Source organism: Oryza brachyantha, chromosome 3, assembly GCF_000231095.2.
Source record: "Oryza brachyantha chromosome 3, ObraRS2, whole genome shotgun sequence".
Taxonomy (NCBI): domain Eukaryota; kingdom Viridiplantae; phylum Streptophyta; class Magnoliopsida; order Poales; family Poaceae; genus Oryza; species Oryza brachyantha.
The window spans coordinates 4,979,341-5,113,256 of record NC_023165.2 but is presented as its reverse complement, the minus strand read 5'-3'; the positions used below and the strand labels follow the sequence as shown (position 1 = coordinate 5,113,256).

Here is a 133,916-nt window from a genome sequence, read left to right as displayed (position 1 = left end):
CATCAACGGGGGGCGTGGTGTCCCCTGTGCGCTCCCACTTCCCGGTTCTAGCGGTGGGCCCCACGCATCGCGTCGAGGACTGGCCGGTCCATTTTGGTTTTTTGGAGGGGTGAGGGGGCGCATCGGGCCGTACGTGAACGATCCGACGGCTGGAGATCACTGTGCTTGCTTGCTTGTCGCTTCTGCTGCTGCGCGTAGAACTAACGCCGTTAGAGCACTGTTACAGTGGCAGCGACGTGCTTATCCCGGATTCACTGTGCGTGTGGGGCCGGGCGGAGGTGGGGCCGTGGTGTCATAGGAGCTGGGTGTAGCACTTGCAATGCACCGGAACATTTGACCGCTGTTGGTGCACTTTTTATTGGTCGCACGGTGAGGATTCTGGTGGGCCGAGATCTGGCCTATTCATGTTTATGGGCCGAGATTGTCCAAAATAATCAGGCCGCGTTCGGCTGATAGGTAACTTATACAAATTGTCTCATTTTTCACGCACATGTTTTGCAAACTGCTAAACAATATATTTTTTACAAAATTTTTTTATAGAAAAATTGTTTTAAAAAATCATATTAATCTATTTTATTTTTTATAATTAATAATTAATTAATTATGTACTAATATAACTGACCCTCTTCCAAACTCCTCCCGAACGCAGCCTCGGTCATATATGATGTTTCAGCATGTCATCGGCCAGACCGGTTAGGCTAAAAAGATAAAAAGCATCTAATCACCCAGAATAATGGCATCTCATTATGTACACTGGTTCTATGATGATATATCAAATTCAACCATAACATATTAACATAGCTTGAACACAGCACATCACGATGGAAGAGTATACAGTGATCACAAAAACAAGCAGAAGAAATACACAATGAAAATGTGGTAAATACATGTACAGTACAAGGGTGCAAGGTTCCCTATTTTGTCAAATTCTCTATTGTCCTGGCGTCAATCCTTCTTAGTTCTTAGCCCGAATGAGAATGTCGATCCTTCTTGACCTGAAAGGATTTGTTGACCAACTCGAGAAAAAACAGAGCAAATAAATACAAAATGCAGCCGCCAGGAATGCATTAACTTGCGTACAAACAAAAAACAGAAACAATAATGCTCTGGACCATGTATTTGCTATTTTGCTCTGTCATAGCTGTTCTCAGTTTCTTATGCACTAACAAAGTCTGAAACAAGCTCATGTCTAGGTGCACAAGACAACAGAAACACTACCAAGCTGCACGAGTACTGTGATAGTGAAAATGTGAAATGGTAAGTGCAGCGCAAGGAAGCACAAGAAGTCTCCAAGACTCCAACGCATTGGATAATGTATCACCATTCACCAATGATATTTGTGGGCATTGGGCAAGTTCGTATGATTCATGACTGAATGACCAAAGCAAATCTGAATCATCTGATTGTCCATGTAACTACACTACTGAACAGCCAAAGCGGTGAAATTCAGAAATCCTGACAGCCTCGTTACATTTAGACCAACTCAGTGCCTTTGGTATAATTTGACAAGTAAAGAAAGTTGAGCCCTCAAAGGCAAAGATAAACTGGGGAAGGAGATAGTGTGACCTGACCCCAGAATTCAGTAGTCGAATGGCTGGCAAATGGCATAGCACGGTCCATCAGCAGCGTCGTCACTCGTCAGGCTAGAAGAGGCCTCGCTGGCGAGCAAGGGCGAGCAGGTCGACAGGAATGATGCCAGGAGTGCAATCCCTCGTGGGAATCATGAGAACCGCCTTGTGTAGAGGATCATCGTTCCTGTGCTCCTCCACTTCAGCGGCGGCGCGATTAGGGCTTGGCGTTGGGGTCCTGATCCGGGCACCCCTCACCTTTCTCTTGCAAACCCCGAGCCTGCGCCGCTGCTTGACGGCGTCGCCCATCTCATCGTCTTGGCCGCCATCCTCCGAGGAACTGCTGCACACAGGGATGGTGCGAGGAGTGGCTGCAGGTTCAGGTTCAGGAGCTGGAGCTGGTGATGGTGATGGTGCTGGGGACTGGGTGAAGGGGAGGGTGCACATGGTGATGGCGTCCTCTTGAGTTGTGGGAGGCGTGCTGAAGACCTCATCATCGTCACCGCCATTGAGGAAGGAGGAGCGGGCGAGGAGTTCTTCCTGGGAAGCAGAGATGTCGCCGCACTCTAGCTCCACTGACTCCATAGTAGACTAGTTGAGTTGGCCGGCCCCCCTTATGCTCAGAAATCACTCGAGTCCAGAAGAAGGAAAAACTCGTCGCCTCGTCGTCGGAAGGAAGGGTGTGGGAGAGGAAAGGAAACAACGAGGTATACCGATTCGATCCGGGCCAAGGATGGAGGCAGGTGGGGCGGAGTTCGGCGCGCGGCCCTGGCTCCAAAACCCTCCTCGCCGCCCGGGCAATACTGCACAGCGAGATGGAGGCTCGGGCAGAGTCGGGAAGGAGAGGAGAGCTGGAGAGGAGAGGATGGCGTCAGCACCGTGGCCACCTGACCGACGCACGCGTGCGTTGCGTTCTCGCTGGCGGCAGCGCGCGCGAGGAGCTCCGGCTGGTGGCGGCGCAGATCGGAGGAAGGGGAGACCACGAGACGGAGAGGATTGAGGGAGGAGGGGGATTTTGGTCATACGCCATTTTTGCGCCTTCCATCTACTTTTGTATTATGGACATTTTCGATCCCTACGTTGATCGACATATATACTTTTGTATTAATTTTATGGCTTAATTAAGTAATACAAATGTGTTATCATAAACTATTTTAAAAGCAATTGTATAAATCAAGCTTATCTAACAAGCGTTTGTTAATAGGATTATCTAAATAATAAAATAGCAGTGAATTCCCCGTTAGTAATGTGTGTTGTAATTTTACATAGTTAATTATAGCTTGACATACATTATAATTGTAAGGTTTTAAGTTTGTAAAGTAATTTTAGAAAAATTGCACGGCAAATTGATACACTTGTTTCAGAATCATTACACGATCAAATTTAAACATTGAAAGGAGAAATTTAATTAAAGAAGTTATTTAAATAATCTAATATTAGCACAAAATTTAAAGTTTGTAAAGTTAAGTTTAATGAAAGTTATCTTATAGGGTCATAACCCATACAGTTTTTTTGTCTCCTTATAATAAAAAAAATATTGACATTTGTATATATCAAACGAGCAAAACAATTGTGCAACTCTAAAACGATACATAATTTGAAGTATATATTTTTATGAGTTTAAAAATAAATTTTATTGTCTCTCCTTGTGTTACATAAAAAATATTTAAATTAAATATTAATTGATTGTACAATACATAGCAAATATTGATAACATTAGTTCTTTTCGGTTAAAAATATATATCATGTAGCTTTTAACAAAATGAAATTATTAGTGATGTTTCACTGGTTGTTTCTCATTTGTTATTATCAGGAGGTGCACATGTCCTTCAGTGATTAAAAAATATTTTATAATAATATATTATTTGACAAATCAAGGAAATTATTTAATTCATATAAAATGATGATGTCAACCCAATGTTTATAGAACCCCAAATATTTATTCCTATTTATTACATGTTTATCTTTGATGTTATTGTTAGTAATTTGGTTGTTTAGGTGTCTGATAATAGTGGTGCAGAGTCTTTATCGATTTGACGATGAGTGCGGTTGCGACGTGATGATGAACGCAAAATCCATTGTATTGGCGCCGTTGTTGATGTTCTAACAGTGTTTCGTAGCATTTTATACTGCTGCACTAGCCACACTGGTGGTATGAATAGACTGTGATTCAAAAGGTATGTAGTGCATATTTATAGAAAGTTTGTAATCGATAAATTTATATATTTGTCTTTTTATATAAAGTCTATAATATATAGAAAGTTTTTGTCTTGTTTCTAATTGAAAGTGCAATTTCTAACATATAAAAATTCTATAATTAGTAAGATGATTTTTAATTTAGAGAAACTCTAATATATGAAAGTTTATGTAAGGAGGGGTGAAGTCCATCCTAACCGTTCTATCTTTGGTGCCAGGGAACCGATGCTGGGGCTTTAGACTTTTTTGCGACGATGGAGTGGAATCATCTAACAGCACATGAAGATGTGCATATCACCTCAATGGCGGCGCACCATGATGACAAATGTTTGTGGTGTTGATTATGTATATATTCACACACATAGACAATTTTCTTAGACAATATGAACATTGACCGAAAGTCCTTAAGTTAACATAACCTGAGAGCAATTCTTATGCAAGACACTTGTTATGTTTCTATGCGCTCTGTGTCATAAAGAAACTAGTACCAAACATCACTCTTACCATTCAAATACTACTAATTTATATATAAATTTAATGTTACCCATCTCTCATAATGTCTGGAATGTTATGTAGAGACCATGTCTCATGTAAGACATGATTTCTTAAGACATGATTTCTTTCTCGATCTTTATTAACTCACTTGTCACATCATCCTTTATCCTATGTGACAATTCATTTGATTCTATAAAAACCATCATAGTCATTGTATTGTAAATGCTCTGACAGAGAAGCCATTATAAACTCAGGCGACATGTTAACATTAAATTTCCTATTTTAGCACTAAACAAAGAAGCTTTGGAGTTGGCTATCACTGGGAAGTATATCTCAACCAAGAACAAAACAATCACATTTCTCTGGGCATGAGCTAACACATATGGCAACCGACAATAAAGCTGGTGACATATGGACATAGGGAGCGCAACATGAACCCATTATTATTTATCAGTTTTTGCACGTACGTTTTTTTAACTCCTACTTACAAAAAGTCTATATAAATTCATCATATTGCATTTCTAAAATAGACTTCACTTCTATAGTAGTGAATTTCATCATTTGTACCATTAAATAGCTATAAAAACTTAGATAATCTTTTATCTAGAAAAACACAATCCAAATACCATGCATACCATACATATGTTACTCCCTAAAACTGTATATTGGGTCTATCAAAAAAAATATTCGGCATAAAATTTACACCCTCCTCCATAGCACAAAACTAAATAAATAACTTGTATTGGGAGCACATATTTCTACCCAAATTTCACGATGCGTGATAGCTGATTTTAGGCCCGCGTAAATATTAGGAGTATACTTAGGAACATGTTGGAACTATGTTTTTAGTCCAATTTTCAAAATTTAAAATTTAAGGATCAATTTTAGACATCTATTGCAGATGCTCTAACAACAAGAGAAATATGGCTCAATGAAAAATAACTACAGTATCCACGAAACACCGGTAAAAGCATTCCCAACTCATATTCTATTATGAAAATATTGTCCGTGGGAGAAAATGTTACTCTAGAAATCACTTTATTCCATCTTAACCAATAGAGTGAGAAGTGAGAAACTCTAAATACCATATCTCACCTTTTAATCTCGAGAGGAAAGAACATAATAAAATATAAAAAGTTAGCTATAAAATATTAATAGAATATACGTAAATAATTACAATCATCCTATGTAATATGCACGATCACTAAACTTTGAGAAGCTGCTGAGAGCCTGTGAAAATGCTCAGTCGGAGACTCCGGCCCACCACCAGCCCGCCGCCGCGACGCCTCCGGCGCTTTCGTAGCCGGCAAGCTTAGCGCGGCAAGGAAAGGAGTGCCTTGGCGGCGGCCAGGCCATCCAAACCGCCACCATCCCCAACCGAACCGCGCCGAGAGAATCCGATCGCCGCTCCTCCTCCAAGACCCTCGCGCTGCCGGCACGCCGACATGCTCGCGCCGCTCCCGCGCCTGACGAGCGCGCTCCGCGGCCACTACGACGCCGACCAGGCCTACCTCCTCCGCAAGTCCGCGCTCCAATCCCTCGCGCTCCCGAGGTTTATCTCTCTCTCTCTCTCTCTCTCTCCACATTCGCCGTCCCCAAATTCCGATCGCTGCGGGGGACAAAACCTAACGATTTCGCGTCGCCTCTTGTCCCCGCAGGCCGCGCGATGAGTGGGAGCTCGCACGGAAGATCGTGCCCGACTGGGACGATGGTAAACGCCTCCAGGAAACCCCCCTAGCTGTTGTGTTCGTTTTTTTTTGTTGCTTTGCTTTGCGCAGCGCACGGGCGCTTCTGATTCTGGTATGGTAATAACCGGTTGCGGTTGCTGCCTCCTCGTTCTGCAGCTCCCAGTGATGTGCGCCAGGCGTACAAGCAATTCCTCGGCGCCGTGGTGGAGTTGTTGAATGGGGAGGTCGTGTCTGAAGAGCTTCAGCAAGTTGCCCCAGCTGCGTATGCCTTGTTTGCTGGCGATGATACAGAGTCTAGCGAGGATGTCCTTCGCAAAAGGTAGCAGAGCACATGTCATGATTCAATCTTCTCTGTCCAATTGATGATTTCATGTAAATGGTTTAGCTTTTTTTTTTTTTTGGATATCCAATACTTAAGATGTGCTTGTCTCCTCAGGAATGAATTGGAGAACCTTGTGGGTTACAGTGTGCAAGACTCTCTTCTAAAGAAGCTAGCTCAGTTAGCCCAGATGCTCCGTTCCCTTCAACGGGCAAGAGGCCAAGAGCTTGTTCAGAGAAATGCAGATGAAAATGTTACGAGTGAATTTGGTGCAAGCTTTGATTTCAAGCCACCCTCTCGTTTCGTTGTTGACGTTTCCCTTGATGATGTCCTACCCTTAGGAAGTGATGGATTGAGCTCCAAACCATCTGCACATGATCAATATGATGTCGGCAGCACATCCACAAGTTTTAATTCAATGTCTCCTGGGGTTTATGTGAATTTGAGGTGGCTAAAGGATCAGTGCGATCTGATAACTAGAAGTGGTGGCTCAGTCCTCTCAGGAGATGAACTCGCAAAGGCTTTGTGCAGAGTGCTCATATCTAATAAAGCTGGTGATGAGGTTTGTAATGTCCTGGAGTAAACTGCTTTTATTTTTTTACTTTTGTTGCCATAATGATATAATTATCTAATAGCACCATTTTGCAGATAGCTGGTGAACTGTTGGACCTTGTTGGTGATGCTTCATTTGAAACCGTTCAAGATCTCCTTTCGGTAAGAGTGGAAGACCATTTTACTTTCCACATACAGTTTATTTTTCATGTTCTTCATACATGATAAAGGGATAAAATAGCAAAAAAAAAAAGGTTTCTGAGATAACCTTCAATTGTTGTAATTGTAGTGTCATTCAGCTAGATGTTACTAGTAATTGTCACTTAGTCCAGTATTCTGCAATGTTGTGGACTCAATTGTTGGTAGAACATTTCAGCGCCAGAGGAAGTCCACGACGGCTACAAGTGGTCGAGTCGAGTTGTTTTTGGTTTCAGGTTTGTTGGTTCAGATAATTTAGATATGTGTTAGAGATAAGCTAGAGTTTGTATGAGATAAGTTAGGAGGTTGTTAACTGTCACACTTATAAAAGGAGATTGGTTGAGTCAATTTAGTCAGCAGAAGTTTAATTTAAATAAATAAAGGTTAGGTTGTAGCCTCAATTAAGAGGGCTAGCCTCAATTAAGAGGGCGAGCATGCCATTGCATCCTCTCCCTCACCCTAATTCCCTAGCCATCTTATGCAACCTATCTAGGAAGTAAGGCATATAAACAGACTAATTCCAGAACTCATTTTACTGGTGCAAATCATGTGATAGCATCACTAAAACCTACTAATTGGCCATATGTTCAAATGCTATGGTGTGGTCAACATTCAGAACTGTTTAGGGGTTGCAATTAGAAATATAGTAAACACAAAGTTAATGCAACAAGAAAACTATCCATTTCCCAAACATAAAGTTGAGTGCTAGAGGGCTACCTTAAGCCTTATTGATGCTGTGAATTTTGGACTCTTGGACATCACAAATGTAATGCTTACTTGTCTAGTTGTCTAAAAATTGTGGGTGTCTAATACTATATGTGTGTGTCAAAAAAAAAAAACTTTACCAGCATCTGATGGTTTAATGATCATTAGGAAATGTAATAGTGTTTAGTGAATGGTCACGATGCAATCATTTCCTGTGGGCTCTTCCTGATTGATTAGCACATTTTCCATTTTTGGAGTTAAAGATCTCCTTTCAAGATTGCAAATATGTATATAGTTCAGCTCATTAATACATAGTGGATTTCATTCGTGTATCATGATAATAATCTTTTCATGTCATCATGTCATGCTCTGCAGCATAGGAAAGAGTTAGTGGATGCAATTCAGCATGGATTGATGATATTAAAATCAGAAAGAACGTCTTCAAGTAATCAACCAAAGATGCCAACATATGGCACACAAGTATGCCAATCTATTATTATGATTGCTTGCCATCTTCAGATGCTGTAGATATCCAAAAGTTAATGCCCTTTCTCATATTGTGCCTCCAGGTAACAGTACAAACAGAATATGAACGCCAGCTTGATAAGATTAGGAGGAAAGAGGAAAAACGTGGCAAGCGTGGTGCAGAAACTGGAATGAATGATATTTTTTCTGATGATTTCTCATCCCTTCTCCTGGCGAGTGAAAGAAAGCAGCCATTTGATGATGTGATTGGGACTGGAGAAGGGGCAAACAGTTTTACAATAACTTCTCTTCCTCAAGGGACCACAAGGAAACATATGAAGGGGTATGAAGAAGTGAAAATTCCACCAACCCCAACGGCACCATTGAAACCCAATGAGAAGCTGGTACATCTGTGGTCTTATCCTCCGTTTGCCTATGCACATGTTTTTTTAATTGATCTGAAGAAGCTGCAGCTCCGTATTACATTAAAAGGATCCACTGAAGCAGGACTACTCTGCATTATAATTAGTAGCAACATGGCCATGTGTGGTGCTGGATGCCCAAAAATATGCTGTAATTTCTAGAGTTAAAAATGCAAAAAGAAGTTCTCAACTCTAATATTATACACATGACCATATGAGATCAACCAAATATCTAAATACACCCATATGCAAGGAATTCATTTTAATGCATAAGGTATCACAAATAACTCACACATGCCCTCATATATCTAACCACAAAAGATCTTGAGGGTAGGATGGGTGTAGAACATACCCTCACCCCCAACTCCTCTAAGGATTAGACATTTTAAGACGATTGCCCATAGGCATAATTGATCTTTTCTTTACTTATATCAATCTTCTACTCTTTGACCCAGACCGAGTGTTTAGAATGTGGATAATGAATACTCCTTCCATCCCAAAATAAGTTTCATCTTTCTAGTTCAAAATTGAACTAGAAAAACTTATTTTGGAACGGAGTAAGCACCAAGTAATAAGATTATATATACATCATAGCCTGAATGGGTTGGCCACCACACATGCAGTTTTGCTCTAGGGTAACTACTCTCAGATGCAAGCTACTTCAGGTCAGGGTTCATGGGTCAGCCAGCCACATGAAACTGGTTTGAAGTTTGAGCACACCCTATCTGCTGGTGAAGGACTGAAGGGATCGAGTTGCTTCACAGTTTTCTTTTTCTAACCTGCTGCTATAATCTGTCGACGAAAATCCACATTTTGCATGCGTGCAATAGTACAGTCTTTCTCTTTCCTTTTTAATTTGCTAGGCAAAATGGTTTCACTTGCACCAATCTAATAAACTAATTAGAATAAGCATATCTTAATAGCTGATTGCACGCCAATAGTGGTGTCTTTTTGTTGATAACTATGGAATTCTTTTGTCTTTGCCAGATTGAAATAGGAGAGCTGGATGAACTCGCCCAAGCTGCTTTCCAGGGATACAAGTCACTCAACCGTGTTCAGAGTCGCATTTTTCAAGCTACATACTACACCAATGAGAACATTCTAGTGCGTAACAAGTCCGCTAACCATGCAATTGGACCTTTTTCTAAATACTAGATTTGTGCCACTACATGTAATTTTGTTATCATAGCTAACTTGCATCAATTTCCAGGTTTGTGCTCCAACAGGTGCTGGCAAAACAAATATTGCAATGATTGCAGTTCTTCATGAGGTATACATTGCCACATTGGCAGAACCTGGAAAAGCTGAACCAAATTCTACAAGCTGCTAATTCTACCTCCCCCCTCCGCCCTGACTTTCATCTGCTTGTTAATAATCATATAATTGAGAAAATATTGGGTTGGACACTTCTTTTACAGGTCAAACAACACTTTAGAGATGGTGTTTTGCATAAAAACGAGTTCAAAATAGTCTATGTTGCCCCTATGAAGGTATTCTTCTCCCTGTTCTCTGTTATTGTTGAATGTTCTGATTGTTGTTTCACTTTTTGCAAATTGTGTTATCTAGGCTTTGGCTGCGGAGGTAACATCCACATTCAGTCGCCGATTATCTCCGTTGAACTTGGTTGTTAGAGAACTTACAGGAGACATGCAATTGACCAAAAATGAGATCGAAGAAACACAGGTATGTTCTTACTTGCTTTCATTCTTCTCGGTTGCAGGTCTGAGCTGTATATTTGGTGCTTTCCATAGATGATAGTGACTACTCCTGAGAAGTGGGATGTCATTACACGGAAAAGCAGTGACATGTCACTGTCAATGTTGGTGAAGCTTATAATCATTGATGAGGTGCACTTGCTAAATGATGATAGAGGTTCAGTCATTGAGGCACTAGTTGCCCGGACCCTTCGGCAGGTCAGTTTTTTACCTTTTTTTAAGGAGCCATTTCTCCTTTTCCTTTTGATATGGAAAGGGTACTTATGCTTAAACTTGAATGATTTGTAAAAGAACTTGAGGCTGTTAAGATGGATATGCTGAAATTTGTTACACATCCATATGATTTTTAAGTCTTTAAGATCATGTATGCTCTTGTTTAAATCTTGTCTTTTACCCTTGATTCATAATCATGAATATTCTGAATCTTACAGGTTGAGTCTATGCAATCAATGATTCGCATTGTTGGCCTATCAGCTACCCTGCCCACTTACTTGGAGGTCTGTTATCTTAAATTCCTTGTATGATGATACCTGAATTGCAAATTACTGATGCCATGAAATTTGCATTTCAGGTTGCACAATTTTTGCGGGTTAATCCAGATACTGGTCTTTTCTTTTTTGATTCGAGTTACCGTCCAGTTCCTCTTGCTCAACAGTATATTGGAATCAGTGAACGGGATTACGTCAAGAAAACCGAACTATTCAATACGTTGTGCTATGAGAAGGTCTCCTTTTTTATGTCATGGTCCCCCTATGGATTTCTGCATCATACCTTTCTTTATTTTTCTGTGTTATATTTAATAGGTTGTGGAGTCCATTAAGCAAGGTCACCAAGCATTGGTTTTTGTTCATACTCGTAAGGATACAGGGAAAACTGCTAGAACATTGGTAAGCTACATACTACTCTTTAGTGAGACATTGTCTATTGCTCTAAAGAACTACTATAATGATGTTTTCCTTTTTTCATTTTCTTTCTATGTGCCGGATATTACTGTTTATCAAGTAATTCCATTATCTAAAAGAGTGACTGTTTGTCAAGTGGATATTACTATTTATCAAGTGTTAGGATACCATATTTCTATATTGTTAGAGAACAGTTGGCAGGCCTTAAGTTTCCTTGTTGAAGATTGTATGCAGCAAATGGTTCTGGACTCACGTTTTGAAGTTTCAAATGTGCTGTGTTTATATGTTTATTCATTGGACTATTCTGGTTTCTAATTCTGTTTGCATGCTATGCAGATCGACCTAGCTGCAAATGCAGGGGAATTGGAGTTATTTTCATGTGCAGAGCATCCCCAATATGCATTAATCAAGGTATGATCTTACCTTTATTTTTAGTGTTAACTTGAATCTATTAGTCTTTATTCAATTAGTCTTTTGGTTGCAGAAAGATGTTAGTAAAGCCAAAAGTCGTGAAGTTGCAGAATTTTTTGAATCTGGTTTTGGTATCCATAATGCTGGAATGATTCGATCTGATAGAAGTTTGATGGAGCGCTTGTTTGCAGATGGGCTCCTGAAAGTAAGCTTACTATTGTTTTTTGGCAACCAACAGTTTTGACAAGGGTTGTAACATATTTCTGTTTTAGGTCCTTGTTTGTACCGCAACATTGGCTTGGGGAGTGAACTTACCAGCTCATACAGTTGTTATAAAGGTCAGTATCTGCCTTTTGATTTCAAAAAAAGACGTGCAACAAAAATATCCAATCTATTATGATTACTTTTGTGACTGAATATTGGTAAACTGTAATATACTGTTAATCCATATATCAGTATTAGAATTCGTTTCAGTTGAGTATAAATGAAACACTAAATATAGCATACCCCACAAACAGGGAACACAACTATATGATCCTAAAGCTGGTGGATGGCGAGATTTGGGGATGCTCGATGTGATGCAGGTACCTCTTTGAACTTACATTGTTCTGGTATGATATATTCATTTCTAGCTATCTAACAGTCTATGTCTCTAATGTTAATTTTATTTCTTATTAGATCTTTGGGCGTGCTGGACGACCACAGTTTGACAAAAGCGGTGAAGGAATTATTATCACAACACATGACAAATTGGCTTACTACTTACGGTTATTAACAAGTCAGCTTCCAATAGAAAGCCAGGTTAGCAAATGACTTTTTGATACTGAGAGCATTGAAATAAGGATGTGGAAAACATCAGTCAAACTTTATATCAGTTCAGCTATTGGGTAAATAATAGATTCAAGAGGATTGCCCAATAGGTTCTGGACTAGTCCCATTTTTGTTTATCATGGCAGTTTCTTCTTAAGATTGTTTGTGAAGCCTTGAAAAAGTTGCAGTTTTGTGGATCCACATGTACATGTGGGTAAATGCACTACCCTCACTGACAAATGGGCTTTAAGATTACTGTGAACTTTTAATATCCAAATTAATCAGATTCATTGTAATGTCTTTGGCACAAATACATAAGCACTTCAGATGGGTAGGATATGCATGTACTCATAAGGCCTGTGTATACATTTGGAGATGCATCTTGTAGTTCTCTTTCCTTCCTTTGCTTCTTAGTCTTGGCTGGTGGTCAGTTGGTTGATGTTGTATGTTCTTTCAATTTGGTTTGAATTTGATTATTTGTGGCCATGTTCATCCTGCAGTTCCTTGGATCTTTGAAAGATAATTTGAATGCTGAGGTTGCCTTGGGCACTGTAACAAATGTCAGGGAGGCATGTGCCTGGCTTGGCTATACATACTTATTTATAAGGATGAAGACTAATCCTCTGGTGTATGGGATAGCTTGGGAAGAGGTATCCTTTTCTTCCCTTCACATCTTCGATGCAAATGATGTTGCACTTATTCTGGAAAGTATGTATTTTGTAGTGCGAGTTGAATGCAGTGTTGTATAGTACTACCTCCGTTTCATATTGTAAGACTTTCTAGTTTTGTCTAGATTCATTAGCATCTATATGAATCTAGGTAAGACTAGAAAGTCTTACATTGTGAAACGGAGGAAGTAGCTTTTATTGTGCATTAGCACCTGCACTTTTGAAAGTATGGCATATTCTCTGTATTTTACTAATGATCATTTCTATCATGTGCAAGCAAGATTACTGTCTTTTTTATGGTGCTTCATTGCACAAGTGATACTCATGTTCTGGTTTCAAATCTAACTCTAACCTTTATCAACTCCACTCTCATATATGTCAAGGTTATTGGAGATCCTTCCTTGGGTGCCAAGCAAAGAGCGTTTATTATTGATGCTGCACGTGCACTAGACAAGGCCAAGATGATGCGGTATGATGAAAAGAGTGGCAACTTTTACTGCACAGAACTTGGTCGAATTGCAAGCCACTTTTACCTTCAGTACTCCAGTGTTGAGACTTACAATGAGATGCTTCGGCGCCACATGAACGAGAGTGAGGTAATAATGGTTGTCTTTTTTTGTGTGCGCGCGCGCGCGTGTGTGAGGGGGGTGATGCTGGTGAGGTTGCACTAACATTTCTGGATACTCCCTCAGGTGATTAATATGGTGGCCCATTCCTCTGAATTTGAAAATATTGTAGTAAGAGAAGAAGAACAAGATGAACTAGAATCCCTTTTTAGGAATGCATGCCCACATGATATTAAGGGAGGACCAACTGACAAACATGGGAAAATTTCAATTCTCATACAGGTATCTATCGTGGAACTGTTGTTTTTGCAATAAGTCTTGAGTCTAACAATTTCCTTTAACTGGGCACTTGTATCAATTTTGCAGGTTTACATATCACGTGCACTAATTGATAGCTCCTCTTTGCACTCTGATGCTCAATACATTAGTCAAAGCTTGGCTCGCATTATGAGGGCATTATTTGAAATTTGTCTGCGCCGAGGGTGGTCTGAAATGACATCCTTGTTATTAGAGTACTGCAAGGGTGTTGACCGCAAAGTATGGCCCCATCAACATCCGCTTCGGCAGTTTGATAGGGACCTTTCCAATGAGGTTTGCTATGTGTTACTGCTGCTGACCACTAATTTGCATTTTTATTTGTTTGCTAATATTCTTTTTATTTTCTCTGAATTAGATATGCAAAAGACTCGAGGAAAAAAATGTTGATCTGGATCGTCTTTATGAGATGGAAGAAAATGATATCGGAGCTCTGATCCGTTTCTCTCATCTAGGAAAGGTGTGCCTTGTCTTAACAAATGATACCTGTAACTTGTAAGGTTAATTTGAATACTGTAATTACTGAAATGTACTGACTAGTGAAATTTACCTTCTTTTGCTGAAGGTGGTTAAACAATATGTTGGATACTTTCCATATGTCAACTTATCTGCTTCTGTGAGCCCAATCACCAGGACTGTTCTTAAAGTAAGAGCTAGAGCTAATTAGTTACTCTGAAAGAAATACCAAATTACTTAAGTTATTTATGCCTGCTGTAACTCTTGCTTTGTAGGTGGACCTTCTTATAACTCCTGAATTTGTGTGGAGAGATCGTCACCATGGCATGTCACTGCGATGGTTGATTATTGTTGAGGTGTGTTACTTTACATATAATAATGTTAATGTACCTGCCACTCCATTTTAGAGATGTAGCACCATGTATCTTCCACCATTTTGATTGCCTTATTGTTTCAATGTAATATTCTTTTGCAGTCTTGTTAGAGATCACTTTTGTGTTGCCTCTGTTCAGTATTGTTAGAGATCATTGTTTGGTATGAATGTTTTGAGGATTCCGACTATATCTGACAGTGATATTGATTCACTGAGTAAATTAGTAACTCCAGAGACAGTTATAAATCTCACCATCTTTCTCTGAATTCAGAAACCTTGTACATTAACTGTATCACTCATGCGGCTATACTAAAAGCTAACACAATGTTGTGGGTCACAATAAATATCAATAAATCATAAATGTATCACAGATTCTGAGTGCAGAAAAGGCAAAACTATTATTTTGAAACTAAAAACTATATAGATGGAGTCACTTAGGATCGATAGATAATATGATCCAACCCCCCCCCCCCCCCCAAAAAAAAAAAATCTGCCAATAATCCACGGTAGGTAGTTACATCCAGAATGGTGATGGTATAGAGGGCTAGAAGTATCATAACCACCAACTTTTGTTCTTAAGTAGTGGAGAATATACGAAGCATATATATAGTGTATTTGCAACCATGCATTACTCCTTAATGCATTTACCACCAAGTGATCTAGGAAAGTGCGTGGGTTATAACATTCAGCTTTGATTTTCCAGGATTCTGAAAATGATACTATTTATCATTCCGAGTTGTTCACGCTAACGAAGAAGATGATACTATTCATTCCGAGTTGTTCACGCTAACGAAGAAGATGGCAAGAGGAACACCTACAAAGATATCTTTCAATGTACCGATCTTTGAACCTCATCCACCACAGTACTACATAAGGGCCATATCAGATTCCTGGTTACATGCAGAGTCACTCTTTACTGTTTCTTTTCATAATCTTACCTTACCACAGGTGAACATCATCTTACTGTAGTTCTATAATGTTTTCTTTGGACTTATCATATACTGAGGTCTGCATGTGTTCTTTACAGACACAAATAACTCATACTGAACTTTTGGACCTGAAGCCTCTTCCATTGAGCGCTCTTGGCAACAAGACATATCAAGATCTATATAGATTTTCCCATTTCAATCCGATACAGACACAGGTTCATTTGGAAATCAAATTGTCTTTCACTTTAGTTGTCCATATTATGTTCTGCATGCTAAAGATGATTGTAATTACACTGCGTAATCTTTCTAGTTAAATGCTTTTGATAATGCAATTTTGTCCTGGGAATTACCAGCCTGCTTATATTGACTGTAGTGGAATCCTTTATTCTGAAAGGCTATAAAATCTAGAATCAAGCAAAAATTACCAAAGCTCATACTTTGCATTTTTTTCACTATATAATGGCCAAGCATATGTATTTTAATTTATGCAGACTCCACTTGAATTTTCTTTTTATACGTTAACTTGCTGCCATGTTGTCTTCTTTTTCCAGGCTTTCCACGTCCTCTATCACACCGACAATAATGTACTTTTGGGAGCTCCAACTGGCAGTGGCAAGACAATTTCTGCAGAACTAGCAATGCTTCATCTTTTCAACACACAACCGGACATGAAGGCTAGTTTATTCAATTCTTACAGTAAGCTAAGATTATTTATGGAATTGATTTTGTACATTCTTTCAGGTAGTTTACATCGCTCCATTAAAGGCTATAGTACGAGAAAGAATGAATGATTGGAGACAACGTCTTGTAACTCAGCTTGGGAAGAAGATGGTAAAGGGCAATCTGTTCTTTTAATTCTCTAATACACCAATATGTATAACTTATTTCAAGTAAATGTGCTTTGGCAGGTTGAGATGACTGGTGACTTCACTCCAGATATGATGGCTCTATTATCAGCTGACATCATAATTTCTACCCCTGAAAAGTGGGATGGGATTAGTCGTAGTTGGCATAGTAGAAGTTATGTTATGAAGGTCTGAGTTTGTCACTTTCTACGTTAGCTATTTACCGAGTTGTTATTTTACTGTATTTTATGATTATACATAACAGTTTTAGTTAGTATAACTTGTTAAGCCTGTTGATAGGTTGGGCTTATGATATTGGATGAGATACACCTTCTTGGAGCTGACCGTGGCCCTATTCTCGAGGTATCATTTCTAGAAGTTAAGATTTCATATATGCTTGTACCGAAGTTATAATGTATGCTGCATTAATAATGTTAATTTGACTCCTTTTGGCTTGCAACATGTGTTATGGTCCATAATTAACTTCATTTACTTAAACTTTATCTCATGGTAACGTAATTTATCATCTTTTGCATTGATCTCAATTACTGAATTACATGCATCCATGTTGTGCTTATTTTTTATAGTTATTTTTTTGCCAATTGTTTACCATGGTGAAACCTTTTATTTCAGGTCATTGTATCAAGAATGCGATACATATCATCACAAACAGAACGTTCAATTCGGTTTGTTGGTTTATCAACAGCATTAGCCAATGCTCGGTATGTTACGAAGGAAAACTTTGGCATGCAATCCTCTATCCCCTATCACATAAGAATTCCTTCTACACAAATAGTTTTGTAGATCTGTATGCTGTCCACAATCTTCCGTACAAGTATTTTTGCTCCATGGACTGCATTACTTGTGGTTACACAATTAGTTCCATAGATATGTATGATGTCCACAATCTTCCAGACAAGTACTTTTGCTCCATGGACTGCCTTGTGATTAATGGTATCCAGCCCCCTGGTTACTGCCTTACTTGTGGTTATTGGTATCCAGCTAGTTAATCTTGGTTGTTGTAATCCTGATCAAGACCAAAGTATATTGATGTAGATCTTGATTTCTGTGTTGGATTGGTGTGAATTTCAAGCTCTTGAAAATTTATTATGATATGAGTTCTAGGAGAGTCCCACACATTTTTTGAGAATATAAAAATGTGACCTAAGAACCTTATTTTATCAATACTGGTTGTATTGACTGTGCACTTTTTTCCTTTCGCTGACCTCTTTCCATTTGTCACGATACTTCAGCGATTTAGCTGATTGGTTAGGCGTGGGAGAGGATGGTCTGTTCAATTTCAAGCCCAGCGTGAGGCCTGTACCTCTTGAAGTGCATATCCAGGTAAGTAGGATTTCACTTGTTAACTGAAGCTTCTATTCAGGCTCAAAAAACTGCTAACATAGACATTTCTTTAGCAGAGCCATTTGCCCCATGCTATAGCTAACTTTATGTGGAAAATGCATCAAACTGTTGTTTTTACACATATATCATACAACAGATTTTTTATTTGTTTCAATATATTCTTGAATGGTTCTTTTTAAGAAAAGAGAAAAGACTAGAAGGTGGGTACAAGTAGGTCCATGCTGCATTTTGCTCAAACAGGTCACTATATTTGATTTTTAGGAGCAAAGCCAGTCACTAACCATGACACTTAGGCTAACCTAGTGAGTCCACTTCACATGGATGAGGGTGGGGTGAAATGCTTGTAAGCTGCAAGTAATGCTATGCATTACTTGTGGTTGCTTCGCGGACATGAGATAAACATGTACATGAACCAACATCCTTTCGCTGCAGGAAAGTAGAATGCAGAATGCATGTTATTAACTCATGGATGTGTACAGTATTGGGTGTGCATAAGTTAGCTATATTAGCCCACCTTGCATGATCAGTGACTAACTTTGCATCAACAAATCAAATCTTAGTGACTAGTTTGAGAAAATGCAAGATGTGTGACTTAGTTGCATCCACCTTGTAAGTTTTGTGCTTTCATCACTTTATTCTTTAAGATTAACAAACGCGCTAGCAAGCATTTGAGAAATGTATTTTTCAGAGTATTTGCTTGACCGACACTTTCAGTTACTTGCAGAAAGTATAGCTACATTTCAGTTTTCCTATCCTGGGGAAAGACCTGTATCATTGATTCATATTGCCTTTGTTTTATACCAACAGGGATATCCTGGGAAGTTCTACTGCCCAAGAATGAATAGCATGAATAAACCAGCTTATGCAGCAATATGTACTCATTCACCGGACAAACCAGTTCTGATTTTTGTATCATCTCGTCGGCAAACTAGACTTACGGCTCTTGATCTCATCCAGGTGGATGCTGTTTTGGATTCTTTTACTAAATAGATTTATGGATAACAGCTATCTTATAAGTTTACTGTACTCTATATTGCAGCTTGCTGCATCAGATGAAAAACCAAGGCAATTCCTAAGCATGGCAGATAACTCTCTCGACATGATTCTTTCACAAGTCTCTGACAGCAATTTGAGGCATACTCTGCAATTTGGAATAGGTCTACATCATGCAGGTCTCAATGATAGAGATAGATCCTTGGTTGAGGAGCTCTTTTCAAACAACAAGATTCAGGTTTGCTTTGCGTCAAGCAGTTCTTTTTTTGTAAACATGCTATTCTTTACATTTAAGATAATTGCAATTTCTCTTGCAACCCGAGATAACAACATGCTTGCGATAATTTAAATATCATTTCTTGTTGCTTGATGTTTTTTTTCCAGGTACTGGTATGTACTAGCACACTGGCTTGGGGTGTTAATCTTCCAGCTCACCTGGTCATAATTAAGGTGACACAATGCTATATATTTTGTTTTGTCTTCAATTCTGATTTACTTAGGAACTTATTTAATAGTTCTTTTGTAGGGGACCGAATACTATGATGGCAAAACAAAAAGATACATTGATTATGATATCACAGATATTCTGCAAATGATGGGTCGGGCAGGTCGACCACAATATGACCAACATGGAAAAGCTGTTATTCTTGTTCATGAACCAAAAAAGAGCTTCTATAAGAAGGTTTTGTATTAGTTTGTCTGCCTAAGGAAGATTCTAATGCATAATTATCTGAACTTTAACAATGAATATTGTAAATTTCAGTTCCTGTATGAACCATTCCCCGTCGAAAGTAATCTAAGGGAGCACTTGCATGATCACATAAATGCAGAGATTGTTTCTGGCACTATCAGTAATAAAGAGGAGGCAATTATTTATCTTACTTGGACTTACCTATACCGCAGACTGGTATTTATTCCATTCAATCTGTTTCTTTATTCTTTATGTCCTTACAACTTACATTGAGCAAACAAAAGTTTTGGATGGATCATCTTGGGCATGCTCTGTGTTCTTTTTTTCACTCGACTATTTGCATGGAAACCCTTGCTGATCATGTAAGGTTGAAACTAGAACCACTGCTATAAAGCATATGGCTAAGGGCTGACAATGGATATAATGAACTGCCTTATCACACTAATTAAAGTCTGGCTAAGTTTTCAGCTAAAAATGACTAAGGACTTTTATTCAATATTTCATTCTCATAGTTATATGTTCATATGAATCTATTACATTTTCTGTTTGGTTCCTCACTAACATTTGATTTCTATGTGGCAGGTTGTTAACCCGGCTTACTATGGACTGGAAGATACTGAAACGTATATCTTGAATTCCTACCTCTCAAGGTTAGAATGATGGCTTCTTTTGTCTTAGATCTCACCTGCCGCTAGTTTATTATCACATGCAAACAACCCTTTCTCATATTTTCTAAATAGACTAGTGGAAACAACATTTGAAGATCTTGAGGACAGTGGGTGCATAAAAGTGGATGATCACTCTGTGAAGTATTTGATTTTGGGGAAGATAGCGTCACAGTATTACCTTAGTTACCTTACAGTCTCAATGTTTGGGACAAATATAGGCCCCAACACATCATTAGAGGTAAGTAAAAGTGCTGTCCAATTTGTTTGCAACTTTATCAGTTTAACCTGCTTGTAGTGCTAGTTTATTTGTAATGTGCATTTAACTAATTGCCCAAATTGCTCTCTAGGCATTTGTGCACATACTGTCAGCTGCTGCAGAATTTGACGAGCTTCCTGTACGCCACAACGAGGTGATTTTTCCTATTACTTTTCTTTTCCCATAGTGTGATTGAACACTCGCTCCAGTAAAAATATAGCTTTTACACACTTCGAGGTGTGACCCTGACCATGATTTTATTAGGATAAAGTTATGATATCATGAAAATACTCCTTGAGAAATCTACACATTCCATTTTTATGTTTTCAAACTAAGTATTTTAAAATTACATTTATATTCAGTTTCTGAAGTTTAACCGGATCTTGTCCAAAATGACATTGGATATAATCGGAGAGATCTGTTCATTTTCAAACTGATTGTAGTTACTTTCACAAACACTATCATCCATTGGATAAACAAGATATAAGAAAATTTATTATCTTTGTTGGTTCAGGATAATTTGAACCGGGCCCTCTGTGGAAAAGTCCCATACTCAGTTGACCAGCAACACCTTGATGACCCACATGTTAAAGCAAATTTGCTTTTTCAGGTAAGTAGAATTGAGCTCATGATCTTATTTGTGCACTAATGCACAGTGAATGATTATTAATTTTTTTAATTTCTATTTCTTGTTTTCAGGCACACTTCTCCAGAGCAGAATTGCCAATTAGTGACTATATCACTGATTTGAAATCAGTTCTTGATCAGAGCATACGTATCATACAGGCTATGATTGACATATGTGCCAATAGTGGATGGCTTTCAAGTGCATTGACTTGTATGCATCTCCTACAAATGATCATACAGGTCAATTTCGTTGTCTCAAATTTTGTTTCTTTCCCGCCTCAATTTGTTGTTAGTCCTGTATCAGAGTCCCAAATAGATATATTGTTCTGAACTAGACTTCATTAACTATGTCAGGGTCTCTGGTTTGAGAGAGATTCATCACTCTGGATGTTACCATCCATGAATGATAATCTTCTCGATCATCTTAAGGGCAGAGGAATTTCAACAATGCCAGCCTTACTAGGTGTCTCTCGTGATGAATTACATAGGTTGCTTCAACCATTTGCTGCTTCTGAGTTATACCAGGTACTATGGAGTTTGGACACACCTTATTTGGAACGATTTTATTTTCCTACTAGCATTTTACAGTGGTAACTGAAAACAGATGATTTGCAATTACATCGCTGTAATTTCATTCTTTGCTGAGCCTCCTTTTCTGCAGCCAAGGGGAAATGCAAGCAGAGCAGATTCTTTTTCTCTTACCAGAATGTGGTGACCTGTGAAATCACCACTACGCTAAATCTGTAGTGCTGTTATTGTTTCCTATATTCTAAAAATGAAAAAGAATGCTACCAAATCTGTTATTCAAATCCTGTTCAAGATATCATGTGTTAGGTTCACCTACCTATGCTTTGCACCAGGGTTAAAATCTTCTTGTTGGACGTTTTTCCAACTTTACTGGACCAAGGCCTTGAGCTGGTAACCAGCTTTTCCCAGCCACTGGACAGTAACTAGTTAAATCCTGAACTGTACCCATATATTTTCTCAATTTCCTTTAGAAGTTTGTAGAATTATCATCTTCAAAAACATATAAATTTGGATGTATCCTATTGTTCCAATGAACACTACATAGCAGTATGTCACATACTCTTATAGGAGCAATGTAAATTCTGGAAGTCAGTATAATTCTGTTTCTGCTGATAACCATCAGGATTTGAACCGTACTTTGCAAAACTTGAGATTTTCTAGGTTTACAGTATTTACTATTGTAGTTACTGCATATTTTGTACAATATAACAAAAATGTCTCAGGATCGTAAGTTTTTTCATATCATGTAGCAAGTCAACACCCTGTGTCACTCCTTCCTTTACATTTTGTATTTTCTCGTGCAGTTATTTCCCTCAAACAAAGTTTTCGTACAATAGTATCATTGGTTTTAATCCACATAATTGTAGATGGATATGTTATCACTTATCATATCATTAACTCATGAATGACGGATTTTGCGTTATGCAGGATCTGCAACATTTCCCTTGCGTCGATGTAAAACTTAAGCTTCAGAATGATAGGGAACGGTCTAGGCCTCCAATTTTAAATGTTAGATTGCAAATGAAAAATGCACGCCGTTCAATATCAAGAGCATTTTCCCCTAGATTCCCCAAGGTAAGTAACTATGCTGATTACATGAAATGCACAGAGTTCACTAATCACAGTGAAGCACCAGACTTACTCCCTCCTTTCTTTCTGTTTGTCATTTTGGACATTGATGACCTCTTCGATGTACATGCTTGATCGTTTCCGATTCTAATTATATGCTGGTTTTTATAGGAATTGGTAGTTATAGTGAAGAGTGTATCATAATTTTAGTCTGACCTAAATACTTTTGTGTATATGATTTTTAACTGCACACATTTTAGGACAACAGTTAAACATGGTCACTATTTTGAAAATCTATGCAAGAGTTGACCTAGCAAGTGCAGTGAGCTGATATGCCTGAAAGAATAACTAGTTTTGATAACTGTAAATTAATACTGACTCAGCACAACAGTTCTAAAGAAACAAAACTGCATCTTATACCCTGCAAAATTGATATATGTTACGGAAATCTAAGTAAATGATTCCATATGAAACTTTTTGCATATATGTAGTTTGTTATCTTGCTTCTGACTGTTTCTCATTTATGGGTATTGACTAATTCCTTGATCAAACTTCACTATCCTGTTGGGAAACCAAAATATGTTATGATGATCAGAAAGTATCTCACATATCTTGCTGCCGACTAGTGTGCCAAACTTGCCATGTTGTTACCTTAAGTTTTGATGACAAGTGCTACAGGAGTTGTTCCAATTAACTGTAGTACAAAAATAATTCAGGTGTACTTTTGCTCGTAGCCTTGCACCAAACCTACAAGCTGTCTAATAAGTTGTTTTGCATATGTTTGTTCTGAACCTTCATGCTCCTAAATGATGTACTTCCTCTCTCAAAATATAAGGGATTCTGGCTATGCATTTGTATTTTCCTCTGATATGGAAACCCCTATTACTATCCATCTCGTTGAATGTGGCAAATTTTTCTATTTAATTTTACGCTTAGTTCCTCTAGTATGGAAACCCCTGCAGATCATGTGCAGCTGCGCAAAAATGTGACAATCTGTACATTGTACAAAGAAAGTAAAAGAAACGGATTTAAATTGAAAAGAGAAGTACAAACTTGTTTTAAAATGTCTCAGTTGTGCAGTGGATATTTGATTGTAGAATTTCAAAAAAAATATTTTCTGCAAAATTTCTAACATGCCTGACATCTATAGAATCTTTTGGAATGCACTGGTAAACTAACATGTGCTGTCCTCACTCACTGTAATTCCTCCTGGGAGAATTTTTTTTTTTGTCAGTTGGCCTGTTCTAAAATTTGTCGCATCTGTTGTTGATGTTTAATGGCTGCTGATTTGCACTCAGCATTTTGATACTGTATTCTGTAGGCAAAACAAGAAGCTTGGTGGCTGGTCCTTGGGAACGTTAAAAGTTCAGAGCTCTATGGTCTGAAAAGAATTAATTTTATGGATCGTGTGGTTAACACTCGCATGAAATTGCCAGAGATGTTTGATATCCAGGTATTAATAACACTACATAATGTGCAGTTTTTTCTAGGCTAAGCTAAGCTTAAGGTAAAGATTTTTATTATTGTTTGACTTGATGTCTATGCCTGTACATATATTCCAAATTTTGGCTTTTTTGGTCTATTTTTAGTTCTAGGTAATAGCAATATCAAACTGATTAGCAACTTAGTATAACGAACCTTCAGCATCACAAAACCGACACTAAATCATTAATAGACTGCCTTTTTTGGCTTGCCATTCGTCATCTTTCATTGTATATGAGCTAAGAAAGTGTGGACTGTGGAGTCTAGCAGTACTTCAGGTCGATTTATACTGTTCAACCTGAGGAATAGACTGATTCCTAAATATATCTAAAACTCAAGTGGACTCTGTCCGATTGCTGTGTGAACCTTGAGCTTATAGACAGATCTGAGAGTAGGTTGAATTTTGCCCCGTCAGTTACAGGTTGAAACTATTTTCATCATCAATTCAACCTATCATGTCAATTTGCTGAGGCTTCTTGAATTTTAACTGCAAGAAACATATATGAATGTGTACAAGCTAAAGCCATAAAATGACTGTAAACAATGATGAAAATGACTGTACAACTGTACTAGGAGCTTCAGTGCCACTGTTCTCTTTCAAAATGACCGGGAGAGTTACGTACAATGTTGGAGGTTTAGCTCAAATTATGTGCTTGGATGGTTCACTGGTCCTTTTTAATCTTTAAGTCACTTGTTCTTTTTTCAGGAGACGAAGCTGATTTTGGTGTCGGATTCCTACCTTGGGTTTGATCAGGAATACTCACTTGGGCATCTTGCAAATGGTGTCTGATGCTCTTGTTGACTACCAATGCGCCTCTACTGTAGCGCCAAACACCCAGCAATGCAGATGCTCACCTGTAATATTTGGTCGATCAGAAGTGCAAGAGCCCTAGGGAACTACAGACATGTAACGAGCGGGGAATTTTGTGAACGGTGGGGGCAGCCCTTTCTTTCCTTTCTCTTTTAGGGCCTCGTTCTCATTTTTGATACTATGTGTTATCACCTCCGTCTTTTGCTTTGTGTTATGCTTATAACCCAAAATTTAAATTTTCAACCTTAAATTTAGAAATGATTTTGAGGATTTTTTTCATCGAACTTTATTTTATAGCTTTGACTTCCGTGAACATATGTATAAAAGTTTTATTCGTAAATTATTTTTCGTTTGCAAAGTTATATCAGCCTGTTACCTTTGGGTCTAAAAACTCATGAATATTTGCTCTGAATCCAAAATTTTACGAATATTAACCTCAGACCTAAAATTTCTTAAATAAAATACATGAATATTATGACTCGGCACAGAAACACTGGAGTCAAACGTTTCATGAGTTGGGTTGAAAAACGAATTTCTCGGGTCTGCTAAACATAAGTATTAAACTCTGTTTATCATAATCTAACTATTTTAAAATATTAGCCGACATAAAATGTCATGATTATTAACCTTACGGTGCGAAAATCCATGAATGTTAGTTTTTGCTTAATTTTTTCATCATTATTGACCTTGTGCCTAGTACACAAATGTCATCCTTCTGTCCAAAATTGCATGATTATTTTATCTTGGGAATAGCGGGGACACATGATTATCAACCTTCACCTAAAATTCCGTGAGTCCATCGTTTTGCTTTTTAGAGGAATAAGCTTTTTAGAGGAATAAGCGAAAATATGTTTTTTAAATGAAAAATAATTTACCGGTAAAACTTTTATATACGTGTCTATAGTGACTCAAAAGCGAAATGTGTAAAACAAATCATAATAAAAAAAACCATAAAATCAAGTCTAAAATTAAGTTCTAAAATTTAAATTTTGGCTTATAAGCAGTTGCATCTGCGAAACGATAGAGCCCAAAATGTATGAACATGCATTCGCCATAAAATTTCACGAGTATTTGACAAAAAAAAGTCTTGAGTACTTAACCTTGGGCCCAAAAGAGTGAATATTGCCTTCTACTCGAAATTCGTGATCACTAACGATGGGTCCAAATTTCATGAATATTAGACCTTGGCTCAAAAGCACATAGTTATAGCCTTAATGTCATGAGCACATGAGTCCAAATTGTTGCAATGGCATTCACCCGGTCCAATATATATATATATATATATATATATATATATATATAAAATTAAGGTAGTACAAAAGTGAAACTTAGAGAATAAAAGAGGATTTAAACAATTTATTTTAATTATTATGGCCAAAAATAATCATAAATACTCACTCTGTGTGTGTTTAGATGACATGGTTGATTTTGTGGCACACGTTTGACTATTCATCTTATTTAAAAATTATATATAATTATTATTTATTTTGTTGTGATTGATTTGACTTGATTGTTTATATATTTGCACAAAACTTTTAAATATGACAAATGGTCAAACACGTGCTAAAAGGTTAATGGTATCATCTATTAAAATACGTTGAGAGTAATAATCTTGCCCGAAAATACATGAGTATTTGCCTTTGGCCCATAATTTCATAAGTATCAACTTTGGCTACAAAATGCACAAATATTATCTCTCTCGCAAAATTTCACGATAGTTAACTTTGAGCTTTTATCCTTTGGTTTAGAACCATATTTGCTATTTTCCCTTTGGTCCAAAGTTTCATGGGAACGTTAGGCATAAAAGAACATTAACCTTCGGCCCAATCACACACGAGTATTAGTCTTTAGCCAAAAAAAACTAAGTGAATATTATTTTGGAACCAAAATTTCATAATTACTAACTTTGGCCCTAGAAGCCCATGAATGACCCTTCCATGCAAAATTTCCGCCAAAATTTCCATAATATCCCTTGGGCCAATAAACAACTGAATGTTAATCTCGTGTCTAAAATTTTATGGTTAGTAATCTTAGGCCCAAAAATGTATTAATTTTAGAATTCATCCAAAAGCACATATGCATTAGTCATTGGACTAAAATCTCATGAGTGTTAACCTTGGGCACAAAAACAATCGAGTAGCTTTTGGTCCAAAATTCATGACGCCAAGTTACTCGAGTATTGTTCAACTGAAAAACACATGACTATGCCTATAATTTCAATGTTATTAACCCTTGCTGAAAATGCAGGGGGTTTTGGAATGAAGGAGTTTTGAGGGTAAGTAAGAACCCTTTAGAAAAAAAAATTACATACTCCTTTTGAACAAAGGAATGAGCCCTTCGTAACTCCGGAATAACCAAATAGATAGAAGTTTTAAGGAATTCTACCGTATGGTCAAACCTCTTGGCGTGTTACTCTCCAAATTGATTGAGCAGTTCCTGTGTTTTGACATTCATTGGGATCAACTTAGTGCACTACCTAATTCCCGTGTTTTTCTTGTTATGCCATTAGCCTTCTAATAATTATTAGCGTTGGGCACAAAATGTTGCATTTTAGACTTTAGCCCAAAACTCATTAATATTAACCTTCATCCAAAATTTCGTGAGTAATAACCTTGAAGAAAGAAAATGCATGAATATGTCATTTGGCCCAAAATTTCATTTGTTCTAACCATGCGTCCAAAAAATATATGATATTGTCCTTCTGCCCAAAAATTCATAATTATTAATCTTGCACCAAAAATGCATTAATATTAGCATGACACCTAAAATTTCATGATTATTAACATTGGAAAAAATATTTGTGAATTTTAGCATTCAACCAAAGAACACGTCACAATTAGCTTTTTTGGCCCAAAAATTTGCTACTCCCTTCGGTTCTATAATTCTTATCGTTTTGTATAAATGTATGATCAAACTTTGACTACTAATGATTTTTAAAATATTTAGTTTAAAAACAATAGATCAAGAAGTATAGATAAGTCATAAGAAGTACTTTAATAGAAGTAAAACATTTATTTGTGCTTTATATATTAATAGAAAATCGCAATCAAAGATAAATTTAGAAGACTATATAGTTGTCCAAAACAATAGGAATATTAAAGAGGGAGTGGTACTATTTTGGGCCCAAAATATAGCCATCACCTAAAATTTCAAGAGTATTAACATTGGGACTATAAATAAATAAAAAGTGTTTGTACTTTTTTGCCCCAAATTCCATGATTATTTACCTTGGGAACAAAATGTATGGATTTATTGAGCCCAAAACATTTGTGTACTACCCTTTGGTCCAAAAACATTATGAGTTTTCTTTTGGACCCAAAAACTTGTGATTATTAGGCTTCGCGCCAAAATTTCTTGAGTTAACCTTTAACTCATAAATGCAAGACTGACAAAAAGATCACGAGTTTTAGTCTCGTTTGGTAGGGATCTGGATTGACCATCGAGTGAAGTTGAGGAGTGAGGTTAATGTTGCTCCATCTTTGCAGTGTATTTTTTTAGAGTGATCCGGCAGCTCTGCCCCAATTATTCAGGATCTGAAAGTTGTTTGGATCTCACACTGGAGCTATGTCAACCGTCAAACGCGCACTTACTCTTTTACTCAAAACCACACGAGTCTGGTAGATATGTGGTTGAATCAAAGCATGCAAATCATCGAGACCTCTAGCCTACGGGATATGAACCCATTTTCTGTCCTTGCACTTAGATATAGTCGAACGTTGGGTGAGGACGTACGCACGCCAAATCATCATTATTAGTAGCATCTTCACAGATTCAAACTTATCTTTTTAAGCCGATTATAACTTTTAACTGTAATTAGCAGAATTTTGATTTTGATTTTTTTTCTTAACACATTTGCTAACCTAATACTTTTCTCATTTTTGTTACTCTTTACAAGTATGGACCCGACTCGAAGTATCCTACAGAAGAGCCGACTCAGGCAGGAGGCAACAAAAACAGAGATTGTCGAAAGTAGAAAGCACATAAAGATGACAACTTGAGCATCCGCTTAAGAATACAAGTAAAAATAAAATAAATTGAGCAGTTGGTCCAATCAAAGGTGACATGAAGCACGAGTGCAATCTTACCTCAAGTTATATTTGCATTTTAAATTTACAAGAACCCATTGGAATTTGGACATTACGGGGATTGAAATTACAAGAGTTTCCAAGCTCCCTTACACGCCACTTGTTCCAAGAATGCTTTCGGAACTACTACATAACACTAGTAATTAACTGCTGACTAACACTGGTCAGTTAGACTGGACACACTAGCCAATTTGCATCCCATCCTAAACGAACAAAAGAACCCAGAGGAAGGTTCCCATTATTATTCCCCCCTCTAACCTGCCAACACTTCATCATCATGGATAAAAAGATGACAAATAGCTACATAGTTCGCCAGATGTACTAAGCTAGCAAGCACTGAGCTCTCTAACAAAGTATGAAGCTAATACTCTTCCTTCATCAGAAAAATGATGCGAGATCCGTAGTTTCAACTTGCTTTCCACAATATACAGGACCTATACTTGATACAAGGGAGAAACAACGGCAGCCAGCACTGGGTTGATCGGCTGGACGCATCCCTTGGCATCTCCATCACCTGTGGTGTGTGATGGTTTCGATTTTTATCGACTACCCCTGGATTTGGCTGCTCTATATGAAAGGGGCTTTGCATGATAACAAGGAGCACTAGGAATCACAGGGTGAGTAGTTTGTAAAAAGATGGGAGGAATCAATGCACTTGACTAGAGTGACAAACAGTACACCCCTTCAGGAAGATTTCCAGGCACTGCAAAAGGCATGACATGTCTTTCGGGGAAAATTCTGCGAGGAGTCATTTCTGAAGCCGATGAGGCCTCAACTCCCGCTGCATGATTCCGGCCATGGAATCTTCCTAAACGATTTACAATGGAAATTCTTTCCAAATCTTGGCACTCAAGTTGCACGTCCAGCATAGAAGCTCTCTTGTTCAAGCTGCAACAATGAAAAACGGAGCTAATAAGAATTTAACACCAATCTAAGCTTAGGCATCATCCCGGGGTTTTTAAGAAGTACAATACAAATAACATCTTGTTGCGCAGTGAATTGATGGAAATTAAATAATTGTGCTAGACATCGTTTTGAACAAGCCATATTAAGGTGACAACAAAGCACCAAGCTGACATGAAACTCATCATCAGTGTTTTACGTGATTGGTGCATCCAGCCCATTCAAAAGATTTGCACGATGAATTTCTTAGAAGTAGATATTACATAATGAAAACTTTTAAGCATAAATAAAGGAATAGAACTAGTGTTTGCATGTGCCAGGTAGGGGTCAAACGTGTGCATACCTCACAAAGTCATTTTCTATCTTCTTGATTCTTCCAGCAAAAACTTCCACAACCTTTGACAATTTGTCTTCCATTTTCTTAGTGTTTGTTTGTTCAGGTGAGCTGTCCAATAATAGTGCCAAGGTCAGAACAAGAATTTAAGCAACAAAGTTATTCAAATAAATCACTCTATCATGCTCATAAGAGAATAGGCGAAAAAAAAGGCACAACAAAAGTTATTCAATTTACAGAAACTTACGTATTTTCATGATCTGCAAGGGTGTGAGAGTTATATGATGCCATGTTGCATGCATCTCCTAGTGTCAACATAGCGATGTTGTAGGTTACGCTTTCATAACCTGATGCAGCTTTTGCTCTGAGGACCGCTCCTGGTATAGCAGGAAGAATCTGCTGAATCAATCTTGTTGTCAATCTTAACCTTTTGCGCCATATATAATTTATAGGGACATCTTCTAGACTTTCTGCATCATCCTCTGCCTGTTTCGAAACTTTGTTCAGTACCAAATAAAGCTTGTCCTCAAGACCAAAAAAGACCTAAACAGTAAACTCCTACTAACCTTCTCCATTAATCTATTAGCTGCCCAAGCCCAGTCCATCTCAGTTGTGCTGTCAAGCAATTGAAGATTGTCAGAACAGATAGCAATATCAAGAACACAGAATTAAAACAATTCAGCAAAGAAATACAATTGTCACAGAAACTACTGCCTTCCCAAAATATAACTTCTGGGGTTGGACACAGGTATTAGGGTAGTAGGTGGTGTTAAACGGGGAAAGGTTGTGATTGGTTGAGAAGTAGGTGGAGAAATTAAATGGAGGAAAGTTGTGATTGGCTGAGAAGAGAATGTAGGACAAGTTATATTTTGGAACAAATATTGAATGCTAGAAGTTGCTGTATTTGGGATGGAGGTAAGTAAGTAGTAACAACTAAACACAGATCAAACAAAGCAACATTACTTGGAACTGTTGCGCTGTAAAGGGTGAGGAATTACCTTATGTTTTTCAAAGTTTGGGGGTGCTCAATGATTTTATGCCAAGAAACAAGATCAGATTCTGTAGACTTGCGCTTCTTTGGCCTCCTTTGCATTATACTGGAAGGAGCTGAAACTTCCATCTTTTTTGATGAGATGTAATTTCCTGGCCTAACAGTTTGGCCAGAGTCGATTCTTTGCTCAGCAGAATTATTGTCCATGCTCCAAGAAGCTTTTGGAACATTATATGGTGGAACATGTGCCTTCTGCAAATTGAACATGGAAAGATTCTGACCATTTCTGTGATTTCCATAACGCTCAAACCAAGAAGGTGCCATTTGAGGGTTTATCCTGGGTCTCTCGCTTCTTTCCATTAAATCTGATGATGGATTTGCAGGCTGAACTTGAGTTTGCTGCTCAGTTTGTGCTGTGACTACCATACCCTGAGAGGGTGGTTCTCTTGAAGGGAATTGCGAAGGGATGCTTGGACTTCTATCATCATTGTTCCTTGGAGTAAAGCTTAGCATTTTCATGTCAGAAGGGAATGGCCCTGCGGCATTTGCATTCCCAGTGTTGTCAACAGACGATCTGACTGAGTTATTGGCTCCATGTGCAAATCTCTGACCAGATTTCCAGTCAACTTGTGAAGCATCAGAACCTGTTTCAGGTGATTTAAGCATCTTTCCAGCTAAATTAGCTGGATCTACATCTGCATGTCTCATGGCTTTCATTTGATGGAGTAGAGAGTAATTCTGCTGCTGAATGTTTGACGGTGCTGGGCTTCCATTTAACCCAATACCAGTGTTCTGAGAAGCCTTCATAGCCTGAAAGTTTGCTACAGGGCTCTCCCCTTGTTTAGGGTTCATGATACCTTGTTGGTGCAACCGTGCCAAGGATGAAACGGGAATGGTAAAATTCCCATCTGACGAATTCTTCTGCAAGGATTCATTCCCTCTTGATACAGTAGCACCTGTCGAATCAAAATTTGCCATCTCAGAAGAGGCTAACCCTGCATCACTGTCCCCACCTTGTTTTGTTTCTTGATTTTGTGAATTGGCTGAGCTTGTCGCAACATCAGATGGAGTTGATGCCCTCTGTCCTTGATCGTCTGCCTTTTGAGAGCCCCATAAGTTGGACTCTGCAGTGCTATTTGGAAACATCATGGATTGGAGAATATTGGGTGTAATCTTATTAGATTGCATACCAGCTAGACGCTGCTGTGCTGATATTTGTGTCCATACATTCTTGAACACTGTTGCAGAGCTGCCTTGCTGAGGCATGGCTACAGAACCAGATCTTGCATCAGAGACAGGGTACTGTTGGACTGAACCAAACTGGGGAAATTGCCCAGTTTGCTGTCCAGTACCATCTATTTCTGAAGAATTAAATGGTGTTGGTTGTGAAGATGGATGCCCAGCAGCCAAAGACTGGCTAGCAGCGGAAGGCTGTGTGTGGTCTTCTCCCTTTGTTGAGTGTTCAGGTTGCTTGCCATCAACATCAGTGCGAGTAGACCACACATGGCCTGGAGTCAACTGTCGTTGTGATGGTGGAGCAAGTCTTAATCCAAAATTTTGCAAAGAAGATTGATTAAGCTGCTGCTGAACATTAGCAATATTATCAGGTGAACTGGTTGGTAAATCAGCAGCTGTGTTGCTGTCTGTTGAGTTGTCCACCTTATGCAGAAGTTGAAGCATATGTTGACTACAGAAAGAACAAATTTGTCAGTGCCTTCTGAAGAATTCAAGCATAAAGCGGCTACAGGAAAGAGATGTTCAAAGAATTATGCATGGCAAAAATACACTGGTGCAAAAGAGTTTATCGGTCCTGCAATAAATCCATGTAGAGCATAAATTAAATGAATATTTCAGTACTTCCTACAGCAGAAGGATCATTGATGATTTGATGTGTTTGTTACCTTATGCTAAATGCCTACAGAGCTCCACAAATTTGAGTTCCCTTCATTAATACTAGACAGCACCAAAGCTAACCAGTTACAATACTAATTTTTCAAAAAATACCAACCAATACCCATGTGTTGCAATGGTTTTGCAGCGTACAGTACTCCACATAGTTGAGTTTGTTTCGTTAGGTAATAAAAGGTACCAAAGCTAACCGGTTAAAATAGTTTAGTCCATTTAAAGAACTAATTAGATAGAGAGAGAGAGGGAGAGAGAGAGAGAATTGAAATAGGCAAATAATTATATTACACACCATGTGTTCAAAATGGTATAGTTATCAAGATTTCAGATAAAATTTTACATGTATACATGTTACAGAAAATCCCATGGTCGTGGTGATGGGATGGCAAAGTCACCACCACTACTAATATATACCTAAACTCTTGCGACTGTAAGATTTAGAATTCGCCAAGCAATACACGGTTTGAGATATGAAATACCTGTTTTGAATTGCTCGATTTTGAGGCAGGCCAGCATCAGATCCTCCAAAGTGTGGTGCACTGGAGCTGTTTGGTACGTATCGAGATTTAAATTGCTCCTCTCTCATCAGCATTTTCTAAGAAGGAAATTACTTGAAAAATAAGAGGAATAGACAGACTAAAAGCACATTGATAAAATGAATTCAAACAAAAATACCAATTTTTTCATTATGTACATGAAGTTGACAGGCATACCTCATTTACTGGAGACACATTACTCGAAGCCTGGGAGTTAGTAATGAATCGAGGCTTCAGGTTATTATGTGTCTGATGTGACTGCGGTGGAAACTGATTAGACACTGAATTGCCTGGAGAATGCCTAATGTTCATTCCTGAGTTGTCCATAGCATGATTCTGCAACATGTATGATCCCATTGCTTGCTGACCAGATGATTGACCCAAATTTTGGGATTCTTTTCCAGAAAAGAAAGGATGCCTCCTGGCAGCAAGATCACTGCTCACATGCTGTCCATGGTTTGAACTATGTCCTTGCCTTTCAGTAGGAAGAACATTTAGGTAATCCTGGTTGTGGTCATTCGACTTTTGCTCTGCACTTCTTCCTAATGATCCTGTGATCTCTGGACCTTTACGTCCAATATTATTGTTTAGTCCAACATGTTCACCAGTTCGACCAATAATCGCTTGATACTGTTCTTGATTTAACGTCGACATGTTTGAGCCCATCATGCTAGTGCTTTTACCATCAGATCTGTCATTTGGCATTTGCAAGGTGCTTATATCAGGCTTCATCTGCTGAGGCCTATGGACTGAATTTGTATTGCCTCCACTTGACTTCCAAAAGTTCCCGTCATTATTAAAGACATTTGGGGTACTGTTGATGTCCTGTGCAAGGGGGGTCTTGCTTTTCCAGTCATTTTGGCTGCTACCAGACTCTCTGCTGATATTATGATCAATATTATTTTGCTGTGACATCCAAAATCCATGTGCACTTGGTGGTGTAGCATGTCCACCAGTTGAGTGTGAATTACTTCTTGGCGTTTCAGGTTTCTGGTGTGTCCAAAGGCCATTTGATGTGTTCATTTGTTCCTGTCTCCCATAATCATCGGATTGCTTTTGTTTCATGCTCTGATGAAAATATCCACTGTTGACTTCTGCGGTTGATTGATGATTAGAACCAGTAGCATTAGAAGAATCATGCTGCATTCTGTCTCTTTGCTCATAAGGAGTTCTTGCAGCATGCTGAAAACCAGTAAAATTTGGATTATGCATTGTTCCATCACCGTAGCTAGAAGCTGATGAAGGTCGTTGATTTTCTAGATTGGCGCCACTTAATGCTGTAAATTTATTGTGGTCATGACCTTGCAAGTTTGAATTATTGGCTATAATTTGTTCTTGTTTCTGGAAGCTCAAGCCGCTCCATTCTTCCTTGGGACTGTTGTCACTGGTTGTAGACTGTAGTGCTTCCTGCATAAGCGCACTCCAGCTCCCACTCTGCAGAGATGGCAGAGCTCCACCAAAGTTGTCATTATCCATAGAGCTGCTGCCATGATCATTGCCACCCCTCAAAAGAGCTCCCCAGTTGCTATCCTCGTCATTGCCAAATAGGAACTTCTCCTCGGTAGGGTCAAGGCTAGCACCACCATTTCCTGACTCTACCTGCATTGTTGATTTCTCATGCAGGCCTACTTGAAAATCAACTTGGGTTGGCCTACCACGAAAATCTTGGAGTTGAACACCATGTTGTAGATGATTTACTGGAACAGGGGTACCCACCTTGATATTATCACCTACCTTTCCAAGGAAATTTTGCATAGAGTTGGATGAACCTTGCTCACTCATTAAAGAGCTAAATTGCATTGATGCCTTTTCAGACTGATGTGCTGTTGCCCTTGTCATTGCACTCCGTGGATCAGTTGGGAACCCCAAGAACTGAGAGTGCTGATTTCCAGATCCATCTCTGCTGGTAGTATTTATTTGATATAAAGATGGGTTCATTTGGTGTGCAGCTAATCCCATCGGTCTCATGGACTGAATCTGAGTATTTGAAAACATTGAACCATTTACAAAATTGCCTACACCAGGAGCACCACCATATTGCTCCCAATTTGTGTTACTGCTAGGATTCAACATTTGGGAATTGTTTGTCAACCCAGGGTCACTACTAGCATGTAATTGATGTGACCATGCATAAGCTGTAGATTCATTGTTTGGCATTTCATTTGACATTGCTGGTAGTTGATCAGTAGGAACTGGTTTCGCAGGAGCTTGAAACTGTCCAAAGGAGGGTTGCAATCTGGCTCCATGATCAAGCTGTTGTACCTGCTGCTGTCTCTGAAACTCCTGTAATTGCTTGTACATCATTTGTTGTTGCCACATCTGATAATCATTATCACCTCCATGCTGAGTAGGGTGAAACTGTGACATTCCCAACGTGTTACTATGGATCTAATGCACGTGAAAACGTCAGGTGTCTGCAATATGCAAACCCCCAAAGTTTCGTATCAAATGACACTACATGCAGCTCTTTAATCTGTCAGGTTCGGGATGATGAGGATGATTCCACTGAGATTACAATTGACACAGAAGGGTAACCCTCAGCCAACAAAACTAAATTCAAGCAGAAAGCAACCTGGAACCTGCCTCTTATTTTTCCATAGCCTGAAAATGTCAAAAATGTTCACATTAGACCACTGTTGAGAATTATCACTACTACTTAAAAAGTGCAGTCGTACATCCTCCCTCTTCCCTCACGCGCTCCCACACTGAGAAATCCAGGAAAATAAACTGCTCCCCCACCTTGAGAAAACCCAAAAAAAAAAACGCTTACCCCATGCGCAGTGGATCACATTCACGAGAGAAACAGAACAAATAAACAACTTTTGTTTTCAACTCAGTCTATCTATTGCCCCATACCGGATAGGCCTGTAAAATAATCAATAATGATTATAGCTCAATGTCCCGAAGTACAGTTCATTGCATTCAAGGACATTCAAGCAGAAGGGATAAAGAAAGTATAGAGCCTATTCCAGTAAATCCCTCAGCACCAAATTTATGGAAAGTAATAATGGATCCACCACATCTATTAAGCAGGTAATCATCCCCTACTTAAAACAAGGAGTTGGTGGTTGTGATCATGCAATCCACCCCCCTACCCTTCACATCACTCAGCAACCCCTCCCCCCCCCCCCTCACCCACCCCCCAACACACACACTCTTTTCATCAAAATATATTTTCCCAATGGATCTGCAGAGACTGGTTGATCTAGCTTGAACTGTGATTGCATTATTTTAGACTGCAGGATTATGTTCTTAGCATTTATTGAATTTTAGAACCTTAAGAAATCATCACAATGCAGAGGCCGATAGAGAATAAGCTACTTGAATTAAAATCCAGAAGCATGTTTGAATGGTGATGAGACAGTCAATCAAGGTTGGCATTTTAAGTTCTCAGATAAGCAGTCAACAGAAAAAGTGGATCTACATCTGTATTATAATTCAGAACCATGGTTGATAAACATAACAGGAAAGGATACAGTATGTGTAAAAGAAGGCATTGTTGTGTTTCCAGATGAATTATGTAAATAGATTTAGAAGTTCGTTGGTGACAAGTGAATACAGCAAGCAAAGTCTGTAGATCAATACACAAGAGATACAAACAGCTCATGAAACAGCACACTACTTAAGCTCACTAGCTAGACTGTCATACTTTGAGCGAAACTGGCATGTAGACAGAGAACGAAAAATAAAAGCTGAGCTAAATTAAGAGTATCTCCTAGGAAACACTGTTAGTTAGAATAACCAAATTGGCATCTCTAACCTCATGCAGTATTCGGAAGCTATGAGAAGGGAAAAGTAAACTAAAGTAGGCCCAAGAATTCAAAACAAATAAAATTGATATTAGACGGAAAATACTATCAGAAAAACAACATCATATCTCTATAATCAGGTCGCCAGCTTGAGATCACAAGGCAAACCGCACCCCCCCCCCCCTTAAGCAGGTACCAAAATCAAGCATATATGCAAGAGAAAATCAAGCCTGGAAATGTCAATACCAGCATAGACACCACACGATCTACACGATCTATTTGCTAAGCTCAAAGATGCCGTTTAACCCACTTTTATACCATTAGACAAGGGATGCAGCTTCTAAATCTCCAAAAGATGCAGAAGAGACAGCAGGGAATTAGCTCGAACTCTGCATCGTCCACTCAGACTTCGACGCTCAAAGCAACCATGAAAAAGTAGACACACGAAATAAAGAGAAAGCACGCAACTGCAGAAACCAGGAGTGCTGCATCTACTGGAGCAGCCCCAAAATTCCCCACGTTTCTCCGCCGCCAGTAGACGCCCGAATCCCGGAGCGTGCAGCTAAGCGCAGCTCGAGCTAAGCACGAGACAGTTTAAGTGAGTACAGGAGCTCAGCCGAAGTGAGCTGAAGCTTGAATCCAACCAAACCCCCGACCATCCCACACAAATTACTCCTCGGAAACCTAAAATTTAGCACCAAATCAAGCAAACGCGGGCACGCAAACACAGGATCGAGCGCCACAGAGCTCCCAATTTCGCCACTCACACAGATCCCCCCCTGAGAAACACGCCCAAACCTTTACCCCCCAAAAAAATCCCCAACCCCGATCACGCCACGACCCCCGGACCCAACCCCGAGCCCACCCGATTCACGCCCCCCACCACAGCAGCGCCCGCGCCGGGCAACCCCCGAACCATCCCCCGCGAATTCCGGGGCAGCTCGATTCAGACCACCCCCCCACCCCACCCTCCGAGACCCCTACCTCGATCGGCCCGGCGCTCGGGCGCGGCGGATCAGATCGGCGGCGCCCTCCCCGGGCCGGGACGCCCGCGGCCCCCCCGCGGCGGGAGGCGGAGGGCCGGCGAGCTAGCTAGGGTTAGGGTTCCTCCCCGCGCGCCGAAATGGCGAGGGTTTCGAGCTCCAGCAGCAAGCGAGAGCGAGGGATGGAGAGAGAGAGAGAAGGGATAGCAGCGCAAGCGAGAGGCGAGGAGAGAGAAAGCTCGACTCGCGAGGGGGGAGGGTGCAAGATAAAGCGTGGTGTTTACTACTGGCCTCCGCGAAGTTTTCAACGAAGCCGCCCCACCCCACCCCACCCCAAACCCGGCCCGACCCGGTTCGGCGCGGCGCGGGGACCGAACCGGACCGGGGGGTTTTCCATCTGGGCCGTCGGGTTGCGGTCGGCGTGGGGTCTGCGCCGTCGGATGGGGGGGAAACGGCGGGGGAGATGACGGCGTTAGTTAGGGGAGGGAAAGGGACGTGGTGGCCGCGTGGGTAGGAAAGCGGGGGGTATGGGGATGCGAGCCGCGACGCAGGGAAAGTGGCGAGTAAATGCGCTCTGGTCCTGGTTGGTTTTACTTTTGACGAGAGAGGGGTTTGCTGGTGAGTTAGTATATGGCTTTTTCATCTATTTCGAATTAGATAAAATTATTTTACTCTATCAAACTAATGGATTAGACCACTTAACTCTTTTATTTTTTGGGCTCGTTTTATTATCTAAACTATTAAAAGTAGTTTAATTTATTGCTCCGTAACATTTCTCTTTGTTGTTAATGTTAACGTAAGTTTATTTTGATCTAGATTTTTTTGAGCCATAGATGATATCATTATCAAAGTTTTTAAAAAAATCAACTTTTTTGACAATTTGCTTAAACTTTAAAATACTAATGTTTATATTAATCTTGGGTGCTTCCAACCTATGGAGTATGTAAATGGCTTGAAAAATTCAAAAAGATTAGTGACATGTAAAGTGTAATGCATTTATTATTCTAACAAAATTACAGTGTAAACTATAGCTAATATAGATAAATAAAAATACAGGTGGCATTATAGATTAAAGTGAACTGTTGTTGTAAATAGTTCTGAGTGTAAAATGAGCCAAAATAGTTTAAGGAACTAAATACTCCAATAAAATAGTTTGGGGGAATAAAATGAACTTTTTTGCTTTCAAATTTCTAGGACTATATTTTTGTGAGATTTTTTTGTTTTGGCTATTTGAAGCAGACGTTTTGGATGTATTGATCTTGTGGTTTGTTAAGAGTGTGAACTTCTGAAGTATGCAATGGAATTAAATAGAACTGGAACGCTAGTAATTTTTGAACTATGATCTTTTGTGTTGGATGCATATATTGGGCACATTCACAGACGACGGTAGTAGGTTGGCTAATTAGTGCACGCAAAACAAGAAAAATCATTAGCTTATAATTAATTAAGTATTAGCTATGACAACTTAAAATGAGTTAATATGATTATATATATAGTATATATATATATAGTGTATATATATATATATACCAAAACACACCTAGGCCAGGTTCGGCACACCGGCTTAGTTAACTAAGCTACCCTTGTTTTCCACACGCACAAATGGTATATTTTTTGCAAAAAAAATCTATAAAAAAGTTGTTTTAAATGGAAAAATAGAAAAAATAATCCTCATTGGCATTTGCGAATGCGCCCATTGTTAGAGCAAGTTTAATACTAGAGTCAACTACTAGCTATATGCATATGCCATATCATCTAAGGCTAATCATATAGGTATCTCATATAAATGTTGGCTATTGACACAATAAGCATTAGACTATTAGTAATACATTTACAACCATACCCTCATATTTACACATATTGACCTATCACATGCATTAGTGATGAGCCTTATTTTTTGTGTGTGACCCCACTCAATCTCTCTCTCTCTTTGATTCTCTCTTTCACCTAAACATCCAATTCTAGGTGGTATGCTTATAACTAGCAAAATTACTCATTATATTTGTTCTTAGCTCGATAAAGTTGGAAGCTAAGGCTATTAGTGGATGAAGTTGTCACTTAAATCCTATCATGATTATATTCCAATATATCACATTTTTACCAACATGTCGTTGTTGTATTTTTTTATTAAATTAATTAGGAGATACGCAGCGGCGGCAAGTAGCACCTCTTGGCATGTCGATAGGAAGTATTCTAGTATGATTCTCTAATGGACATGGTATTAGTATTATAGAAGTGATACCCAAAGCTAGACAGATGGATTCATTCGTATGCACTATACTATTTGCTGTATGTTCATAATTGCGCATTAACATACCAATTACCTGAATTACCTATCCTACTGATGTACCCCCCCCCCCCCCACCCCACCCCTCAAGTTGATATTTATATGGCAAATGAATGATGCTTGTTTAAACTATAAATTATGCCCACGATCAAATCCAACGTGCACGTTGGTGTCGTGATGTACAAATGTGCAGTGTCGAACTACTTGTTTGCCAAAATAAAACAAATCTGAATCTCAAAATGCACAATATTGCACTATAAAATTCTTATATATAGTGTGAATAATATACAAACTTGAACTACTATATATACCATTGTCGCTCTTTAAAACCGATCTAGTGGTATCACTCGCACAACAATACATCGTACTGAGAATTTGTCAAACCACAAAAATAGTTTGCGAGAGATATTGATGAGTTATTTTAAAAAAATAAAACATTTTTCTAGCTCCATAGCAGGGAGTGTAGAAGCTCTAGGGCATCCTCTCCCCTTCCATGATGCATGGACAGCAACAAAGCCTGGTAGATTTTGTTCATAAAACAAGTACCAAGATTACTCTATACTATGGCCTCGTTCGAAACCGACCACCCAGCGACACTTTTTCCTCTTTTTCCACATGGACGTTTCCCAAGCGGTTAAACGGTGTATTATTTGGAAAAAAGTTTTATATGAAAGTTGTTTAAAAAAATCATATTAATCCATTTTTCAAGTTTACAAAAGCTAATACTCAATTAATCATGTGTTAATGGCTTTCTTCGTTTTATGTGCGCTGATTAGCCATGCTGACATAGTCAACTTCGAACGCTGCCTATGACTTATGAGTAGTAGTACCGAAGTCAGTACTGGACCATATATAGTGGCATAGTCCCCACGTTGACGGCCGGCCTGCATCTGTTATCTAAAGCAAACAGTACTCTCCTAAAAGAAAACCAAAGGGAGAGACAGCAGCAGCAGCAATAATCAGCATGAGGAGCCAAGCCAATGTACCCTATCTGTCAAAGAAGCTGCCAATGGGGGAGTTATTATCACCATCATACTACACTCACTCACTCCAGCTGCTCCATCTCTGTGCACTGCATACCTGCATCTGCATGCATTGTTGCAGCCTGTACTTCTCCTACAAAAGTACAACGCTTTCCATCTCGTCATCAAATCCTCTCTCACTCACTCACACGCACGCATAGCTTTGGTACTTGGGACACATCACTGCATGCATACCTGCATCAGCATCAGGCAGCAGCAGATTGGGGGCGCATTTGGAACATTCTCTGCAGTGAAAGCAGCCCATGCCAAAGCAGCAGCAGCAGCAGCATCTGCCAGCTACCAACAGTTTTGCTGGTACTGTCACTGCTGCTGCTACTACAAGACACTGTCATGCATATGCAGGCAGGATATGGCAGGCTCTGTTGCCTCAGCATGCTGCTCGGTTAATTGCAAATATTCAGAGAACACAGCACGAGACAGACAAGCAACCGTGCGTGCTGACTGACTGACTGACTGACGCCACCACACATGTAGACATATTACTCCAGCTACACAACGCCAACGCATGCTATATCCATTGTAGTATATATATCCATTATCCACTGATGAGTACTCACTCACTCACTGGGTAGCTGTTGCTCCGACATGTGTGCACTTGCTCCAAGATTCTTGGGCAAATTAAAGCGACCCCATCCAATAGTTATTTTTCTTTCTTCCTTTCTTTCTTTCCTTGAAAAAAAAGGAAACAAAGATCCATGCAATATATGATTATGTACAAGGAGAATATAGCACTAGTACTACTAGGAGTATTAGTAGTGCTCATGGCTCATTAGCAAAGTGGATGTGATGGGCGTCAGTGAGCGCGTGTGTGATCAGTGACAGGATCAGATTACACTCCACCTGCGTCCCTCCTTTTTCTGCCTTTCCTATCCGAGAATTAAACGGAGGTTGACTGACTCAAGGTAGCCTTTTTTTTTTCCAGAAAGCCCTGGCGATTTGGACGCACACACTTGCTACCGGGAGCAGTGACCGGAGTGTACAAGTAAGCAAACGAAAAAGAACATTTTTAAGTGCCATCTCTATCTCTCTCACAGAGAGAGAGAGAGAGAGAGAGAGAGCGCCATAAACAAAAGTAACAAACGGATTCTCAATCGCATCAGCAGCCGGCTACTTGTCGCACGAGGCTGACTGCACTTTTTGAGAGGGATTTGACAGGGACAACCGGGTGGTGGCAGCAGAAGCTGCAAGCTGCTGCTGCTGGTGCTGGTGCTGTCGTGTACGTGCAAGTACTTTGGTTGGGCAAAATCGGTCGAAAAGAACATTGAAAAGGGGGGGCCAAGTGGACGGGAACATCCTGTACTACTCTATTGATTAGTGCGATGACGACGTGGTGATTGGCTCGTGATCTCTCTCGCTCGGCTACGGGCGCCGCGGCCGGCCGCATCATTCCCCTCCCTGTGGCCTCGTCACGGGGAATGTCTCTCGCGTGCTGCTGGTTGGATGGTCATGTGACCGTGAGGCGGCCCAGGAAAAACTATGGCTTGTTTGTGACAGAAATCGGCTAGTTTAATGAGAAGAGAGCAAGAGGGCTTCTTGCCCCAGGGAGGGAGGCACGTGTGTTGAGCTTGCTTTGACTCGTGTGTCGGAATCATGGGAAGGATTTGCATAAGAGTGAGCGTTTCTTTGTTGGGTTTTGTTGTTGTTGTTGTTGTTTCTTGAAAGAGAAGAGAGAAGGGGCTGACAAGTATCAGCTGGTCTTCCATAACATGGAGCATTTTTAAAGGTGACTATGGGTGTGATTTATGTGAACGTCCAAGACATCAACTTGAGCTCGAGCAGACCTGTTGCAGGAACATGTTAGAAGAGAATTCTATGTCAAATGAAAAAAAAAGTTTTAATCGGTGGGGTTGATCACAGGCTGCTTTTGATTCCTTGAGATATCTCAAGCCGATTGTGTTTTTTTGTGGTGCAAGTATTGCTTCTGAAGTTCACCAGAGTTCCATTTCTTTCAAGGACGCGAAACATTAAAAAAAAGAGAGAGAGAAAAGGCAAAAGTGTTTTGATTTGGAGACGACGATGGGCCATCAGGCGCAGCTTGGTTGTATGACTTAATGGGCCTAACGCTGTTAGTTTATAGCCCAGCAACCAGTCGCCACTCGCCAGTGTATCTTTTTGTCTTTTGTAATAAACACATACCAGCCAATCCTTCAACTACCAACAAAAGTCAAAACGTTAAACATATTCAAAACACCCAATTTAAAAGGAGTAACACACGTTTTGCATGAACAGATGTTACCTAGATCAATGATGATCCATAAGAAATTGATTATGTACATATATAATAATCCAGTACAGACTTGAAGCTAGGCTAATATACTTCAAAACTTCAAAACCTGGTTTAATTTGATAGCGGATGATGGCTTAAGACTTTTTCATAATGATGATTCCATAGTGATCCTTTGGGTAGATAAGTGATTCTGGTATAGTATTAAACTTCCTGCTTGTAAAATCTAAATTATCAGAAAAAGGATTTCTCCCTTGGGTTTCGAGCAGATTACATAAGGTTTTAGCTTTTAGGACTACTACTAAGGAAAAGAAGCCAGAAACAGGAAGGCAGATCACTTGGTCTTACTTTAATCATATTCATCAGAATCCTCAAGTTAATTTTATCTGCATTTCCTCCCCAACGAGCTCAAATATCTCATCAATTCTGAAATAGTGCAAAGTCATTGGTTACTATAGCTCAAGTTATGACATCAAGCCAGAAGTAAAAACTTCATAATAACACAATGTTTAGAAGAAATTTAAGATAGGTTCCTATTTTCATGATTCAATTACCACTATTCTTAGCTTATAAAATCCATAACCTAAAATATACTATAACATAATTACCTGCTTGTCTTGATGTTCACATTAGCAAGCCAACATGTCAAATAAACCTGCAAAAGAACTCTGAAGCAGTTAAAAGATATAAACCCCAGTATGCTAACTTTCGCGAAAAATAATTTATCTAATCAAAACATGGCCCATTAATTATTTATGAGTAAAGTGCACCAGCGGTCCCTAAACTTGTGTGCATGTGTCATCTAGGTCCCCGAACTCCTAAAATGCATTTTTGGGTTCCCGAACTTATCTGGTGTGTCATATAAGTCCAAACGGGCTCCGACCCGCTCCATCCGCTGACGTGGCATGCCATGGTGGCGTCTACGTGTTGGTGGGGCCACATAGGTCCCACATGTCAATATCTCCAGCGACAATGTCACTGTGTGAGACCCACATGGCCCCACCAACACATAGGCGCCACCGTGGTATGCCACGTCAGCGGATGGAGCGGGTCAAAGCCCGTTTGGACCTATATGACACACCAGACAAGTTCGGGGACCCAAAAATGTATTTTGAGAGTTCAGGGACCTATATGATACATGCAAACAAGTTTAGGGACCACTGGTGTACTTCACTTATTATTTATCTACATGAGATAACTTTGTATTATTATAGAAGATAAACAAACATGTAAGATATACAGCTATCAAGAGAGGATCAATTGAGCTTCCCATTATCTTAAATGCAAAAATTCTCAAAACATTGACATGTACCTGTAACACCTCATGGGATCGGGTTTGGCCAGGTTGCCATGCCTGTGAGACATCAGCACTCCAACTTTTGGGCAGTGGATAGCTGTCGCCTGACAGAAGGCCAATACTCTGAAACTCATTGAATTCCCCATCAAATAGCTCGTCTGACCATTCTAATGATGCATCATGTTGTACACCTTCCTTGAGGGTTAATGAGAGGAGTTCCAAGGCAAGCAATCTCTGTGATGGAAGCGATTACCATTTTCAGGAAGGTCCGCAAAAGTAACAAGGAAGCAGAGAAGTAATATACCTGATAGTTGTAGTGGCTAAAAAAGAGCTAAAGTAAATGCATGGGCAGTTTCTGAAATAAACAAGCATCATCATAGAATAGGAAAGAATTGCTGATATACCTTCAATTGTAGTTCTGAAATGAACATCTCGACTAGCTCATGCGCAAGATTCTCTGTGATAACCCACAAAAATAAAGGAGTTCAAATTCAGAAGTTTATCTTGTTTGATAAAAAAAACAATACATGTTAACTGGGAGGATCTGAATGAGGAGTGTTCAATAAAGAAAACCAGGATCAAGCATAAGAAACTAGATACTGATTCAATGGGTACGATTAAACTGAATACTATATGCAACCTAAGATTCAGTTTAGTAATTACCTAGTAAAACTCTTTTACTGAACTTTTAAAATGACAAGGACAGCCATGTCCAACAGAGAGTAAAGAAGGGTAATGTTAGTTTAATCCAGTTTCGCATGACACAAAATGAACAACCCACCGAATTCTAGCATGGAGAACCATTTGAAAACTGGGGCTCCTCCACCATCCCCTGAATCATTCATATCATCTTGGCGCTCAGTAAACTTGATTAACGGACTATTCACGGCTACTTTGGAAAAACAGCGCATAGAGTGAGAAGTTTTCACCAAGTCGGCCGTTGCAAGGACCTGTTAACAGGTAGTACATGTGAAACAAGAAGAATTATCACATGAACCCGCCATGCTTTATGGAATCCATTATGGATTGGATAGAAAAAGAGAGCTTCGACCAAACGTAGCCTACCATCTCCTTGTAGGCTGAGACAAGCATGTTCTGGTATTGCTCCTGACCAATGCAAAATCAGCAGAACAGATCAGGAACCGAACAGTTTCATAGCTAAAATCACTGAATTGATGGAAATTAGTACCTCCCTGTGCGCAAGCTTACCACTCGCCTTCTCGCGGATCCCTGGCATGTCCTTGAGCGCCCCCAAATCCATGCCGGGCATGTACCTGGCAAGCCCACGCCGTCGTCAGATGCTAAAACCGCGCAGAACACAAGGCGCCTGGGCACGGAGGCGGAGGGAGGGGGGGAGGGAGGGGCTTGCCTGCGGGAGAGGTGGGCGTTGACGATCGCGGAGGCGTGGGAGCGGCCGTCGGCGGCGGCGGACAGCCACCGGGCCTTGGCGGCGAGCAGGCGCGACCACTGGTTCCGTAGGTTCCGCTGCGCCGCCGGCCGCCACTGGCGCAGCGACGCCGGCGACGGGGACGGGGAGGTAGGGGCGGCGTGGGAAGGGCGAGTCGGGGTGGACGCGGCGGCCGCCTCCATCTGCCTCGCCTGAGAAACAGAAGGCGCTTGCTACTCTATCGCATTTAACTTTTTACGCCTCTTATAATTATTTATAACAGATTTCTAACAAATATTAATAACAGATTTATCATTGGACCCACGTGTCATAGACTCAGAAAAACTCATGTGTCATAGACAGCGAGTGAAAAATCTATTTTGAATACTCGTAAGAGTGGCGAGAAGTTAAATTTCTCGCGTCCGGCCCGCCGCCGTAACTAGGGCTGTCAGCGAGCCGAGCATGATGAGCCGGGCTCGGTTCGTCTCGGCTCGAGCTCAGCACAAACTCGAGGCGAGCTAAACTTGGCCTTCGAGCTTGACTCGTTAGCAAATAGGCATTGTAGTCAGTAAGTAGTACCGTAGAACAAATTCATCTGGACTTTTAGAGTATTAATTATCTGACATACTTATTTCTTTCATTCGGTAGTAACGTAGTATGGACTTGTAAGTTGTATCTAGAGTATTTAGCCTTGGAATTGTAAGTTGTATTTAGAGTATTTAGCCTTGGAATTGTAAGTTGTATCTAGAGTATTCAGCCCTAGAATCTAACGATAGCGTAAGGCCAGGGTACCAGAGGATAGCCTTTTAGGATATAGGAGATAACAAGTCAATCAACGTTTAGTTGAGAGAGTACATATCTCCGTGATCCCTTCCATAGCCGTCGAAAGATGTCAAATAATATCCGACGAAATTTAAGTCTTGACTTTAACATGTGTGTTTGCACTTACAATTTTTTATTTGTTTGGTGTTAGGTAGAGTCACGTGTATACAAATTTTATTTATAAATTATTTTTTGTTTATAAATATATCATTTGATATTTTCTATATAAAAAACCAATCAATCACCCTCGGTGACGGAAGCACTTCATATAAAGGATTGTTTTATACTATGGCCGTGTTCGTTGGTGCGTGGGTAAGTTAATTTATCCCGGCACGGAAAACATAGTAATAGATTAGTACATGATTAATTAATTATTAATTATTAAAAAAATATAAAATATATTAATATGATTTTTAAAACAACTTTCCTATAAAAATTTTTGCAAAAAATATACCGTTTAGCAGTTTGAAAAGCGTGCGCGTGAAAAACGAGGGTATAAGTTAACTAAGGGAGAGGGACGAACGCGGCCTATGTATGTTTGTTGTTCTGGAATATAAGGGCATGCTCTGTGTTATAATGTGTCCAAGGAAAGATGAGGCATTAGGTTAGATCCCACACAATTGAAAAAAAAAGACAATAATGAAGAGAAACAAAAGAGAATAGAGATGATAAATATTTTTTTTATCTATTATAGTTATGGCCTCCAATATGGATCTATCACAATGGTAGGCATGTCATATAGAGCTAGAATGGCTTTCAAAGAAAAGAGCTAGAATGATTTTTTTTTCATATATTGTGGATGCCCTATAAACCTTTTTGTTAAGGGGCAAACATGTGTACTAACAAAGCAGATGGAATTAAATAGGAAAATGTTGATTTAGAAGAGAAGGTATGTGAAGAAATTAAATGGGGAAAATTGTGATTTATTGATAAGAGAATGCATATGAAAAATCATCAATATGTTTTGAGATAAAATTTGAACATTAGAAGTTTGCTATATATTGGGATGAATGGAGCACAATTTACAACCAGGATTTTAAGGCTTGTTCCATTTGTAGTAATTTGACGTGAATTTCAAAGGAATTACACTGTTCCAAGTGAAAATCCCTAAAATTCCAGCTTTCGAAAGAGCTCTTAAAGTAATTGGCCACGCCAACCACTTGCAACAATATGAACCGTTGCAACTCATAAGAGAAGAAGCAGGCTGACACAACAACAGTTTAGTTTCCAGTGATCAGACGATTAGTCAGAAAGGTTGCGTCAAAAAAGAAATTGAGTAACAAAAATATACTATCCAGTTTAAAATAAACTAAAATTTGATCGCAATACATCCAGTTACTAGATGGACGATGGCCATTGCTGTATTTGGGGGCAGGGCATGACTCCATATACTGGCATGAACAAAACGCTGGCTCTGCTACAAGATTCTCATTGTAAGTAAGTCGGCAACCTAAACTGACTCCAAGTCTCCAGTTACATGACAACCGGCCAAGCAGCACTGTGACTTGCAAGAAGTCCCAGCGGAGTTCTGCAGCCAAGGTGATCAAAATCCGAAGAACCCCAGCTCGGTAGCCCTTTCTTTCTCAAATGTCTCAAAATACTGGTAGATGATGGTAACGGCAAGCAGTATCCCAGTTCCTGAACCAATTGCACCCATGAAATCGGCTAGGACAGTCAATGCACCAATGCAGACTCCACCAAATGCAGCAGCAGTAGGGATGTATCTGTTTAGTTCTTTCTGTAAATTTGACTCACGGTGGCCTGGCATCACCATTTGTTGTTCCTGTTAAATTAAAAAAGTTGATGGTCTAAAGGTAGTTTTGCATCATAATTACATTCCAAACCAGATGTAGACAATAGATAGATTGTTTTCACCTTGAGCTGTTTAGCAACATCCTTTGCTGATGAACCAGATACTTCGATCCATGTCTTTGAGAAGAGAGCACAAGCTGACAGCATGAAGATCACATAGAACAGCGCATGGAATGGATTTGCGAGGACATCAGCTAAACTGCAGATTTCCAAGCATGAAAAGGTAAGTACAATTAGAAGTATACTTGTCGAGCAGTAATCGAAACTAAAATAGCAAGCAAAAGAAGGCCTCATCAATGAAATTCATGATTCACCTTGATGGGGCAGTTACATAGTAAGCAAGACCACCAACAGGAACAGAATGGCCAGAGTACTCAGATTCCTTCCATTTCCCAAGAAGGTTCACCAGGAAATTTCCACTGTACCTCCTGTAGAGAAGCTGCCAAAGCAATACAAACATGTTAACACTACACACAAACATGAAAAGATTTATTTTGCTAAAGCACTGGAATTAAAGTCCAGACCTGGGATATGAAATAGAGGTTGGTAATCAGTGCAGAATGCAGAATGATGGGCATGTTTGAAGTGTAGAACAGCTTAATTGGGTATGAACCTTGTTGACCACGGGCATTCTTGGATCTCACTGGCAGCACAACACGGAATCCTTGGAAGTAGATAACTATGAGGAAGACTAAAACAGTAGCAAGCAAGTTGGTCACGTTTGGAAGATTCTGGCGGTAAAAAGCCTCGCGTAGGGCCCGGACTTTGTCAGTTCTAGTAATCAACAGATGGAACAATGCAATGACAGCACCCTCAAACTCAGCACCACGTCCACTGTTGATAGTTGTGGGGCTAAACGCCTTCCAGATGATATTCTCACTATACAGAGAGTTTTCCATAAGTCAAGTTGAACAGACGACGTCAACAACAAAGGTTAGCAAAATTCAATGTGCTTACCAGATATTGGTAGCAATAAAGAGAGAAATGCCAGAACCCAAACCATAACCTTTCTGGAGAAGTTCATCCAGACAGATGACAATGATGCCAGCAAAGAAAAGCTGAAGTATTATGAGGATGGCATTTCCAGTTCCAAGCTGGCTAACACTGCCATACATTCCAGACAAGACATATGCCACAGCTTCCCCAATAGCAATCAGGATACCAAGCAATTTTTGTGCGCCATTCCTGGGTAAAAAAATACATTACAATCACAAGGATAATCACAAGACATGCTAAACATAAATCAGATAGCATTTAAACAATAGCCATTCACTGAAAGATGGTAACTACAAACAGCAGACCATAGTAAATAAGACACACTAACTCTTAAGGTTCAGGCAATAGTAATAACATAGTGTTAATTCCTTCATACTTACAGCAGAGCACGATCCTCTCTCACACTGTTGTCAACTTCAATGATCTTTGATCCCACTAGAAGTTGCATTACCATCCCAGATGTCACAATTGGAGTGATACCCAGCTCCATAACAGTACCACGGTTTGATGCAAGGATAACACGCATCCAGTAGAAAGGATCTGCTCCAGTAGTTGAATGAATGCCATAGAGTGGGAGCTGGCTGCACACCAGGAAAATGAAGAGGGAAATAACAGTGTAGATGACTTTTTCTCTAAATGGTATTTTCCTATCAGCACTCTGTACTTCAGGCAGGAAAGCCAGAAAAGGCCTGACAAGATGCAATACCCTAAAGCCACCAGCCATCTTTTCCTGTGATTAAGGAGAAACGGATAAAGATTTTGTATGGTGCACATAAAATTATTAAAAAAATATATATCTTATAATATTCTCAAATATGGTACAATAAGGCAGCTTAGACTTTAGGCAGGCCACGATCGGCTCATCCTTTCCTTACCCCAATTCCCTCGTTTCTCGTGTGCACGCTTCCCGAACTACTAAACGGTGTACTTATACAAAAAAAAATCATGGGAAAAGTATTTTTAAAAATCATACTAATGTATTATACATTTTTTTATAATTAATTAATCATGTACTATACTAATCTATTACTACGTTTTTCACGCCAGATAACTAACCCTCCTTCCCCTCCTGCCGAACGTGGCCACAGTCAATCGTGCACCATTTAACAAAATGAGCAGTGAAGCATACTAGTACCTACCAAAACAGAGAAGTTATTTTGCATCCATAAACAGGAGGCAGAGAATTTAGAACAGAAATGGAAACCCAAAGTAACATGAAGCATAATAGGCATCATTCCTAAATAACGTGCAGACAAAAATGTTGTTCAGCTGCATGAAGTTGAAATCTAATAAGATTACATCATAGTGGAAGGGAAAACACAAAATTCCAGTTTCCTCATTCAGAATTGATTGAAATAAATCACTGAGAAAATGGTATCTGGATAGCCGCGAGGTACGCGAAAGGGGCACAGTGATCTGCATCCAGCAAATGAATCACGTACCCAATACATAAAATGTTTTCCATGTCAATCTGACAACATGCATCCCGCCGAAAACTGGCCAAGTAATGCTCATATGACAAATATGAAAGGCCTCGCAAACCATAACATCCGTACAATTAGTTTAGCCGGCAATCCCCACGAATCAACCAGCTTAGATCTAGAACAAACTTGGCCAGCACCGGGACTACATCACGACCAACCCGCGCTTCCATCGCTTGGACGCGTAACACCCAGATCAGCTCCCTCCCCCCCAAAAAAACTCCCCGCATCCACAAAACGAGCACAAATCCACCACCAGACCGCCGCTCCAGCGATCAAAGAAACGGCCGCGGGCAAAACGTAATTCCGACGAGTAATAAGCCACTGAATCTGAAAACGCATCGCCTGAGCCTGCTCGAGATCCAGCCACCAGGCAGGGACGAGGTCACGAGGAGCACGCGGCTTTGTTTACCTTGGTAGGCGAAGCCGACGACGACGACGACCCGACGCCGAGGAGCACGCCGCCGCACCGCAGCCGGTGGATCCAACGCGAAGAGAGAGAGAGAGAGGGTCAGAGAGAGCGAGCGAGAGCGAGAGAAACAGGACGCGCACGGCGAGGGAAGGGGGGGTTTAGAAGGAGACGAATCGGTTCACCGCGCGGCGCCCCGCTGACAGGTGGGCCCGGGGAAGCAACGCGGGGGGCAGGTGGGAAGCGTGGGGGCCGTCGGATCTTGAACGGGCGGTCGAGATGGGGTTCTGTGACGTGGAGGCGGGGGTAACAGAATGGGGGTGAGGGGGATGGGGTCGCGTCGACCGCACGGACAAGGCTTTTGCTTTTACGGTTAAGCATGACCTGGTCTGTACATGTATCTTCCGCTCGGATAAAGTCGCGTGTGATGGGCTGGACCTTTTTTTTGTGACAGATGGTTAGGCGTTTTTTGTTCGTTCTAGCTTTCATCCTGGCCGTCAAATTGTAGCTCAACGTACATGGTAGGATTGTTATGGCCCTAAGTGATAATTGTTGTAAATTTTCAAAGATGTTTGAACATGTTTTTGGGTAGAGCAGATTGAGCGTGGCTCAGTTGATCAGGCTTGTTATGGTAAGACCTATACACAAAGGACTATTATAATCGTATAGACTTGATAACTAGACACCAGGTCTGATACAAATATGTATTAGGTTTGATACACATGTATTGACCTATAGCGTTACACCGGTATATCATTTTGTAGCATTTCTGTTAAATTATATTCCTAATACATATGCTTATATTTATGGCCAATTACTATTTTTATTGTTATGCGTGACATATCTATTGATAATGAGATATTTATAGTGTTTTGTCAATCTTACATTAAGTCAATTCAGTATTTAGACGAGTGCTCATAAGAGTATGACGTGTGTTAGTAAGAATGAACGTGTGCATATATTTTATACACGTTTACGTTTTGTAACGGGTTTCGTAAGGTTGAAGCGCGATCTTGAACTCTTATGATGCAGTAATAATGCAACCCAAAAGTGTTCCAGCCACGCGGTTTAGATTTTTGCACCGATGCACGAACACCTTTGGTATTTCTCTTCCTGAGACGAGACATTTTGGGTTTCAGTGCAGAGCCAAAATCAGTGGCTATCACTCTGGCAAACGACCAGCGTTGACTGAGCCAACACTTTTATTACGACTCGTTGCCCTAGACAAATTCAGACTCGCGCTCGTTGACTCGATATATCTTTCACCCTCCCAATTACAACTTGCGAGTTTTCTGACCAACACTGTGTGTTCTCACCGAGAAAGAGACATGTGCCAACTGTAGCCAAGACTGGAGTAGTGTGCATCATCAACTTGACACCAGTGGGCCCTGGCGGCCGTGGCCTTTCCCCACGGCTGTGTACCCTCCGTGCTGGACCGCATTCTGGCCCATCTCAAATCAAATCCACGTCGATGCATGGCCCAACTTCGACGGAGATATGGTTTTTTTTTCATTTTTTCAAAAATGTTCATAAAAATATTTTTTCTTTTGAATTACTTACAAATCTATATTTCAATATCCCTAGAAAAGGCTAACGGGTACACCACTCGCCTATTAACATACACGAACACTTCTTTTATACAAACTTTTATATGAAAACTTTCTATATGCACGAACTTTGTATATATTTTTTAATATATAATCTTTGTATATTCAACTTTCAAAGTATATAGTTTTCCAAAATAGATACACTATATGTTAAATTTGCTTCTATTCACAAATTTTCAATATATAATATTTCTATATATAAAGACAAAACTTTATACATACAAATATAAAATATGTATACACTTTTAAATGAATTATCACATAGGATAAAAGATATGTGGCAAATGAGTTAATGAATAAAGAGAATGAAATCATATTTTGCATGAGACATGATTTCTAATTTGTACGCAACACCTAACGTATAATGAGATATGAATAACATTAAACTCATATATAAATTAGTAGCGTTTGTATTGTAAAAGTGATGCCTAGCACTAGCTATAGAAACCATAATTAGCATCTTGCATAAGAAATTTTAATGCAAGCGGAGAACCCCTCCTGCGGGAAAAGTTTAATGCAGGTGGAATTTTGCACGTTGGCCCTTTAACACTCAGACATATGGTGTTTTTACTGGCGAGTGGGCGTCTGCGAATATATCATTCGCCATCCTCATGTAAGGTCCGTGTTTTTTGAATGATGGGTGCCAAGTATATTAATCAGATTCAGAGCTAAGGAATTCAGAGTTTAGGCTGCCATGTCAGATATTTGACCAGATGTTGAAGTGGTTTTCGAACACAAATGAAAAAATAAATTACAGATTTCGCCAAGAAACCGCGAGACAAATCTTTTGAGCCTAATTAATCCATCATTAGCACACATAGGTTACTGTAGCACTTATGGCTAATAATGATCTAATTATGCTTAAAAGATTCGTCTCACAATTTCTCTCATAACTATATAATTAGTTTTTTCATTTCATCTATGTTTAATGCTCCATCTGTGTGTCTAAAGATTCATATGTGTGTCTAAAAATTCAATGTGAAGTTTTTAGGAAAAAAATTTTGAAACTAAACAGGGGCTAACAAGTTGCAAGCTCAAATGTGCTGAGACTTGGCATGACCATGGCAGTACATGAGCAAAAGTTCGACACCATTCTGTTTACAGTCTCCAAGCACGGCAGAATGCACCCTGCCATTGCCATTATTCCACAGTAAGGGTTGATTGGGGAAAAAAAACACCGATCGTCGTGTTCAAAGAAAAGGAAAAAAAATCCTTTCCTTTTTTGGCGAGGATGGCCAAAAATATTTTAGAAGAGGAATACTGGCACCGGCACGCACACCGCAGCATGTTTTATTATGCTTAAGAATTTCCATATCTGACAGATCGAATCGCCCCCCGAGTTGATTTTTGAATGGGAACGTATGGAGCACGGCCTTGTTAGTTCCTAAATTTTTTTTCAAAAACATCACATCAAATTTTTAGACACCTATATATAAAGCATTAAACATAGATGAACTAAAAAACTAATTGCACAGTTACGAAAGAAATGTTGAGACGAATCTTTTGAACCTAATTAGTTCATAATTAGCCATAAGTGCTACAGTAACCAATATGTGCTAATGATGAATTAATTAAGCTCAAAAGATTCGTCTCGCAGTTTTCAGGCTAACCGTGAAATTTGTTTTTTCATTCGTATCCAAAAACCCCTTTCAACATTCCGTCAAACATTTAACGTGACATTTCTTTCAAAAATTTTTTCAATCTAAACACCGTCTTCATGGCAAAAACAAGCACCCTACCGATAGCAGAAAGCTGTCGTTCACACCATGGTCGTCGAACATGCCCCCGTATGCCTGCAGGACATTAGCAGGCAGCTCCGGCTGGCCAGGGTCGGATGGAGTACACACCGACAAATGTGATGTATACAGACAGATTAATGCAGACATTGCACGCGACAGCTCGTATCTGAATCTCTGATCCTTTCGAGTGGCCGTCTTCAGTTGTGCATCCACTTAGGGTGTGCTATTTTAGATTATATAATATTTTATATCTATTTAATAGTATAAATAATAAAATTAACTGTAAAAATTTGAAAGTTTACTGTAGAATTTGAGATGGTAAACTTGTATATATCTTCGTTAAAAAAAATGCAATGTTTAGCCATTAGGGAATCAGGAGGTTGTGTATGAAAGCCCATGCCGAGAAAAAAAAAAGGGAAAGAACACTAGGCTTAACCGTCGTTCAGGTCTGGTCTAAATTCTGATCTGATCTAACGCGTGGGCGAGTCGCTACGAGAGTACGAGTTCATCCGCTTCACACCGATTTCGCCGTGAAGAGGACGTACGGCGACCAAAACGAGGAGATCGACGACGGGAGGACGACGCGCACGTGAAGATGTCCCATGTGTGCGTGTGTCGCGAGGCTGGGCTGGGGTGGCAGATAGCTAGCTGCCCGAGGCTCACTTCAGCGCTAGGATCTATAGCACTTTAAATATCTTTAGTGATAATGACGGTAAATCTGTCATCATAGGTTAAAAAATAACTTATGGTATTTTTTGATATTATAAAATAGTGATTCAAACAAGTGGTATGAGTATAGTTGATAAAAAAATCCCTATAATATTTTGTAATATAATTCTATAGCAAAGCAAGGGTATTATGCTAGTTGTGTTAAAAATAATTATCTGGTTTTTTATAACTATTTAATGATATACACGATAAAATTAGCAGCTATAAAACATAAGCTCTATTTTACTATTGAAAGATGATTATCTTATGTATAGAAAGTTTCTTTAAAAAACTGTAAAACGTGCGTGTAAAAGATAAGAAAAAACTAACAATAATACGATGAAAGGAACACTATCCTGTCCTCTTCTGAACTTCAGCTAGCTATTAGTATCCACCGTAGTTGTATGCTTCTAGCTATAATTTTATACCCCTTTGATCGGTCACACCATTTTCACACAATGACACAAGCATATATAGTCCTTCAAACTTTCAGTCTGGTCGATACTCCTAGCTAGATGAAGTTCAGAACTTTCAGAAAAGGTTCGGGCCATCGAGTCGATTGGAGTGTATCGTTCAGAATATTCAGAATCAACGCATGAATATGAAATGGTCTAGAGAATTTCAGATATCGCCATTCGCCAGCCAGTTGGCCTGTTTATCTGTCGTTCGCATCTAGGAGACGAGGACTAATATTATCGGTCGGTTTGCAGAAATCCAAAAGAAACACACCTATATAGTACAGTACACATGGGCGGAGCTACTTACCCTCTCAGAAAAAAAAATTAGCTAGACTTTATCAGATTTTATCATACATACATCTACTCAATTTAAATTCAGACAACCATAGCAATCTAAACCTAGTTCAAAACACTGAAAAACAAAAAAGTAGCAAGCCCTCTATTTCGCTATGGCTTCAAAACTGACAGTACATTACTGGTTGTATCAGCAGTTCAGCACTGATCCGTGTGTACACCATGGACGCTAATTTGAGCTGGCAAACTTGGGCGGCAAATCAAATGATTGGGTGGAGGCAGCCAAAGCCAATGCAGATATACAATTGCTCTATCAGATAGCTTGTCCAATGAAGCAATAAGTCAAGAGACGGACAAGCTACCCGAGGTGTATCCGTTTTGCGATGATCCGTGCAAGAGATGCGTGAATTTGTGATTTGTCTACGGCAAATTGCACGGTTTGTGATTTGGAAACATGCGAGATGATAGCGAGCTAATCAGTGTAACCGGTCGAACATGCCAAACGCCCTGAATGTCGACAGGGCAACGCACAGCGAGCTGATTCTTTATAAATTCGCCATTTATATGCCCTTTTCAACAGATGTCTGTATGTAAAGTATCCACTGCCTGAAATAACCCATTGCTTTTTTAACAGATAAAATACACTGAATTGATGGGCAAAAATAGTAGACCGTTTAAAAACTTGTTTTTTGAGTACGTAATCCTACCTCAAATGTATGCACATTTCTACTCCATTCCATGATACTCAACTAATATACTCCCCCGGTCTTATAAACTATAAGGCTCTCACAATATAAGAAAAAATAACATCAGCTAACTTTGACTAATATTTAACACCATCATTTAGAAGTTTTTATAGATTATTTAGCAGAGAATAATGTTAGAAAAAAAAAGACTTTGGTGACCCTTAATAAATGAGATGGAGGTGAGAGGGTAGGTGGAGATAAAATAAGAAGTAATTAATGAGATAAGTAGACTATGCATAATGCCAAATATGCTTTAAATGTGTTATATGTTTAGTGCCATGCATATGCCATCATTGGATTAACATTGAAATTATTTAAATGTGATACTAATTTTGTGATTGTTGATAATATACTAAGAAAGAAATTAATGGTCACAGTTATATGTTGGCACAATAAAAGCTTACATGCCTGATATTTTGGAAACTGGGGACTACTAAATTTGATCCACCGCCAACACCCCAATCATGTTACTGTGAAACAACAATCACCATTTCATAGCACAATTAATTTAATATGCTTGATTCCACCCCAATGATAACACTGATATAATCACTGATCCATCATCCATCAATCATGCAAGTAGCACTGAAGGACATCCTGATGCCCCACACTAGCCTAGCCTTCACACTTCCGTTTGTTAGTTTTCCTCCATTTTCTCTGCTAACCAACCACGCTGCACGGGCACACACACTTCCCTCCCTTAAAGCAAGAGCTCACCACGACGGCGGCGGCACTGAGCCGTCGTGGAATCTGGGTTAGTGGGAGCGTGCATGCCTCCCTTTCCGTCGCTATAAATACTCGCCCATCTCGTCGACTCATCCACCACCGCCGTCGTCGTCGTCACCACGGCGGGCGTATGCTTTGGAGCCCACACACCCACGATCTCCCGTAGCTTCTTCCGTCTCTCTCTCTCTCTACGAGATGGGGAGGAGGATGGCGGCTGTCGTCTTCGCCGTCGTCGTCGTCCTCGTCGCCGGCGTCGTGCCGTCGTCACTGCGAGGATGCATTGCGCAGCAGAGCGGAGGAGGAGGGCTGACGAGGGGCAGCTTCCCCGAGGGGTTCGTCTTCGGCACCGCCTCCGCCGCGTACCAGGTTAGTGACGACCGGCCGATTTCTCCCTCTCGATCGTAACTTTGCCGTGTTTTTTTTTTTTTTTTTGCAAGAGTAATGATGACCATTTTTATTATCATTAAGAGAACACCTCTAGATACCGAAATTTACACTTAAAATTTTATCACATCAATATAAAAGGAGATAGCGATAACGAAATTACGCTAGAAAATGTGGTTTTTCCCGGTTTTCAAGAACCTGCTGCTCGGTTTCAGATAAAACTTAGCTAGCTAGTAATCCTTCTGCGTGCCGTTTAGTGATTACATCGTACAGGAGGTGAACACACGTACGACTGTACGAGCGTACGACTCGAGTATTGATTAGCTAATCAAGAGGAGATGATTAGATGAAACTAACTGCGATGAGCTCGATCGAAGCGAGTGATGAGTACAGGTAGGTTGGAAGGAAAAGAGGCGCCGGAACAAGAAAACTTGGTTGGTTTTCTGGAATGTGTGTGTCTAGCTCGTCGTTGCCCCCACAAAGTTGTATTCTTGTCTTGTGTCCTTGGGTTTGCCCGTTTGCTTTTTGGACAGTGGCGTTCCAGATCTCTGCGTCGCAGGCGTCCACCTGAGACATAGCTTTCACCGTGCACGCGCCTATACGGTACGGCAGAATTGCGCACCTAGTTCATCTTCTCGGCATGCTTCTTAGTTTGATCGTTTGCGTTTGGTTTGTCAAAAACTTGGTAATAGTTGGATGTAGCTTCTATTCAAGTAAATATCGGATTATGTCCATCGTCTAAAATAAACTGGGCTATAATTGTCCCCAACAAAAAGAACGGCAATACAAACATCTGTTCTCTTCTCTTTCTTATTATCCCAAACAAGTGAAACAACACGTTGGATCGGTATCTATACTCATCTAGAAGTAATTAATGACGGTACCATTAAATTTCACACCTACCTATTCTATAGTAAGTAATGCAAAATATCTCATAAAATTTCTAATATTTAAAAAACAATTAAATCTGAATGGATAGCCGCCGATCAAGAAGCAGAGCAGGCAGACATCTCTGATACCTTAACCCATTCCACGGTAGTCGGTAGGGGCGCTGGGTGTGCGCGCGCGCGAGCCATGGAAAACTCCGCGGAACCAAACCACCAGGGGTTCACGTGCAGCGTCCGTTTGCGATCATCAGAAAACGCGGGGGAGCGTCGTGGGCGTGGGGTTGGGGCGCGGCCTGTCCTGCTGTGCTGCCTACCGCGAATTCCGATCACCTCGCAGTTGGTTGACGCCCTGCCAGTTGGCTGGTTCCGCCTCCGCGCCACACCGCCCACCTCCTCGCGCCCGCCGCGCAGCCCATCACCTAATATAAGCCAAAACTGTTGTGCTTACCAGGGCCGTCTCAATGCATATTTTATAGGTGTCATGCACATTAAATGTGGTGTCACATCAGTAAAATTGTTGACTCGATAGTGTCATTAGATGAGAGAGTTTCATGAGATGAGATAGAAGTTTCATTTCTATAAAACTTATCTGACTCGGTTATCTAGTTTATAGTTTTGGTACCTATGTTATAAAACTATGCATTGAGACTGATTTAATATAAGCTAAAACCGACCACAAAGCCGTTTGAACGGCTCTCTATCCACTATTGCTAATTGGGATGAAAACTGTTCAGTTTTTTTAGATTCAGACGGTAAATAGTACTCATCTAATAATTCAGGAGCATAATTCAGACTTTTCTTCAAATGAAAATGGTTTTACCCCGGGTGACCAACGCAAGCCGCACGATCAAACGCCCGCGCACATGCAGCGCCGTGAGCATCTGCAGTCTACCCGTGCAGCTACTTTGCATATATACGTGCATGCGTGAGCTGTTTTGTAAGCTTTAAAATATTTATTCAATCTGCAATCCAATTATATTATTGTATTTATTACATTTTCTACAATATGGATTTGTTTCTTGATTTTTTGATATTTCAGTCCACGTACAAAATTTCAGCTAAGTATGACTAAATAGAGAGAAATATAAAATAGAAGTAACATGGAGTAAATTAATTCATTTTTAATAGTCTAGTTCGTAATATGCTAAAAAATAGTTATGAGAGCTAAGTGTTCCAATGAAATAGTTTGAGCGAGTAAGATTGATTTTCTTTTTTCTTTATTATGTTTCTATCAATATACTTTCGTTGTTACTTTGTGTGAAATTAAACTGTTGCAGTGGCTATTTTGATGACGTTTGTTTTCTTTATCTTTGATGGATAAGACCTGATAATATTTCAATAGATGAAACTTGATGTTTCATACTGTACAACGAAAATGTTTTAAAGTATGATTAAATTGTGTCTCATCATTTGTATAATTCAAATATTTTTCAGTGAATAATGGAACATTTATTTCATATTTGATGAAACAACACCTAATTATTTTTTGAAAAAAAAAATTAACACACCCGACTTATAGGCGAGCCCAGGCCCAACTAATAACGATGCAACCATGCGTGTAGTAGTAGTATCGTGAGTCTGATTCTAAGTTTTGGAGCCTGTTCAATTTAGAGAAATTTTGTAAAATATTGGAGAAATTAGACTATTTATTTGAAAATCCTGTAAAACTTTTGGGTTCCGAAGAGTTCCCTTATGTGAATAATGGATGTTTTGTAGTACGAGGGAGCTGTGAAGGAGGACGGGAGAGGGCAGACCATCTGGGACACGTTCGCACACACCTTCGGTATGCATGTATATGAAAAGAGCTTTTTTTACCATTGTTTAAGTACCTTAAGGTATCAATAATTTTGAGTTTTACTTTTATTCTTTTTAAGTTTTACTCTCATCCTTTCTTTTATACCTTGAGGTGGTACCAAATCGTTTCTCATCATTGGATCTAGCTAAGTAGGATGTGCACTATTAAATCCGACGATCAAAAACAATTTGATACCGCGATATACCGGTACCTCTAAGGTATAAAAGAAAGGATGGAAGTAAAACTCAATAATTTTAGTACAAATTTTTTGTACCTCAAGGCACCACACATTTTACACTAAAAAGTGTGGTACCTCGAGATACTTTTTAAAGAATGATAAAAAAAAAACTCATATGAAAAATAAGTGTGTATAGATTTCTGCACGTTGGATTCCCTTTTTCTTTCAGTATGTGAAGATGCATATACAGCACGTCTACAACAAAGTTCATTCCGGGTTAATCTGCCTATTGCTAGCTATACCAAGTTAGTGCATTTCTACAAAGAAAACGTCAAGTTCAAGCACGTCTGTGGCAATCTCTGAGCACGTATGTTTACCGTGGGTATGATTGAAAAAAAACTAAATGGTATATTTACAAATAAAAATAATAATTTCTAAATAAAACTTTTATATATATATTTTTAGTGATTTAAAAGCTAAGGCTGAAAATAAATTTTAGCGAAAACACTCTAAAATAAACTCTAAATTTAAACAGGAAAGAAAAGATAAGTTGCATGGGTTTAACATCGTAGCAAAAGGAAAGCTCCCATTTTGAGTCGACTCCAAATCAATGGGTCGTGCCACTTCTAGCTATAGCTCGTCTCTCTGAAAACATGGCACCTATGTACGAGTACAGTTAGTGCTTGAAGCTTGCTGCAACTTTCTTCTCCCAAAGTTGGATAGTGGGGCAAACAACAACGCAATTGTGCTAGTTGATACACCTCACCAACCTTCCGCAATGAGTACATGTAGCTCATTGACAGGCAGAAGAAGAAAAAAAATGCAGAAGAAAAAAAAAAGGTAGTGCTCATGTGGCTCTGAACCTTTGGTCATTTATCTAGCCTAAGATTAGTGGGTAAGAATTATACAGACTCACTTGAGTGTTAACACAGTCGTGTTAGTTGGCATCTGTTCATGTTTCAGAGTTTCAGAATGCGGCCTGGTTCCAACTGATCTTTAACCAGGAGATTTCTGGACTAGCGGTTGAAGCTAGTCACAGCCGTAACGCAAATGTTTTACTTTTGTTTTGTCCTCGTTTTTGTGCAGGAAAGATTACCGACTTCAGCAACGCTGATGTTGCAGTTGATCAGTATCATCGTTTCGAGGTGAATATCACTCTCTCTGTCTGTCAGATAGAGTGCATACGTATTCGTAGCTTATCCAGTTATCAACTTTAAGTTTAAAGTTAAAAAGTTTAGATTTTTAGTTATAAGCATAACCCAAGACAAAAGAGGAGAGTGGCAATCAGTATGACATACGAAATGACTATTTCCAGGAGGATATACAGCTCATGGCAGACATGGGGATGGATGCGTATCGGTTCTCGATAGCATGGTCAAGAATCTACCCAAGTAGGTGTTTTTTCAAACCGAGAAATTAGCAAAATTGTCCGTGATGTCAGGCTTCATTTTCTTAGAACATGTGCAGACAGTCGCCTAGCTTCTTCAGATTGAACAGTTTACCTGCATTTTTCTGTCTCTCTCACATGCTCATTAGCCTTTTCATCTCGTGCTTACTCCAGATGGTGTTGGTCAAGTCAATCAGGCCGGCATCGACCACTACAACAAGCTGATCAATGCACTGCTAGCAAAAGGTGAGCACAGTGATTTGAAGTGCTGAATCCAGGTCAGCTAGACAAGCTTATGAATTTGCTGAAAGGTGTAATCTTTCAGGGATTCAGCCATATGTGACACTCTACCACTGGGACCTCCCCCAGGCCCTGGAAGACAAGTACACGGGATGGCTTGACAGGCAGATAGTGTGAGTACACGTGAGCTCTCTTCGTTAACCACTTACACTTCAGCTAATCAAGCATGTGATTGTTAAGTTTTCCATATAAAAAGTCGAACGACATATTTACAAATAAAAAATAATTTATTTATATATATATATGCTTTTATGCATCTAATGTGGTGCGTTCAAATCTTCGTATATGCAAATTTTATATTGACTTATTTAAGGAACTAAGTTTCCTACAATGGGCTAAGTTTTCAATTTAAAAAAGTTACAGATATCTATTTATAGAGGTTGAGTAAAAAAATATTCATTTTAAAACATAGATGTCAGGTAAAAAATACTATTCTCTAAAAAAATATATTCTTAGTAATTTAAAAATCAAGATTAAAAAATAAATTAAGTTAAAAAAACTGAAAGTTAAGATTGAAAATTTAAATTTTGGTTATAAGTACAGAATAGAAACGAAAAGACACGGTAAATGAACGTATGAATCCGAAATGCAGGGATGATTTTGCAGCGTACGCGGAGACGTGCTTCAGGGAGTTCGGCGACAGGGTGAAGCGGTGGATCACGCTGAACGAGCCGCACACGGTGGCCATCCAGGGCTACGACGCCGGCCTCCAGGCCCCCGGCCGCTGCTCCGTGCTGCTCCACCTCTACTGCAAGGCCGGCAACTCCGGCACCGAGCCCTACACCGTTGCCCACCACCTCATCCTCGCCCACGCCGCCGCCGCCGACGTCTACCGGAGGAAGTACAAGGTGCGCAACATCGCTATTTTTTCGACTAGTCGATCGATCTACTCGATGTTTAATTACGCGAAAAAGATCGAGAGAAAGAGAAAGATAATAAGATTTCTGTTTTTCGATCGCCGGCCGTGAGGTTGCAGGCGACGCAGAACGGGCAGCTTGGGATTGCGTTCGACGTGATGTGGTTCGAGCCGATGTCCAACACCACGCTCGACATCGAGGCGGCCAAGAGAGCGCAGGAGTTTCAGCTCGGATGGTGAGCTACCACCTCACTTTTTCACCTATTCTTTGATCTTTTGATCTCTATGATAGTCTTTTCGCTTATATTTAGGCCTATAAATTAAAATTTAAATATTTTTAAACCTTAAATTTATAATTAATTTTGATGTTTTTTATTATATTATATTTTTCAGCATATGTTTATAAATCGTTAAAAACACGTATATAAAGTTTTATTCATATATTATTTTCCGTTTGCAAATATACCGTTTATAGTGGATTAATTTTGGGTTCGACTTTTCGCACGTGTATGACTGACCAACGATCGAATCTGAAATGGAAGGTTTGCTGATCCGTTCTTCTTCGGCGACTACCCGGCGACGATGAGGGCGAGGGTGGCGGAGAGGCTGCCGAGGTTCACGGCGGACGAGGCCGCGCTCGTGCAGGGGGCGCTGGATTTCGTCGGCATAAACCACTACACCACCTATTACACGAGGCACAACAACACCAACATCATCGGCCGGTTGCTCAACGACACCTTGGCAGACACCGGCACCGTCAGCCTCCGTCAGTTTTCACTTCTTTCGTCCATCGTGCATTCGTTTTTATGCAATTCTTGTATAAACGTGGATTGCTGATATACACTCATCTTTTCGTTTCTATTTTTCTTATAAACTAAATTTGAAATTTTAAAATTAAATTTAGAGTCAATTTTAAGTTTTTTCGTCAAAGTTTATTTTCTAGCCTTGACTTTATATCACTGATAATATGTACATAAAAGTTTATTCACAAAATTATTTTTATTGGTAAATATAGTGTTTGTTTTTTTACTTAAAAAAGCGAAACATTCACCCCATGTTATCTCCATCTTTTCACCTATAAGTATGCTTGTAGGATAAAATTTGAAATTTCAAGCATAATTTTATGTTTTTTTATTTTTCAGCTTTTGCTTTTATATCTCTAGGAACACGTATATAAAAATTTTATTTATAAATATGACGTCTAGACTTTTTTTTCTTAAAAAGCGGAAAGATAACCCATTTCTTTTCTTGGTGATGGCTTGCAGCATTCAAGAACGGGAAGCCGATTGGAGATAGGGTGAGTTTGGCACCTCAATCTTATGGAGTCTGGCGACGCTGTGATCATTGCAATGCGATGCTGAATTCTGAACGAGATTTTGTGTTTGTTTCGATTCGCAGGCAAATTCGATATGGCTGTACATTGTGCCCAGAGGGATGAGGAGCCTGATGAACTACGTCAAGGAAAGGTACAACAGCCCACCAGTCTACATCACCGAAAACGGTAAGATCATGGACCAGCTGGTTAATCCATTTTTTTTTGGTATACACGGGTCGATGAACTTCAGAGTTATGACAGTGTATAGTTTGATGATTCAGGGATGGATGACAGCAACAACCCTTTCATTTCCATCAAGGACGCCCTCAAGGACAGCAAGAGGATCAAATACCACAATGACTACCTCACCAATCTAGCTGCTTCCATCAAGTACATGCAGCATCCACCATGATTCCTCAGTGCTAATTTCACATTGGAAATGGTTAAATTCACATAAAAGAACGTATTAACTCTGTTCATACTATAAGATGTTTTAATTTTTTTTCTCTAAATTCATATAGACACTAATAAATTAAAACAAACGTTGGTTCATAAATAAATATAGAAAAAAGCCAAAACATATTGGTAACCTAGAGCGGATTGGGGGGATACTTGTGTACAAAACTTTAGAGTGTGTTTAGTTTGCAAAAACAAAATTTTTTGCAGTCACATCGAACGCTTGACTGGACGTCGGAAGGAGTTTTCGGACACGAATGAAAAAACAAATTTAACGGCTCGCTTAGAAACCGCAAGACGCATATTTTGAGCATAATTAATCTGTCATTAGCACATATAGGTTACTGTAGCACTTATGACTAATCATGCACTAATTAGGCTTAAAATATTCGTCTCACAATTTCTTCCAAAACTTTATAATTAGTTTTTGATTTCATTTGTATTTAATGGTCCATTTAGATGTACTTCATCCGTGGACGGTGAATTGGTGATGTTGCAGGGAGGACGGGTGCGACGTGCGTGGGTACTTCGCGTGGTCTCTGCTGGACAACTGGGAATGGGCGGCCGGATTCTCCTCGAGATTCGGGCTCTACTTCGTCGACTACAAGGACAACCTCAAGAGATACCCCAAGAACTCGGTGCAGTGGTTCAAGGCTCTGTTGACCTCCACATAAGAAAGTGCATTACCTCATCATGACGTGTGTGCATGTGTGTACACACACAGACACAGAGAGAGACCCATACGTCTGGTATATATATCTCCGAATGTTTATGTTTGTGGTTTTTTTTTGTTTGTGGTACGATAGAATCGTGTGCTAGCACACTACGAGTAGAGGGAAAAGGGATACTGGAGATGTGTAGTGGTAGACAAGAGCCTTGCCACCTTCAGATTGGATTACAACCTTGGAAATTCTTTGGAGTTTATTGCCGTACGTTGTGCTGTTGGCTGTTGATAGTCGCCGGGGTGCCTACAGCTGCGAATGAGGAAAAAAAAAAATACTCGGCTTTACCCGACGACGGGTGCATATGTACCGGATTTTATTACCTTAAATCCATAATTACGATAACTAAAAAAATCTTACTTTAGTACCTATACCCGTTAACGAGGGCAAAATTCTCCTCGTACCAATACCCATAACACTAACTTGGAACATTTGTAATGTTGCACAACAATTAATCGATCATAACAACCAACTATCAAAATCATGCTATGTAACAATGATTTTAACATTCAAGATAACTTAAACAAACCTATACACATATACATACCAAGCAAAGATTTTTTGCCATTAAGAGACTCACGGGTATGAGAATTAGACAACATATAACTTCTAATAAAGTAAAAATCCATCAAGTCTCATGAGGCCCATTGCCATCTCTCGTTATGATAAATTTTACGCTTAAAAAAACTATATATACCAAATTTTACATTAAAAAACAGCATCTTATTGATTCGCAAAAAAAAAAAAGGTTAACTCCCTATACCTCTACCATACCATGTAAGGGCCAAATACTACACCACAAACAGACTGCAGGTTTCCAAGAGGCAATAAAAGATCACTACTATATGAGTACAGTTCGCACATTGTGTAGTCGCCAATAGTCAGCCGTAACAAAACTATCTTTATATCATCTTTACACAAGCCGCTCCATCAAATTATTCGAAGAGAAGGAAAGCAATCTTCCAACAAAAGATAGAAAAGTTGGGGTTACGATTCATCTTAGAAACACCAGGTGGATACCCAAGTAAGCCAAATCAGTTGAATTTGCCTATCATTATTGACAACTTTGCTGGTTTTGAACAAAGAAAAGGGAAGGGGTACTCAAAAAAATTTCCTCCACGTCGCACACAAATATGTGCGTTGACGAGGCCATAATATACTGATGCCAAAAGAGGCAATTATCTTGCCTTTGTAGAATGTAAACATGATACATCGGTTGAAAAGTCTAGTAACGGAGCATGTAGGTCCGGCGCCTGAACCAGTTGTAGTCCGGAAGACCCTGAATGGGTCCCATTGCAGCAATAGCAATATCCTAAAGAAACAAGGGACCGTCACAGGGAATTAGCATATCGTCAATATATTTGTTAACTGAGCAAAATTTAAAGTCACGATGTAATGTGCATTGTTCAACCAAAATATTTGCCCAAACCACCAAAACATATTTGCACCTTGGGTTCATACAATGTGAACTTGTCGCTCACATCAAAGTAAAAGAATAGCATTGAAAACAATAAGAACACCACTTATCCAATTAAGTACCCTGTATGATGATAAGGAAAATGCATGAATGTCTATAACCAGTGATTTAGTGTGATAGAGAGGATTACTGGCAGTTACATGACAAAAGAATGCTCATCTGCATGAAATGCATAATAGAAGTGGCTAGCATTTGGTAGGTTCAGCTTCTTAAATCATTTGCTATCATTGCTTAATACTGAAAAATTAAAACATTATACATGCTGCATGCTTGCCAAAAAAATACCTGGTCAAAAATGAAACGATTGGCAACTCGCTTGACAGTGCTTGCGTCAACTGCATCTATTCTTGCAAAAAGCTCAGGAATAGGAATTCTTCGACCATAGATGAGTAACTGAGATTACAGAGAAACAATAAGCTAGAGTGGACGGCATATCAATAATGTGGCATGCCAACACATAACTAGACCCAAATAATACCTGGCGGCCAATATCCTCAACAACAGCAGTGGAACCATCAAGGTGGAGTTGGATAGAAGATTTTAGCTGGAAGTTCGTACCAAAGCAATGAGAAAGTGAAGCTAAAGAGAATAGTGTATTCTGACCACATCATTACAGATTGAAATAGATACCTGATTACGTGCACGGATAACATCTTCCTCAGTAACCCGGTATGACAGTTTGCTAATCTCTTGCATGATTGCAAAAGCCAAATCATCCAAGCAGTCAGGCTGCAAAAGAGATCAAATGAAACCATCATAAAAAAGGAGATTGAACAATGCAACGAGTATGCCAATCACTATAGAGGTAGCACTAGAAAACCATTTGCACCAATCCGATCAGAATACTACTATGCATTCCAAGAATCACATGAGATTAGCGAGTGCTAAAAAATCCAATGGTCAGATCAGATGGACCCAAGAAAAAAGAATAGCAATATCATGTATATCGCATGCTCATATTTGACAGTTTTTTTTAGATATTGTGCTAGACTACATGATTTGCTAAGGTATTTGGTGCTTGCTAACTAAAAAATGGGGAAGAATACTCCCAGAATGCATAAACATACAAAAAAACATCCACTCCATCTCAGCAACCCATTAGCCCATAAGTATCTTACCAGTCAAATTAAATATTTCATGGTGCAAAAAAGCAGGAGCAAGGAGCAAGAATGGAAACAAGGAACGCCAACAGCGCTTCCATAGATGCCAAATGCAGAGCATTGCAGGCTTTAGGCCTGAAATTTTGTTCAATTACTCTAACCATAACATTTGAGGGGTTCTGACAATTATTGTTACAATAGACATGGATAGGGAGGATTGCATGACCAAGGATTTGCACATCAGACATACAATGCTACGAAAAACATATAGGACCAGTTCAAGCACTTAATGTCAACTTTTACTTGATAACTAGACAAGCAAGACTTGCCTTAGCAACAGCATAGACACCAAAGAGGCCAGTGTCCTTGTAATTTGTATTGAATGCCATTATACTCTCAGCAATGTCATTGATCGCTACCCGTTGTACAAGCTCTGAACTGTAAAAGTTATATAGGATGGTCAACACTCAGTAGAACAAACAAAATTTACCGCATATATGAAAAATGATACAGACAAGGACTGGAGAAAGGAAAAATACCCCATGTGTTTCCCTCCTCCAGCACTTTTGTTCCATGACCCAAGCATGGATTGCATGACCATCAAGGCAATAGAATCAGGATCTACCCATGATGCTCCATTAAAGGCAACGGCAAATTGAGCAAGGGGCATGTCATCATCAATGATACGGACCTGTTGAGTAGGATCAAGACATATATTCACAATGAATAGTATAGGTAAGTGTAAATTGTTGAGAATAACACACCTCAGAACCAGTAAAGCAGGCTGGTTGCTTAGCAACCAACATGCCAGTTGTTGTAGGGTCAGTTGGTAGTTCATTGAATAACTTTGTTGCCATCTGTACAATATCATCATGCTTAACAGCACCAGCAGCAGTGATAACCTGAAAACATATAGAAGTGTATACTATTTACTAGTAAAAAAGGTCCATCCTACTGTAGCAATGAATCTACAATGTAAAAAGTTCACTAAATTTATTGTCATGTACCATTCTAGGAGCTGTATAGTGTGTTTCAATATATTTCTGAAGGTCCTCTTTGGTGATTGATCTGACGTTATCAGCAGAACCCAATATCGGTCTGCCAAGAGAAGTGTACTGGAATGCAGTTGCATGGAGATGATCGAATATGACTTCCTCATGTTGTCCCTCAACCTAATATAAGATAGAAACGATCACAAATTATGCCAGTGCCCCTCAGCCTCAAACAGGACAACATATGGCCAGGTAGCTTTTAAATTATGATACATGGTGCCTTAGCTAATCAATCAAAGGATTAGATAAATCCAACAATATGAATAGTACAGCAAAAGAAACAACCTATAGAAAAATTGTTCATTGCAACTAAGATAAAAACAGCTGGGAAGCTTCAAGATTAACATGTCTATATGTCTAGCATTAATGTACCTAATCGAAAAACAAGCTCCTAGAACACTTTGAATCATATAAAAATGAATTACCCATACAAAACAGGATAAGGTGAAGTTCCACCCAGCATCAGTCATATTGAATCTGCATTTGCATGCAGCTCATCTAACTTATCATGGGCCTACAAGTATCAGTCACTAGAGATAATATAGAATGTGTATAATCTACCACAGACCAAAATACCAATCAACTAGTCACATTTTACATAAATCAGCCACCATCGCAAGCAAGATGATTTAATTAACGGAAATTAGCATCTATTGCATAAGGAAGCTGCAAACCTCTTCCATCTCTCGCAGAATAACATCGCGCTCACGTTCAATTCGGGACTCTTCCAGTTTTGAACCCTGCAGAATGTCCGCGAGAATTTCAAGTGCGCGTGGCACGTCCTTGTCGAGAATTTTGGCATAGTAGGTCGTCTGCTCCCGCGACGTGTATGCGTTGAGGTGGCCGCCGATGTTCTCGATCTCCTGCTCGAGTTGTGCAGCGTCGCGCTTACCCGTGCCCTTGAACAGCATGTGCTCGACAAAGTGGGCGACCCCGGCCGCCTCCTCCGTCTCGTACCGACTCCCGGCGTCGATCCACACGCCGACGGTGGCGGTGCGCGCGGCGAGCGAGGACTCCGTGGCGACGCGCAGCCCGTTGGGGAGCGTCGTGACGCGGGTCTCCGGCGCCGCGAGGATGGCCGTGTGGTCGGCGTGGGCGGGCACGGGGCTGGCGTAGCGGAGGAAGCGGGGGTCCGGGTGCTCGAGCCGCCGGAGCCTGGCGTTGACGGCCTCGGCGATGCGGTCGTACATCATCACGGGGGGGCGCACGGGGGTCGCGTCGGGGGCGATGACGCCGGGGGCCGCGGCGACGGCGGTGGATGCCTCGCGCGCATTCCCGGCCGCCGCCGCCGCCGCGGCGGCGGAGGCGGAGCGTCGGCGCACTGCGGCGGAGAGGATGCGGCCGAACGCCATCGTGGGGAGATCTGCGAGGTGGCCTCGCCGGAGGCGGCGGCGGCGCTGGTGGAGATCTAGCCGGGTTAGGGTTTGGAGGAGACGGGTGGATCGGGGAGGAGATGGGGAGAAATAGAGGGAGAGAGAGAGAAGGGCGTCGTCGCGTGGAGGGATTCCCGGCTGCGCCAAGAGAGAAGGGCTGGGTGCGCGGAGCTTAGCTTGCGGAGGTCCCACCTGTCAGTCAGAGCAAACAGTTTGGGCCGTCGCATCGCTGTGGGTCCACTTCGATTTGCTGCGCTTTATAGCCCAAGAACTCTATTTGGGCCTAAGGATATTCTCAGTTCATGTTTCCATCGTGTTAGTTTCCAACCATGCCATGTCATATTTGAATAGATAAAAGATATACTCTCCATCTAAAATTTTACTTCACGGTTTAAAAGCTAATATATCGATTAAATACTACACATAAGTGACCAATATAAGTGGAGATGAAATGAATTACTCCTAGTAGAGGTTTAAATACATTTTCATAGTCTAGTTTAGTTAACTGTGTACACTCAGTTTTATCCCATAAAACTTAACTATCTCTCTTATCATAAATTTTATGCGACATTGTTTTTTTTTGTCTGCGTGACATATCATTTAGTGACATTAAAACCCCATGAAGCCTGGAGATTGGCCTAATAGAGCCGAGAAACGAACGATAGATCGTGTCCTTGTGTGTTTCATGTCCAAGAGTATAGGCATGTTCGGTCTATTGCCATTTTCACCCTACCAAAATACGTATAACAAACTAAAACATGATTTCACTATTGCTACCCCACCAAACTTTGGAAATTCTGGAAGTTTCCTCTCATCAAAACATTGCCAAAACTTGATAATACTTCAAATTAACTAGGGGGTTGTTTGGTTGTCATGCGAGTTTTCTGGCAATAAACGATCGCACCCTCGCCGTGCGTCGCATACGCGTTTATATATGGCAGGAAAAAGCCCCCTTGCCGTGACTTACACAATCTGTTAGAAGGTCTCATGGTAGCCTGCTACAGTCCCCTTATGAAACTTTTCATTATTGAATTAGCCATACACTTCACATGTTTCTATCGATTTACATGGCATTATCAAATGATACAAGTCTTGATACGTACATCACACGAGATAATATCAAACCAACTAGAGACAGGGCTCTATCTGCTATTAGATCATTATCGCATCATCATGACTCAACCGCACGGCCGGACTCTGGTGTGTATCCGCACATACACACGAGATCATCTAATAAGCCCCACTTTAGTACGCCTAAGATTAGACAAATTTGATGATAGCTAATTTGGTTTCAACCACGACTGTGCGAGGATTTTCTCTTTTATGAAAATACATCCAATGCTACAAAAATTTGGTATCACCAAAATGTTTTGGTATTGCCAACTTTTGGAAAGGTTGCTTTTGGCAACAAAGTGAGCAAGCACTATATTTTGATATATTTCGTTTTTAGACAATTCACATCTCTATAGTTTTTTTTTCAATTTATTTTGTAATTCGAACAAAATCATATAGTAACCACGCATTCCCTGAGAAAACAAGATGTTGTATACTTATAGAAAGATGCTCAGTTTCGGGTTGCAATTGCTTGCAGCTACCTGTTTTCAGCTTGTGTTGTTGAAGTAAAAGTGTTCTACATCCATAACAAAAAGACTTACAAATTTTAAAACTTAAGAATGTTTGCCGCATATATATGAACACAATGGTATTTCACATTTGGCAAGAACCAACGTTAGTACAAGAATAGAAATTCATCTTTGAATTTCCTCGTTGAGATTCCTGCTACAACTTCCCAATCTCAGGGTGGTTGCATCTGAAGCACAGAGCTACTGATAAGGCATGTACAGAAACAAGACTTGATGGGGATAACTGAAGATACAAAAATGAATGTGATTTTCTTTCCATTTCAGATAGATCAAATCATCTAGAACATGCGTGGCCATGCTCTGGACTTCTCAGCGAGTACAGTCCTGCTGCTCATGAGGACATGAAGAGTTCAGCTTTCCAGTGTCCATGCATTGCTGTCGACAGTAACTGTCAGAAACCATAGAAATACAACTAAGCATGGTAAGCATGCTTCGAATCAATAATGTAACGCAATTTGCTTAGCTCTTTTGGTAGTGAACTCACCATGACAACTTCTCTGGACGAGGATGAAACTTTGGCTCCTTTGGAACTGTTGCTGGTTTTGAAGACCTTTTGGATAAACCAGAAATACAATTGATTATTAGTAACTTGTGTAAATGGTAAGATAACTCTTTAATCTAACGCAAAGTCAGTAGACAGTATTGATGTGGAAAGAAAGGACAGCATGAATGAATGTTCCCAGCAACAACAGAGTGAAAAGGGCACAAAAGAAACTTCGCAAGTTTATTGGTTTTAGAAACTGGATATTCACCTTTTTGGAATGAATGGACGATCAAAGTATGGCATTGGCTGAGCTTTAGGAACGAGCTCTTTCCTAAGTTGCTTTATCATTTCTTCCTCCTCCAGTTTCTGCTGCCGCTCCCTCTCCAGTCTTAGATGCTCGGCAAACTTGAGTCTATCTGATACCTACATTCTCAAACAAGCATAATTAGTGTATGCAATAGGTATTGCAGTAGAACGGTTTAGATAATCTCAACATGTAAAGCATGCAAGAGTTTGTGCGATGCTCACATATTGATCGAATTCGGCGCGTTCAACTGCTCGTACATCACTGTGCAGAACAAGGTCAACAGGTTCGGTGGCTTCTTTGACTTGTGGCTTTATCAAGCACTGGCAGAACAAAAATACGGAGTCAGTCAGGCTAATATAACTTGCATACAATTTTCCATCATATCCTGTTTCAAAAAGGGACTTAGGTAATAAATTGTGCAAATATACTCGATAAAAATCTGACAAGCGCAAAAAACAATATTCCAGTCTACTAATAGAACAAAGTCCTCACGTTCTATTAAAAAAATGCGCCTTGTTTTAAAGAAAAAATGAGAATGATTTAGTCTAGACCTACCTCAGGCTCATCTGTTGTCCACGGAAGTCCTTGCGCAATGTGTATACGTCGCTGCTCTTCCTCCATAAGCATCTCCTTTACTTTTTGAACAAACTGCTGTTCTTTGGCCCGTCCCCTTTGCTGTTGTAAAATAAAAGGAGTGAATAATTTTCATGCACTAGTCTACTTGAGAGAAGAGAGCTGGACTTTGTCATGAAATCATAAGAACAATATAACCCATATAAATTGTAGTGCAGACATAACGATACAAAACAAAATACATTGAGCAAATTATATGTGTAATCCAACGAGAGGAAACCTAAATAAAAACTTACACCAATTGACATGTCAAATAGGATGTTTCATAAGGTGTTTTGTAATGCTCTCTACTAGTGGTAGAATTAATTGAGACTGTTTATTTTTCTAATTCAATGGATCATATATATTTATACTACCACATCTACTGGTACTAGTAGTAAAGTAATAATCCTTCCATAAGTATTGGAAATACATTTTTCATGTTTATCTTCTAAACCCATATGACAAATTCATCAAATGTTTCACAAAAAGGTATTACTGCTATGCTACCATTCTACCCAATATCACTTGATCAAACATTTAGTTAGGACAATAACACTGACTGGTAATGGACTTGAAAAAATTACAAACGTCTCAAAATTAGCACGAACGGTGTACGGTTAGCACACACATAACGATAGTTTCAAGTTAATATATTTCAGTTATAACTTGGGGGGAAAATGGTGCAGTTCTCCTATCCTCAGAAGCATTAGTGATTCATGCAGTAGCGCGGACGATTTATCGTTTACCTACCTCGGTTCTCAGCTTGAATGGATGCTGGCTTGTCACCTTCAGTTTCTTATTCCAGCTGCTTCTTAACGACTCTGATGACTGACAATCACAGAAGAATATGCATTAGAATCAGAGGACACATATGAAACATAATTAGCTCCAAAATGGAACAGAATCCATCGTATCCTCACATTCCGCCTGCTCTTGCGCCCCCCGGCCGATGTCCGGCTGTCCCAACTCAACCTGAAAAGATACAGAATCTTTGATTAAATTCTTGCATTGACAGTAAGCAAAATACAATTCCTTATCCCCACTTGTTCAGGTTGACCAACCTGTCGCTTTTCCCATCAAGTGAAGAACAGAGCCTGCTCGGCCCTGCATTCAAGAACTCAGCAGACGAGAACACGGACAACGGCGGCATCTCTACATTGCCCTCGCCTTCCTCCTTCAATGTCTGCAATCCGGGAAGCGCCCAGGACCCCTCACCGGCCCTATCGGCGTCAGAGGTGGCTCCGGAGATGGAGAGCATGCTCTCGAAGGCCTGCACAAGGTGCTTGACGCGACCAGCGCCAGAATCAGGGACGCTGCTCAACGCCTTGGCCATCACTCTGGTCCTCAACGCCCTCACTTTGCTGCTTCCCTCCAACTCCGCAACATCTTCCTCCTCCAAAGATCCATTCTTTGATTCCTCTACGGCCGACTTCTCATCCTCCTTCTCCTCCTTTTGCAATTGCTCCTCAGCTGCGGCGGATGCTGCGCGCTCCTTGAGGAAGAATGCCTCGTGGGACGCGCGCAAAGCTTCCCGGGCGGCCTCCCGGCACTTCTCGAAGTCGAACTCGCCCCCGCCCCCGCCGCCTCCACTGGCGCCGTTCCACCTCCTCCGCGCCCCCTTCTTCGCCACGAGGAACCGCCTCCCCCGCGGCGGCGGCGGCGGGGCTGGCGCGGGCGTGGAGACCTTCTTCCTTGCGGAGCCACACTTGGACGCGGTGGCTGGGGACTTCGCGGGCTTCGACGGCGGCGGAGGCGGGGATCCCAGGATGTTGGGGTGTGCGTTCTCCGAGGCGTGCGAGAACCGCGCGCGGGAGGAGTTCCTGGACGGGGCCCCGGCCTCCCCCGCGGGGGCAAAGGGCTTTGACGGCGCGGCCGGGGAGCCTGGGATGTTGGGGTGTGCGTTCTCCGAGGCGTGCGAGAGCCGCGCTCGGGAGGCGGACTTGGACGGCGTCCCGGCCGCCCTCCCCGCCGCCGCCGCCGGGGCCGAAGCCTTCGCCGTCGCCGTCGCCATCCGTACTGCTCGGAGAATTCTACCCTAGGGTTTGGGCCTCGCGTGCGCTCGCGATGCGTGGGTTTCCTTTTGCTTCGGTGGAGAAAGAGAGATTGGAGAGCGGAAGGCGAAGGAGAGGAGAGATGGGAAAAAAGAGAACGTTGCGGCGATCCTAACGGCTAGTTTTCTCGCGAGGCGCTCCGCCCGAGGTGTTCGAACGATGCGCACCACGTCCTCTTCACACCCATGTAACTGGATGTGGGCTAGGCTCGTGGGTGGGCCCCGGTGTCATTGACTCTTGGGGGTGGTGAGGATGATGTGAAGTAAGAGTCTGCCAGGTGGGACCGGGGGAATGCTTGCGTGGAGACAGGGTGAGCGTGAGCGTCTCTCGTCGCGTGAGTCGTGACCTGTCAACGGTGCAATTAACGTGCGACGCAGCGAACTTACGGCCTATTTGGATTGAAGAAATTTTATGATAATTATAGAGAAATAAAACTACCTTTTGTGAAATTTATGTAAAATTTCAAAAAAAAATTGCTCGTCTTTTGTTCACTTTTCACTTTTCAGCTCACAAACTTGGCAAAAAACACAGTATGTTGCCTCTGAAAACGAGCAGCACAAACCGGTACATCAACGGCAGCATCAGCCGCCTCCCTGCCGGCCGCGTCCACGGAGCGCGCGCTTGACCATCCTGAGCACCGCCTTGGCACGGCGGCGACCGCGAGCCAGCCCCCGGCCCTGCGCGCCCGCCCCTCGCCGGCGCCGCCCTCACCGCTCGCCAGAAGCCGCCGGTTCAGCCGCACCACCATCGCGTTGAGCTCGAACGAGTCGTACAGCGCGCTGCGCCGCCGCCCGACGTCGCCGCCCCTGCCCGCGACCGTCACCAGCGGCGGGAGCGGCGCGACGACGACGACGACGTCGCGGTCGGCCACGCACGGCCTAGCGACCGAAGCCACCGCACAGGCACCGCCGCCGCCGCCGCCGCTCCCGCGCGCCGCGGACGCGGGCTCGAGATCGCCTCGTGACATGCCCCCGTGTGACTGCGTGTGACAAGGCGTGAAAAGCACACGAAATCAACAAGGGCAAGGCATGGGTCTTCACGCAGCAAAAGGCGTACGTGAAGCGAACTCCTAAAATGAGCTGCAAGAACAAAACAAAGAACCCTCCTAGAGTATATCGTGTGACACCTCCGAGCCCCTAGATTCATAAGAACAAAACAAAAGCACCATCCTAGAGCATTCTCATTATCTCCAAAAAGATTGAACCATGATTATATGCTTACCCTGCTATCCACAAGCATCTCAAAAAACAACAGCGCATCAATTTGCTGAGTAATTCTATTGCTTGATTCAATGCACTCCTCATCTCGTTATGGCATATTCAGAAGTACATATTACATCAACACGTTTCTGAAGAAAAAAAAAGGAATGCTGGTTATGTCCTACAAGTAATTGAAGTTACCAACTTATCATACAACAAGGGTATATATGCCGGTTTCTCAAACAACAACAGAACGCAGGAATCTGACTATTTGCTCAGAAGTCAGAAATAACATCCATATGGTACAGCTGCCAAGTTGCACTCCCAACTCCACAGGGGTGGGGAAAACTGCTAAATGCGTTGTTACAGGGCCTGACTCTTAGTTCACTATCATTTGCCCAATAACCTGCGTCCCCGTTGGTTTGCACCCTTGACTCTGAAATTCAATTCATCGACATCATCACCGAAAGCATCAAGTGATTTATTTTGCCTGCAGCAAGATGATAACCCCATCAAACTTTATAAATAGTGAAGCAGAAAGCTGTAATGTGTGCTTTCTTCTATAATAACATTTTGAAGAAATATTACCTTTCAATTTCACTACCCATATCCAGTGCCATATCCTTCAGCTCCCCCAACATGTTACTCAAGTCTGAGAGCGCATCATCCTGCTTTGCTATCTCAACCTAAAAGAGGAGAGTGGTGTAAACTTCCAGAATAGATTACTCATTCTACAATTCATCCTTAACTGGGAAGGCAAACCTGAACTTTCTCGATCGCAGTTGCAGGTGAACGATGTACTTGATTTGGAGATTGCTGACGTGTTGAGGAAATTCCTAACCTCTGCCTCTGTTCCATGTGGCTCGCTGAACTTGTGAAAGAATTATCTGCCATAACTAAAACGAATCAGTTAAGCAATACAGAAGAGTCTCAGAAATTAGTCAGAATCTACACCATCATACTTTGTGAAATTGGTCCTTTTATCTGTTGGTTTCTCTTTGGCTTCCATGTCTTGGAAAATAGCCCACCTAAACTTCCCAAAAGCTTCTCACTCTGAAGAAACCATAAATTTGAATTTTAGAACAATTATTTTCAGTTGAGGTTCAGAACAAAGCCGAGACAGGAGACGCTATAACTTAAGAAATAAAAAACAGTGATGTTCTCCATCTTGACCAAGCCAGGCACACATAATTATCAGGGCAAGCGAGAACAGCAACAACAGTAGCACTTAATAAATCATTCACAAATAACCCCACGGTTGGCACGACAAATACAAACACAAACTGCAAAGGAATTAAGGTAATGAGCTATGGATAGGTATGCACAAAGCATCCCATAACTTATCTTTCAAGAATTAAGACATGCATGGAAATTAAGTTCTTATAAAAGGGGACTAGGGGATTCCCCATGCAATTTTGCACGGAGCTAGATAAAAATAGAACTGAATTTGATATACAACTCTTATATGTATATTCTATTTCTACAAAAACAATAATGGTTTCTATATGAAGCTGAAAATATAATTGGATTTTATATATAATTCTTACCCTTTTTTGTTTCCATGCATCCGGTTATAATTTATATACAACGCATTTTCAAAGTGGTATTAGATTCGGTGTACAACTCTTTAACTTCTCTTTTTAAAGATACAATTGTATTTTATATACAACTACATTCATGATTGATCAATCTACACCACTATACTTTCGACCCAATACCATCCAACGGCTTAAATCTTTGTTCTTTTCTTTGATGAATCTGAGATTTTGTAGCCTATAGAGTGAACGTGGTGGATCTTTTTCAAGCTATCTTTATAATATAATAAATAGATAGCAAATCCACATCCATACTTTTTGGATGAAATAATGGCCGAAATTTAGACTAAAACATATAATAAAAACTCTATAGAGCTTTGATCCATATTTCTGAGCAATGTAGAGTTGTGAAATATACTCTGGGTTCCCAATATTGAATGGCACATAACTTACCATACTAAGGTCCTGCTCAATATCAGCTGCTACTCGATGAGTCCGGGTGATCTGTTCACCTTGACGATGCAAAGTAAGCAGGGTTTTTGTAGCATCTTCTCTGATCGCTTCAGCAGCTCTGACACAATCATTTACTTTGCTTGAGGTTTCTTCTGCTTTATGTACAGCATACTCCTCCAACTCTTGCATAGATTGATCTATGTGTCGCACTGGGACAGATTGTGCTCTTGACGGTCTTGATGGTACTTCAGAATCAGAGTCTGAATCAAAGGGATTTGTCCTGTAGACAGGAGTGCCTAACGAGGTCTGTTTCTTATCCATTGATATTGGCATGTGTCTTTATTCACTGGACGTACTGGAGTGATTTGCAGCAATCTGGTACAGAAATGAAAGGGTAAGGTGGTGATGCCTATTATTCTTGAAAAGAAATTATATGCTAGAAAATTGTATTTAATAGAAATGACAAAGCAAGGCTAAATTACTAAGCCCGTTGCTATTGGATAAGATAAGTTTATGAAGCATCAAAGTGAATCGGAAACAATAACTAATCAGCATCTTGCAAACATGCTCTAGGTGAGCTTATCCAACAGCATACAAGGTGTACGCAAGGCGTGATTGCCAAGGTAACACAAGCAATCATTTGTATTGTACATGAGAAAGGACTGGTAAAATAAGACATACTAAGGCCATAACTTCTTTGACCACCTAGTATGAAGCTCTCAGTTAGAATTTTAGAAAGCAGGAACAGTGAACTATGACTATCAGATCGATAAGGCAATAATGATTGTGAGCTTGAAAACAACTTGCACAAGTGCACAGCTACATTCCAGTACTGAGAATCCAACTCTGGTAGATTGACGTCATATGCAATGTGCATGATCGTCCAATGCCAAATTGCCAATCTGTGGGGAAAGGCATAGCAACCGTTAAATCACAGATGTGGCATCTAGTAGCAAAGTATCCAAAGGAAATGCGTTCTTGGTAAGACATCCCCTATTCTTTCAATTTGTATGCTATGTAAATTACACATGTAGTACCCTTCCAGGCAAAAAAAAAAAAGATACACATGTGTTGTTGAAAAAATTCCAACCTATCAAGATTCTGGTATACTTCAACCAAGAAATCTTGCAGAGTTAATGTCGTCTAAACCCGCACCGGCCAAACCAATCCAACTACTTCGCACGTGCGCGTCTACCCTAGCACAAGAGGATCGAAGGAGCCAGATCTGATATAGAAGCTCCAGGTTTTACCAAATGCTGCCCGTATCATCCACGGATGAAAGAGCAACGGCAAGGCAAAAATCACAATAAAACTACAGAAGACCCCCCCCCCCCCACCCCAAAAAAAAAAAAAATTCTCAATCTCGAGGAGAGCACCATAGTCTTACCCCAAGGGTGAGCTCGGCAGAAGGAAGCAGGCAGCCCAGCGTTAAGGCTACCTAGCAGGCAGGCGACGGGGCGGCGCGCGGCACACGGCACCGAACGGGGGGGCAACCTGAGCTGCCGTACCCCCGGCAGGCGCCCGCGGCGGAGACTCGCTCGCGCGCGCGCCGACGAGGGCGGCGACGGCGTCGTCCGTCCGTTCGGCCGGTGCCCGGTCCGCCTCCTCTCCCGTGCGGCGCGCGGCGGAGTCGGCGAGGATAATGTGACCGTTGGGAGTCTCTCTCTCTCTCTCTCTCAACTGCCCCAGATGTGTCGTAACGTGTGCGTGCGCTTCATTTATGCAACCGATACCGGATTCGCAGGGTGCGCATCCCGACAAGGCAACAGAAAGTGTAAAAAGGATAGTCAGGTCCAACTCTCTGGGCCTTGGGCCGGCCCATCTCCACGAAACGTCCAACTCCGAATAATATACCCGAACTAACTGAATCGAAATAATGGAATACCCGTCCCTACCTCTACTCGTGGTCCTGAAACCATCCAGACTTTCACAAGATTGGGCTGTGTTGCCATTGCTGTGAATGAGAAGCACATAACCCTTGTTCGTGAAAGAGAGCGATAAAGTCGTTACGTATACCGTACACGACCCGGCCACCTGTCGTTCACCAAACGGCCATACCCTCCACAAACCCTATCTGATCAAGTACTCGTAGCATACGATCGAGCATTTTTTCCGTACTTAAAGAAGGTATTATGAGTTATTATTATTTTTTATGTAAAATTTAGTACATTCTAGTATCTAAGATATCAACCGACACTAAATTTTATATAAAAAAAATGGTCAAGGTATAATTGCTCAACACGACGCACTAGTGCTAATTGCAACATCTAAAAACATATACAACGAGGCGCCGCTAATATTAACCACTAATTAAGAGTGTAACTAAGAGTGCAGCGTGGAGGAAGCAGGTGATTTGATCAATCACTCGAGTGGGGTGCCGTCGGCCTTGCGGACGGCGACCTTGAGCACGTGGTCCTCGCCGCCGCGGCGGAGGTCGCCCTCGCGGACGACCCGGAAGAAGCAGGTGTCGCCGACGGCGAGGCCGTTGTCCACGCAGAACTGGTGCCACCCGTACCGGAGAGCCGTGCGCTGGCCGCGCGCCTGCGCCCGCCGGCTGTGCTTCAGGTTCACGTACCACGTCTCCCCGCGCATCCGCAGCGCCACCCTCCGCCGCTTCACGTACCCGTGCGCGTCCTGGAACTCCACCGGCACGTTCTGCACCACCCACGCGCCGTCGCCGCCGGCGAACGGCCGGCCAGTCGCCGGCCGGTTGGTTAATTAGCTACTTAATTACTGCTGTGGCACTCGCCGTGCGAGCACACGGCCTATGGCAGAGCAAGAAGTGGGACGGCTCACCAGGTACTGGGCCTGCTTCTTGCCGAGGTTGCACTGCCGCAGCGTCACGGCGAACTGGGACGACGCTGCGTCGTCGCCGGCGGCCCCGGCCCCCGCCGCCGAATCGCCGTCGCCGCTGCTGCTTCCGCTGCCTGGAAGCGGAGCGAGAAGACGAGACACAGGTCAGTCATGTCTGTCTAGACGTGCGGCGGCCGGCGAGACGAGCTTACCGGCGTCGTCGTCGTCTCGCTGGCGGCGGTACTCCCTGCGGCACATGGTCCCGTCGAAGACCGTGACGGTGAACACGGCGGCGCCGTCGTAGCGGAAGACGAGGAAGTGCCCGCCCCGCAGGTCGTGCGCGCAGGCGAACTGCTGCCAGCCGCGGCCGAGGTACACCTCGCCGTCGGCGTCGTCGGCGACCACCTCCACGTCCCACAAGCGCCGCCCCGCGCCGGCGACCCGCAGCTTCGCGTCCCGGAGCTCTCGGCCCGCCAGCTCCCTCGCGAACTTGTCAGGCAGCTTCTGCACCACCACGGATCGATCAAACAAAACAAAAGAAAGAAGAAAAAAAACAAAGAAAGGTCTACCAGTTTCGTTCTGGAGGATCCGGGCAGGATGATCTTGAAGAACTCGAAGTCAGTCAAGCCAGGGTTGACCATCTGCTCCACCATTCTTGAGCAATAGAAGTTATTGGGTGGTTCAAGGGAGCAAGCAATCTTGCTAGAAATTGGAGAGGGAGAAGAAGAAAAGCAGGGCAGCAGTGCAGTTGAGCCTGTCAGATCAAGAGAGTGGCAGCTCAAAATGGTACAGGATGCTGATCATCACAGCTACTACTATCTTTGATTCGACAAGCTAGGCTACACAACCTTGTTGCGTTTGTGAATTGTGACCTGGGAAAAAACAACAACAACAGTGCAGCATCTTATCATAGGCTTTGTGAAGGGTCATCAACCTCAAGAAGCATCTTCCATTGCCGGACCAGAATTAGCATGGCAGCACCTTCTGGCTTGCACCACCATTGGTTTGCAAATCACTTAACTTTTGATGTTGGAATAAAGAAGGTTCACATGATTTTTCGAAAAGCAGATATTATTTCTGAACCTTCAGCGTAACAATCGAGCTATTAAATTCTTCTAACGTTTATATGGTCACCTTAGCTAATGGATTGAGATCCTCTAGCACAATTTTACTCTGATGTCACGTGGTCACTGACATATGAGCTTAAGAGGCAATGGGGCCCGCATGTTAGTGACCACGTCATAGTAAAAAGTGCATCAGATGCCTCGTCCGTTGGGTAGCTGACATGGAGAAGCGAGGGTACCCTCACTAGCGTTCAGGATTGGTATTGCTCTATTCACACTTCAGGATTGGTAGTCTTCATCTGTTTTTTTTTTTTCTCTTGAACCATTGGAGTTGAACTCCTACTAATGGGTATTCAGTACTCATGGTCATGGGTCATGACATGCATTCCTTAGCAAGCAAGAAGAAGCAGCAGCGGTACTAAAAGATGACCCTTGCTGGAAGTATATCAAAGATGGTTTTGTGCAACAAATTCATTGTATGTATTCACATTGCAAAAGTTACATAGTTCGTTGATTAGTATATGTTATACATTTATTGATTTCTTTGCCAAATCTTATGAGAAAAACTAATATATACACTAGATTTACAGTTGGCACTAATGGTATAAATAGAAATCAAATGAAATTTCTGAAAAACTAGTGCAAATCAATGCCTTCATCCAGTCCTGTGGAACTCATCATGACATTTGAATCAATTTGTTTGTCAATTTTTTTCCTTCGGCGTGCCTCAAATTCTTTAAAGCCATCCATCTTCAATAGACAAAGCAAATGAATTATAATTGAATCAATATTAATCAAGTTACAAGAATCTGTATAAGGTTCATGCTACTAACTTGTTGAAACTGGTCCATCAAGATTGGATTATCATGCAACGATATGTTCTGAAGAGCCTTGCAGTCTCTCAGTAGGTTTTGGGGAAGCTGTAAGAGAGAGTCACAATCCGGTGAATATTTGCTTCTATTTTGTAAGTTACAACTACACAAGATAATTACAGGTTGGCAACAAGCTAACCAGGATATTTCATAACTAATTGAGTACATGTTATTTTTACTGACTTTCACTCTAGAGCCTCCAATTTCAAACACAAAATTAGTCAAAGAGCGCAAGTTTACTCATAAGTGTGTACCTGACGAATTTTATTCCCATTCAATGATAGGGATTTGAGGCAAACAAGGGTACAGATTGACGAAGGCACATCTTCAATTGAATTTCCTGAAAATGTTTCCATGAAGGTTATGTAAGATGATGCATCAAAAATAAAAATGTGATGTGCTTTACATATGTTCTTAAGCGATATACGGATAGGTATCTTAAAATGGTTGTGGCATTCCTTCCCCAATGGAATATCAGGCGGTATGAAATAGGAAAGTATGATAGTATGGAGCACTCATGCTATTTTCTGGTGAACTCTGCATGAGTTCCAAATGGAATAAGGGTCAGATTGGTCCAGCCCATGAAGGGAGAGACAATGCTAAGAGCTATGACTGTCACACCCCAAAATTACTTATTGACTAGTAGTAAATTGTAAGCAAGTAAACATACTGTATAAATTGTGTATGGTAGTCACGCAGCAGTATAACATTAACATGGATGCATGTGAAAAGGGTGCAGATAAATTGAGATGATATAGTACCATTTGCCTGCAATTCTTCCAGGGAACTGCAGGCTCCAATTGATTCAGGAAGTGCTGTTAGTTTGTTATCAGATACATTGAGTAGCAACATCTGCATCAGGAAAACGTTGAAAAAACAATGATGACCACAGCACAAAGATCACTATAAGACAATTTCGAAATACCTACAAGTAAAGCAGAACCTTAATGGAATTCAACAAGCTGAGTAAATGTTATACAAGCAAATGTAGAATCAAGAATTTACTTCATTCAGATGAAAAAAAAAAGAAGCAACAGCCTGTAACTCTGGAGGCATTCACTATACCAAAGAAAAAGGTTTTGAGAAGACATGAAATTCTTTTGAGCCTAGAGAAGTTGCTTACACAGATACATAAATTTAACATCTTGAACCAAAAAAGAAACTTACATTGCGCAAATCTCCTACACTCTTAGGCAGGCGTGACAAAGAATTCTGAGAAAGAGAGAGTTGCTGAAGATTTGATAGAGAACCCACTGGACATAATGGAAGAATCAAGTTAGGACTTAGAAGAAGTGGGAAATTGATAAATATAATATCACAGAAGTCAATAAATCTCTACTAACGTGTTGCTAGGATTAAGGTTATATGCATGAACAAAGGATACTCATTTCGTAAACATATAAATGAAAATAGCATTAGGTTTTTATGAACTAACATTCTTCAGGCAAGACAGAGATCCTATTTCTGTCAAGCGCAAGGATTTTAAGATTCCGCAAGTATCCAATGTTCGCCGGGATGTTTTCAATCAAATTACCAGTCAAAACCTACAGGATCAGAAAAGGAAATATTAAAGTTCGATATCAGGCTACTGTTATCTGAGAAAAGGAAAATACAAGAAAGAAGACCCATCTCTAGTAACTTAGTAAGATAACAAATGATGACTTCTATTAACTCTTACAAGTCTTTGCATATTCACAAATCTGCCAACTTCCTGGGGAATATCAACTGCAAAACAAAACATAATTAATTGATATCTGTCAAGATATAAAAAAAATTGATGTAAATGCAATGCGTGAAGTTCAATTGGATGATATTCTCTGCCCAAACTGTCAAATAACCCTGCAAGAAAAGAAAATTTAACTTGTAGAAATGTTGCTGGCTTGCTTTATGTACATGCACTTGTTAATGAGATCAAGTGAAAAAAAAGAACTGTGCAGAAAATTTTCCTCCCATATAATACTTACATGCATTAGAAAAGAATGAAAGAAGCAAAGGAAGACTCCAAACTAGTTCCTTGCTGACAATATATGATAAAAAAGAGGGAACATATGGATACTAGCATTGCAGATTACCATTATACGAAGAACTTCTAACTTTTAAGTATCTAGGATTCATGATCTTTAAAAGTCCAGTTACCTATCTTGTTGTTAGTCAAGTCCAGAATCCTCAGGGAATTTCCTACTTGTAGAACTTCATTCGGTACTGCCTGCATGGTAACATTGATATTTAACAATTTTGGAAGAAAGATGCAATTTCCCAGAAAAAGAACCTTATATCTTTCTTCTTTGAAGAAAATTAAATATAACTTGGCATTGACTTGTAGGATAAATTTTATTGGTGCGATAGATATATGATAGAACAAATCACAGACTGATGTCAACACAAACAAGTGAACATAAACTGACACGAATCTTAAAATATGCCGAAGAAACCACTAATATCTTACAATATGGTGAATGCTGATTAAGTATTTAATCACAAAACTCCCTCCCATGCTAATTAAGAGTTTAACTATTGATAAGCATTAGCTCAGCACTGAGATCTTACAATATGGTGAATGGTGATTAACTATTTAATAACAAAAGCTCCCTCCCATGCTAATTAAAAGTTCAACTATTGATAAGCAGTAGCTAAATTGCACAAATTGAGGAGACGTATAACAGTTTTTTTTAGAGAGAGAGAAAGTATAACAAGTGTTGAAGTAACATGTCCAAAAAGTTTTTAACCAACTATAGAATTCCCTACGAGTTATTAACCCATCACCACAGATGATTACATGCTTCTAACGGCAAGACTGCTGCTTCCGTCCAGACCTCCACCTAGCAATCCCATATGATTAAATACCGGTAAACAACCCAAAATCACAACTTTTCTTAAACCTAACACCTATGTGGCACTACACCTTTGAGATTGGAAATTCCCATCGCGGCTGATTAACAAAAACAGGACGCCATACGGGCAAGATAGAAAGAGACCTTCAATCTGGCGTCGCGGAGGGCGACGATCCCCGTGGAGCGCCAGCGCGCGACGCGGCTGGCCGGCGAGTCGGAGCTCCGGCTGCTGCAGCATCCCATCTCTCTCGGCGCCAGAGGAGGAGGAGATTCTGTTATGCGGAATTGCGGAGCAGGTCGTCTCGTCGACTTCGGAGCTTGGAGGAGATTTTAGTTTGGTGGGATCTAACTCCGATGCCTCGTCCTTCTCACTGCTCAGTGGGGCCCACCGGTCGGTTGGTGTGCCACGGTGGCACTCGCTCAATCTCCCTCGATCTATTTTGGTTCTTCAGAGGGGCCAAACTTTTTGTTCCAGTTCACATAATGTATTAAATATAGATTAATAAAAAAACTAATTTTATAAATGAGTGATAATCCACGAGACGAATTTTTGAGTCTAAGTAATCGATAATTAGCAAATATTTACTGTAGCATCATGACTGTATGATTTAATTAGGCTCATTAGATTCGTCTCGCAAATTAGTCCAAGATTATATATGGATTTTATTTATAAACAACGTTTACTATTTATAATAAGCGTCAAAAACATTCGATGTGACTATGGGCTAAATTTAGCCCCTACAAATAAACACTCCCTTTGTCTCTGAAACTTACCCGATGCCTTCCATACCCAAAAATTTAACTTGATCTCTTATATACCCTGTCGTTGTTACATTTTCAATATAAACTTAAAAAAGCGATTAAAAATTCGTTTGGGTGCATAGTATATTCATTTCTTGTAACTAATGAGACTAGCTAATTAAACTAATTAGTACAGATAATTTTGCACAAATTTTAAAAACAAAACAATATAATAAATTAAACTTTTTATTTGAAACTTAATAGGACTATATTTTTTTGATTGGGAGCACTCTTAAAAATATATCGTGAGTATTGATAGTCCTATCTTTATATGAGTGATCCTCAATTTTATAAGTTTTTAAAAATAAAATAGATTCATATTTTTATTTTATTATATAAAATAAATTTTATCATAAATAATGAATCGCATAACAAACTCATAACTATTAATAGTTTAATACAATAAACTTTCACATTTTCAATAATGTAATTCATAAACTTATATGTTCATCGAAAGGGCAAAATGGTCAATTTTATAGAAATTAGACGGTTTACTGACGGGAAGACATGGAAGGGATCAAAATCAAATTTTGGGGTATATAATAAAATAAGTAAAATTTATGGGCATGGAAGGGATTAGCTAGAGATGTATATAAGGGATTTATCCCCTGGAAATATGTCGGCCTAAAAATTATCGTATATAATTCGATAAATCTGTGTTAGCAAACCAATAATAACTATAAAATTGACAACATAATTCAATATATATGCTTCAATATATATGCAGTAGGTAACATGTATTCGTGTTCAGGTGAGTTTTCTCATAAATACGTATATATACTGATGTATACTAGGTGTGGAGTACATGTTATGACAGGTAGCATATGACCAACAAATTAATATTCCATCCTTTCTAAAATATAGAGCTGAGAATAAGAATTAAGAAAGTACGAAAAGATGGTAGAAAAAATTTATGATTATCTGGAAAGAGAATATATGTGGAAAAAATAAATGGAGGCTAGTTGCGATAGTTGAAGATAAGGAGTTATAGGTAGAATTGTTTCATTTTGGATCAACCGATTATTTTTATATCATTTTATTTATTGTTAAATATACTTTTATGTATATATATATACTTTACATTTTTTTAAAAAGTTTTGAATAAAATAACCAAGCATGTATAAAAACTCAACGGTGTCAAACATTTATAAACATTTAGGGACAAGGGAGTACAAACTAATTCTTTAAGTGTATAATGTTCGTAGATATTACGACAATATTTTGAAAGTAGGTATTTTTTCTACCATATATTTTCTATTTTAAATTTGCCAATATACTCAGGTTGTGTTTGGCTAGATAAAGTTAACTTATCTCCCTCATTTTCCGCATGCACGTTACCCAAACTACTAAACGGTGTATATTTTATAAAAAAAATCTATAGAAAAGTTGTTTTAAAAAATCATATTAATCTATTTTATATATTTTAATAATTAATTAATCATGTATTAATCTATTATTACGTTTCCGTGCTAGGTAAGACATTCGGTAGAAGGGTATTCTCAACCCATAACACTAGATATGTTTTCTATAAACTTCCCATCATCAAGAAACTAGTACTAAACACTACTCTTCTAATACATACACCACTGTTCTACACTTAAATTTAATGCTACTTATCTCACATAATATCTTAGATGTTGTGTAGAAAACATGTCTCATGCAAGACATGGTTTCATTCTCTTTCCTTATTTATTCACTTGCCACATCATTTTTCATCCTATGTGACAACTTATTTAATGCTATAGACACCATTTGAGAATGCCCGAATACAAGTATATTTGCCTTCTCCGCTCATTCAATTTGCCCCATATCCTGTGAACACGGAACAGTTAAATAGTTAACTTTTTGTGTACAAGTGATGATAGAGTGACAAGTTCGTTATCAATTCAATCGTAAGAGTGGCCAAAAGTTAAATGCGCCATGAATAAGTTGAGTTCATGCTTTCACTACGTCCCCTGGTTCTTCTGCTGCCGCTATCTCCCGACGCCGGCGCCGGCGCAGCACATCGTCCATCAGCGCGCCGACGGCGCCGTACGACGATCCGCCCGTCTCCACCGCGCGCCGCGCGCGCTCGCCGACCTCCTCCGCCCTCTGCCGGAGCCCCTTGTCGGCCAGGGTGGCGCGCACCCTCTCCGCCACCTTCTCCCCGCTCACCACCACCCCGCCGGACTCCTCGCCGCCCCACACGTACCCTCTCTCCGCGCCGACGCCGGCGCCCGTGCCCGCGAGGCCCACCACCAGCGCCTCGTTGTAGAACTGCTCCGCGAACACCGGCCAGGCCAGCACCGGCACCCCGGCCGCCGCCGCCTCGGTCACCGCGCCCCACCCGCAGTGCGTCACGAAGGCGCCCACCGCCGCGTGCCTCAGCACCGCCACCTGAGGCGCCCACCCCGTGATCACGAGCCCGCGGCCGGCCGGCACGGCGGCTTCGATGCCCGGGAGCAGCGACGCCGACGCGTTCTTGTCCCCGACGACCCACACGAAGTTCACGCCGGAGCCGGCGAGCCCCATGCCGAGCTCCGCCACCTGCTCGCGCGGGAACCGGGTGAGGCTGCCGAAGCAGACGTACACCACCGACCGCGCGGGCTTCGTGTCGAGCCATGTCAGCACGCGCGCGGCGTCCGTGGCCGCGCACGCTTCCCCGCCGCGTCCGCGCTCCAGGACGTCGTCGCCGTCGCCGTTGACGAGGCAGACCGGTCCGACGGCGAACACCGGCTTCCCCGTATCCTTCTCGTAGTGTTCGATGTACCTCTGCTCTAGGTCGGCGAAGGAGTTGACCACCCACCCCGCCGTGGCGCGCTCGCCGTCGAACAGACGGTTCAAGAACTCCCGCGAGTGCGCGCCGGGGAGGGTCGCCTCGGCGAGCCTCGACTTGGTGAGCCGCACCGCGTCGGGGAGGCCCGGCACAAGGAACGGCTCGGTGGCCGACGCGACGCCGTCCTGCGGGGCGTGGAGCAGCAGGGCTCGCTGCACCGAGAGCGCGAAGCACCCCGTCCCCGTGAACGCGTACCGCGGGATGCGGAGCTCGGGCGCCGCGGTGGCCGCCCACGGGAGGACGCCATCGAACACCACGGCGTCGGCGGGGTGGCGACGCAGTAGATCGGCGAAGAGCGGCGCGAGGAGGTCGACGGCGACGGTGAAGGGCCCCGCGAGCTCGCGGCTGGGGAGGTCGTCCGCGCTCTCGTGCCCGCCCGTGAGCCCGGCGGCCTCGGCCGGCAAGGCGAGCGCGTGGACGCGTATCCGGAGGCCCGCGGCGGCTGCGCGGGCCACCGGCCCGCCGAGCCTGGCGGCGTTGGCGCGCGTGAGGACGAGCGTCGCGTCGGCGCCGCGGGACGCGAAGAGGCGCGCGAGGTCGGACATCGGCAGCGCGTGGCCCGGCGTCGGGAATGGGATGAAGTACATGCGCGGCGGGGCCGCATTCTCCTCCACCTCCGACGACTGCATGGCAGCGACGCTCGGTTTGCCGGGCGAGGGTGGTGGTGCCCACGGTGAGTGAGCTCCCTGGCCATGAGACGCGCGGGTATACATAGACTTCTTGAGAAACACAAAGATGGTGCCGCCATGAGAGCGCGGGAAATATGATCCCCAAGTTGGTTTCCCGGGCTCTCAGCATTCTTCGTTAAACCTTCCGGTGTTCCGTTTAAGGTCGTTATTAAGACGTTAAGCAACAGGACATGCCTATGGCATTTCTTGATTCTGACCAACAACACGGAAGGGTTGCGTTCTGCTCCGGTGCTCCTAGGTCCTTCCAGATTTATAATTCTTGTTGTTCTAAACGATGACAGGGTTAATTTTTAAAAATTTTAGCTATTAATAAATTTTAAAACATTTAGTTTGCAAATATTAGGACACGTGTATAGATGATGCATAAATGTACTTTGATAAAATTAAATATTTATTTATTTATTATTAGAAAATTATGGTTAAAATAGATTTATAAGGCTGTGCTGTTGTCTAAAAGGAAAAAAGTATCAATTGGATGGAGTAATAGAAAATCACAGTTTAAAATAGATTTAGAAGATCATAGCATTGTCCACAAATATGATAAATATTAAACCAGAGAGGGAGTACTAATTGAGTCAACTTTGGTGGTGAAAAGACACCTCGGTGAAAATCGAAAACTATCTTATCATCACTCTCAATATCTGTGATTTAGGGACTAATTGGCACAACTCTTAGATCTCAACTCTAATCTAACTAGAGCCGGATGTTTACCAAATGGTATAAATTATGTATTTTTTGAGTGAAGTTAGTAGAACTGTTTATAAAAGGTGAATAATATGGGTGAACTGAGTTTTTCTGCTACTTACATAAAACTGTCACTCGATTGTCTATAAAACCACGAGATATTATTACAAACCTATCCCTATTTTATCTAGAAGTTCTAAAGCTGATCAAGTTAGCTAAATAATTTTAAGGTACCCTCTAGCTCGAGCTCATACTGGAACAAGAGTTTGGAGACAAGAGTTGAAGTTTAAAGCCATGCCAAACGGAGTTTCACTTAATTGGATAAATTTAGTAGATCCGGAAAACAAAAACCATAATAGGCTTGGTGGGCCTATCCCTCTAAGCTGTAACCCCTTTGCTTGTCGCATGGGCTCTCTGTGACATTCATGGCGGGACAACGAAGTCCAAGCGGGGGGCCGGCCCAACGAGGCCTACGCAAATCCTGGCGCCGCCGTCCGGCCGGTCAAAATGATGACAGAAACCAGGACGCCGACGAAAAGGACGTGGTTTTCACGTGAATTCTTCCGCTCCGGTTCGGCGACACTCCACGTTCCGGCCCGGTCTCCCCCCGGTGCGCGGCGCCCAACCCCACCGACGCCGACGCGGCTCAGCGAGTGCGGGAGTGAGCGAGCGAGACTGCGAGAGTGCCCATCCGCCCACTCCCACTCCCTCCTTCCCCAACCCCGGCCCCGGCGCCACCTTCCCCCTTCCATCTCTCTCTCTCTCTCTCTCTCTCTCTCATATGGTCTCCCGCCGCGCGGCCCGCCACTGTCCCGCGTAAGGCGCAGCCAGCTGCAGCGTCTCTCCGTCCATGGCCGCCGCGCGCTTCTTCTTCTTCTTCTTGCCCGTGAGCCTGCTCCTCCTCCTCGTCCTCCTGGCCGGCGCCGCGTGTGGCAAGACGGTCAAGAGGGACGGTACGTAGCTGGCTGCTCCTCCCTCCCTCTGTACTTCTCCATTTTTCTTCCCTCACTGTCCCGTTGGCCCGGTCCGCGAAACTGAGCGAGTGATTCCTGGTCCTGCGGTGCGATTCCGCGGCATGGAATTTGAGAAAGATGGGTTCTTTTGGCCGTTCCGCTGGAGATCTGACCTCCAGCCTTGCATTCCTTTTGCTTATGGCTGTGAATTGGGCATCCACTCGATTGGATGCCACATTTGAGCTTTCAGAGAGTCGTAGGTTGTGTAACATTGGGATATGTCGTTTGTTTGTTACTGATTAGATGTCTAAGTTGCCTTTTTTTTTTGAAGACTTTGGATAATTTTACTAGGTGATTGATGCGTGATAAAATTCTGACATGGTTGTATTACATGTGACTATATAGTTATGTCATTTCCTAGCTTCATAGGAGTAAGTTATTACTAAGTTCCACATTGCATCAGGAGGAGAGGTTTATCCTGTTCATAGAGACATGGTTATTAGTCCGAGTTAGCGATTTTTTAGTAATTACTAATTACTTGGTTTATACAATGTTGGGACTGACTGAAGGAAAACATTTTTACGCTGCAGTGAAAGCACTGAATGAGATCAAGTCTTCATTAGGATGGAGAGTTGTCTACTCATGGGTTGGTGATGATCCTTGTGGTCATGGTGATCTGCCCCCCTGGTCTGGTGTGACCTGTTCTCAGCAGGGAGATTACAGAGTTGTCACAGAACTGTAAGAAACATGTCTTCAATTTCTTGATATTACTTGTTCATGCTGACAAGCATAAGGACCTGGAAGGATTGTAGATTGTTATGAATACCATTTCTACGTGGAAGGAAACAAGTATGTCATTAGATGGTTAGATTGCGAGTTACTTTCTGAGTGAGGAAAAACATTACTACCTAGTTAAAGAAAAACACAGATTCCTTGCTTTCTAATTTTGATGTTGAAGCTACCTGACTAAATCCTTCATCTTCACTCCGTAGCTGTCTGAGGGATCTTATGTAAAAGGCTCAAAGCTGCACAAAATTCGTCCTTCTAATAGTTTCTTGTTGACTCTTCAATATGCAACCTCAACCTGAAGAACTGTACTTGACCATGCCTTTTTATGTATGCCAGATATAATACTTTGTGTATGAAGCCATGAAATGCATACCTACATCATGTCACTCTGTTCTCTTAAATATCCTTTCCAGAAATGCTTTGAAAAAGTTGACAAGAATAGTGCTTAACTGTTCTAATACCAATTTAAAGGAAACATGATTATTCTCTATCAGGGGGAATTAACCTTTTCATGAGTCAAAATGAATAGAAATTTAATATCTTTTGCTAATACATGCGTGCTGAATATGGATCTTAATTTTATTAGCTGCAAATTCATGTAGCTTATCTGAAGCTATATTATCTGTTTCTTTATGTACAAATCTGAGTAATTATATTACTTGTGTTATTTCAGTGAAGTCTACGCTGTATCAATAGTTGGTCCTTTCCCTACAGCAGTTACAAACCTTTTGGATTTAAAAAGATTGTAAGTATGTTTTCCTTGTCACCACTACTTTGTTTCCGTACAAGTTTCTTGAGGTGTATGTGTTGGCACTTTGTCATTATTTTCTGCATTCCTGATTGGAGTTCATGTTATTGTCTAGTTAATTACCTTTCTTTGCAACATAATAAACTATAAGGTGCTGCTTGGCTGGGCACTGCAAACATAAACGTGAATGGAATCAGATACAGTGGTAATATACCCAGATGGAACTGATTACTAGCTTTCTTTGCTTCTCCAAGTGTAACATTATCCATTCACATTACAACGTTTGGTTGGACTAACGTATTGAAAGCCACCTATAACTGAGGAGTCCTTAGCTATTAGCATACAGTTTCATTACAAATTTGAGACAGAAATTGTCATGAAGCATCGTCGATACATTTTTGCTGACATGGTAAACCGCATTAAAAATCTGAAAGGTAACATAATAAATATGTAGCTTCAGATATTTTTTATTAAAAAAATGAAAGTTGGACAGTCTGCATACCCATGACTGAATTTCTTTTAAAAATGACTGAATTGCAACGCATGCATCTCTGTAGCTGAATTGAACAGCACCACCATCTTCATGAATGATATAACCTGATCAGAAAACTTTTGGTTTAGCTGCACCAAAAGAAATAGAACACAGACGTAGGTTCAGAAGTTCAAAGTTAAATGTAGGACAACGTGTATCATAGAATCGAAAACTTGTAGTCTGAAGAGCTACTCTTTATCCTTTGCTTTTCATATAATAATCCAGAACTGTGAGCAAGAGTAAAAAAAATCTCACTGGAAGAAAAATGAAAAAGAGAGAAGACAAGAAGAAGAAGTGAAGAGAAACACTGAGCATTAAACTGAAAAAAAAAATCACAAACAACCAGATCAAGAGAATAGCCCAGCAGCTGCAGTGAATAGAGACCTGCCGAGGAGGTGCACCTCCACATCCTTTGGAAGTTAAATTCATCAGATCTATGGATACTAAACATTCTCAAGTCCAAGAGGAAGAGAATTCTCATCCACGATGTGGCATAATCAACGCACTTGCTGCGGCGTGATGTGTTGTAGTCGGAGCTCAGGCGGTTGTCGGCAATGGCGGCGATCAAAATACAGGTGCGACATTTTTGAGGAATCGGTTCAAGCATTCAGCCAGCAGTTGCAAGGATCACAGTAGAGGCTACTGCTACTTCCTCTGTATTGATATCTGTTAACTCTCAGGTTGGACCAGTAACAACATTGAACTAGGCAGGAATTGGATTTCGGGGCATCTATTACAGCCCACCCAAAGCAAACATATTTAACGTAATCCAATAGCACTGGTATGAGATACGGCCCAATTTTGCTCCAACCAAACACGTCCTAAGTCTCTGCTCTTTTAGTATAACCATCAGTGAAGTTACATGAGAACGAATCTGTGCAGATGTATGTATGCTTGTAAATTTTTGTTTCCATGTAAATAGGCTGTGCCGTGAAAATGGATTTAGAGAGAACATTATCCATGACAGAAGAATTACTTTTTTTTCTTTAAATCACTTTAGCTTATGAATGATGAAGCTTTTAAATTGCATGAGTTGCAAAATTCTATGTACAAAATGTTTCTTCCATTTGCATATTACAGCAGTTGTATATTTAACTATTTTTGTACCAACCGTAATTCTTGTATAAAAGAAGTACCTTAAAGGGTGTAAAGTATCTATAATTTGGCGTTATTTTACAACATCTTTAAACAATCCTTAAACCATGTGAGTAATGACTTCTCCATCTACAGGGATCTCCACAATAACAAGTTGACAGGGCCCATTCCCCCACAGATTGGACGGTTGAAACACCTCAGAATATTGTAAGTATGGATTGTCTTTGTGTATACAGAGGTAGATTTGGATATGACTTGCTTTGGAAAACACTTTAATGCTTGATGCATAAACTATACTTGTTTTGCTCTTTGTTCCTCAGCCTCAGATAATGCTATATTGAGTCAATGTTACTATGTTGATTATTGGCTAGATAGCTTCCTGTTCTGAGTATAGATTCTATTCAGCTCATCATATTTGCTCATGATCTTAGGAACCTGAGGTGGAACAAGCTTCAGGATGTGCTTCCACCTGAAATTGGTGAACTGAAGAAACTGACACACTTGTAAGTTCTTTTTCTTTTTGGAATTCATCGAGTTTGTATGGAAACAAAACTTCATATTATGTGTCTCTAATTGCCACTGAAAATATATGAAGGTATTTGAGCTTCAATAACTTCAAAGGTGAAATTCCTGTGGAACTTGCAAACCTACCAGAACTGCGCTATCTTTATCTTCATGAGAACCGCTTTACTGGACGGATCCCTCCTGAACTTGGAACTCTTAAGAACCTTCGTCACCTGTAAACATCCATTCCAGATCCTTTTACTGCCCCCAGACTATTGTCATGCTTATGTATTGAGTTGTTGTAGTGAATGCTAAATTCCATTTTTTCAGGGATGTTGGTAATAACCACTTGATAGGCACCCTCAGGGATTTCATTGGCAATGCGAATGGTTTCCCTTCCCTGAGAAATCTGTAAGTAGAAGTTTTTATAAGTAGCAAGTCCATCCCTTCTGCCCTGAACGGCAAATGCTGTCTTGTAAGCTGACAGTTAAATTGAATTCTGCAGATATCTTAACAATAATGATTTGACTGGTGTTGTGCCAGATCAAATTGCAAATTTGACAAACCTCGAGATACTGTAAGTCTTCTCAAACATTGCTGTCAACACTGTATCAAGACCTGTAATCATCAACTCATTCTTTTACATATATACTCTGCAGACACTTGTCTAATAATAGGCTGATTGGATCAATATCACCCAAGCTAGTTCATATTCCAAGATTGACCTATTTGTGAGCCTTACTGCTTTGATTTCTATATATTTATACAAAGTGAAATGATCAGCTTGAGTTTTTATTTTATTTCTTTTCCATTTATTCTGATATAGTTCATGTTACAATGGTTTTTACAGATACTTGGACAATAACAACTTCATCGGGAGGATTCCTGAAGGATTATACAAACATCCATTTTTGAAAGAGCTGTAAGCTGGCTTTAGAATCTCTACTCTCAAGCATATTTTTCCATGCTTGAAATAGCTCAGTTTTAGGGTTTTACTGCACATACTTATCTTCTCGCTGCAGGTACATTGAAGGAAATCAATTTAGACCAGGAAGCAGATCGAAAGGAACGCACAAGGTGCTTGAATTACCTGATGCTGACATCTTGGTTTAGCAAGCTCATACGTGGGATTGTTGTTTATTCTGGATGATAGCAGAGCAGCTATCATTCTACATCTCCTCAGCATGCAGCAACAAAAATGTATGCATGTTTTTTAGGAAACATATATGATATATATGTATTATTAGTACAGACAGTGTGTTTCTCAGAACTGTTCGACGACAAGTTTATACACACAAAAATGTACATCAGATGAGTGTACAGGCTTTGTTGCATTTCTTGTAACTTAGGAGTACTGTGTAACGGAGATGCACTTCAGATGTATTGCCAGCACATTGCGTGGCACCGACAGTCTTGGTGTGGTTCAGTGTGCTCAATGATATTTCTCTCATAGTCATACCACTGGACATGATCTGGCCTTTTGGAAGCAAATTTAAGGTCGTGAGTCATGACTAATCGAAATCATAGGCATGTGGGGAGGAGAATATGCCAATAACAGGCTGGATTGGCCTATATGAGGGGGCACTATTATTATTAGTTTTTCTGTTACAGCATGCATCTCTAAGCTGCCCTTAAACAATTCCGATTTTCATTCTGTTAAAAATGCCAGAAATAAATGGTTTTTGTTCTAAAAATAGTTTTATAGGAGATTAATTATACAGGAAAAAATTGGGCAGTGTTTAAAGGCCTCATTTGGAATGGAGGAATTTCAAAGTATTTTTTAGGAATCCTACGAAAATCCCTATAAAATTTCTATGCTCCAAAAAAGCCCTATGAAGTAGGTAGTGTGCCCAGTGTGAGGAAAAAGAACTGAAGTGAAATCTAGGGAATTTGTGTGCTAGTACCATTTGTACAAAGCACTAATGTCATCTCCAGGGTCCTCCAGTACTAAAAAACCGACATGTTTATATGCTCTCAGTTTGATTGGATGAGTGTTGCAGTAAGGAATACTGTCAAGTGCACATGCAAGTCTTAACAAGACACCTCTGCTGTGAAGTGGTCCATACTGCATCTGGTTCCTCTGTTCCCTTTTCAAGCTCATACCTTTTTCAAGAATTATGTTGTTGCTAGCAAAGGATAGGAAATAGATTGGGCGAAATGTAAAATACCTGTCCTGATTGATGTTGCCAATGTAGCATAGTTAGATTGTGCTGACACCCTATCCAATGCCTTGGTACTATGATGCCAAATGTTTGCTGCATCCCTGGAACCAATGTACTGCCAATGTAAATCCAGCATTGGTTGCCCCTTACAATTGCTTGTACCATATGAAAAGTTTCTGTCCTGTTCTCTGAATTGCTGTGTGTTTAGCCCTGGATATGAAAGTACTGGCATTATTGATCTGTTTGGCATAAGCAAAGTTTTTCAGCCAGACTCACATTTTTTTCGCTTTTGTTTATATTTATAAACCAAACCTTAAACTTTTAGCATTAAATTTGGAGTTGATTTTAGGGTTTTTTTTACCAAAATTTATTATCTAGCATTGGTTTTTAGATCTCTAAGAATACACATATAAAATTTTTGTTCATAAATTATTTTCTTGTTTATAAATATATCGTTTAGTTTTTTCATCAAAGAGGCAAACAATAACCTCCTTTCTCCCCACATGAAGTGTCACTGTCCAACCCCCACAGTGTCCTTGTTTGTGCTATTTTGCTGTTCCCATGTAAGCATAGCCTGTGCTATATTTTGCTGGATGTAGGAGCTATTTCAGACTTGGAACTATGCTAGTCTCCCGGACTCCAAGGCACATGGAGAAACATTCACCACCTATGATTAAAATGGGCAAGAACACAGAAGGAAAATGCTTCATGAGCAAATGAAAAAAAATCTTCTCTTCAAAATACAAACAAATAACTAATCCATGTTCAGACCACAGTGCCAGAGGCTTGTGACATCCTGCAGTTTTCAGATGCTTTCCTCAGGCATGTGGCCATCTTGTTGCAAGTTGCTCAATCATACTTTGCAAGATAGTCAATGGTGCAGACATTTGAACAGGTTTTGAAAGGTGTTTTCAGTACTTGAAAAAAGGTACATTTACTTGACGTTGCATGATTGAAAGCAAAATAAAGAATGGTTATATGATTATGTATATATGGATCATATCTGAATTTGCAAGGTTCAGGGAAGTCTCCTTTACATCAATTAGAAAATTAGAAACTTAGCAGAGGCAGTGTTGAGGTGTTAGGTTCACCGACACCGTTAGCGGGTCATGTCTGCTAAGATTTTGTGTGGTTATGTTCCTTCCATCACAGTTGTCAGTAGTCACCTTATTAAAGTCCGAGACACTTCCCTTTCTCCACCTCTGCATTTTTCTGAAGAAGATGATATATGAAACAAACAATGCCAGTCACTGTATGTTTCTGCTGCCACCTGCCCATATTTCATCCATAAAAAAAACCATGTAAATAGTCAAATACAGTAATACTGTACTTGTTGTTGGGTATATGATTGCCATTCATTTTCTGGTAAACTACTAATATAGCAGCCTGAGGAGCCTGTCATTTTCTGAACCTGTTTTTTTCCCCTCTGCAAGGAATCAATCAGAGCACACACACATGAGTAGATGGCACAAGCCAAGCTGCCTCTGCCTGCCTGGGGTGCATGCATGGGTCACCTGGGGGCTGGAGCATGCAGATGCAGCAGCTTTGCCACTGTTGTTTGTTTATCACCAAACACAACCAAAAGGGCACCACCAAGCCAACCAAACCCATGGATGCATGGTCCAAGGCTGTGAGTGTGAGTCCCAGCAGCATTCATCATAATTTTGATTCTGTTCATCTGGATATTACTCCCAACATAAGGACATTTTCTTTATCCATGCCATCACTTTATCTGAAAAACTCTGCCTTTTTAATTGTCTTGAGGTTTGGTAGGGTTTGTGGAGTTGTTCGGATCACAGCTCAAATATGGACTCTACTCATGATATTCTTCCAAAAAAAAGCCTTTAGAGCAAAATTAGGAGGCATTATTAATTTACATAACTCAGAAAAAAGAATCTATTGATGAGCTATATATATCAAGTCCATCAATCTTCCAAGTGACCTGTGACACTGCTGCTCAATTCTATAACACCATAAGTGCTACCAAACCACCATCACCAAAACCACCTCCACCAAACCTAACGGCCGGCCTCCCCTGGGACAAAGAAGAATATTGAATTCGTTCCATTCTATGTCACTGAAACTGTGAAACAATCTCTTTTTTTTTGTTAAATGTTCAGTGAAAGCAATGGACCCAGAATCACTTGTTCAGTACTACTGCAATGTCACTACATTGAGAGCTCATTACTCAAGCGAGCAAAAGTAGAGTAGAGACCACATCAGCTTGAAGAGTTTTTTTTTCTCCCATTGGGATGTTAAAAATTAATAAATAATCACAAGCCCAGAAAAATGCTGAAACAGGATACTGCAACTGCATGTGAAGTGATGGTAGTATTATCATACATTAGTAGCAGCACAATTAGCAATGCTAGTATAATAAAGAATCCAAAGGACACTGTATTTTAGGCTGCAAGCACGTGGTTAGCCAGCCCCAATCTGATTAGCTAGATCTGAGTGCTCAGAAGAGGAGGAACATGCACTTTGTAGTTTGCACCAATTGAGCACTGCATTATCCCAAATATAATATTGCAAGATATCTACTTCAGCTTTTCATCCTTTCTTTTTGCTGGGAGAGCTAGCTCATCAGAGAATGGCATGGCAGCACGTAGATGAAGACATGCAAGTCACCTAGATGGCACTACTTTTGAAAGGTGGCCACGAACTTGGACCCCACTCGTTCAGTGAGCAATGAAGAGAGTTATGTGAATAATCAGCAATTAATAAAATTCACTCACTTCTCTCCTGTGTTCTTGCTCTTAGTACTTCTACACATTGTGGTAATAATTCAACAAGATATTAGTTTATGGCAGGATTAATAAATATTTTTTTCAGTGCCCAAACAACATTTGATTTTTTTCCCGGGAGAAGGCCATTCAACCTTATAGTTCAGTGAACAAAACAGTTCCTTCCATCAGTTCAGTAATAATGTGATCTTTTTTTTGCTCAACTTGTAAAATAAACAGGTCATCTTTTTTTTGCTCCCAGTCTTTTCAACTACTACACCGGATTGTTGCCCCCATGTTATTTTCTCCACTTCTCTAAAAATATATTTTCTAAAAAAAAAGAACTTTCTGGTACTACTTCTAAGCTATTTTGTTCATTTTTTAAAATATTTAATCTATCCGTACAATCAAGTAGATAACCCGCGGCAACAATCTGGCAAACAGTTATGTTTCATGAATTTAGTGATAATGTGATACGAAATCTCAGCTTGTAAATAATTAGGACAAAACGGCCATGCTCATCTTAGGTAAGAAGTTCCATTCACAAGTCAATTTAAACTTCTGGCGAAACATTCATATCTTGACCCGCAGGGAAAATGAAAGACTCGCACTGACGACTCACTCAACCGCTGAGAACCGCGAGCCTGTCGGTGCAAGAATCCCCCACGTTTTTTCACACGCATTAGCAGTAGCAGCAGCAGCAGCAAACCATCAATTAAAAGCTTGATCACTAGTTGGTACAGTACATTTTTCTACGCATTAAATATGTATTTTTATACGTATATTAAAAATTTTATTTAAAACTCTGTTAGAATATATTTATCAATTTATCTATTTTAACATAATACATGACATATAAATTTATTGTAGAGTTAATTTTAGTTTTGATTTTATCTTTATAATATCTTTGCTACGTTGTGAAATGATCGAAAACTCAGAGTCATTAGGCCAGTTTTAATGCATAGTTTCATGTTATAGTTATTAAAACTGTAGACTAGGTAACCGAATCAGATAAGTTTTATGAGAATAAAACTTCTCTCTCGTGCCTTAGAGTACTTAAAAAAATCCAAAAGAAAATTGAAAAGTAAAGAAGAGAAACAAAAGGCGAGAAAGAAGAAGAAAACGAAAGTACGGACGTGGTGCCGTGCCGTGCGTGCGCGTTGCGCCTGCGGTCGATGAGGAGTAGCTGTCGATGGCGATGAGGAGGAAGTCGGGGTCTCTGAAACTGAAAGCTTCAACGCCTCGATTGTTTAGTTCCACCTGCTGCCTGCGCTGCTCTGCTCTGCTCTCCGTTGGTGAGATGAGGAGGATCTCAACGATCCGTCGTGGCGAGCGCGCGGGACGACGGGGTTGGAACCGTTCGATCGCGGTGGGTGTGTGGGTGGGGGAGGGATCAGGCGAGGTGATGGAGGAGGACGACGACCGCCGAGTCGCCGCCGGTGGCCATGGGAAGGATCGAGGACGGCAAGGCGCAAACGGTTACTCCGGTTCTAGAAATCTAGAACATACTGTGGCCTCCTTGTTTTTATTATTTTTAAGAGCAATCAACTTTTCAAAAAAAATTAATAGTTGAGCTAAAATTATAAATTTAGTGATATAAATGCAGTATCATTATATTCGTATCTGAAAATATTACATGCAGTGATATAATATAGTATATGAAAAAGTAATATACCTTATATTTTGGGTCGGGGTGTAGCGGAGAATACGAGAGTCAATGGCTCCATAAGTTGGTGTGGTACTGTGGTGTGTGGCGTTTTGAGCTGAAATCATGAGGAAGAGCGGATTTTGAAATGTCGTTGGTCACACCCTCGTTTCTTCGCTTCTGCTTATAAGATAAAATTTAAATTTTTATCTTCAATTTAGAGTTAAACTTGGGATTTTTCTTGTCATAGAGTATTTCTCATCCTTTGATTTTAGATTGCTAAAACACATATAAAAATTTTATTTACAGATTATTTTTTATTTCTAAATATGTTATTTGTTTTCTTTAAAAAAACATCAATCTCTTTTTTTTACCTGCTCCATTTGACTATTGGTTAAGCTGAGCTCAACTAAGAACAGTTAGATGGGTCACATACGTCACTTGGTGTAACAAGCTATTGCCTTGACCCCCTCTAATGTAGTGTTTTTTTTTTCCATTCTGGTGCTTTGTATTTTCTGCCTTCTAGGCTGATATTCAGTTTTTTTCTAAACAATTATTGACATCTATGTTGAGTTGAATATTGTATTTTTATGTCCTGTACAATATTTAATCTCACAAGTGCATGTGTAGTGTGATCATGAAGTTACACCATCTCAATTATCCTAGTATTTTACTATCTAAAAATATTTTTTTCACAAGTTGCATGTATATGCTAGTTTTTTTTGGGGGGATTCTATAGACATTATTATTATGGCATTTTCGTCAGCAAATCCTTATTTTGGTTTTTTAGCGTTTGTATCGTTGCTCACAAGTATACATTACAAAAGCCACAAAGCAATTCCACCTTTTATTTATGTTCAATATCTTGCTTTAGTACATGATCTATCGAATAATATAGATTTTTAATGATGAGTTTGAATCCGAGATACCATGGTATATAAAATTCAACGTGTTTCCAGAATACCATTTTCAATTAATAATCCACAAGACGAGTCACACAGACAATTTTTTGCTGAAAAGAAACCTCACCAACAACCTCATATCAAGAAAAAAAAAGGTGATTGTTTGTTTTTTTTTTGAAAAAAAACCAAATAACATATCTACAAACAAAAAACTTTATGAATAAACCTTTTTGTATGCATGTTTGTAGCGATTTAAAAGCAAACACTGAAAATAAACTACAATAAAAAAACTCAAAATCAACTCTAAATTTAAAGTTAAAAATTTAAATTTTGGCTTATAAGCAAGCATAAGCGAAAATATGAGGGTGAAAGAAAAGTATATAAATAATAAGAATTAAACATCATGCTATATATAATTTTATAGAGTATGTTTTAAAAGTACTAAATTTAATTAGCTTTCGTCAGTTGACCTGCAATTGACGAGTCATAAAAACAAGGGAAAATTACAAGATGCTATTATAATTTTGCAAAATTAAAGATATGTTATCCTGGCTCACATGTCATTGACTCATGCGTGTCCTACATGTCATTGAGATATCAATAGCATATCTCCAACTTTATAAAATTATAATGACACGTTTGGAAATTTTCCAAAAACAAACGAAGCAAAAGCAATAACTTGCGAATAAAACATTTATGCCTCCATTTTCATCTGTTCAAAAGACAAATGTAAAAGGAGTTCTTAAACCAAATCTAAAATTTGAATTTAGCTAGCCAATAAGCTAACAAACAGACAATATCACGTACCATTGCTACTGAAAAGAAACCTTACCTACACCCCAATATCAAGACAAAAATCACCCACATAAAGAGGGTGAGCGTAACAAAACATTATCCAATCTCAACTTTTAAAACCGCATCTCTTCAAAAACTTTTATTTTATCTTTCTATCTTTAATTTTAAAACTAAACCGTCAAAAAAAACTTACTTACAATTCCAAACCCTTTACCCAGGTATATTTCTCATGTAGTGTCAATATTATTTTGCCATAACACATTGATAGTGCCAGCGTGATAAAAATGGTTTAGATCTGAAAATAAGTTATCGGGTGATTTAATTTTGAAATACAAAAGATAAAATATTCAAATAAAAAAATCCAAAAAAGTAATTAGAAAATAATAGAAGAGAACGAGGGTCCAATTTCTTCTTTAAAAAAAAGCGGAGCTGACGAACCAATCGAAATCACCGCTGCTCTGTATTTTTCTCTCTCCGCTGTTTTCTTTCTCCTCGCGGGCGGAAAGAGGGAGGGGGAAGGAAGCAAGCAAAAGAGGAAGGAGAAGAAGCCAGAGCCGCCGCCCCCTCCACACTCCATCCGCTTCCCCCCCTCCCTCCCCGAAATCCCCCACCCAATCTCCCTCGAGCTCGAGAGAGGCGAGGCGAGGCGAGCGTCCCCCAAATCCCCCGTCGATTTAGCTGATACGCCCTCGAGCTAGCCCCGAATTCGCGCGCGCGCGGCGGCCTGCATTATTCATCTCCATTTTGTTGTTCCCATCTCTTTTTTGTATTTTTTTTTTGGGTTGGGTTGGGTTGGGTTGGGTTTGTGTGTGTGTGTGTTTTTTTTTTGGATTTTCCTATTAAGTATCACCGAGAGATTAGCATGTCTCTGCCCAATGCCACCGCCTCGCCGTCGCCGGAACCCTAGGCCGCCGCCGCCGGAGTCGGAGCACCCGTCGTCGTCGGCGGGGGAGGATGCAGCTGCGGATCTCGCCGAGCATGCGCAGCATCACCATCTCGAGCAGCAATGGCGTCGTGGACTCGATGAAGGTGCGGGTGGCGCCGCAGCCGCCCCCGCCGCCGCCGCCGCTCGCGCTGCGGGAGGGGCCGGGCCGGCGCGGCGGGGGAGGAGGAGGAGGGGGAGGTGGGTGGTGGGGGGCGGGGTGGTACTGGCGGGCCGTGGCGTTCCCGGCCGTCGTGGCGCTCGGCTGCCTCCTGCCCTTCGCCTTCATCCTCGCCGCGGTGCCGGCGCTCGAGGCCGACGGCAGCAAGTGCTCCTCCATCGGTAAGTAAGATCGGCGTCTCCCGCGATCTGGGCGGCGTTTCTGGGTTTGGTTGCAGAGAGTTGTTGAGCTTTTGATTTGGTCCGTTCCGGGGGCGGCAAAGCTCGGATCTTACTGCTCTTGGGCGTGCGATTTTGCGTTGTCGGTGGGAATGTAGGTCCCTGGGGATTGTTCCTGACACCATCTCTAGATTTCCTGCTGAAAACGCGTGACTGTCTCTCTGGTAGACTCGTTCATTGAGCTGGATTTAAGGTAATCAGGTTATGCGATCTCATTTATTGGTTGTGGTGATTTGAACTGGAACCAAGAGGGTTGAAGATTTGGGTTTATGAGTGCGGGTGAGTGAGTTGTTGGATCCTGGGCAGAAGAGTTTCTGGTATTGACAAAAAAATGTATGGTTCGAACTCAGTTAATTTCCAACCATCTGGAATGAGTGCTGTCAGCTGACATGTTGGATTTGGAAGTGTTCTTTTATCCTAGTTTTGTGCCGAATCTGCCCAAACTAGAGTAGAGACGCCCTGTCCTGCAACTTTGCATACATGTATTTTTGAGCTGGAACTGGTTAGCAGATTAGCTTAAACCAAATATTTTTGTTTGTGTTGACAATTGGGACATTAAGATGGATGTGCAAGTGTTGCAACCTAGGGATACGGCGCAATGCCATTGAGGCACCTGGTTGGTTGACTTGAACTTGTAAATTACTTTGCCTTAGATTAGTAACTAGGATCACTTAATAGTTCTCTCGTACTCGTTCACTATGAACATGCTGTCACCAAGCCCAAGCAACCATTATTGCTTGTTCGACGCTTCAGTTGGAATTTAAACATTGCTTATGCTCAAAGCCTCAGGCTTAGCAGTTATGTGTACTTGAATGTAGAGGATTATATCATATAGGCTTGAAAACTGATTATATACCTTAGACAGGTTATGCACTCTGGAACTGATATGTACAATTCAGTTGGTTAGTGCATCCATTTATTCTAAGTATTGCATTTTTGTTTTGCAGATTGCTTGGGGAGGCGAATAGGGCCTAGTTTCCTTGGTAGGCAAGGGGGTGATTCTACGGTAATTTACATGGTTCCTTGTGCTTTTATTTGTCGGTAAAACATGATCCTTGTTTTACCATTTTAATTAAAAAAAAGGCAAAATGTATTTATTTCTTACTCAATGTGAACAGAGGCTGGTGCAAGATCTGTATAGGATTTTTGATCAGGTTAACAATGAAGAATCTCCTTCTGATAAAAGAATTCCAGAATCATTCAGAGACTTTCTCCTTGAGATGAAGGATAATCGTTACGATGCTAGGACATTTGCTGTTAGGTTGAAGGCTACGGTATGGAACTAACTACCCTGGTTTAACCCTGTTGCACTAATCAAAGTTTATTTTCTTAAATGCTTAATGGTGCTTAACTTCTCATTAAAGCATTGTGATGCACGCTTTTTAGTTAACAGTAGCATATTATCTGAACTCTTTGTGTTCCCAGGCAAATGATAGGAAAATAAATGCATCACTGATTCATGATAAGCAGCAGCATAAGAATTAAATCAAATGTCTCATGTCTAAGTATGGACAGATGGGCTTTAAAATTAATTTGAAGGGGAGTGAGATACAAGAGTGCTCCACCTTTGCAGCAACAACTTTTTTGTAATGATTTTTTGTTGTAATGATATGATTCTTGTACCTTTGTTTTTTTGAGCAAAAATATTTATCTCCTGTTTTATAGTGGGGCTGTCTTGCAACTATTTGGTACAATATTTCATTACACCCCTCTTAAGCTTCACTTTTTTGGTATTAAATTTTCCATTGCACACTTCTCATGCTGAACATTTTGGAGCTTGTGGCTCTGCTCTTATTGAGTTTTGCAGTTTTCCTGCTTGCTGATTGTTTGTTAGATACTTGGGCCTTGGTGGCACCATATAACTTATTACATGTCTTATGTATGGACTGTTAGCCCTGTTGAGGCACTCTGATGTTTTACATCCTGTATGTGAAGTATATTGATCACTTATATGCTTCTTTGTAGATGGAAAACATGGATAAGGAAGTAAAGAAGTCAAGGCTGGCAGAGCAATTATACAAACATTTTGCTGCAACTGCTATTCCCAAAGGCATACATTGCCTGTCTCTGCGTCTTACGGATGAATATTCCTCAAATGCTCATGCACGGAAACAGTTGCCACCACCTGAACTGTTACCTTTACTTTCTGATAATTCATTCCAACATTACATTCTAGCCAGTGATAATATCCTTGCTGCTTCAGTTGTTGTCAGCTCAACAGTTCGATCTTCATCAGCTCCTCATAAATTAGTCTTTCATGTTATTACTGATAAGAAAACGTATCCGGGGATGCATTCATGGTTTGCTCTTAATTCTATATCACCTGCTATTGTTGAAGTGAAAGGTGTTCACCAGTTTGACTGGTTGACAAGAGAAAATGTCCCAGTACTAGAGGCTATAGAAAATCATCGTGGAGTCAGAAATCACTACCATGGAGATCATGGGGCAGTTTCTAGTGCAAGTGACAATCCAAGAGTGCTTGCTTCAAAGCTGCAGGCTCGAAGTCCCAAATACATATCCCTGCTTAACCATCTCCGAATTTATTTGCCCGAGGTAATTCGTCCTCAATATTCTCTGTTGCAGTATAATAGTTCATTATTATGGTCCATTGGAATGTTAATTTCTTTAGTACTTTTATGTTTGGATGGTTTTGCCAGTTTAGACATTAGTTTTGAGGCACTAGTGAAAATCCTTGGTCATGACCAGATGAAGGCCGTGATACACATTTTCTGAGTGTAGTAGGTTATGTAGCTGCCTGATTGGAGCCATCAGATGACAAATTGAGCTGAAAATGTTGACAAGGGCGTTGTGGAAAGTTTACAACTTGAACATCTTGGATATGCTTTGTTTTGAAAATATTAGGTTATGCAATCACTGGACAAAATAAAAATTATTATTTTTATTTTGGGTACTGCTGTTATCAACAAACTAGAATGTGCTACTGACAAATGAAATCTATGGTCTATGCATCTTTCTTTACCTGACGACATTCTTTATTTATACAGCTCTTTCCAAACCTCAACAAGGTGGTCTTTCTTGATGATGACATTGTTATTCAGCGTGATTTGTCTCCCCTTTGGAAGATCAATCTTGAAGGGAAGGTGAATGGTGCTGTGGAGACTTGCAGAGGAGAAGACAGTTGGGTGATGTCTAAGCGCTTCAGGACATATTTCAACTTCTCTCACCCTGTGATAGCTCGGAGTCTTGACCCAGATGAATGTGCATGGGCATATGGGATGAATATATTTGACCTGGCAGAATGGAGGAAGACAAACATCAGAGATACATACCATTTCTGGTTGAAAGAGGTAATCTTTTGTCCCTACAATAGCCTCTCTCTCTCTCTCGCGTGTGCGCGCACACACACAACATGGGTGCTTTGATATCCCTCTATTATGATCATTTCTACAGTAGGCTTACATATAAGACCTGATTTAAGAATTATATAACAAATCCTAACAAGCTAAACTGGGGTTTAGCTGACATGTCTTGTCTATTAGAGGCTCTTAAAAGAGCCAATCTAAAACCTAAATCCCATACCTATGCAGTTGATGGTATTCTTCAGAGTATTGCGAACTTAACTGTTTGGGATGATTTTTTCTTTTTAGATTTGTTGTACAATTTCATCTGATGAATTACAGAATCTAGGCAGCCTACAATGTGTTAAAACACTCTTATTGGATCCTAACCCTTTCTAGATAGACCTTCATCCTTATGTTGTGGATAAAATGTTTCACTCACGTGGCCCTGACATTTTTTCCATCCACAACAACATAGGCCACCACATTTTTCTCGTTATGCATATTCACACCACATATATTTGTTGTACTAAAATGTGTAACAATACAATAATGGTAATATGATTGCTAGGATTCTACCTTGTTCATAATTGCCACTATGTTCTCTACGAGATAGACTTAAACTAAGCCATATTATAAGTATTGCAGTCCACTTACATAGAGAGGATTTAGTTTGTATCTTTGTGATTCTCTTCAGGATTATGGTTTTATAATGCTGGAAAGTGAACATTATTGTCTATATCTTTGCTTAATTTCATAATAACATCTGCTGCTTTTGCAGAATCTAAAATCTGGTCTTACACTCTGGAAATTTGGCACGTTGCCACCCGCACTAATAGCATTCAGGGGCCACGTGCATGGTATAGACCCATCTTGGCACATGCTTGGTTTAGGATACCAAGAAAATACAGACATTGAGAGTGTTCGGAGATCTGCAGTGATCCACTACAATGGCCAGTGCAAGCCATGGCTAGATATCGCTTTTAAGAACCTACAACCATTTTGGACGAAACACGTAAATTACTCCAATGACTTTATTAGAAACTGCCATATTCTGGAGCCCCAATATGATAAAGAGTGACTTCTGGGTAATGGGGTAGGCACACTGGAGTATATCGTACTGGTTATGATTCATTGTTCACCAGAGAAGCTGATTGCTGTTGGATGATGGGAAGATTGGTCAATTGGTTGACGGCCAGAACACACACACAATCAGCACTGAACATACCTGACTATGCTCTGGATCGACTGGCATGCAAATACTTGAGACTTTTCATCTGTATCATACATGGCTACACGATTCTTTTCATCTGTATCATATTGGCGCATCATTCTTTTCGACACTATGACTGCGAAGGATAGCTTGGTGAAGTCGCCCTCTGGGATTGGGCTAATCCTTAGTCGCAGAATAATGCAGCGGACGGTAGAAGATCGATCGATTGATTGATCATGGTGAAGAGGAGGAAGCCACTATGAGGTCGCGAGAGTTTATATGTTTCCCCCCCTCATTTATTCTTTCTTTTTTCTCCCCTTCTTGATATACTTGAGTCCTTGAAATTTTGTTCTGTTAGTTTTGTGATTGCTTTGGTAGGTTGGAGATGATTGTAGTAGAGATGCCATTGTTTGTGAGTAACCTACAGGACATTGTTACACTTGTTGACATATTGAAATGTGCAGATAATTCTTTCAAGATTATTTGTTCCCAATGGTGTGTGATGTGTTGATCTATCCGATTACAGAACTGGCATTGCCCAGAAATTGACACATCGAACATCCACGTTATTTATATATGGGCCGAGCCCAGCTGCTAGTGTGACGTCGGTGTTACTGCCTCAGTTTCATATCATAAGACTTTCTAGTCTTAACTAAATTTATTAATTAATAAATACATATAATTTATGGATATGTCTAGATTCTTTATTCTTTAGCATTTATATAAATTTTGGTAAGATTAGAAAATCTTACATTGTGAAACGGAGGTAGTACTAAACTATCCCACATTGCGTATTGAAAGTGAAGATATAAAGCATGAATGTATACAAATTATTTCATCAATTTCATATTAAAAAAATTACTAGTTTCATATCATAAGACTTTTTAGTCTTACTTAAATTTATCAATTAATGAATACATATAATTTATGGATATGTCTAGATTCTTTAACATCTATATAAATTTTGATAAGGTTAGAAAATTTTATATTGTGAAACGGAGGTAGTACTAAACTATGCTGAGTCCCACATTGCGTATTGAAAGTGAAGATATAAAGCAGGAAGGTATACAAATTATTTTATCAATTTCATATTAAAAAAATTACTAGTTTTCTCTATATTTATATATATACTAATAAATCTAAACATATAATATATATATATATATATATAAAAGCAAATCCAACACGAAAGGGAACACGTGACTTGGCAAAACGTTAGAACGTGTAGCTGCGTTGTGATCACAAAGCGAACTATTCGTTCGCCTTCTTCTAAAGAATACCGTGTGCTCGTCACATCAAGCAGCATAGTACCTTTGCTTTTTGAGGGCGCTTTTCCTGATAGATCATGACAATAATAACAAGTATAAATTACGGATAATCTGTTTAAATGCGTGCTTACTGCAATACATGAGATCATCATATCTTTCTTACACGACGCTATTTCCCCTAGAAAAAGAACAAATGGAACATCCTAAGGGCGTGACGCACTCAAAAGAGTGCAGGATTGATTGTTCAGGAGCAGGTCTTAGCCTCGAACATCGGAAGAACGACAAAGGCGATCGACGTCGGCGCAAGGTACACCGGCGAGTCGACGGCGGCGCGCACGGGGTTCATCGCCGGAACGCCGCCGTCGTCCAGGAGCTCGAGCGGCGCGCCGTTGAGCAGCATCGTCCTGCTCTGGAGGTCGCCGTCCTTGGCCGTCAGATGGTACTCCTCCCTCCTCGCGACGCCGCCGTCGCCGTCGCTCGAGGGCATGCGCCCCAGCCATGAGACCGCCCTCCTGAGGCCGTGGGAGAACGAGGCGTGCCGCCTCTGGAGGTTGGCTGTTCTGTCGAGGCTGACATTGATGTCGTTCTGGAGGGTGACGTTGTATCCGGTCGTGTTGCTCAGGTTGATCAGCAGGAGGGTGATGCCTTGCTGCATTTTTTTTGTTTTGAAATGAGAATGTGTTCAGGTTGTTAGATGGAAGACATACAGCAAACTCAAATGTAACATGATGTTTTCCGCAGAAATATATTAGAATTCGGTCATAGCAAAACAATGCGTGGTAACACAATACTTTGCAAAAAGCAGAATTGCTATACATACGACCCTGTTATACGACTTATGTATGACTAGAATTGATCAATGGCTGCAGTGCATATCAACAACCACTCCTTTGATTAATCTATGGTTGCATGCTTCTAGTCATGCATAGGTCGTATAACGGGTCGTATGTATATCGGTACTCAAAAGCAGAAAAGTGTGCAACCTGTACCTGCTGTTTCCTGCAATGAGCATAAGCACGCAGTTTACGTGAGGCATTGATATCAACTGAAAGAACTCCACTGCCCATAAGCCGATGCCAAAGCAGAGCGCTGGGAACAAAAGAAGATACAAACCATGAAAACTTTGAAAATGGTAAAATACTGCAGCAAATCATCTCCTAAATGTCTATGGATGTAGCCTTGCCTGTAGTAATCAGGATTTGGTAAAAAAGTTTGGGTGTCAAGTAGACCATAGTGGCCACCAATTAGAGTCTGCCTGCAGAATACTTTTGTATTGTACTTAGACGCCATTCCAAGTTGATCGAGATACCTATTTGCATAAAAAAAAACCACCATAAATTCTTGCTGCCACAAAAGATGCTATATCAGAGTGTAGGTGAGTTTATTTCTGCGTGTGCCCGTGTAAAATTTTGAAAGTTAATGACAATATTGAGAGCTGACCAGATGCTATTGATGAAAGTGTTTGACACAAGTTCACCACCATTGTTGAATACACCTCCACTTTCGCTGACCCAGGCAGAAGCCCATGTTCCATGCCTTTGAAGGGTGAGCTGCATATCCCTATATGAATCTTCTGAACGGTCTAAGTACTTTGGATCTAATATCTTCCTTATAAGGTGGGCATCATTTCCTGAATTGATGAATTTTGCAGTGAATCACGTATACATATTTCTGATCAGATTAAACTCTAATGCAATAGTAAGATGTTCATGTGACTAGAAAGAATAAATGCCTGCATTAAACTCATGATTTGGCATATGAAAAAACCATAACTCAATGCTTAACAGGACAGAAATAACTTGTTTGGGAAAATTTGAAAGAATTAGTTTGATAAAAAGGAAACTTGTAAAACTCTGCCTACAAAATGCCCAGTCGTTCCTTTTTTCTTAAATCTTAACAAAATGTCAAGCAACGTCATTGAAGCATTGAAATGATTTTTTTCGGATGCTATTAGAGCAAAAGCAGCATATCACATACCTCCACCAAGATTATAAATATGATGTGTCAAGGCACTGACAACACCATGGCCTGAAGTCTGAAGTAGTTGAGAGTACCATTGCTGATCAAAGAATCCTCCAGGGGCTAACAGGAATGGCTGAGAGAGTGGTGCCTTATACAACTGACGAAAGATGGATTTAAGCTCAATTGCATCCTTTCCATAAAGTGTAGCATCAACTCTTGCCCCGATTCCATGTCCGCTCAGTTCATTACCTGAAAAACAAGAAATGAAACTAATGAATCTCACATTCGCTCTCCTTGACGTCCTAGAAATCAAGAATAACATCTGTTTTAGGAAGTTACGTGATATGAAATGACCAAGCATAAAACAAAAGAATACAACAGATTACCATATTCCCATGAGTCAACTGGATATCCCTTCGAGATTGTGTATTTTACAAAATCATATGCATTTGTAGAGTTCCATTTGCCTGCCCAGAAAGAACGACGGACATTGTACCTCCCATAGAGCGCATTCAGACCAAATGTGATAATTGCACTGGAGATACATGTTTGCACACCCATTAGCTAGTTCCAATAAACAAGTATAAGTTGCACAATTGATGCAAAACAAATTGGATCTTCAAGTAGAAAATGGGGCAAAAACATTTTATGCATAATACCCTATATCAGCATATCATGTACTAGTTACGTACTCACCCTGTTTTTTGAAATAGATCATTCAGTTTGTCCCACCTATCCATACTTAGGCAACCAACTGAGAAACCAAATAAACCATTTGATATGTTTGTGAATGGGGTGCATGGACTATTTGTACCCACATCATAAACAACTCGGTCTTGCAAAGAGCCTCCCAGTCTAATCCTCAAATTATCAAATGCTGCAGACAGAACAAAAAAAGAAAGAGACTGATGAGTATTCATTGCAATTCAATAGGCATCATGCAAATAAATTGATTAAATATTCTTTGGAATTCATCTCATAAGACTATAAGAGAGGAAACAATTCTTTCGAATGGAAAAATTATAGGGACCATCTTAGTAAGAAAATAGAAATCGCATTCTTGCAAGGCAACATTGCTAAAATAGACATTCTTCTTACGCTTTAACAATGCTTGAATAGAAAAGGTTTGTTGCATTATAGCATGCATGTTTGTAATATTTTTGTCTTTACCGCATCAATCACCTTATTGTACCAAAGTTATCCTCCGAGAATACAGATAAACTCAGCAGAAATGATTAATATGGAAGTATGGAACCAGAAACGAGTAATGACCTAATAATTTTTATCAAAAAAAGTAATCACGTAATAATGAATTCCGAGTGCATACCTTGAATGGCTTGAGCCAGGAAGGGATGATCCAAATCCTAAATTAACCAGGTGGTGGAACACCAAATGAAAAGTAAGCCCCTGAACCAAAGCACAATAACATCCTACTATACTAGTAATAACAAGAGAAGAGCATAATAATACCAAGTTTAGGATTGAAGATTGGCCCCATGGACATTGATTATAGTTGCATTTCTCTGGCGGCCACCAATCAATTGTAGCACATACATAATTTTTATCCGTTTCAGCAATTTTTGATGATCCTTTAACTATGACCGTCGCCGCTTCCTCTGGCTGCTGAGCCCAGGCCCAACGAGGAGCATGCAGACATATGAACACAAGAAGCAGCAGCCTCACCGCCATGCTTCTCACCTATTACATTTACATACAAAAGGCAAAATCACGATCAAAATGTGTGCCATGCTCTACAAGAGTATCCAATTTCTTTGAAGATTATGAGTTCTTTTTTTTTCTTTTTGCGTGGACCCGAAGATTATGAGCAGATGTGAAAAGTATGCATAATTGGCCAATCATTTATGCACAAAAGTTCTAAATTTCACTAGAACTATTGGAATTCAACGAGAAGACACCAGATAATAAGCAATGGTAACATAATTACTGTATTAGGTTACACCATTAGAGCAGCAGAACATAGTTGTTTGTGCCCAAGAAAGATTCTAGTTTTTCCCTTAAAAGAAACCATGCCATTTCTAACCTGGAAACAGATCCAGAGACCCCACGCCTCAAAGCTCACATCTGCAAGACAAAGATTCCGATTTCAAGCCGGGGAAGCAAGCCAAGATCCAACCCCCCCCCCCCTCCTCCGCCAATCTCCCGGCGACGCGAGAGCCGAGAGGGAGGCCGGGAGATCCGGTAGTTGGGCCAGCCGCGAAGGATTCGGAGCTCAGGCCACCATTTCTTGGCTCAGTAGTAGTAGCTGGAACAGAAAGGAGCTGCCTTTTGGTTGCCGCTGCCGCTGTAGCCTGTGGAGCAGAGCACGGCAAGCTGCTAGCTGCGGCAGCTGAGCTGCTGCTGCCGCTGCTTGGAGCAACGTGGCACAGAGCAAGGAATACTGGCTGGAACTGAGCTGATCAGGGACAAACAGTAAAACTATCTTGGATGTGCGTACCCTCTATCTGCTGCAGGCTGCAGCAGAGTTGTCGGTGAAATGTCTGATTCAGGTGATGCTGTTGGGTGATTCGAGTGTATGAGTGACTGCAACTGTGATTTTCTTTTGGGGGGAGAAAGCTATAGTGGCGATTTTTATGCGTTTGTGTTCTGAACAACCGTCAATTTTCAGGTTAATCCAGCTTGTTGAAACAGAGGACTCATAGATCTGACTTTGGGAGGAGTTTAATAGTACGAGGCCGGCCCCGACAGCGACAGTGCGCCCACCACGAAGACGGGAGGCGTACGAATAAAGAGAGAGGCGTGATCGTGTCATGTGTCAAAGATTTGTTTAACGTCTCCTCATCGCAATCTTGCCCTACTCCCTCCGTTTTAAATTTATCCTGAAAACACATACTAGTAGAGCGCAATATTGAAGTATTCAATTTTCTACTACTTATCTTTCGAGTCATATCATCCTATTTAATAAAGAGCATTTAAGGGCCCATCTAGTTCTAATTTTTTTTCTAAAAAACATCACATCGAATCTTTAGACATCGAATAGTGAATATAGATAAAAAAGCAAACTAAATGCACAGATATGAAAAAAAATCGTGAAACGAATCTTCCAAGTCTAATTAGTCTATGATTAATCATAAATGTTATAGTAACTTACCTATGCTAATGACGAATTAATTAGGCTCACGGTTTCCGGACGAACTATGAAATTTGTTTATTCATTTATGTCCAATCACATTTTCCGACATACTATCAAACGTCCGATACGACACCCAAAATTTTTTTCTTCTCGTGAACTAAACATAACATGCCAATTTATTTTGTCTTATCACTAATTTGCCCTACGTATGAGACGGATAAAGTATTGCGTACGTACTGTAGTAGTACTTCGTCTCCGCTACCGGCCTACCTGTAGCAACCACCAGTCCACGACGTTGAGGATTTCTTGAAGAAAGCACGAGACCAACCCAAAGACCGTATCACCATCCTCACAGGGGGCAACCGTACGATCGCAATGAGCCGTATGACAAGGCAATTGCACAGCGGCGGCGGCATCGCCGGGCTGCACGCGCGGGCGACGGTTCAAGGTCACACAACTCACAAGAAAGAACTGCACGCGCGGCTGCAAACTCGTGGCTGGATGGGGGTTGCAGAAGACGCAAATCTGCCAGTTGAACCGCAGTGGTCGCCCCATCCAAATGGCCACTCAACGTAGGCCGGCCCAGCCTATGCGGGAAAATGCCAGTGTCATCACATCAAATCTTTGGATATCTAAATGAAGCATTAAATATATATGAACATTAAAACTAATTACGTAGTTATGGAGGAAATCGCGAGACGAATCTTTTGAGCCTAATTAGGACGTAATTAGTCATAAGTGTTACAGTAACCAACATGTGCTAATGACGAATTAGACTCAAAAGATTCGTCTCGTGGTTTTTAGGCGGAATCTAAAATTTATTTTGTAATTAGACTACGTTTAATACTTTAAATATATGTTTAAAAGTTTGATGTGATGTTTTTTCAAAAAGATTTTGCAAAGTATACAAGGCCTTATTTCAAATTTAGCTTACACTAGCTTTATATCGAAAGGGGCGGAGCTAGCCCATTGTAGGTCAATCCTAATACAAGACGCTAGTTATAATTTTTATACTTCTATATCATAAAAAAACTAGTACTGTACATCACTCTTGTAATATAAATCACTAATTCATGTATGGTTGTTATATAAAAACTATTTCTCATACAATATATGATTTTCTTCTTTTTTTTCATTTGATCATTTAACATATTATTTTTTATCCTATGTGACAAATCATTTAATTCTATACATATTCCTAGTTATTACATTATAAATGCCCTTATCAACCTTACAAAATCCTACTGTCCTTTCATAAAATGTTGTCCATTTCTAAGATTTACTCTATCGTTTGTCCCCGGTTAGCTCCACCCTGTGACCTGTGATGAGCTGACAACTTATATCTTGCACCAACATCTTTTCGTTTATACTTATAATCCAAAATTTAAATTTTTAACATTTTGATTTGGAGGTTTTTTCAACGAAGTTTAGTTTCTAGAGAATACTCCATAAAATTTTTATTCCTAAATTAACTTTCTTCTATAAATACGTCATTTGGATTTTTCCATAAAAACACCCAAACAATCACCACTTAATTTTCCTGTGGGTTTATCCTACACCAGAGATGGTCATCTACAACACTGGGATGGTCATCTACACACACTATTCTCTCTCATTTTTTTAGGAATATAGCCCTTTAAAAAATAAAAACTATAGCCAGTGGGCATATTTTTTAATTTTTTATTGTGGTAAAAGGGATATATTTTGGGAAAAAAATCCAATCATTTACACTTTAATACAAGGAACTCACGTAAACTAACTACTCGTCTTTAATTTCGTCTTTAATTGACGTAAGAGCATCTCAAAGAGAATGACTAAATTTTGACTCTCTCAAACTAAATTTAGTCATTCATGTTATGTTTGATAACTCCGAATCTAATGTGCACTCCAATAAATTTAGCATGAAGGAGGATAATTGGTGGGTACCTCCATGGATAGCAATCTTGCTAGAGGGATAATAATTTGATAGATTTGACCATTGAAAAACCATATTTAACCATTCAAATGGTATGGCAAGCCAAATATGTAGTTTCTTGGAGGATAATTTTTGTATAAAATTACTAAAATTTAGTATGACAAGTGAGATACGTAGTCTCTTGGATATGCTCTGAGCCTCCACTCTGCTTGCCCAAGACAGCGGCAAGGTGACTGCTTGCTTAAGCAGGTTACAAATAGTACCGTGTGAATGCCTCGTTTGGATCTGTACAGCTACTGAGGTACTGTGTCACCGTGTGATGATTTTCCAGGGACGTTATTAGTCCGTTGCAAAATGCTGCAGCATGAACGATCTGGTCTTGCCATCTGGTTTCAGCCCAATGCTCCGCATTTTCATGTACACCTTCCTGGCTAATCTGATCTTGTCTCGCAAACAAAGCCCGTGGATTACTGTGTTGTAGACCGAGGAGTCTGGAGCGACCTCCTGTGATGCCCAATGTTCACAAATAGGTTAATGCGTGAAAGTGTGAAATGGAAGAGCATCATGAAAGTTCAACATAGTGTGTTCATATTCTATTGCGACAACGATTTTTAATCTATACACAAAAAAGGATGACCTGCAGAAATTTCCGCATGTTTTATCCTAAATGTTAAGATAAATGGACAAGAAAAGAAGTTGTATGCATATGTTTTAGCATATGTGTTATTCTGCATCATGGTAACGTAAACACTTGAAAAAGACAACACTTGTAGTTATGGTTCACTGGGCTTTGGTTCAAGTGATTAGTTGCACTAACCAATTGAAAGGATTTCACATTAACAACGTGCAATAGCCTGTTTAGTATTTTCATTTTCCAAAACCTTACTGAACTGGAATAACTGAACTGCAACCTACAGCATGCTTCTTACATCTAGCATAAGAATTTTTGCCCTAACCCTGATACCAGAATGATAGACTAACCCACACTAAGCAAATGGAAATTCAATTATTGTTTTCCACCTCAACAGAAATGTATGGCAGAGAATGGAAGTAGTACCTCCAAGATATCCTCGACTTCATTCCAAAGAGATCCCCATATGCAAGCTCTTATAACAGATAAATGTGTGAATGTGTCTGGTGAACACCCTTGATGAGTCATGCGCTGGTACACTTGCAGAGCAATTTTTGGCTGCCTAGCAACTTCACAAGCACCTATCACATGATTGTAAGAAACTGCCGATATTTGCAGGTCACTTTTTTCCATCATCCATAACAATTGCAACGCATGTTCCCACTGACCAAGTCTTTCACAGGACATCAAAGCTATGTTGTACAGATGGTTATTTAAGAGGGAAGAATGCTTGGTCTTAATTCCTTGAAAAAGATCTAGGGCATCCCAACAACGACCAGACCTATATAATGCTGACAGTAAAGCACTCCAAGTATATTGATCAGGCTTAAGGCCTGAAGATGTTAACAGATGATACATCCTAAAGGCAAGTTCATCTTGACCAGCCTTACCAAGTGAGTTGATTATTGAATTGAACACGATGATACTAGGTTTCATACCGGCGCCCAACATTTTCCGAAATGTGGTAAGCGCAAACTCCCATTTCCCTTCTTTGGTACATGATGCGATGATCGCCTTTAGTACATCTTCACTTGGATCAATCCCACTTCCGATCATTTCCTGATAAGCATCGATTGCTAACTCAGACTGCCCACACTGGACAAATGTGCTAACTAACAAATCATAAGTCATCAAGGTTCCACTAAAAGAATTCTCCCCTAGCCTTCTCCAAAGTCTCTCCACTTGCCTCCAGTCCTTCGCTCTTCCACACACAGAAATCATCGTGTTGTAAACGATCACGTCGACATTATTCCGATCACTCTCTTCGATTTCATTGAACATTTTCAGCGCGGCAAAGTAGCCCTCATTACCTGCAACGGCCTTGAGTATCAAGGTATACGAATGCCCGGTTGCCATCCCTTTCTCCTTCATGAACCCAAATACCTTCATTGCATCGGCGAAATAATCTTTTCGCACAAAGCAAGCCAAAAGGGAGTTGCAGCCATGCGCGCTCGGCTGCAAGCCTGATGCACGCATTGAATCAAACAGCTCGGTGGCACTCCTGACCTTGTTGGATTGGCTGAGCTTTATCAGCCTTCTGGACAGCATCTCCTCATCCCTCTCCTCCAAGAAATGCAGCCTCGATCCGCCAACCTCGGGTCTGCTCCCCGCGCCTGACGCCGGCGCCGCGCTTCTCGCGCCGACGAGGGCCTTCTCCACCGCGGCCGGCCTCACAGGGCGCCGCCGCAGCCCGTGCCTCCGGGGACCATCGGAGCCACCGCCAGCGGCAGGCGGTTCACCATCCGTGCCCCGGACCCCGACTCCGACCTCCCCGTTGCCGGTGACGTCGGGCTCAAGAACGCACGGAGCCGCCGCCCTGCACACGCGCGCTCTGGCGGCGACAACCACGGTTCCTACAGCTTCCACATGGCGGCTTCCACCTCCACCCCACGGACGGACTCCTCTCCCCTCGCAGCCTCTTCTTCCACGCGAGTGGGGCAGTTCTTGGCTGAAGCTGGTGCTACAGCCGCTCCACACAGTAGCCATGCCCGCCGCAAAATGCGTGCAGAAATCTACAAAAAAAAATCTCAGCAACTACAACAAGGCCTCCAATTCACCTGATTTCATGGGAAAAATCTGCAGGAAATCTTGGCTTCGCTGGAACGGATAGGAGTGGAGGAGATGAACAGAGAGAAGAGAGAGAGCAGCAATGGTGGGAGCAGAGCAACGGATGAGGCCATAGAGGATTAGAGATGGAGAGTGTTAAATGGGCCGGAACTTGATTGTATGGGCCTAATTCTTCGTCCTCGAAGCCCATAAAATCCGGCCCTCCATAATATTGTTTCTTGGGCCTAATTCTTCCAGCAAAAATAAATAATGTATTCTGTGTTTTCATGATTCTGGTTGTGATGTACAGTATTGCTCCATCAATTTCAAAATATAAACATTTCTGGTATTCAAATTTTACGTAATATAGGTATTTCTACACTGATTTCCATTATTCTCGTCACAACAAATAATCTAAACTATTCAAAGTTCAAAAACTGACATCTAAAGTGACTAAAAGGGTATATTTTATCAACCTAGAAATGTTTATATTTAAAACGAATGGAGTATTAGTTTATTAGTACTCCATCCCAAAAAGACTATTTTTAACCTTATCTTTTACTTTTTAATCCCAATATATTTGTCTCGTATTTTTCAAAGTCCAATGCATGTGTCCCCACTTTATCAAACTCCTAATTTTTCAATAAATAAAGTTTTTGTGGGACAAATAAAAAGAGATAAAAATGAGGTCTTTACAAGACGGAGGTAGTAGATTTTGTCGGTACATAAGGACGAACAAAAGTCACACAAGAACAAAATCTTAGAAATCAATACCTCTTCTTTGGACAGGATGCAGATCAACCTTTTTCCTTTCTAGAAACCTAGGCTCCCATAATAAAGTGGCAAAGCTAGCATCCAACTAGAATCACAGAACAGATTCTGCACTTGTGAGAGAAAAAGCACATTCTATTTACTTTCCTCCACCAAGAGGGCACTGAAAACTGAAATTAGCAACAATAGTACAGGTTTGAACACTGAATTGACATATGTAACTGATTAGTAGGCTGGCATGGTACATAGCTATGTTCAGAGAACAAGAATCTTGAATATTTATGAGAATGTAAGACAAAAAAAATGATGCTGAATTGCACTGAGCAAAATATTCCCTGATTTTTGTTTCAAAATTATTAGGCAACTAACAAACTTTCTTCAGACTTCAGGCAAAGGCAAAGAAGAGTAAGAGAAAAGCACAGGGAGAAAGTATAGCACATGCTAAGCCCCAAGGACAGAACAACCTAAAAGGGGGGTTTGGATTCTTGAAGGCTTCCATGGGGTAAAGCAATCCCATATCCATTCCTCTTGCATATCTCCAAGACAATGGTTTCCTTGCTCTCTGTCTCTCTTCATCACCTCTGAATACAAGCAAGCAATATTTAAACCCAGGGATTCGCTTAGTTCTGAAGCTTGTTCTGCCTTGGAGATAGATATTGGTTCTCTACAAATACGTTGCACCGCCATGGACAAGGACTCGAAGAAGCCAAGGTATTTTGGCTTCATGCAACGTCTTGAAGTGAATTTGGTGAAGGCTTTGGGTTTTACTTTATTTCATCGACAAATCGGTAACTTTTCAATGCCTTAGTTCCGGGTCACCCCATGACTGTAGGCATGTAGAGCCACCTCATAACTTTAGTTTGTGTCTTCTTGATTTGTGTTTGGGCAAAAGATTCAAAATTCTTGAAGAAAATGTGCCATCATCTTTCCCCCGTTGTTTACTTGATCAGTTTTTCTCAAAAGAAGTTGCTCAATAGCTGGATTTCACATTCAGCACCAGTGATTAGTGCAGTGTATTAGCAGCATGAAATTAAAATTTCTGAACATCACTCTTGTGCAGTTTTTGGGTTCCTAGAGTAGGAAAGGGAAACAAAGGTGGTAGCCGGACTCCAACAATACCACCAGAGGAAAACGCATCTCTTCAAATAGGTAAGTGATCAAGATTTGGTCTTTCAGTTTTACATGTATCAAATGATGAAATCAGCTTTTCTTTGCTGTTGATCACTATCAGCAGTTTGCCATTAAACTTCTATTTTGTTGAACTATGAAAAAAAAAGGTTTGTCAGCGTTCTGCATGGTAAAAAGTGATTTGTGCAACCTTAAATGCTCAGATGTTTGAATTCAATATCAGGATAGAACATACAAATCAACCTATAAAAAGAGGGAAACACAAAACTTAATAAGTGTCAGTGAAACTTGGCAGCACGGATGAATAGCAGCGATGCCGATGGATATGACGGGGCATTTGCAGCCTCAATTGCTGCAGTGGCATATGCAATTGCTGCACAAGAAGAGAAGCTAGCAGCTCAGAAGAAGCCTATCCCCATTGACGGACAACCTACTGCTCCTCCTCTCCAACCTGCAATAAAGAGAGGTGAAAGCATGAAAAAGGCTACAGGAGGCAGCAAGATCTCAAGATGGTTTAGTGGCAAAGAGCCTGTTGACGAAGATGAGGGACCAGGTATCCTGTAAACATGTCACCCCATCCTTAATAAACTGTACTGTAGCAAAACCTGCACGCTTCTGACAATGGTGTTGAAATGCGTTACCATTTCAGCCAATGTATCTGTGAGGAGAAAGGACACGATTTCAGATCAGATGGTGCCACCTAAGAAAGGTTCAGGTTCGTCAGGCAAATTGCAAGACAAGAAAGGGAGCAAGAAGTTTGACCAAGAGCAGGTGACCCAGAAGGCCCCATCCACTGTAAGGCCAGCAACATCGTATCATTCTAGACGGAATGGAGATGGCACTATTGGAGTAACTGCTGTTGGCGCAGCGGACACCAAAACTGATGAATGGGAGAAGGCAAAACTCACGAGCATTAGGGAAGAGTAAGTATAATTATTTCGAATTTGTTATATTCTGATCTTTTTAAGCATGTAGAATTAACACAGCTGTCAAATTTAGGTATCAGAAGATGATAGATACCATAGCTGAATGGGAGAATGAGAAGAAGGTGAAGGCCAAGCGCCAAAAAGAGCTAAAAGAGGTTTTTGTTTATTATTCATAATTTAAACATTGCTTATTGAATACACCCTTGTATCTTTTCATGGATATAAACTCTCTGTAATATGAAATGTCATGATATATGTACCATGCCAATTAAATGTTCGGGTTTGTCAAACTGAAAACTGAATTTGCTAATTTGCAGAAGGAGTTGGACAGAAAGAGAGCAAAGGCACTGGAAGAGTACAACCAGGAAATAACAAGGATCAACAAAATTGCTGGAGGAGCAAGGTCAATGGCAGAGGAAAGAAAATATAATGATGAGAAGAAAATCAAAGAAAAGGCAAACAAAAGACGGTCAACAGAAAAGGCTCCCCGCACATGTGCTTGCTTTTAAGAAATTCATATATGTTTCAATATTTGAAAATAAAATGATAGGTGATTTGAAGATTGTACCCTCAAAACAAAGATGTATTGTACTTTATATTCTGAATTGGTTTGATGAGTGTATAGAATTTTATCCACCGTGCAAAAAGTTGGCATATCCTACTGAAAAAAAAGGTACAGTGAATGATTTGGTCATCAAAATGGAGTTGACGTCATAAGAAAATATTATAGGTTCAGTACAATAATGCAAATTCAGAAACTTCATGGCAATAACAGACATTACTTGGTGAGAGATCTAATAAAATACTTGGTGGGTTAGTTATCCAACGCGGAAAACGTAGTAATAGATTAGTGCATGATTAATTAATTATTAATTATTAAAAATATAAAATAGATTAATATGATTTTTTAAAACAACTTTCCTATAGAAAATTTTCACAAAAAATACACCGTTTAGTAGTTCAGAAATCGTGTACGCAAAAAACGATGGAGGTTAGATAACTTATTGGGTGGCCGAACATGGCCCAAGTGTAATTCTCTTCTAGACAAGAACAGCAGAGCTCCTGCCCTTGGTTATAGGTGAGCGAGAAAAAAAAAATCAACCAGCAAGTGACTACGGAAATGCCTGTAAACAAACTACAAACCAAAAACTCCAAACCAACATCTCTTATAGTACTTAACAAATCCAATTACAAGACACTTGGTTTTATAACTTGGTTGGTTTACAATGAAGGAAACCTGAAATCACTATTTACATGAAGCACATTGACTATTTATTAGCATATACTCTAAAATATTACTTCTAAAAGAGATATAATGTACAAGCTACACAACAACCTCTCCATTAATCCAATTCTGGAATCCACCAAAAAAAAAAGCCGAAAACATGACCGCATAGTTGGCAATGTTAAAAAGGCACATATTATCATTATCTATGCAGCTTGCTCAGGTGCCTTTCCCTCATCATCATGAAATGTGTTTGGTGAATTGCCAGCTTGTGGTGTGGATGATGCAGGCTTGCCGTCCTGGAGCAAGATCACCGTTTCAAAAGCACCAACTAAAGCCTTTACCTTGCTTTTCCTGGACTCGACAAGCTTGCTTGCAGTTTCTTCTATCACGTTATTAAACAGCCCCTGTGCATCTTTCTTCTCTTGTGTGTCTTGGTGCCGCAGTTTGACACCAGGAGATTCCACGTCTAGGTTAGAAGGTCCAACATCTTTTGTGCTGTTCCTCCTATAAATTCTTCTAGCTGACTGGCCTTCATTGCTTGAAACTTCACTTGCAGATCTTCTTCTGAATTTGAGTCTTCTTGGACCATTACTATCTGGCTCGAGTTCAACAATTTTACCTCTCTTGAATTTCAATTTATAAGGTGTGTCACTAGCATCATCCTGTTCAAGTGTTGAGGTTCTTTTTGGTAGTTGCCCATCAGCCTTTAAATGGTCCTCACTGTTTTTACTGATCATTGCTCCTTCATCTTCTGTACAAGATTCATCGGATTCACTTAACACAAAATCATATTCTTCATAGAACTCATCCTCTGATAGTTCTTCAGGTGACTGTCGAAGAAAAATCACTGGTTTCAATTCATCCTGTTCAAAGGTGTCGCCAGTACTGGAAATCAGTAGCCCATCTGCTTGTACAGTAGAATCACTTGGTTCAATCTGCACGGACTTTGGCTCCACCAGAAGTTCACCATCTGATGAAGTTTCTGAAATTGGTTGGCAGTGTGAAGAACTGCTATTAGTCCAACCCTCAAATATTTCATCAGCCTTGATATCTTCCACTGTATTTCCGGAGGTGGAACCAAGGAAAGACCCAGGCTCCTCAGCATGTTTTCCACCAACTACCAACTGTTCTATAGATTCTTGAAGGCTTTCATGGGCTCCCTCTTCTTTGTTACCTTCAGCGAATTGAGTCTCCATGCTAGCGTTGACTTTCACTCCATCAGCTTCAGTTTCTGAACTATTTTCAGTTGATAAAGAGTTACCCACAACTGAATCTGTTTGGCTGTCTTCTGCCTCTAGAGCATGACTATTAATAGCATTTTTGTCTCCTTGATTATGTATTGAGTCATATTTGTTCAGTGCATGCTTGAGTTCCTGATTATCCGATGATTGCAGCAAGTCAACAATGATGGAGCCTTGCAGGGGGGTTTCATTTCCTGATGCTTCATTCTTCCTATCACCTTTCATGCCATCATCCCCTGAAACAGGTATAGTTGTTTCTTCAGGTTCTCGTCGAGATTCATCAACACATTCAGTGGTATGTGAAGATACTCCTGCCAGTGTTGACTCCACATGATGGCATCTCGTGAATGAATCTTGTACATCATCTTCTTGTATTACAACAGAAACATCCATCTTGGAATCCACAAAGAATGGTGATATGGACATATCCAAGGCTTCTTTTCCATTGACACTTGGCTTGCTTGAACTCATAAGACTTCTTCCAGTTTTACCACTGTTACTTCTCCGCACACCAGTAAGTGTTGCTGATGGAGATGTAAGCTCTCCCTTTACAACGCGTTTACCTTTTGAAGAAAGTAGATAACTAGAAGCCTGAGATGGCGCAGGCACTTGCTTAATCAAGTTAAGCTTAGTAGGCAATGAAGTCGGCCTCTTAATAGATGATTGCTTGACCGTTCTGACCTTTTCCAAAGTTCTAGATTTCTCCAGTTGTGGCATCTCTGCTAGCTTCAACTTGGCGGGCGCAATGGTTCCCTTGTTTGGCATTGCTAATTTTTTGTCAAGTTTAGGAACTCCATTGGAAGATCCTGAATCAGCTGAAGACTTCTGTGCAAATGTTGGGTGCTTCTTTCTTCCATCAAGGTTCACGTTTTTGTGATCAGCTGATGAAGAACTGTGTGGAACCAAATGATCAGAGGATCCTTTCAAATTTGCTGATGTTTTCTTGGGAACAATGCATTCAGATTCTCCCAGAGATATGCTTGACTTGACTAGAGAAAGATTTTTATGCCTGACATCCTTCGATCTATCCAAGATGGCTGATCTGTGCAACGTCTGATTATTTAAATGACTAGGGAGTTTCTTTCTCCTGCCTCCTGAAGTTGAAAATTTCTTCTCTTCTTCAGGACTTTTGTGTCCATATTTGCATAAATCATGGCAAGAGCCTTTAGAAGCTCTTAGATAATGTGGTGTCGTTTTCTCATTCTTTCTTGAATCTGCAGCAGAAATTGTAGGAGTGCTACCACTAAATGAATTTCTTCTTTCCAATACTTTGGACATTGAGGACTTTGAGAAACTGAGATAGAGCTGTTCTACACTCAATTTCTTCGTTTTGAATTGGGCAATATCTTGACTGCTGCAAGAACGACTATATGTTAATTTGATAACTTGCATAGCCTCTTATGATTCAACATAAATAAAAAAAGAACCTGAAAATGGTAAGAAAATGATTGGAAACACAAAATTGTACTAGTTTGAAGTTCATCTAAACAGCATTCTAATAGCTTTTTGTGGGGCAAAGCATTCTAATAGCTTATAGTCAACCAAAAAATTGGCATGCAGAAACATGCTCATATTATAACAGTTACACACTTCAAAAGAGAGATGTATCAAAAGAGATTCAGTGGAGCTGATTTAGGGGGGAAACAATTTATCTGTAGATCCTGAACATTTACTGATCAGTCTTCAGCCGACCTTGCAAACAGAACATTTACTGACATAACTAAGTGTCAGATAGTTTCCACGGCTTCCTACACTGGGTTAGTATGTCACTGTAGTAAAGCAGTTTCTTGCAAGTTCCTATCACCTCACTCTATTGATGTGCTGACTAGTGCATAAAGTATGAAGTATATGGAAAACCTCTCAGCGTGTACAGCCTTTTTTTTAAAAAAAAGTGGTCGTGTATTTGTAGTGTCAATCCATGTTTACATCATGATAAGCAGTGGATGAAATTTTATTTCAAAAATACTAACTGTGGAAACCTATCCATTGAGTTACTCTACAATTTTAATAACATATTTTTCACTAATACGTGATTGGAGTATGTTTAAGGGAGTTTCATTGTGCATTATATTTAGCTCTAAAGAATAAAAGGCTAGAGGGGATGTACTATGTAGGACATTTGGTTGGTAGGTTGAATGTTCTTATACAGGCGTCATGCCTCCACTATACCATGGAGAGGGGAAAATTGGACGTGGTCACCCAGATTCCATTTCTACCATATTTGTTTCCATGGCAACAGCTGCGATCTTGGAACCAATATTTTTAGTTTCTTTTTTTTTCTGGAATTACAGTACATTATAATAGAATTGCCATTAAAAACCAAGGCCAACTCCACCCTAAATCAATAGGTTGTTATTGATTCAGATATAATTAAATAGTAAATACAGAAAAAAATCACACCATACCATCTTATACAGAATTCAAACAAATATTAATTGTCCTTAGTTGAGCAAAGACTGCTGTCCACAAAGTTGAAGTGCTTGTAAGTAAAAAAAAAAGTTGGAAGTGCTTGAAGGCAAGCTGAAAAGATAATTGAGCAGCACAAACTGGAAAAAGAAAACATTAATACTCCCCAACTGGAGTACATAATACATCGGCAGATAGCCCCCCAAATTTGCTTCTCAGGCAACACTTATTGGAGGATATATCCAATTTCCAATATAAATAATTCGCCTAAAATTGGACAGAAAAGAGGTCAAGGAAAGATGAACAATTTCTGGATGGATCATTAACTACCATGGAGCAAAAAAGGACTTTGACCAATTGACCATTCAATTTTTTGCCAAACTGAAAAGAAAAAAAACAGAGACTAAATTGGGCAGAGACCTTCGGAGATCCCAGTTCCCACTCCGAAAATGTTTCACCAAACTAGCTGGTCATTAACACAATCAACCTTTTGCTAGACGAGCTGTTATAGATCACACTATACCACCATTATTCTTTCCAGCTAGAAAAACCAGGGATTCGATGAGCAAAAGCACGGTATGCTAATCCAGACCCCCAAACAAGAGAACAGTTAGTTAAAAGGTGGCATCTTTTTGCTCTGGATACGTACTTAACACCTAGAACTACTAATCCGAACAAAGGTAACCACTGTTAACGAGATGTAAAGCAAATTATTTACGCATATGGCAGCATGCAATTTTGATGCTCTGAAGGTTGCAGGTGCAACCGAGGGCTATTAAGCTAGAATGAGAACAATCAGGTCTAACAAATCGCACACGCCAACAATTTCCCATCAAAAAAATTCCACATTTCGTCATCAAATACTGTCCCTCGCATTAGAAAAACGCACCCTTCACCTCGATCCCCGTAGCCGCGGACGACACAAAACACATTTGCCTCGATCCAACCAAAATCCCCAATAGCCAAACGAACGAAACCCCTCCTAGCAACCAAAATGAGAACAACTACGCGAACCGAAGACCAAGGAAAGCAAAAAACAAATTGCACCGAATCCTCCCGTCGCCAAGATCGTACCTTTTATTCCAGAGAAACGGAGGTGCCCCGATCGGCGCCTGCCGCCGCCCTCACCCGCCCACCCACCCACCAACGGCGGCGGACGGGGACGACGAGCCGAGAAGAAGGAGGCGGCGCAGCTGGCTGGTACGCGACGTGACGCAGGAGGAGGCGGCCTGCCTCTGCCACCCTTTTTCTCCTCTCGAGGAGGGAGGAAGAAAGCAGTCGTGCGCGGCGCAACTAGAGAGAGAACCCGAGAGAGAGAGAATACACGACACGACGCGGACGAAACCGACGGGAGCGCGCGCGGGGGGGGCGGGGGCGTCTGTTTTGTTGTTGCACTGCCGCGCGTCGTCGTCGTCGTTCCGTAACGCCGCTGCGCTCAGCGCTCTCTTGCCGCTTTTTCGGAGACCCGGCCACCTCTTTTTTTTTTGTTCTCTATTTTCTCTTTCTTTGTTTCTTATTTTTTTTGGCACGGTTCAAAAGTTTGTGCAAAAAAAAAATGTAGGGAAAGATGTCGCGGGTAACGCCAGATCAATGCCGCGTTCATTCTTTGTGTGGCGAGAAGAATCATGTTATTCTAACTTTAAAGTCGTAACGATTTTGTTATTGATGTATGGGCTTGTAGGCCTGTGTTACGAGATATCAGGCAATACCAGATCAAATGTCATGTTTATTTGTTAAGAGAGGGATCATGTTACTATGTATTTAGAGCAATTTTACTATCCTTAAAAAGTATCATGATGTACCACTGTTTTTATGTAAAATTCAGTATCTCTCAACATATTCGATACTAGAAAATATCAAAATTTATATAGAAAACAGTAATACCTCATGATAGCTCCTTTAAAGATTTAAAAAATACTCATGTATTTAAGGTCACAATTACTTTATCACTGATATATTGATATATGGGACTGTTATATGATGTCATGCAATACCAAATCAATAGCACATTCATTCGTTATGATCCGAGATAGATAAATCGGAATGTCATTGTCATTGATATATCAACTATGGTGGTCATGTGTTACGTCGAATACATTTGTCCATAATAAAAATCATGTGGACTTTAACTTGTAAAGTTCTACACATAACCCATACAAGAGAAGCACCCCATCTTTTAGAATAGAGAATTTTTGGATTAAACAGAGTAATTTCTATAGGGAAATACCATCCTTAAAAGAGTACCTCGAGATTAGAGTACCAAATTTTATACAAATGTGATTTCTTTGATATAGAATAGTAAAATTGTTCATTTCTATAAACTTAAAACTCATGCGTTTTAAAGTTAACCAGACGACCACTAGCTCTCAAGAAAATGCTCCAAATTTTTTGCCTATACATCATAAATTTACGAGGCAGAGATTCTTGCATTGGTGCATTGGATTAAACGTGCCTGCCACCAAAACGAGGAGAAGAATACTGAGAATGACAACGGGACGACGAAAGAAAACAGAGGGAAAAAGGTTGATGTGCCGAAAGCACGCACCTGCCTGTGAATTAAATCACGACAAAGCTGTGCGACCATGGTTAGTTGGCTCGGATTAATTAGCGTCTTAATAGTATTAGTTTCGATCACGATTATTCGCCAGGACGCGAGATGATTAGCCTGCTGGTAAAGCAAGAGTACCACGTCAGAGAATCAAAGAAAGAAAGAATAAACTTACTTAAACAGCAAGCAAGAAAGGGAAACAAAAAAAAAAAAGCAAGAACGGGTCTCGAGAATTAGTTCGGTTGATCAACCATTCAACCAGCCATCCATCCGTGGGGTCCTGGAGACTGATGCAATTCCTCCTCTATTCTGTTCATCCGCTTCATTTATTTTTTTTCCTTTAATTAGTTGATGAATCATTGCCCTACAGTTGTATACTAATACTGAATGTCTGACAGCACAAAAGAACCCGGAAAAGGCTTGCTCAAGAAACAGAAAAGCTTTATCTTGGGTCCCTAGCTGGCAGGCAAATTTTGCTGGTGTGAAGAGAATGATCTCCTGATTAGTCTACTCATTTGCACTCTGCCACAAATCCAAGCAATAGATGAAGAAAGTTCAGTAACTACTGAGTACTGAACATTGGCTGGCTAGAACACACTGAATACATGCAGTGTGACACTGTAATTTCTTTCATACTCCAGATCAGTAATTTTAATACTGATTGACAAAAAAAAAAGACAACTGACCACTGCTGGCTAGAACACACTGAATATGTGGAGTGTGACACTGTAAATTTCTGTCATAAATCAATAATTTCAGTACTGATCAACAGAAAGAAAAAAAAGAGTAATGATCACTGAATATGTGGTGTAACACTGTAATTTCTTCCGTTGATCAGTAATTTCAGTACTGATCGACAGAAAAGAAAAGATGTTCAGCCAGATCGTGCACACTCAATAGGAGGACTGGACGGTTGGACCATGCCGGTTCTGGATGGAAGCATATGGAACAGCTAGGCAATTCAATGATCAGAAATGGCAGCAGGCAGCAGCACTTCTGAATTCTCACCGAGATGCAACCTCTCTGACAACGAGCAGGCCCATCCATCGATCGATCGATCGATCATTCGATCCTGTGCTCGATTGATCGATCGGCCACGCGGCGCTGTTGCATCAAAGTCTCGCTTTTCTGGGGCAATGCAGGCCACGATGATTGAAAGCATGCGGGTAGTAGCTGACTAGCTGTGACGCTGCGCCAGTGTGGTTGTTGGATGATGTCCTATTGATGCCTGTGATTTCATGGCAATCACCAGCGCGAACAATGCGACCAACCCTAGATCGAACACTGGAAAAAGGGCATGACAAGCTAAGGGTATGTTCCACGTGCACCGAAGAGCTTATTATCGAC

General features: G+C 40.6%; 18 protein-coding genes and 1 non-coding gene across 32 annotated transcripts; 6 read left to right on the top strand and 13 right to left on the bottom strand.

The window, feature by feature from the left end:
* Nucleotides 1–731: 731 nt before the first annotated feature.
* On the bottom strand, nt 732–2,617 carry LOC102721432. Its single transcript, XM_015834994.2, has 2 exons — nt 1,572–2,617; nt 732–995 (listed from the first exon to the last, which is right to left on the bottom strand). The coding sequence occupies exon 1, from the start codon at nt 2,151–2,153 to the stop codon at nt 1,644–1,646; it is 510 nt and encodes a 169-aa protein (XP_015690480.1). The 5' UTR covers nt 2,154–2,617; the 3' UTR covers nt 732–995; nt 1,572–1,643.
* Nucleotides 2,618–5,512: 2,895 nt separating this feature from the next.
* LOC102703295 (DExH-box ATP-dependent RNA helicase DExH14) lies at nt 5,513–25,366 on the top strand. The gene is made up of 50 exons (XM_040521652.1): nt 5,513–5,811; nt 5,918–5,970; nt 6,104–6,266; nt 6,384–6,828; nt 6,915–6,980; nt 8,097–8,201; nt 8,291–8,590; nt 9,596–9,712; nt 9,819–9,878; nt 10,027–10,098; nt 10,175–10,291; nt 10,360–10,521; nt 10,755–10,820; nt 10,895–11,047; nt 11,127–11,210; nt 11,562–11,636; nt 11,710–11,841; nt 11,909–11,974; nt 12,155–12,220; nt 12,315–12,437; nt 12,947–13,096; nt 13,498–13,710; nt 13,807–13,962; nt 14,047–14,271; nt 14,354–14,455; nt 14,561–14,641; nt 14,727–14,807; nt 15,528–15,581; nt 15,623–15,772; nt 15,852–15,968; nt 16,305–16,427; nt 16,495–16,584; nt 16,662–16,787; nt 16,899–16,961; nt 17,232–17,320; nt 17,852–17,942; nt 18,771–18,920; nt 19,003–19,194; nt 19,341–19,406; nt 19,483–19,638; nt 19,720–19,863; nt 20,230–20,297; nt 20,388–20,553; nt 20,663–20,725; nt 21,086–21,181; nt 21,271–21,438; nt 21,553–21,723; nt 22,654–22,800; nt 24,116–24,247; nt 24,983–25,366. Exons 1-50 carry the CDS (start codon nt 5,705–5,707, stop codon nt 25,064–25,066), a joined length of 6,246 nt encoding a protein of 2,081 aa, XP_040377586.1. The 5' UTR covers nt 5,513–5,704; the 3' UTR covers nt 25,067–25,366.
* A 3,781-nt stretch (nt 25,367–29,147) lies between these two features.
* On the bottom strand, nt 29,148–38,805 carry LOC102721146 (hornerin-like). Of its 2 annotated transcripts, XM_040522519.1 has the most exons (8): nt 38,575–38,805; nt 34,019–36,442; nt 33,785–33,900; nt 31,408–33,087; nt 30,976–31,024; nt 30,657–30,895; nt 30,419–30,520; nt 29,148–30,060 (listed from the first exon to the last, which is right to left on the bottom strand). In XM_040522519.1, exons 2-8 carry the CDS (start codon nt 36,206–36,208, stop codon nt 29,832–29,834), a joined length of 4,605 nt encoding a protein of 1,534 aa, XP_040378453.1. In that variant the 5' UTR covers nt 36,209–36,442; nt 38,575–38,805; the 3' UTR covers nt 29,148–29,831. The 2 variants fall into 2 exon arrangements, with proteins under 2 accessions (XP_040378453.1, XP_006649626.1); XM_006649563.3 differs by lacking the exon at nt 38,575–38,805 and having other exon boundaries at nt 34,019–36,446.
* Nucleotides 38,806–43,748: 4,943 nt separating this feature from the next.
* On the bottom strand, nt 43,749–47,042 carry LOC102720687. Of its 4 annotated transcripts, none has more exons than XR_005811368.1 (9): nt 46,794–47,042; nt 46,614–46,698; nt 46,490–46,531; nt 46,206–46,374; nt 45,829–45,881; nt 45,440–45,658; nt 44,736–44,782; nt 44,140–44,553; nt 43,749–44,054 (listed from the first exon to the last, which is right to left on the bottom strand). XR_005811368.1 is itself a non-coding variant. In XM_040522140.1 (9 exons), exons 1-8 carry the CDS (start codon nt 47,012–47,014, stop codon nt 44,499–44,501), a joined length of 891 nt encoding a protein of 296 aa, XP_040378074.1. In that variant the 5' UTR covers nt 47,015–47,042; the 3' UTR covers nt 43,749–44,054; nt 44,476–44,498. The 4 variants fall into 4 exon arrangements, 3 of the variants coding, with proteins under 3 accessions (XP_040378074.1, XP_040378073.1, XP_040378072.1); XM_040522140.1 differs by having other exon boundaries at nt 44,476–44,553; XM_040522139.1 differs by lacking the exon at nt 43,749–44,054 and having other exon boundaries at nt 44,078–44,340; nt 44,476–44,553.
* Nucleotides 47,043–48,916: 1,874 nt separating this feature from the next.
* LOC102720411 (protein transport protein Sec61 subunit alpha-like) lies at nt 48,917–52,442 on the bottom strand. The gene is made up of 7 exons (XM_006649560.3): nt 52,335–52,442; nt 50,822–51,171; nt 50,403–50,630; nt 49,970–50,324; nt 49,760–49,884; nt 49,509–49,644; nt 48,917–49,416 (listed from the first exon to the last, which is right to left on the bottom strand). Exons 2-7 carry the CDS (start codon nt 51,163–51,165, stop codon nt 49,177–49,179), a joined length of 1,428 nt encoding a protein of 475 aa, XP_006649623.1. The 5' UTR covers nt 51,166–51,171; nt 52,335–52,442; the 3' UTR covers nt 48,917–49,176.
* A 6,142-nt stretch (nt 52,443–58,584) lies between these two features.
* LOC102703023 (beta-glucosidase 6) lies at nt 58,585–67,122 on the top strand. The gene is made up of 13 exons (XM_006651102.2): nt 58,585–58,975; nt 61,597–61,663; nt 62,940–62,998; nt 63,169–63,244; nt 63,415–63,486; nt 63,566–63,653; nt 64,133–64,388; nt 64,517–64,632; nt 64,939–65,162; nt 65,662–65,693; nt 65,795–65,897; nt 65,993–66,101; nt 66,667–67,122. Exons 1-13 carry the CDS (start codon nt 58,805–58,807, stop codon nt 66,839–66,841), a joined length of 1,548 nt encoding a protein of 515 aa, XP_006651165.1. The 5' UTR covers nt 58,585–58,804; the 3' UTR covers nt 66,842–67,122.
* A 672-nt stretch (nt 67,123–67,794) lies between these two features.
* LOC102702741 (probable mitochondrial-processing peptidase subunit beta, mitochondrial) lies at nt 67,795–72,015 on the bottom strand. The gene is made up of 9 exons (XM_006651101.2): nt 71,193–72,015; nt 70,474–70,638; nt 70,231–70,368; nt 70,006–70,157; nt 69,796–69,904; nt 68,997–69,095; nt 68,845–68,910; nt 68,652–68,759; nt 67,795–68,201 (listed from the first exon to the last, which is right to left on the bottom strand). The coding sequence occupies exons 1-9, from the start codon at nt 71,868–71,870 to the stop codon at nt 68,115–68,117; spliced, it is 1,602 nt and encodes a 533-aa protein (XP_006651164.2). The 5' UTR covers nt 71,871–72,015; the 3' UTR covers nt 67,795–68,114.
* Nucleotides 72,016–73,631: 1,616 nt separating this feature from the next.
* On the bottom strand, nt 73,632–77,022 carry LOC102720125 (MAP7 domain-containing protein 1-like). The gene is made up of 8 exons (XM_015835353.2): nt 76,002–77,022; nt 75,861–75,912; nt 75,691–75,768; nt 74,881–75,000; nt 74,547–74,645; nt 74,287–74,441; nt 74,019–74,084; nt 73,632–73,922 (listed from the first exon to the last, which is right to left on the bottom strand). Exons 1-8 carry the CDS (start codon nt 76,949–76,951, stop codon nt 73,844–73,846), a joined length of 1,599 nt encoding a protein of 532 aa, XP_015690839.2. The 5' UTR covers nt 76,952–77,022; the 3' UTR covers nt 73,632–73,843.
* A 1,206-nt stretch (nt 77,023–78,228) lies between these two features.
* On the bottom strand, nt 78,229–81,874 carry LOC102719845 (SNAP25 homologous protein SNAP33-like). 3 transcript variants are annotated; one of them, XM_040522286.1, is made up of 7 exons: nt 81,566–81,874; nt 80,982–81,080; nt 80,179–80,553; nt 79,153–79,243; nt 78,953–79,077; nt 78,779–78,876; nt 78,229–78,680 (listed from the first exon to the last, which is right to left on the bottom strand). In XM_040522286.1, exons 3-7 carry the CDS (start codon nt 80,509–80,511, stop codon nt 78,581–78,583), a joined length of 747 nt encoding a protein of 248 aa, XP_040378220.1. In that variant the 5' UTR covers nt 80,512–80,553; nt 80,982–81,080; nt 81,566–81,874; the 3' UTR covers nt 78,229–78,580. The 3 variants fall into 3 exon arrangements, with proteins under 3 accessions (XP_040378220.1, XP_015690426.1, XP_006649622.1); XM_015834940.2 differs by having other exon boundaries at nt 80,179–81,080; XM_006649559.3 differs by lacking the exon at nt 80,982–81,080.
* Nucleotides 81,875–82,293: 419 nt separating this feature from the next.
* On the bottom strand, nt 82,294–83,883 carry LOC102719566 (B3 domain-containing protein Os03g0212300-like). Its single transcript, XM_040522793.1, has 4 exons — nt 83,541–83,883; nt 83,184–83,475; nt 82,975–83,105; nt 82,294–82,833 (listed from the first exon to the last, which is right to left on the bottom strand). Exons 1-4 carry the CDS (start codon nt 83,622–83,624, stop codon nt 82,540–82,542), a joined length of 801 nt encoding a protein of 266 aa, XP_040378727.1. The 5' UTR covers nt 83,625–83,883; the 3' UTR covers nt 82,294–82,539.
* A 613-nt stretch (nt 83,884–84,496) lies between these two features.
* Nucleotides 84,497–88,220, bottom strand: LOC102719280 (plant intracellular Ras-group-related LRR protein 7). 4 transcript variants are annotated; one of them, XM_040522790.1, is made up of 9 exons: nt 87,883–88,220; nt 87,044–87,113; nt 86,586–86,746; nt 86,343–86,451; nt 86,075–86,160; nt 85,669–85,759; nt 85,162–85,247; nt 84,869–84,955; nt 84,497–84,785 (listed from the first exon to the last, which is right to left on the bottom strand). In XM_040522790.1, the coding sequence occupies exons 1-9, from the start codon at nt 87,979–87,981 to the stop codon at nt 84,672–84,674; spliced, it is 903 nt and encodes a 300-aa protein (XP_040378724.1). In that variant the 5' UTR covers nt 87,982–88,220; the 3' UTR covers nt 84,497–84,671. The 4 variants fall into 4 exon arrangements, with proteins under 4 accessions (XP_040378724.1, XP_040378725.1, XP_006649620.2 ...); XM_040522791.1 differs by having other exon boundaries at nt 87,044–87,109; XM_006649557.3 differs by having other exon boundaries at nt 86,586–86,632; nt 87,883–88,216.
* Nucleotides 88,221–90,268: 2,048 nt separating this feature from the next.
* LOC121053918 (scopoletin glucosyltransferase-like) lies at nt 90,269–92,127 on the bottom strand. The gene has a single exon (XM_040522453.1). It carries the CDS (start codon nt 92,065–92,067, stop codon nt 90,475–90,477), a length of 1,593 nt encoding a protein of 530 aa, XP_040378387.1. The 5' UTR covers nt 92,068–92,127; the 3' UTR covers nt 90,269–90,474.
* A 1,159-nt stretch (nt 92,128–93,286) lies between these two features.
* Nucleotides 93,287–98,895, top strand: LOC102718998 (probable leucine-rich repeat receptor-like protein kinase At1g35710). Its single transcript, XM_006649556.3, has 11 exons — nt 93,287–93,680; nt 94,271–94,418; nt 95,143–95,214; nt 96,980–97,051; nt 97,276–97,347; nt 97,440–97,583; nt 97,679–97,759; nt 97,854–97,925; nt 98,008–98,079; nt 98,199–98,270; nt 98,371–98,895. Exons 1-11 carry the CDS (start codon nt 93,578–93,580, stop codon nt 98,459–98,461), a joined length of 999 nt encoding a protein of 332 aa, XP_006649619.1. The 5' UTR covers nt 93,287–93,577; the 3' UTR covers nt 98,462–98,895.
* Nucleotides 98,896–106,164: 7,269 nt separating this feature from the next.
* On the top strand, nt 106,165–111,885 carry LOC102702180 (probable galacturonosyltransferase 14). Its single transcript, XM_040522136.1, has 6 exons — nt 106,165–106,839; nt 107,844–107,902; nt 108,015–108,170; nt 108,862–109,449; nt 109,902–110,204; nt 110,977–111,885. The coding sequence occupies exons 1-6, from the start codon at nt 106,530–106,532 to the stop codon at nt 111,274–111,276; spliced, it is 1,716 nt and encodes a 571-aa protein (XP_040378070.1). The 5' UTR covers nt 106,165–106,529; the 3' UTR covers nt 111,277–111,885.
* Nucleotides 111,886–112,634: 749 nt separating this feature from the next.
* On the top strand, nt 112,635–112,755 carry LOC121054022. The gene has a single exon (XR_005811489.1). It is a non-coding gene; the product is annotated as a U5 spliceosomal RNA (small nuclear RNA).
* Nucleotides 112,750–117,277, bottom strand: LOC102718721 (heparanase-like protein 2). Its single transcript, XM_040522557.1, has 10 exons — nt 116,680–117,277; nt 116,109–116,336; nt 115,966–116,002; nt 115,335–115,515; nt 115,025–115,173; nt 114,654–114,887; nt 114,117–114,306; nt 113,860–113,985; nt 113,666–113,765; nt 112,750–113,325 (listed from the first exon to the last, which is right to left on the bottom strand). The coding sequence occupies exons 2-10, from the start codon at nt 116,325–116,327 to the stop codon at nt 112,921–112,923; spliced, it is 1,641 nt and encodes a 546-aa protein (XP_040378491.1). The 5' UTR covers nt 116,328–116,336; nt 116,680–117,277; the 3' UTR covers nt 112,750–112,920.
* A 1,014-nt stretch (nt 117,278–118,291) lies between these two features.
* LOC102718439 (pentatricopeptide repeat-containing protein At3g29290) lies at nt 118,292–122,411 on the bottom strand. Its single transcript, XM_040521662.1, has 3 exons — nt 120,702–122,411; nt 119,656–120,148; nt 118,292–118,316 (listed from the first exon to the last, which is right to left on the bottom strand). Exons 1-2 carry the CDS (start codon nt 122,259–122,261, stop codon nt 119,984–119,986), a joined length of 1,725 nt encoding a protein of 574 aa, XP_040377596.1. The 5' UTR covers nt 122,262–122,411; the 3' UTR covers nt 118,292–118,316; nt 119,656–119,983.
* Nucleotides 122,412–123,528: 1,117 nt separating this feature from the next.
* LOC102718158 (remorin-like) lies at nt 123,529–125,834 on the top strand. 4 transcript variants are annotated; one of them, XM_015835051.2, is made up of 6 exons: nt 123,529–123,803; nt 124,153–124,241; nt 124,516–124,773; nt 124,870–125,143; nt 125,220–125,268; nt 125,464–125,834. In XM_015835051.2, exons 1-6 carry the CDS (start codon nt 123,778–123,780, stop codon nt 125,653–125,655), a joined length of 888 nt encoding a protein of 295 aa, XP_015690537.1. In that variant the 5' UTR covers nt 123,529–123,777; the 3' UTR covers nt 125,656–125,834. The 4 variants fall into 4 exon arrangements, with proteins under 4 accessions (XP_015690537.1, XP_006649616.1, XP_015690539.1 ...); XM_006649553.3 differs by having other exon boundaries at nt 123,536–123,803; nt 125,220–125,301; XM_015835053.2 differs by having other exon boundaries at nt 123,538–123,880; nt 124,503–124,773; nt 125,220–125,301.
* A 450-nt stretch (nt 125,835–126,284) lies between these two features.
* LOC102717688 (serine-rich adhesin for platelets-like) lies at nt 126,285–131,135 on the bottom strand. 2 transcript variants are annotated; one of them, XM_006649551.2, is made up of 2 exons: nt 131,096–131,135; nt 126,285–128,969 (listed from the first exon to the last, which is right to left on the bottom strand). In XM_006649551.2, the coding sequence occupies exon 2, from the start codon at nt 128,891–128,893 to the stop codon at nt 126,578–126,580; it is 2,316 nt and encodes a 771-aa protein (XP_006649614.1). In that variant the 5' UTR covers nt 128,894–128,969; nt 131,096–131,135; the 3' UTR covers nt 126,285–126,577. The 2 variants fall into 2 exon arrangements, with proteins under 2 accessions (XP_006649614.1, XP_006649615.1); XM_006649552.2 differs by having other exon boundaries at nt 126,285–128,966; nt 131,096–131,128.
* Between the last annotated feature and the right edge of the window lie 2,781 nt (nt 131,136–133,916).

Coding starts and splice junctions, on each gene's coding strand:
- LOC102718439 (XM_040521662.1), bottom strand. CDS start 122,261: ATGGCTACTGTGTGGAGCGGCTGTAGCACCAGCTTCAGCCAAGAACTG. Junction 120,149..120,701: donor AAGTCGAGGATATCTTGGAG/GTACTACTTCCA, acceptor TGGGCATCACAG/GAGGTCGCTCCAGACTCCTC.
- LOC102717688 (XM_006649551.2), bottom strand. CDS start 128,893: ATGTCCAAAGTATTGGAAAGAAGAAATTCATTTAGTGGTAGCACTCCT.
- LOC102721432 (XM_015834994.2), bottom strand. CDS start 2,153: ATGGAGTCAGTGGAGCTAGAGTGCGGCGACATCTCTGCTTCCCAGGAA.
- LOC102719280 (XM_040522790.1), bottom strand. CDS start 87,981: ATGGGATGCTGCAGCAGCCGGAGCTCCGACTCGCCGGCCAGCCGCGTC. Junction 86,747..87,043: donor CTTGACTAACAACAAGATAG/GTAACTGGACTT, acceptor CTTTTCTTGCAG/GGTTATTTGACAGTTTGGGC. Junction 84,786..84,868: donor TGATGGACCAGTTTCAACAA/GTTAGTAGCATG, acceptor TGTCTATTGAAG/ATGGATGGCTTTAAAGAATT.
- LOC102702180 (XM_040522136.1), top strand. CDS start 106,530: ATGCAGCTGCGGATCTCGCCGAGCATGCGCAGCATCACCATCTCGAGC. Junction 106,840..107,843: donor CAGCAAGTGCTCCTCCATCG/GTAAGTAAGATC, acceptor TTTGTTTTGCAG/ATTGCTTGGGGAGGCGAATA. Junction 107,903..108,014: donor GGCAAGGGGGTGATTCTACG/GTAATTTACATG, acceptor CAATGTGAACAG/AGGCTGGTGCAAGATCTGTA.
- LOC102721146 (XM_040522519.1), bottom strand. CDS start 36,208: ATGTCACAGTTTCACCCTACTCAGCATGGAGGTGATAATGATTATCAG. Junction 31,025..31,407: donor CAAACTTTGAAAAACATAAG/GTAATTCCTCAC, acceptor ATTGCTTGACAG/CACAACTGAGATGGACTGGG. Junction 30,896..30,975: donor CTAATAGATTAATGGAGAAG/GTTAGTAGGAGT, acceptor GTTTCGAAACAG/GCAGAGGATGATGCAGAAAG.
- LOC102702741 (XM_006651101.2), bottom strand. CDS start 71,870: ATGGCGTTCGGCCGCATCCTCTCCGCCGCAGTGCGCCGACGCTCCGCC. Junction 70,369..70,473: donor ACTATACAGCTCCTAGAATG/GTACATGACAAT, acceptor ATATGTTTTCAG/GTTATCACTGCTGCTGGTGC. Junction 68,911..68,996: donor TTATCCGTGCACGTAATCAG/GTATCTATTTCA, acceptor ACGAACTTCCAG/CTAAAATCTTCTATCCAACT.
- LOC102718721 (XM_040522557.1), bottom strand. CDS start 116,327: ATGGCGGTGAGGCTGCTGCTTCTTGTGTTCATATGTCTGCATGCTCCT. Junction 115,174..115,334: donor GATCTATTTCAAAAAACAGG/GTGAGTACGTAA, acceptor ATGTATCTCCAG/TGCAATTATCACATTTGGTC. Junction 113,986..114,116: donor ACTTTCATCAATAGCATCTG/GTCAGCTCTCAA, acceptor TTATGCAAATAG/GTATCTCGATCAACTTGGAA.
- LOC102719845 (XM_015834940.2), bottom strand. CDS start 80,511: ATGCCAATATCAATGGATAAGAAACAGACCTCGTTAGGCACTCCTGTC. Junction 79,244..80,178: donor TTGAGCAGGACCTTAGTATG/GTAAGTTATGTG, acceptor TGGTTTCTTCAG/AGTGAGAAGCTTTTGGGAAG. Junction 79,078..79,152: donor AAAAGGACCAATTTCACAAA/GTATGATGGTGT, acceptor TAGTTATGGCAG/ATAATTCTTTCACAAGTTCA.
- LOC102703295 (XM_040521652.1), top strand. CDS start 5,705: ATGCTCGCGCCGCTCCCGCGCCTGACGAGCGCGCTCCGCGGCCACTAC. Junction 15,773..15,851: donor ATAATCTTACCTTACCACAG/GTGAACATCATC, acceptor TGTTCTTTACAG/ACACAAATAACTCATACTGA. Junction 16,788..16,898: donor GTAGAAGTTATGTTATGAAG/GTCTGAGTTTGT, acceptor GCCTGTTGATAG/GTTGGGCTTATGATATTGGA.
- LOC102718998 (XM_006649556.3), top strand. CDS start 93,578: ATGGCCGCCGCGCGCTTCTTCTTCTTCTTCTTGCCCGTGAGCCTGCTC. Junction 97,584..97,678: donor CTTAAGAACCTTCGTCACCT/GTAAACATCCAT, acceptor CCATTTTTTCAG/GGATGTTGGTAATAACCACT. Junction 97,760..97,853: donor TTCCCTTCCCTGAGAAATCT/GTAAGTAGAAGT, acceptor TGAATTCTGCAG/ATATCTTAACAATAATGATT.
- LOC102720125 (XM_015835353.2), bottom strand. CDS start 76,951: ATGGCGACGGCGACGGCGAAGGCTTCGGCCCCGGCGGCGGCGGCGGGG. Junction 75,913..76,001: donor CTTGATGGGAAAAGCGACAG/GTTGGTCAACCT, acceptor GTATCTTTTCAG/GTTGAGTTGGGACAGCCGGA. Junction 73,923..74,018: donor CGTCCAGAGAAGTTGTCATG/GTGAGTTCACTA, acceptor GGTTTCTGACAG/TTACTGTCGACAGCAATGCA.
- LOC102720687 (XM_040522140.1), bottom strand. CDS start 47,014: ATGGAGGCGGCCGCCGCGTCCACCCCGACTCGCCCTTCCCACGCCGCC. Junction 46,699..46,793: donor AACGCCCACCTCTCCCGCAG/GCAAGCCCCTCC, acceptor TGGGCTTGCCAG/GTACATGCCCGGCATGGATT. Junction 44,554..44,735: donor GTGAACATCAAGACAAGCAG/GTAATTATGTTA, acceptor GCACTATTTCAG/AATTGATGAGATATTTGAGC.
- LOC102718158 (XM_006649553.3), top strand. CDS start 123,778: ATGGACAAGGACTCGAAGAAGCCAAG. Junction 124,242..124,515: donor AAACGCATCTCTTCAAATAG/GTAAGTGATCAA, acceptor GAAACTTGGCAG/CACGGATGAATAGCAGCGAT. Junction 125,302..125,463: donor GCCAAAAAGAGCTAAAAGAG/GTTTTTGTTTAT, acceptor GCTAATTTGCAG/AAGGAGTTGGACAGAAAGAG.
- LOC102720411 (XM_006649560.3), bottom strand. CDS start 51,165: ATGGCTGGTGGCTTTAGGGTATTGCATCTTGTCAGGCCTTTTCTGGCT. Junction 49,645..49,759: donor TATGTAACTGCCCCATCAAG/GTGAATCATGAA, acceptor GGAAATCTGCAG/TTTAGCTGATGTCCTCGCAA. Junction 49,417..49,508: donor ATGTTGCTAAACAGCTCAAG/GTGAAAACAATC, acceptor TTAATTTAACAG/GAACAACAAATGGTGATGCC.
- LOC121053918 (XM_040522453.1), bottom strand. CDS start 92,067: ATGTATACCCGCGCGTCTCATGGCCAGGGAGCTCACTCACCGTGGGCA.
- LOC102703023 (XM_006651102.2), top strand. CDS start 58,805: ATGGGGAGGAGGATGGCGGCTGTCGTCTTCGCCGTCGTCGTCGTCCTC. Junction 63,487..63,565: donor CAATGCACTGCTAGCAAAAG/GTGAGCACAGTG, acceptor GTAATCTTTCAG/GGATTCAGCCATATGTGACA. Junction 66,102..66,666: donor AATCTAGCTGCTTCCATCAA/GTACATGCAGCA, acceptor GTGATGTTGCAG/GGAGGACGGGTGCGACGTGC.
- LOC102719566 (XM_040522793.1), bottom strand. CDS start 83,624: ATGGTGGAGCAGATGGTCAACCCTGGCTTGACTGACTTCGAGTTCTTC. Junction 83,476..83,540: donor GATCCTCCAGAACGAAACTG/GTAGACCTTTCT, acceptor GTGGTGGTGCAG/AAGCTGCCTGACAAGTTCGC. Junction 82,834..82,974: donor AGAAGCAGGCCCAGTACCTG/GTGAGCCGTCCC, acceptor TGGGTGGTGCAG/AACGTGCCGGTGGAGTTCCA.